The sequence below is a fragment of the Podarcis melisellensis genome (assembly GCF_964234715.1).
Source record: "Podarcis melisellensis genome assembly, chromosome: 9".
Lineage (NCBI taxonomy): Eukaryota > Metazoa > Chordata > Lepidosauria > Squamata > Lacertidae > Podarcis > Podarcis melisellensis.
In genome coordinates this window covers 6,014,694-6,136,792 of record NC_138541.1, presented here as the reverse complement: position 1 = coordinate 6,136,792, position 122,099 = coordinate 6,014,694, and the positions used below count along the sequence as shown (strand labels likewise).

General features: G+C 47.3%; 1 protein-coding gene across 4 annotated transcripts; it reads right to left on the bottom strand.

Moving 5' to 3' along the window:
- Window positions 1-521: 521 nt before the first annotated feature.
- SMOX (spermine oxidase) lies at window positions 522-45,231 on the bottom strand. Of its 4 annotated transcripts, none has more exons than XM_081925066.1 (7): window positions 45,072-45,231; window positions 18,524-18,758; window positions 11,339-11,565; window positions 6,185-6,358; window positions 5,102-5,804; window positions 2,343-2,503; window positions 522-1,045 (listed from the first exon to the last, which is right to left on the bottom strand). In XM_081925066.1, the coding sequence occupies exons 2-7, from the start codon at window positions 18,729-18,731 to the stop codon at window positions 908-910; spliced, it is 1,611 nt and encodes a 536-aa protein (XP_081781192.1). In that variant the 5' UTR covers window positions 18,732-18,758; window positions 45,072-45,231; the 3' UTR covers window positions 522-907. The 4 variants fall into 4 exon arrangements, with proteins under 4 accessions (XP_081781192.1, XP_081781194.1, XP_081781193.1 ...); XM_081925068.1 differs by having other exon boundaries at window positions 6,185-6,340; XM_081925067.1 differs by lacking the exon at window positions 45,072-45,231 and adding an exon at window positions 33,013-33,167.
- Between the last annotated feature and the right edge of the window lie 76,868 nt (window positions 45,232-122,099).

Below are 122,099 nucleotides of genomic sequence, written 5' to 3'. Positions count from 1 at the left end.
AACCAGATGCCTGCAGGAACCATGCAAGAAGAACAGTGCCGAGGGCCTTCTGGCGGTTCCCTCCCTGCGAGAAGCCAAGTTACAGGGAACTAGGCAGAGGGCCTTCTCGGTAGTGGCACCCGCCCTGTGGAACACCCTCCCATCAGATGTCAAAGAGAAAAATAACTACCAGACTTTTAGAAGACATTTGAAGGCAGCCCTGCTTAGGGAAGCTTTTAATGTTTAATAAGTTATTGTATTTTAGTGTTCTGTTGGAAGCTGCCCAGAGTGGCTGGGGAAACCCAGCCAGGTGGGTAGGGTATAAATAATAAATTAATATTATATTATTATTATCAACCTAACTGCAGCTCTTCCCACCTGTGGCTTCCAGCAACTGCAAGGCTGAACTTGCAAAACCAAAATCGGCAAAGAAAGCAATGTCCCGCAGGATCACCACGGAGGATGCCATTGCTAGAAAAACGCTGACGAGTGTGATCTAGACTCGGACAAGCCCCGCTGAAATGGAGCCACACGAGAGCACAGTGGTTATGACAACATTTATTGAAATATAGAAGGCACTTACAATACCAGGGACCTGGGGAAGAGGTGTGGGGGGGGGAGAAGCACCAGATGTGCAATCAGAAATCAAAATTACACCAAAAGAAAAGAAAAGAAAAAGAGAAATAGCTTTCACTCAGACAGGAAGAGCAAGCTTTTCCTGTTGACAGATACAGTACATGGAAATAAACTACCATCAGTCAACTACAGGTCAAAAGAATTAAGACTTTTATAGAGATATATAGATATAAAAAGATAAAAATGTGTTTGTTTTTTTAATCAGTTTGTTTTTTTTAGAAAAGGAAAAAAGAAAGACTTCTTTAAACACACAGCCGTAAAAGGAATCACGAGTTAGTGGTTCAGGCCCCTCTCAGTTTCTGCATTGCAAGAGGTCTTGGTACATTTCGAGGAGGTGCTTCGCCTCCCTCTGGCCAGAAAGCAAAGCACCATGGGTAGTGGAATAATACTTCCTGTGGGTGGCCTCGCCCGAAAACATCACCTGCATAGGCTGGAGATCCAGGGAGGGAGGGAGGGAGGGGAGAGGTTGGGGACGGGGGGAGAGAACACACGTCAGGAAAAGGTATTTGGAGAGATAACAATGTCAGGGGGAGGCAAGGACTGGACACAGGCAAAAACACACTCGGAACTGCATGGATGCTGGCGCTTCTCCATTCATGCAATAAAGGGCTTTCATGAGATGTGCAGAGCCAAAGGCATCTTGAAAGAGAACAGCCCTTTACAGATACACACACAAACACAACATGTTCGGTGAACGCATGGTGGGGTGTTTTTTGGGGGGGCGGGGGGAGACCTGAACGCCTTGGGCAAAGGATACTACTGCCTGAGTGGAGTGTGTTGAACTTTTCAAATTCCAAAAACGAGGGGTGCAAAAAAAGCCCCGCTGTAACATGACACGGGAAGTCAAAAGAGGTTTTGGTTGAATTAAAATTTGAGTAAAATGTGTGAAAAATTGCATATAAATCATTGGAAATCTGGGTGGATAAAATCAAATTTTTTTAAAAAAAAATCATTTATTTTTATTTAAATTGGATTTTTAAAATAAAATGCTTTTGGAGGAAAAATCTTTCTAAAGATAGTTTTCTATTTAAGTTAGATTATAGTCCAAAGGCCATTCATCAGGAAATAAGGATTTGTTTTAAGCTCTGCATGTGTGCTAAAACTCAGTCAAAGTTTTGTTTTGTTTTTAAATTGTTTAACCACATCAGTTAACAAACATGGATACATATGCTATAAAGTTATTGCTTTAGTTAAATGAATTGTTTAAACTGTTATTAAGGAAATGATTATTTTTCTCCATCCAAGAAAGAACAGCAGAAAAGTTGTCCAAATACAAAGAGTTAACTTATTAAACCTTAATAATAATTACTACTACTACTACTACACACTGCCCTGATAGTTTATAATATAGCTGCATAAAAATACTATCTTAAATAAATGCTATGAAGACAGCTTAGCCCAGCGGTTCCATTGACCAACGCGTAGCTTGGATCCTGCAATCGCCCTTGCATGTTCTTTGGGGCTAAGATTTAGGGACTGGAGGATCCTGCCTACAATTCTCAAGCTGTTTTAAATGCTAACTAGAAAGGATTTATATCAATTAATTCGTTTAATATTGGCAATAGGACAGAAAGTGACCGTTTGCCCTTGGTCCTTTCTACTGCACCCCCCCAAAAAACTTGCACCCTTCCCAGTTTTAATAATTCATTGCGGATTTTTTCCTACCCAGCGGCCTGTTTTTCAAATGAGCGTTCTTTCAAGGAATTCGTTTCCGGGATAATACTTACAACCGTCTTGGAGCTCTCGGTATAAGGCAGTGGCTTTGCGAGTTTCTCCACGTCCGCTCCGCTAGACCCAACTTGAGTGTAAGAATAGGAGCCGCGGAAGTAAGGATTGCTGCCCCACGAGGATCGCAAGATCCGCCGAGGTTTCGGAATGTCCGGATTCCCTAGACCGAAAGAGAAGGCGCAAAGTCGTCAGGGGAAGAGGCCTGGAAAAATAATCCAAGTTCAGCTAACCAGATATATATGGCATGGCCCTGTAAAAATATGCACACACTTCACTGACAGTCACTCTTGGTGGTTCAGATAAACATTGGATGGATTAATTGAAAGAGTCATGTTCTGGAGGAAATCAGTGTACTGCAATCCATGTTTCTAGTACAGTGGTACCTCTGGCTGCGAATGGGATCTGTTCTGGAGCCCTGTTCACATCCAGAAGCGAACGCAACCCGCATCTGTGTGTGTGCGGGTCACGATTTGCCACTTCCACACATGCGCGTGACGTCATTTTGACCGTCTGAGCATGCGTGAGCGGCGAAACCTGGAAGTAACACGCTCCGTTACTTCCGGGTTGCTGCAGCACGCAACCTGAAAATACTTATCCCGAAGCTACTTCAACCCAAGGTATCACTGTATGAGTTTTTATCTTGAGTTGGAGTATTGAGGGACTGGACTGTAGCAGGTGCATTCTCTGCCATCTCCCGAGATGGGGTACTGTTTCAGGGTTTTTCTTGGGGTCGAGACTTAGTTTCAAAGGTGCCTCTTTGATTATGTTCTTGTATTTTTATCATCCGTCTATCTCAGGAGACAACGGAGGGGTGCACCTTTGGGGGTGAAGTCAAACTTTTGGGTTCTTTTTTGGCTGGTGCAGAAATTCAGTTCTCTTGTCAAGTGATACGCTGAGCTCCATGCACCCATTGAAGCAGGCAGACAGTGGCAGGTCAGCACTTATTGGACCGGGGACTGCACATCTTAAGACTGGAAATAGCTGATCAGTGAGACACGATGATCTCTCCCACCGACAAAGTCAATCAAGTTGAGTTTTTAACTCTCGGGTTGTTTTCGCTGTGTTTGCAGCAGCGAAGTGTTATGCTTAGACTTTATTGTGAATTATCAGTGCACTGTTTAATTTTATTGTCCGTTGATTAACATGAGATTAGTCAATTGTTTATATGACTATTTAAGTTTTGTTGCAATTCCAGAAAGGAATATAGGAAACTGCGTTCTATCAGGTCAGACCAGAGGCTGTCCAGGTTTCCAGGTAGTAGACATTCGCAGTCCTGCTAGGAGATGCTGGTGGCTGAACCTGGATATTGCAAAGCAGATGTTCTATCTCTGAACTACAGCCTTTTCCTCAAATGAGCCCCACTCTGCAATGGAACAGGAGATCACCACACTCAGAAGATGGGTGGCCTGCTGGCAACCACATTTGTGGCAACTCATATTGACCTCAGACCATAAGTGTGGCTCAATTCCAATGCTGAAGCCACCTGAGTAATATCACAGAAGACCAGCAAAGTGGAAAGATCAAAAGGAGAGCTGGGATTTTAGCATGGCTAAAATCATCTTCAGGAACACACACATACAGCGCAAAAGGGCAAGAGGCACGGTTGCACCCGTGAGCTCCTGAACGGTTGGGCAGCAGCCAGAAGATACAGCAATCCTGTGAACTTGAAAGCTTTTGGCTCCCCTGAAATCCAGGCACCTAACATCCAAGGGCTTAGCCGACAAAGGCTGTGTACAAGAAACCGAGTTGCTTTGAATGAGGCACCACTTTAATCAGGTTTACAAAGAGCCGCAGTTGTCAATGGCTCGTAGCCTGCCTGAAGTCTGGGGTGTTTGGACAGCAAATCCAAATAATCCATTATGCTAACGTGTGGGGGAAATCAAAGTCCCCCTAGATAAATAGTTTCTGGGATGAAAGGGGCACCAAGCACAAGTGATCACAAATGGAAAAGATGACAGAGTCTAGCTCTGACCCTGTCCGCAGGCGAAGTTCATGGGATAATTTTCCCAGGAGGAGCCATGGCAGCATTTTCCAAGCTGTGCGCCAGGGTCCTCTGAAATTTACCAAGAGTCCTAAGTACAAGTGGACACTAGGGTTGCAAACGTGATCCGTGCAGGATGCACATTCGCAACCCACATCTGCCCGTCTGCGCATGCTGCAATTCGGCGCATGTGCGACTGCCAAAACCCAGAAGAAACCCATTCCTGTACTTCCAGGTTTCGGTGATCTGCAACCCAAAAAAACGCAACCTGAAGTGGCTGTAACCCGAGGTAGGACTGTAATAAGAAGATCAGTAATGAAGAACGAAGGCAGAACTCAATCGCAGAGCTTCGCACACCCTCAATTAGTACCATCCCTTTAATGCAACATGGTGAACTGAGGCTAAGACATATGTTTGCCTAAGGCAACCCTGTAAGTGTGTAGAAATGCTAAAATCTGAGCATGACACATCAACCCATATCCTTATTTTACCATGGTCACATCCGCACCAGACCTTTAAAGCAGTCCCCTGCCACTTCAATAATCATGGCTCCCTGCAAAGAACCCTGGGAACTGTGGTTCGTGAAGGATGCTGAGAGTTGCTAAGAAAACCCTCACAGAGCTGCAATCCTCAGCATCCTTAGTAAACTACACTTCCCATGATTCTCTGGGAAAGTCACGACGGCTTTAAATGCGCTGCCGCCCACCCCACCCCACCTGGCCCAGCCCTTTCCGCTCTCCGGACCCAAGCGCCAAGGCGGTGGGGGCAGTCGCAGACCTGTAAATTTACGCAGCATCTCAGTGCAAGTCTCTGCTACGGTTTCATCGTCGCATTTCTCCATGATCAGGGCCTCCTCCCCGCAGATCCAGCCGCTCAGCACGTGGCCGTAGCGCTCGGGCGGGTAGAGGACGTCGAAGCTGCAGATCTTCTTGTACCACATCCCCTCGGGGTAGGTGAGGCTCTCAGCCTCGGCCTCGTCCTCCCACACGAACTGGATGCTGTTGCACTCGGGGCTCCAGAAGGGCTCCTCAAACTCCAGGAAGATCTTGTCTGTGGTGCTGATGCCCAGCTTCTGGATGGCCATCACCTTCTCCTCGGGCAGCCGGGGGTGGAACATGTTCTCATGGTGCTTCTTCAGCACCCCCAGGGACACCGTCACGATGACGTGGTCGGCCAGGATGAACTCGCAGTCCTCGCACTCCACGCAGACGTGGTAGCCCACGTCCCGCTCCCCCGTGCGGTCGCTGTTGTGGTCGGCCACCCCCTCGATCTCCTTGCTGACCGACTGGTTCCAGTGGATGCACTTGACCGGCTTGTTCAGCTGGATGACCGACTCCGGGATGGCGCGGGAGAGGATCTCCACGATCTTCATGAAGCCGCACGGGATGATGTGGTGGGCCCCGGGGATTTCAGTCCACTCCCCGAATTCGCTGAGCGACACCTCGTCCATGCTGTGGGAGCTGCTCTCGCAACTCTCCACCTAGGGAAAAGCAGGCAGAGAAGAAGGGCTTTCAGATGGGGGCTGTTTTTCTCCTAAGTGCGGCTTACAACAGAAAATCACAACAGAACAAACACAAAATTCGTAACAGGAATAAAGACAAGGACAACTCAGTAACTCCTCTGTCCAACAACAGATTTTAAAAGGGCAATGAATGTGAATCAGGAAAGGCCTGGTTAAAGAGGAATGTTTTCACCTGGCACCTAAAGGTGTATAATGAAGGCACCAGTCAAACCGCCCAGGGCAGAGAATTCCACAAATGGGATTTTGAAAATCTCAGCCACGTGCCAACTTGCTACTGCCAGCCTATGCTATATGGTGTTGCAACGTCTCAAGCAAACCCCTGCCATCGCTGTCCATACCTTAAGGTATTGCTGGATCATGGCAAGTTTCAGCCTCCTGATCGTCTCCGAGTCGTCCGGATCGGCTTTGATGCGCTTGCGCACGACATCTCGCGTGAAGACGCCCACACTGTTCTTGCTCTCGGCATTGACTGGTTTACCACTCTGGAAGAACTCCTGAGTCAGGTTATAGACCTGTCTCGAGACAGGGAGAGGGGACACACAAAGGGGGTTAACAACACCATACGTCCAGACGTGGTGGGAATGCAAACCTTCACAGCTGTTTCAGGAAATGGTTGCTGGAAAATTTTCTTTTATTATGAAACAAGCGTATTAAATATGCTTATAGGTTACCAGAAGAACCTACTAGTTATGGACATGCAAATATTTTCCATGTTTGCAGCTAGAAATATATTAACACAACATTCTAAAACAGCTACTGTACGTTAGCAAGGAATGCAATGCGTCAGATGTGTTGTGCGTTCCACGGCTACCTTAGAGCAAACCAGACACTAAAAACAGTATTAAACATAACCAACTGATGAATGCCTGCTTTTGCTCATGTAGATATAGTCGTACCTTGTAAGTCGAATGCCTTGCGAGTCAAACGTTTTGGTTCCTGAACGTCTCAAACCCGGAAGTGAGTATTCCAGTTTGCGAACATTCTTTGAAACATTCTGCTCAAACGTCAGGTACAGGTTCTGATTGGCTGCAGGAGCTTCCTGCAGCCAATCAGAACACACCTTGGTTCCCAAACGCTTTGGAAGTCGAACGGACTTCCAGAATGGATTCTGTTCAACTTCCAAGGTATGACTGTATAAACTATTTGCCTGGGATTTAGAGGAAACCTAGGGGAAACTGCACATTTACCTTCTAACATAAATACTAATAAAAAATATTTTGCATCTATATAGTGCTTCCTTGAGTGTTGTTGTTGTTGCTGTTGTTTTCTTTATACCCCGCCCATCTGGCTGGGTTTCCCCAGCCACTCTGGGCAGCTTTCAGCATATATAAAAAATAGTAAGATATCAAACATTAAAAACTGCCCTAAACAGGGCTGCCTTCAAATGTCTTCTAAAAGTCAGATATTTCCTTGACATCTGATGGGAGGGCATTCCACAGGGCGGGCACCACTACCAAGAAGGCCCTCTGCCTGCAACTTCGCTTCTCGCAGGGAGGGAACCACCAGAAGAAACTCAAAAGAGTTTCACATATTCAATCACCAAATTGACACCGTAGAAGCTCCATCCCACCCTATAACAAGCTATCCATCAGGCTAACTGGGCCGCAGAAGCAAATGCAATCTTTTAAAGGCAGCAACACAGCCGAGACTGGGCCATTTTAGCCTCAAACAGTGTTGCAATTCTAAACATTCTGAGCATTTTCCATGGACAGAGTTCTGGCCATCCCGATTCACTCTCCACATGAAACTAGCCACTGGAACATGGATAATAAGCTCTGTGTCAACATGCATGGTAAGCAGAGAGGGAAAACAACCTTTGATGGCCAGTAATTCGGGGGAACTAATCAGCCAAGGCGGGCGATGTGACCTTGGTCACGTAGCTACAGAAACATGATCAAGGGCCTGGTGTTTCCAACTAGAGGCTGGGCACCCAGTTTCCTCCTCCCACTGCATTAAATGGAACTGGGGGGTTTCACCGGAGACCACCCCACTTGCTTTGGGGAGGTCAGAACCCCTGGCTTGCACGAAGATATCAAAGTCGCTGCAACCCTTGGCTTCAGCAGAACGCCAGGCAGCTTGCATAAGCCACTGGCTGGCCGTAAGCAGATTGCACGTTCACAAGGAGAGCAAAACCACATTAAACTACATTAAGTAACTGGGCAGAGGCTCAATTAGCCACAGCCTGTTTTTGACTGCCCTTCCCTTTTCCTTTTGTACAAAAAGGGCCTACTTTTTAAAACTTCAAACACTTATCTGAACCAATTGCTGAAGAACCCCAAGAGGAGGGAGTAGGGGGAGAGCTTAAGTCAGCTGCATGACCCTAATTCCCTGCATTTTGAGTGGCGCTAGGAATGTTCTAAGAGGATCTAACTAATATATCTCCAAAGTAGCCCCCATAGCTTTTCGCAGGCAGGCTCAGTGCTGGAAACCTCTAACGCTGGAGCCCTTGGCAGACTTACATGGGAGGGAGCAGCACAAAACTCAGAGGGGCTTCCTTCCGAGTAAACACACATAGGACTGTGGAACACAGAACTGCAGAGCTGGAAGGGACCACGAGGGTCAATGCAGGAATCGTTTACCCAACGTGGGACCCAACACACACATATATGAGAAACCGTCGGGTGAAAAGGACAGATATCAAGTCTGGCTCACGGTACAGGGCTTGACCCCTTCATGTTATTTTAAGTACGTTTCTGAGCACAATTAAAAGTGTTGGTGCTGACCTTTAAAGCCCTAAATGACCTGGGTCCTGTATACCTGAAGGAGCGTCTCCACCCCCATCGTTCAGCCTGGACACTGAGGTCCAGCGCCGAGGGCCTTATGGCGGTTCCCTCCCTACGAGACAAGAAGTTACAGGGAACCGGGCGGAGGGCCTTCTCGGTAGTGGCGCCCGCTCTGTGGAACGCCCTCCCATCAGATGTCAAGGAAATAAACAACTATCTGACTTTTAGAAGACATCTGAAGGCAGCCCTGTTTAGGGAAGTTTTAAATGTCTGACACTGTATTGTTTTTAATACAGTGGTGCCTCGCAAGACGAAAAGAATCCGTTCCGCGATTCTCTTCGTCTAGCGTTTTTTTCGTCTTGCGAAGCAAGCCCATTGACAGCTTAGCGGATTAGCGCTACAGCGGTCTAGCGGCTTTTAGCGATCAGCTGTTAAGCGGCTTATCAGCGGATCAGCTGTTAAGCAGCTTAGTGGCTTAGGAAAAGGGGGGAGCGGGAAAAAAACGCGGGGGGACGCAAGATTTTTTTCGTCTTGCGAAGCAACCCCATAGGGAAATTCATTTTGCGAAGCGCCTCCAAAACGGAAAACCCTTTCGTCTAGCGGGTTTTCCGTCTTGCGAGGCGTTCGTCTTGCGGGTCACCACTGTATTCAGTTGGAAGCCGCCCAGAGTGGCTGGGGAAACCGAGCCTGATGGGCGGGGTATAAATAACAAAATTATTATTATTAATAATAATATTATTACTGCAAAGCAGGAAACCCAGGTCTGACTCTCCGCTCAGTCTTGTCGCCGAGCCTCAGTTCAGCGCAGCCACGTATTGGTGCTTCAGAAACAACGCTGCCTCCAGCTGTGGAGAGAGAGCTATCACACTATTTGGTGTGATTCCAAATGATCCTTTCCCACTTTCACATGCACAGGCAGCAAAGCGCCAATTTATGAGTGATGGAGCTCATGAACTGCCTCTCCCTAGGTGGCCTCATGCACATCTCAACTTCTCTACCTAATCCACTTTCTCGAGGACCCGAAGAGGATAAAATGAGACAAAGCACAGTAAAGCAGATTTGCACGAGTCAAGAAACAGGACCTCAGAAAACCCTGAAACTTGGACAGGAGGAGTATCAGGTGGGGGCTGGAACTGTGGCTGACCAAAGGAGGATCCGAAAGAGAAACCCAGCAGGTCAGCAGAGACAAACTTAAGAGCAACAGTCCCAAGTGGATCATGACAGATTGCTAGGGTCACCAGACTTTCCTGCGCCTGTACGAACAACTGCAGGCTAGAGACCACAGATGTACCTTTCCCTGTTTATATGTTTGTTTTGCAACAGGGAAAAGCTTAAATAAAAACGTATTAAAAACAACAACAACAACAATTGCAAGCTGGAGAATCTGTTGTGCACACCACACAAACTACAACAGTGCACACATGCACAACCACACACCCACATTTTCCCTCCCCGCACGCAAAATGACAATTAAGTGGGGAGCTAGAAATGAATTAGGCCTGGAAAACGGTGTTTTCGCTCTCGTCCACTCTTAACTGGAGTGGGACGCGGGTGGTGCTGTGGGTTAAACCACAGAGCCTAGGACCTGCCGATCAGAAGGTCGGCGGTTTGAATCCCCACGATGGGGTGAGCTCCCATTGCTCAGTCCCTGCTCCTGCCAACCTAGCAGTTCGAAAGCACGTCAAAGTGCAAGTAGATAAATAGGTACCGCTCCAGCAGGAAGGTAAACGGTGTTTCCGTGCGCTGCTCTGGTTTGCCAGAAGCAGCTTAGTCATGCTGGCCACATGACCCAGAAGCTGTATGCCGGCTCCCTCAGTCAATAAAGCAAGATGAGCGCTGCAACCCCAGAGTCGATCACGACTGGACCTAATGGTCAGGAGTCCCTTTACCCTTTACCTTTACTCTTAACTGGGGATGGGGGTAGGACATGACTGTCCTGTAGAGCATAGCTGGGGAGGCAAGAGTTAACCTTCTAACGCCAGTTGCAATTTCCAGGAAGATCCCTCTGTCTTACACACACTTATACACACACTGCAACAATTAGGCTAAAAAAAAGACCTTCTGTTGGCTTCAATATAAGGCCAGCCCCCCAGTTAATTGAGGGGAGACAAACTGCAAAGGGTGGGGTGTTAGAAGTGGGAAGGAAAGAGTTAACTACCCCCAGCTGAGACACACACCAGCACCAGTAGGGGGGGAAATGCCTCTCCTTGATTGTTATTAGACCTGAAAGAAGCCTTCTCTTGCAGTCAATTCAAAGCTTCTTAGGCTTCAAATTGTGGCTGGGAGTGGGGTCGCCATTTCTGGCCCACTGGGTTGTGTTTTTTTGTCAGGGGGATGATAATAAACACTAAAATACAATAACCTATTAAACATTAAAAGCTTCCCTAAACAGGGCTGCCTTCAGATGTCTTCTAAAAGTTTGGTAGTTGTTGTTCTCTTTGACATCTGATGGGAGGGCGTTCCACAGGGTGGGTGCCACCACCGAGAAGGCCCTCTGCCTGGATCCCAAAACAACCCCATTCTCTCATCCCTCTGCCATCATTACACTTCAGAAAAGCCTTGTGCTGATAGCAGGAAGCTTTGTTCAAGCATAATTTCAGCGGGGGGGGGGGGGATATTACATGCAGATGTGTCCCTGTGGGGGGAACGCATCTCGACGACCCCGTCTTTGAAAAGCTCCCTGGTCAACCCTGGAACCGTGCAAACCACCTCTGACGGGTGGATCCGTGCTGCCTTCAAATTTGCTTTAGTAACTCATCGGCGACAAACCTCGTTGTATAAATCACTGAATTCTTCAACCACATCTTTCGGGATCCTTTGACCGTTGTTGGTGAGGTGATAAGCCACCCCATTCTTGGAGTACAAGCTGATGCGGCCCACACTCCTCTCGCCGTCTGTCGTCTCTTCGAGTAAGCCATTATCTTCTGCTAGATGATAGATGGGGTTTCCATTGGAACCGTGGATCCACGTCGCTCCCAGTTCAAAAGTAGCGTTTTCTATGGAGGGGAGAGAGAAGGAAGTCCTACATTAGGATATAATAATAATAATAATAATAATAATAATAATAATAATAATAATAATAATAATTTATTATTTATACCCCGCCCATTGGCTGGGCTTCCCCAGCCACTCTGGGCGGCTTCCAACAAAATATTAAAATACAATAACCTATTAAACATTAAAAGCTGCCTTCAGATGTCTTGTAAAAGTCTGGTAGTTGTTCTCTTTGACATCTGATGGGAGGGCGTTCCAAAGGGCGGGTGCCACTACCGAAAGGGCCTTCTGCCTGGTTCCCTGTAACTTGGCTTCTCGCAGCGAGGGAACCGCCGGAAGGCCCTCGGCGCTGGACCTCAGTGTCCGGGCAGAACGATGGAGGTGGAGGCGCTCCTTCAGGTAAAGGCAAAGCCAAGGGCTGTCACGGAAAACCAGCTGCAAACAGAGATGGTCCCCATGTCCTCGCACTGACCAATGCTAGCCTTTGCCATAAGGACCTAAGAAGAGCCTGGCTGGATCAGGCCAATGGCCCCTCTAGTCCCGCATCTTGTTCTCACAGTGTGTGAACAGTTGCCTGTGGGAAACCAGCAGTCAGGATTCGAACACAGAGCCCTCTCCTTTCCACAGAGCAACTGGGATTCAGAAGCTAGCAGCCATCAATAGCCCTCTCTTCCTCCATGAATTTGTCTAATCCTCCTTTAAAGCCATCCAAGTTGGTTACCACGCCTGTGCCTTTGGGAAGCAAGTTCCACAGTTTAGTTACGTGAACAAGTACATTTTATCCATCCTGAATCTGCCAACACTCAAGTTTCCTTGGATGTCCATAAGTTCTAGTGTCTTGAGGAAGAAAAGCTTTTCTCTATCCACTAGCTGCTGGATAGCTCAGTTGGTAGACCATGAGACTCTTTCCTCCTTCTTCTTCTTATTACTATTACTATTTATATACCACCCTATACCCGGGAGTCTCAGGTCAGTTCACAGAATAAATTCAAGATATAAAACCACAAAATACATGATAAAAATAAAAACAACCCAATAGAGTCCCCCCACCCAAAAAGAAAACACATTTTAAAAGGGCACAGTATATAAATCAGATCAAGCAAAGGCCTAGTTAAAAAGGAACATTTTTGCCTGGCGCCTAAAGGTGTATAATGAAAGCACCAGGCGAACTTCCCTAGGGAGAGCATTCTACAGATGGGGAGCCACTGCAGAGAAGGCCCTGTTCTCGTGTTGCCACCCTCCGGCCTTCTCGAGGAGGCGGCACACAAAGAAGGGCCTCAGAAGATGATCTCAGGGTCCAGGTAGGTTCATATGGAAAGAGGTGGTCCTTGAGGTATTGCGGTCCTGAGCCATTTAAGGCTTTATAGGTCAAAACCAGCACTTTGAATTGGGCCTGGAAACTAATCGGTAGCCAGTGCCGTCGGACCAGGATCGGTGTAAGTTGCTCAAACCATCTTGCTCCAGTGAGCAACCTGGCCGCTGAATTCTGCACCAGCTGAAGTTTCTTAATTCCAGGGTTGTGAGTTTGAGCCCCACCTTGGACAAAATATTCCTGCACTGCAGGGGGCTGGACTAGATGACCCTTCCTACTCTATTGATTCTATGACAATTTCTCCACACCACACATAATTTTGCAAACTTCTGTCCTGTCGCCTGCTACTCGCCGCTTCTCTGAACGGAAAAGTCCCAAATGCGGCGACTTATTGCCTTATTGTGGAAGGAAGAGTGTTAAGGTATATAGAGGTGTATATATGGTTAATTTGAATATGTTATTATTGAATATTATTGAATATGTATATTATTAAAGATGTATATTATTGAATATTATATCAGCCGCCTGGGGGGTTTCACTGTGTTTTGCTGGTTGGTAAAAAATAAAATTAAAAAATAAATAAATAAGGGAATTCCCATGCGCATTGAGGCGGGGGCATCCGTGAAAGCGAGACCCTCGCTCTGATGGCGGGACCATCGGCTCTGCCACCATCCGCCTTGCCTTGCAAAGATGCCAGGAGCGCCGCGCGCCCGGGGATGCTCACGATGGCTTCAGAAGCGCCGAGGACACCGGCTGAAACGTCCTCGTTTCCGTACAGCATCAGATGTACAAAGCAGAGAAGAAGGATGAGTCAGGCTAAAAATAACCAGGGCCACCTGTAATGTTTACTAACTCATTAAGCCAGAGTCCTCAAAGCAGATGAGCTTGGTGCAAACGTACAACATCAAAGTGTGACGTTAATCACATCCTTTTAGACAACAGATGCTCCTCCTGACTAAAAGACCCCTTGGAGGCATGGAGGGGGGAAAGTACGCAGTCTCCTGCAATTAACTACCGCAGTCGTGGGTATGTTTTGCTGCCGTTTTTCTTTTCCCTGAGCTGGGAACAAATGCATCTTTCCAGAGGAATATAACAAAACATGGGACGCGGGTGGCGCTGTGGGTTAAACCACAGAGCCTAGGGCTTGCTGATCAGAAGGTTGGCGGTTCGAATCCCCGCGACGGGGTGAGCTCCCGTTGCTCGGTCCCAGCTCCTGCCAACCTAGCAGTTCGAAACCACGTCAAAGTGCAAGTAGATAAATTGGTATCGCTCCAGCGGGAAGGTAAACGGCGTTTCCGTGCGCTGCTCTGGTTTGCCAGAAGGGGCTTAGTCATGCTGACCACATGACCCGGAAGCTGTACGCTGGCTCCCTCGGCCAATAAAGCGAGATGAGCGCCGCAACCCCAGAGTCAGCCATGACTGGACCTAATGGTCAGGGGTCCCTTTACCTTTATAACGTAACAACCCTGCGCCGCCCCCCAAGGGCGGGAGTTTTCTGCCAGAACTGCCCTTGTGTAAGGCTAAAACGAGGCCTGTGCAATCACAGGAAGAAATGGGGGTGGGGGCCAGATAGGTCTCATGGGAGAGGTTTGAGATTACCAACAGGCAGGGAGTCCCACCTCACTGAAAGGTTTCTTGCAGACGGGGAACTGGAACAGTGGTTCTTGCCCTACAAGAACACTGAATTTTGTGCGTGAAGTTGTGGGCTGCACCAAACCAGGGCAGTACAGTGGTACCTCGGGTTACCTACGCTTCGGGTTACATACGCTTCAGGTTACAGATGCTTCAGGTTACACACTCCGCTAACCCAGAAATAGTACCTTGGGTTAAGAACTTTGCTTCAGGATGAGAAGAGAAATTGTGCGGCAGCAGTGGGAGGCCCCATTAGCTAAAGTGGTGCTTCAGGTTAAGTACAGTTTCAGGTTAAGAACCGACCTCCGGAACGAATTAAGTACTTAACCCGAGGTACCACTGTACAGACTCCCCAACGTGCAGAAGCAAGGAAGTACACGGAGTCCGCTACAAAATCTGGGCAGCTGTGCTATTTTTTTGAGGCTCCTGCCCTCTTGTGTGCAGAGAAGCTCCGGCCTTCTATATATAAAGACGGCAGCCAGGAAACGTCCTGCAGGTGTGCTGAGTGACGCGATGGCTCCCTTAAGGGCTCGGAGCATGGAGCACTTCCCTTCTGTCTGGCAGCACACCCTGCCAGGGGGGCTATTTTTGACACGGCGTGTCGGCAGTGGACGACCCACTTCCCATCCGCAGGCCGGTGCCAAGCGTTCAGCAGCAACTCCTGAATGAAAAGGCGGATGCTGGGCTTCCAAGGCATCCTTTCCCCTCCACTTCCCTCAGATGTTCGGCTTTTAATTTACTGCTGGTGTGTTTATCGACTGAACCGCAGGGCGTGATGTCAGGGCTTCTGCAAGGAGCAGGAAGTGGGGGGGTGGCCTAGGGCCCCTTTCTCCGGTGATTATAACAGGGGCACGGCCAAATAGTAAAGGAAACCAGCTCACTGCCATGAGAAAGGCAGAGAAGGAAGTCATTTGCAGCGCAGCCAGGACAAGTTCCCCCAGAGCATCCTCCCGTTGTGGCTCAGTGGTGGATCAGCTGCCTAGCATGCGGAAGGTCTCAGGTTCTATCCCCGGCATCTCCTTGCAGGGCTGGGAGAAACACACTTGCCTGAACCCCTGGAGAGTCCGTATAGACAATACTGAGAAAGACGAGCGAATGGCCTGACTCTGTGTTAAGGCAAAAATGTGGATGAATGACCTGCCCGAGGACTGTCTCGCCAGAGTGGTGCATGCTCTGGTTATCTGCCGCTTGGACTACTGCAATGAGCTCTACATGGGGCTACCTTTGAAGGTGACACAGAAACTGCAACTAATCCAGAATGCGGCAGCTAGACTAGTGATAGGGAGCGGCCGCCGAGACCACATAACACTGGTCCTGAAAGACCTGCATTGGCTCCCAGTATATTTCCAAGCACAATTCTAAGTGTTGGTGCTGACCTTTAAAGCCCTAAAAGGCCTCGGCACAGGATACCTGAAGGAGTGTCTCCACCCCCATCGTTCTGCCCAGACACTGAGGTCCAGCGCCGAAGGCCTTCTGGTGGTTCCTTCCCTGTGAGAAGCGAAGTTACAGGGAACCGGGCAGAGGGCCTTTTTGGTAGTGGCACCCGCCCTGTGGAACGCCCTCCCATCAGATGTCAAGGAAATAAACAACTATCTGACTTTTAGAAGACATCTGAAGGCAGCCCTGTTTAGGGAAGTTTTTAATGTCTGATGTTTTATGGCTTTATTATTTTTATTATCACTAATTCTACTAATTCTATTGGAAGCTGCCAAGAGTGGCTGGAGAAACTCAGCCAGATGGGCAGGGTATAATTTTTTTTTATTATTATTATTATTATTATTATTATTATTATTATTATTATTATTATCATTCTATTACTTTAACTGTTCCTTGGTACAGCAAAGTTTCACCCATCCTCACGACTCCTCTCTATCCTTCCTTCAGATAAGCAAGACAAGCATTATTAAGTGTTCAAGGACACATTTCAGCTGGGCAATGACAATCAAGGAGGATGCAGAATATAGCTGGCATCATGGATGCAGAGGAATGGTGGGAGGCAGTAGCTGGTGAACCCCCAAGGGAAGAAGGCTCAGAGCCCGGGGATTGGTGGTGGGACAACAATGAGTGGTCGGAGGGGGAAAGCGGAGAAGACTGGGAAGAAGAGGAGCCAGAAGCCAAAGAGATAAGAGGGCTTAGTGAGCAAGAAAAGTCTGTGGCAGAGAAAAGCCCAGAATCAGAAGTTGAAGCAGGAGAACAGGGAGGCCAAGGATGGGTCAGGCTTTTAATTTCCCCTTCCTGCTGCAACAAGCTCCCCTCCCTGCTGGCCTCTGAGAACCAGGAGAGGCATGAAGAGGGAAGAGCAAACACAGACACACAGGCGCAGTCTCAGATTGCAGCGGGGGGGGGGGACCCTGGAGAGGAAGAGACATAGCCGGCTGTGGGGAGGCCAGGACCTATAGTCTCGGCAATGGCTTCACGGGGCACCACCTGAGTTGCTGTGCTCATTAGGCCTGGCACCCCTATGCAGATCCTGTTTGCTAATAGTTCACTCCAGCTTTCTCGGTGTGATTTACCGCAAGTTTGCTCCAGTCAGCTGGTGAGGATTAGGAATGTGGGGCACGGCTGAGGAAGTGAAGGGAGTGTCCCAAAGGCCAAGTGGAGGGGTACATTTGGCCCCTGTGTTCCCCGCCCTGCACTGACTGGCAGTGCTGCTCCAAGGTTTCATAGAGAAATCTTTTTCATCCCTACTTGGAGCTTCCGGGGACGGAACCTGGGACCTTTGGCACTCAGGTGCTCGACCACTGAGCCCTAAGGATGATAGATAGGTCTTTGTTAGCCCTTCCGGATAGCCAGCCAAAATAAAAAGAGGCTGGCAGGTATATTATGGAACAAGCACAAAATATTATCCTCAGCCTGTAGATCAATCCCTACACACGGACAGAGATGGAGGGGAGTGTGAACAGCCCATAATATGAAAGAGAGCAACGCTTCACACATCTGATGATGTGGGTTTCAGCCCGGGAAAGGTTCTGCCGCCACAGATCAGATAAGCCTTTAAGCAGTCACAAGGCTCCTTTGTTTTTGCTGTAACAGACTCAACACCGCTCCCCTCTGGAATGTGTGCAATTTATAGGGACACAAACGCGGAAGGAGTGGGGGGGGGGGCGTTTACGCTGCGCGTCGCCATTCTGGCCAATGGTACGGCTTTAGATTTGCATGCCAAGCCGGCTGCAGCAAGTGCAGCTCAAAAACCCACATGTGAAAACAAAGAGCATTTGAGATAACAACTACAATGATCCTTGTGCACCGAGACGGGTGAAGGAACTTTTTTTTTGAAGCAAAATGAAATGGAAAAGGCACGAGGCCATGGTAGATCCTGGGATACTTTGCAGAGCCCAGTGAACTGGGCATAAAGAACCTCACCCTCTAATAAAACACTCTGAGTAATATTTATCTGTTTTGCTAGGAAAAGAGAGGGAGAATCTTCCTACATTGTTCAGATTGGACAAATTCAGAGAGGACACATCGATCAGCTGTAACAAGCAGGACATTAAACAAAATGTAGGGGGTTTCACTCCAGCCAGCCAGCCAGCCAGCGCCTCCTCCGAGTCACTCCATTACGTTCCTGCCACCCCTATCCCCACAGCATTCTACAGCCCCCGAACTCACTTGGTCCTCCTCTGTGGGTTATTTTTGAACCTCCACCCCTTCAATACTGTCTTCTCCTAAAGATGTTTTTGTACTTCTGCCTACTTTGGGGTTTCCCCACAAGCCTTGCCTGCCAATTCCTCCCTCTCATACATGGATAGTGCCGTTTCTGGCTACATAAGGAACAGCACAAACTTCTGACAATCATAAATAGGGAGAATGACAATAGCTCAATGCCCCCAGGTCCAGAGGTAGTAAACCTAAGTGCTGTCATGCTCAGTTGCCCGTCAGATTCCCAGAGACTGACCACCATGAGAAACAGGTCACAAGGGCTAAACGGACCTTAACATTGAGTCCTCTTCTTATGGTGATTATGCAAAGGCCGGTCAAGAACCGGAAGCCACGTTGCAAGGAAATGATTCCCTTACCGAGCTTCACGCTTTGTATCCTGCCTCCGATTCGGTCAGACGCTTCGAGGACAGTCACATCCGTGAAACCATTCTCCAGGAGGGTTTTTGTCGCAGAGAGGCCCGCGAGCCCAGCACCGATAACTACTATTCGCGGCTGTCGCTTTCTCCGTAGGCCACTACTAAGAGGATCATCAGTGCTGTCTGCAGATATTTCACTACTTTGCATGCCGTCCAAGCTCTCTTTCTAAGGAACCTGCCAAGAAAGGGGACACAAAGTAGTTTCGGAGCATTAGGCTGGCAATTTTCTCTTCCTATCTCCCTCTTCTCCCTTCCCTTCAGGTCGCTTTTCAATCTCCCTGTTCCAGCGCAGCAATAAATTCTGGAGAAACACTGGCGTCCCAGGACTCAAGGATCCCGAAACAAGAGCCAAACCTTCTCAATGGGAGATACTGAAAGGAAAGCAAGACCGGCCTGGAATATAAATGCCTCTGATTCTGCGGGAATGAAAGGCTTGGTGAATACAAAAGCATCCACCCGGTCATCAAAGATGATATTTTCAGAAAATTCACATGCATTTTTTCCCTTGCATGTCTTTTTATAGACCTATAGACCCTCCCGAGGTGCCAATCTTGCGGTAGAGGAAAACCAGACGCCACACACACACATTCTGTGAAAAACCTGCAGAGCAAAGGAATGATTCAGCCTTCCTTCTGCCTTTCTGGCAACCGCAAATCATAAGCTTTGGGGCATAAAGATAAGGGGCATGGCAGCTGACCTGGCTGGAAAAGAGCAAGGAAGCTAAATATGAAAACACACAGCCTCTTCACACGAGAAACTGTAGCTGAGCATCTATCAGAGCTAAGCTGTAGGCAGCAGGTGTAGAGGACCTCATTGTCACAAGGGAAACACACAGAAATATTTCAGAGTCCAAAAGAGAAGTTATTAACCAGGGACCTTGCAGTAAATTCTTTTAACAACCCTTCCTACCTCCAGGAGGGTCAAACAGTGCCCTTCTCTTCCAGGGTTTTAAGCTGGCAGCAAATGCAGGCAATTTATCAGACCCAGCCCAGCACCCATGAACAGCCCCGCACCCACTAAACCCCCTGCTTTGATGATGCCGGCTTGAAATCCCCCCTTCCCCCCCAAAAAAAAACCCACGTAGAAAAAATTGGCAGGCCATAAATACAGAGAAGATGCCCATACCCCGCCCCACCCCATTCTCTGATCCAGACAGGGAAGAGTCCGTTGGTTAGACACAACCCTTTCCTCGATCGCTGTGCAAATCCACAGGAAAGACAATTGAGGACGCAGTGCCAAAAAAAGGTCTGAACTTCTAAAACAAGTTAAGTGGCATGTAAACTAAGTTGATGATAGGGCCTTGGAGCCAGGCGCATTTCAAGTTCAAATTACACAGTGTGCCACGCTTATGAGTGCATAAAGAGCCACACAGTAGCAGAGAATTCTGAGCTGAAACCTGGAATGCCCATCTAAAATCCCACCCAGTTGTTGGTTATCCGAGGTGCTGCAAGATAAGAGGTCCTCCCTGCCTGATGAGTCCTGAGATGAAGGGAAAGTGTTGTGGCTTTCTGGTCTTGGGCTACTGGTAGCCCAACTAGTTCTCGCAGATCCATGTAGCGTTATTGCACCCACAACGGCAAAGCCTGCAACTGCGAGTGGAGAAAACACGTAAAAGGGCACAGCATTTTGTCTCCCAAGATTGCAGCAACTCAAGGGGCCAAGCTGTGAGAATGTCTGCGGTCACCTTCTGTGGGGGAAGAGGAAGTTGTCGCTTTCGCTGGGACAAAGATATCACAGGAGGAGTTGTGTCAGGGCAGGCTGAGGCCTGGGAAAATGTTGCAGGCAATATGAACAGATCCCAGAGACACGTCAGCTGAATAGAGGCTGCAGGGACTAGACGACCCTCGGACCCTACAATTCTATGATTCTAAGTAACGTCTTACAGACATCCCATGTGGGTGTCGAAAGTTGCTCGAGACAGGGAGCTTGTGGAAGACAGAAAAGAAGAGCCAGAGTCAGCCTCCCAGGTGTGAGGTGCAAAGGCAAAAGCAGAGAGGTGTTAAGAAAATGTTTTCTTTCCCCTTCCTCTCTACCCTCTGCTGTTTTTTCATTGGCCCCCACCTGTTTGTACAAATTTTTTCAAAAGCTACGCAAATATAAAAAAGGAAACCAGACCACGGCTGGCAAACACATCACGCTTCTGAAATGCCATTTGTGCAATTTCCTGTATCAACCAAATGCGACAGATTTGGGTTGTTTTTAAAGGCAGTGTTTTCACAGCCTGCTTCATCTCACCCATCTTTAGCCAACAAAGCTGGAAAGTAATGGAATGAGGCGATCAATACAAGCATTGCGCTGAGAACATCAAGGGCCAATTCAATCAGTGGGACAAGCTCTGCTTGCCCAAGACATCCGGGAGTGCCACAATGAGATGCTGACATCAATAGAACCCTAAAAAGAAGTTGTTGCATAAGTACCATCAGAAGCCAAAGGAAGAATTTGAAAGCTTGGACCAGCAAGCTCTTCCAGTATCAGCATCACCCTGCAGAAAGAACTATGGGGCTTGGCTTCAAAACAAACTGAAGGCTTATCAGGTTGCATTAAAATATAATATTGCTGTTTAAAGTGATAGCTGAGGACTCACATTTTGAGAGAAATTTAAAATGCTTTCAGGGTGCCCAGCATGTACAAGGTACACCCACACTGGGTATTTTCCACACAACTAGTTCTGCGGGTTAGTGTGAAACTGTAGAAAGGGGCTTTCAATAAATACAGTAATGGGTCTATAATGAACTAGGGCTTGCCAATCAGGTCGCCAATTCAAATCCCCGCAAAAGGGTGAGCTCCCGTTGTTCGGCCCCAGCTCCTGCCAACCTAGCAATTCGAAAGCACACAGTGCAAGTGGATGAATAGGTACCGCTCTGGCTGGAAGGTAAATGGTGTTTCCGTGCACTGCTCTGTTTCGCCAGAAGCAGCTTAGTCATGCTGGCCACATGACCCGGAAGCTGTACACCGGCTCCCTCGGCCAGTAAAGCAAGATGAGCGCCACAACCCCAGAGTCATCTGCAACTGGACCTAATGGTCAGGGGTCCCTTTACCTTTACCTTAATGAACTTGCAAATCAGCCACTCGTCTGGTTACCTGCAGCAAGTAGGAATCACCTCCAGGAAACCAAGTAGGGAACTTTCAGCAAACTGGAAGAAAGTTGGTTCTTTTTCTCCCCTCTCACCACCTAGGCATTCCATGTGCCACAAATGACAAATATAATTAGGGAGGGGGCCTGGCAAGTTTTGTAACCATTTCCCAACTTGCTAAAAGTTCCAGCGTGGCCTGGAGAAATTCTATTCCACTATGATTAGATTAGCCGGGACTCAGAGACAATGCTATCAGCTCCATTACTAACAGATAGGCAGGAGTCCAGCCCCAAGTGAGTTCATAAGTCGCATCCGACTCTCAATCCTATCTGATGATTCCTATAAGGCCACCTGGAAACTTGAGAAGATCACCAGGAAAGGAAAAAGCAGAAAAAGTTGCCCAACTAGCCCCCAAGCATTTCCTGACAATCAACCCAAGGGTTTGGCTGGGGAGAGGAGGTGTTTTCGAAGGAGGGGGTGCGGAGAAAGGCCAAGGAATGAAAATGCCTCCTTAAAAAGTCCAGTGTAGACATTACTGAGCAAAACAGTCTGATTCTGTACAGTGGTGCCTCGCAAGACGAAATTAATCCATTCCGTGAGGCTCTTCGTATAGCGGTTTTTTCGTCTTGCGAAGCAAGCCCATTGACAGCTTAGCGGATTAGCGCTACAGCTGTCAAGCGGCTTCCAGCGATCAGCTGTTAAGCGGCTTATCAGCGGAACAGCTGATAAGCAGCTTAGCGGCTTAGGAAAAGGGAGAAAAAAGCGGGGGGGAAACCACGGGGGGGGGATGCAAGATTTTTTTTCGTCTTGCGAAGCAACCCCATAGGGGAATTCGTTTTACGAAGCACCTCCAAAACAGAAAACCCTTTCGTCTAGCGGGTTTTTCGTCTTGCGAGGCGTTCGTCTTGCGGGGCACCACTGTATAAGGAAGCTTCCCATACAAATCTGTTCTATTTCATTTCCCAAAGTGGAAGTCAATTCTTGGGGAGCTTGGTGCTGATTTCCACGCTCATGCTGAAACTGCAGAACTGCAGAATTGACATGGCTCCAGCACCAAGGCCAATTCAGGGTCCGTGCTTCTATTTTTTTCCACGGGCTTTTTAAGCTAACAGTGGCCCGTTGCCTGCTCCAAATCTTGCAGTTGGGAAGGGCTACAAAAGTGAAGAATGGCATTTTTGACCTGTAAAGGAGGTGGGGTTGCCCTTCCAGCCAGCTCACACCATTTCTGTTCAGGTTTCATCCACCCAAATGCAGAACACAAACATACAGAGCGAGTTCTACAAATATGACACGCACGCATCCTGCTTAGGCAAGCTAGCCCAGGAGCAGCCCAGTCCACCCTGTCTGGCATTCTCTTTGAGGAAAAAAGCTATTGGGAGTGATGAAATCTTGGAGCTTTATGCAGCCAGTTTGCAGAAGGCAAATAGTTCTGGATCTGGCCAGCGCCTGGGTAGATGACTGCCGTGGGAACCCCATATAACAGCCTGGAGTTCTGTGTTGAAAGAAAGGCAGGATGGGAATGTACTAAGCCATTATCACCTCACTGGACCTAAATCGTAGGTTGTCTCTTTAGGCAAACAGCACACTGCCTGGAAGAGAACGCCGTGTGCTCTCACCAGTGGGCAACAGAAGCGCAGAGAAACATGCAGGATCCTGCCTTGCCTCTCCCTCCTTCTGAAGGCAGCCCTCCAACCTCCAGGAATGACAAATAAAACATTTTGTGCAATGTCCCGGGTTAATCGGCATTCCACAAAGGGAGCCTGGGTGAATCCCAGACACCTGCTATTCTGAACTGCTCAGGCTGCGACTCTTGTCGCACTGAACGTGTCAGCCAGAACTGTTATATGTAGGGTTTTATTAGTTTTCAAAATTTTATTGCAAAGTAAAAATAATAATAAGAGAAATATGAAATAAAGTAAAGGGAAGGGGGGGACACACAAGGTTCACGTTACCTCATAAAAACAAAGTTATTCTCAAGAGACTACACAATGAATTAGATGTTACAACAAAAACTGGCCTGATACAGAGAGAAAGCAAGTGTTGTGAATACCATATAAAGCTGTATTTCATCCCTTGGATCCTTCATCCTATGGATTTTGCACCCCGAGATACCCTTAGTTTATGAGTCAATTTCTCAGAAATAAAAACAAACGCTACCATGTTGAACAAAATGAGAAAAGCCCAAAGACTTGTCCCAGCCCTGTGATACGGTCAAATGAACAGCTAGCAAAACGATGAGTTGTTTACATGCTAAGTCTGTCTTTGATGCATCCAAAACTGTCACAGTTTGGGTTCTAAAGGGCTACTGTTTCTGAAATTTCCTTTATCACCTCTTCCCAAAATTTGCACACGTGTTTGAAAGAAAATGACCCTGTAGCTGCATTTTTAAGGTGCAAGTTTACTCACAAATGCTTCATAGTAGCCCCCTTTGTGACAACCCTGTAGTATAAGTCACTAATACGAAGGATGAGCGATACTGACCTACCCTTGGGTACCAAATGAATTCATGGCAAGGAACCTAGGGAGGCTTAGATCCTGTCTAAAATATACATACTGAGTCAGGGACAGGTGCATATTAAAATAAGAGAATCAAAAAAGCCCGAAAGTTCATCCCCTTGGACTGGGCTGCGTCATTTTAAGGGGCGAAACTTAATTTTTCCACATTTCTCAAATGAAGGGTCTTAAAAATATGTTTTTGGGTGTGAGGAATTAAAATCTGCTGTTATTTTTGGGACTGGACAACATTTAGCTTAGTAAGTTTATCTTTGATGAAGAAGCACATAAACTGCTTTCAGAAAACCAGTTTTAATTTTACCTTCAGAAAATGTCGTGTAATGATTAATTGATTGCTTGGTTGGTTGTTAAACAAACACACATACATACATAACTACAAATACGTCGCAATCATTCTTAATGATTTCTATGCAATTTTACACGCATCACACTTGCCAAGCAAAACTAAACTATATTAATTTAACCGAAATATCTTTTGAACTCCCCAAGTCCTGTTACAACTTTTTAGCGCCCCACATTTGGGGAAATTTGAAAGTTGAGAAAGTCAACATTTCAGAGCAGGTTGTGAGGAACGCTGAGGAAGTGAAGATGCTAGCAGGGTGGCCGTCGGGAACCACAAAGTGTGAAAAGGGAAAGGGAAGCTTCGGTGAACTGAAATTGTTTCGCGCTGTAGATCCAATGCTTTTGACTTTCAATGCTGGCTGTTTAAGAGGGACAAGAAGTCCATTGCGGAGGGTGCAACTGCACTGACACAACCCACAAGGGCAAGTTTTCCAGATGCTTTCAGGCAGGGGCGGGGGAAACCGTTTGGCCTGAGAGCTGCATTCCCTTCTCAACAACCTTCTGCAGGACATGGGATCATGCAAGCAGCTGGCAGGGGCAGAGCAAACAATCCAGAACAAAACGAATTCAAGCTTCAAGGAAAACATTTCAGATCCTTCTCTATGTGACAGTTTGTTTCCCCCATAGTGACCTACCTACTCAATTTATAGAGCTGCCCCACAGAAGGAAGTACTCTAAAAAAGCAGGGTGGTGTAGTAGTTAAGAGTGCCGGACCAGGACCTGGGAGATCAGGGTTGAAATCCCCACTCTGTCAGGATGCTCACTGGGTGACCATGGGCCAGTCACGGCCTCTTAAGCTACTTTGAAGGGTCATTGTAGGGATTAACTGAGGAGGGGAGTGAGCCACATGTTCCCTGGGGCAAAGGGTGGGATATGAATGCAATAAATAAGCCCTTCTGCTTACCTGCTTAAGGAGGACGGTTGGGCCAGCCAGATGGAGATGCCAGCTTGGCATCCAGGTATCTCCACGTGGTCACAATTGGACCAGTGACAGTTGCAAAATGCGCCTGGCTCCTGGGGAATTTCTAGCACCGATAAGATCTACATGTGGAAGTCCCACCGCTGAGACGGTAAGCAACTTCACTGAGCCGCCTCAAAGGCCTAAGTGGTGGAAATGGCAGGATGCGAAACTGTTTAATAAACACATTCCGACGAGGAAATGTCTTTACGAATGATTTTTTTGAGGCAGACCAGCACGATCACAGGAAAAGTGAATCGGGCATGAAATAAATAACAGCTGGGATGGAATATTATGTTACAGCTGATGTGCTGATTATTATTTTTTTAATGTATTTATTTATTGAAAATGTTTTAAAGCCACCGTTCATCAATACATGATATCAGGGATGCAATCATAAAATTCTAAAACCAAAAACACAGGCAATATAAACACAGATAAAAAAGAGCCGGTAAAAAATAACAGGCTGTTTATATAAATATCAGGAGCTTTATCTGCTTATCTGTTTTCCTGCTGTTTTAATTGATGTTTGACTGTTTCCCAGCCTGGAACATTCAGACACAGGATGTTGAAATTCAGACTGTAAGCTTGTCAGGGCAGGGCTCTATTTGTCTTGTCTGCGGTAAAGCACCCTGTACTGTCTTAACTCCCACCCAATACAGAACAATAAGCTCATCAGCCAGGGATGGCGTCAGCTTCTAGGAAGCCTTTGGGCATCTCTGCCCGAGAGGGCCCCATAAACAGACCAGATGTGGCAGAGCCTAGAGGGACATGCAAACTCAGAGAGTGCCCCCAGTGTTCTCGCAAAAAAACCAAAGAGGATTTGGAGACGCACCTCACATGTGGGGCTTAGCCAGACGGGGCCTAGAGTCAAGCGAGAATCAAGAACGCAAGAATCATGAATGCTCTTGGGGAATGGGCCCCTTAACTGCTGGGGGAGGTTCTGACAGATGCCCAACTCTGCCAACCTCTGGCACCGGACGCCACACAGGCAGCTTCTCCCACCAGCACTCACTACTTGAAAGGAGCAAGAGAGAGAGGAAATGAATAAATTCTGGGCTGAAGAACTATTAATATAAATGCTGATCAAAGCCTTGCAGATTACCACCACTGCTCTCCAACTCGTTTCACTGGTGCCGTGCCCCTGGGGCAAAACGAACTTGTTCCTAGCTGGCCAAATCGCCACAAGGCCACTTTCAATTCCAGCGCACGCATACACAAAACCCCAGTGAAGTTGTTGACAATCAGAAGTTTATTTAACAAGCCACCAAGCGCGTTGGCATATGGTCTGAACGCTTCCGACTAGGAGGGTGGAATTGATTGCTGCCATATGGGCAGAGCATATTACCTGCCAAGGGGCACTTCCAAAAACACTACTCAGAACAGGCAGAAGCCTCCAAACACTCAAATTAAGGCATGTTCTGCCAGGTAAAGAGGCATGAATCATGTCTTTGAAGAACTCAAATAACCCCCCACCTCCCGTCGCTGGGCATGCTCTACAAGGGCCCTCAGATCTCAGAAAATGACGATACGTAAGTGGCCCAAGTTAGAGGAACCTCTGGCAAAGCAGCACATATGAGGGCCAAAAACTGGGTTCAGGGCCTGGTCACTTAGCAGCAAAAGTGGAGCTCATTATCCAGTCCAGCTGGGGATTAGGAAGACGAGAGAAAGAGGCAGGAGCTGCAGTCAAAATCCAAAAGAAAAAGGATTTTTTTTCTTACTATGTAAGAAAAGGAAGTAAGAAAAGGAAAAGTAAAAAAAGGAAACCGAACTGGAGAGATCAGCCCAGGCAAAAGCAGAGGAGCAGGCACGGCTTGTCTCCACTGTCTGTCCTGCTCAGAGTAGACCCACTGAAAATAATGGGCACAGTGCACTTCGGTCCATTGATTTAAATGGGACTACTCCAAGAATAGCTTAGTTGAATACAGCTCTCTATGTGCAATCTCTTCAGCAAGAGGGGAAGGATCCTGCAGCAGTGGGTCTCCTGCACTGGCAGGGAGCCAAACTAGGGGGCGCTCTCTTTGAGTTCCTTCATCCAACTCTATGGTAACATGGGTGAAACACGTAATATTTGGAAGTCTACGGAAATGTTTAAAAAGTGCCGGGCTGGGTTCAGCTAAGTTGCTGAGCTAATGGAAGAGTATAACTAAGTCTGGCTAGTCCAATAGGGCTTTCTCCCCTGTTCTTTGTCCCCTGTGACCCCTGCGTCCTCCCCAAATCTGCTTAGGTGGGGAGATGCCCTGGGAGAGGGCACAGTGGGGAGGAGAGGGGAGATGACTCAGTCTGATAAGCAGAAACGCTCACACTGATAGAACAATCGCTTTAGCACAACGCTGACTTCCACCCATCAACTCCATGGATCAGCAACTGGTGAGTCGGGACCTAATGAAAGGTTGATGGCATCACCTTTCTCCTTTAAGTAATTTCACAGAGAAGGATAAAGACAGGAGTGAGCAGAAGAGGGGGTGAAATTCACAGAGGGAGAAGGACACCAAAATGAGAGGATAACTTATTCTACAGGAGGGGTAGTCAGTGTAGTCCTCCACAGTTGTTTTGGACTTCAACTCCTAGCATCCCAGATGATTGGCCATGTTGAGTGGGACTGATGGGAGTTTTCAAAGGACATTGCATTGGCCACCCATGTTCTACAGACCGGGTCGTCTGAGGTCTGAAAACACCCACTAGTCTATAATGCATTATTAGAAGAAGTCATGTTTCAAAGGAAGGAACACTGGAGCAAATTGGCTCTCAATGAATGTGGTGGCCATTTCTTTGGCGTCTTACTGGCCAACCATTCTGACCTGCCTTGTTTTGAGCAGCAAACCGTAGAAACGCTGACCTAAAGGAGAATGGGCGACTTTCCCCGGGGTCAACTTCCTTATTATTTCTTAAAAGGGAAGGGAAATTTGCACATGAACGAAGTCTTTCCAGTTGGACATTCTGCTCTCAGGAGGAAGCAAAGTCTGCCAGTCTATAAAAGGACTTTTCGTCGTCCTTCACAACCTTCTCTGGGAAAATGAAAGGATACCCGCAAAGGGACCGCAGGGCTGTGACAGGACACTCTTTCCTTTGCCAGCGTCACCCCAGGGAGAAAGGAGAGGGAGTCAAAGACCGGCCTTTTCCACAGGCTGGTTTTGGGGCGGGCTGGCAGCAATTCTCAAGTGAAGCCTTTTTAAAAACAAAAAAAATGGCAGCATCCCAAACTGCTTAGCTCAGCAATGCTGAATTATGCTGCTTGTTTGCACAGTCATTTAAATTTTAAAATGAACAGTTGCTGCTCAACATTGTGACTCAGCTGAAAATAAAAGGCAGGGACAAATGTGAAATCAGCTGGTGTGAGGAAGAAGCGAGGCGGGTGGAGTTCACAAGATGCTCAGGGTCTGGAAACCAGCGAGAGGAAACCGCAGGTGCCAATACACACACAGCTGTCGCACGGAACACTTTCTTCAGAACTGCTGGAGATCACGTTTTCCCAGCGCTCTAATCACAATATTTACCGGGAATGTGCCATTCCTTTTCCCAGGCCAGTCAGCGCATCCATCGCTATTCAGGAGAGCATGCGGAGCCCAAAGTCCCCCAGGCACGTATTCCAAGAGTGTTAAGAACATTACAAGAGACCTGCTGGGTTGCGGCAAAGTTCCATCAAATCCAAATTTGTATTTGCAGCCGAAGCTGGGCAGATGCCACCTAGAAGCTCTGCCCTGTTACTGGCTCCCAACATTGTCAACAATTTAAGAAGGAAGTTGACAAGCTGGAAGGTGTGCAGAGGAGGGCAACCAATATGGTCAAGGGGCTGGAAACCAAGCCTTATGAGGAATGGTTGAAGGAGTTGGGTATGATTAGCCTGGAAAAGATGAGACTGAGAGGAGATATGAGAACCATCTTCAAATATCTCAAGGGCTGTCATATAGAAGAGGGAACAAAGCTTGTTTTCTCCTGCTCTGGAAGGTAGAACCCGAACCAATGGCTTCAAGTGACAAGAAAGGAGATTCGGACTCAGCATCAGAAAGAACTTTCTGACAGCAAGAGCTGCTCAACAGTGGAACAGACTCCCTCAGAAGGTTGTGGACCTGGAGGTTTTTAAGCAAAGGTTGGGCGGCCATCTATCATTGATGATCTAGTTGAGATTCCTGCATTCTATGATTCTATGTAGCGCTTTGGGCAGTGGTTCTCAACAGGTGTGGCGCCCCACACTGGTGTGGCAAGAGAGGACAATCTACAGAACATTTAAACATTTCAGTATAGTATAGCACAGTATAAAAAATATAATTGCAGACTAGGGAAAGGTATTTTTTTCAAAATGAGAGCAAGAGCATCAAATGATACTGAGGACAGCCCTAGTTGTGTTTACCAGTGTATTTCTTAGCAATTAAGAAATCAGTGTGGCACAGGCAATTTTTTATTCTGAAAGTGCAGCCCAGAGAAAAAAGTTTGAGAACCACTGACTTAGCAGTATACCGCTTCTTGAGCACTGAACTTACATGAGTGACAACTGTTAATCGACTTATCCTCCATGATTTATCCCAACCTTTTCCCCAAAGCCATCTAAGCTGGCGGCCGATCCTGACACCTTGCAGCAGAAAATCCCAGAAGTTAAGTAAAGATAAGTTATTCCTTGGGAGCTTACGATAAGCAATCGTTCACCATTTTATGGTCACTTTAAGTTTTGTTGCCAGGTATTTTTTAAAAAAAAATATGCATTTTTTCTTTTTTGATTATTTTAGAAGCAGAGATCTCTCCCAGTGTATTGCTCCAGCAGGCAATGACGCCCCAACTCAGCACAGGCAAATGCCTGACTGTTTCATGTGACTTTTTCCTCCCCTTTTAATTTTATTTTTCAAGCTGTTTGCATCCCTGCTCAGGTGCTAGAGAATTCTTACCCTGATTTTTCCTTTTTTAAAGAGCTGGTGTGCAGAAATATACGAGTAGAGCTCTCTGCTGCTGAGCCACAACACACAGCCGTCCATCATTTGGCAACGGACTGTGGATACTGCTCTTCGAGCACTGGATCACACCCAGGTTCACATGTAACACAGAGGAAAAGATCCAGGAATTTTATATCAACTGTTGCAAGGCAAATTTAAAGACAGACGCCACCAAACACCATGCAGATGAACAGGCTTCTCAGCTGCTGCGTGGCAGCCTTGGAAGATCAAGAGGAAACAAGTGCAGCCTCAAACGAAATTAAACCATTACACCAATCCAATCTTCAAAGCCACCTTTGAACTGAGATCCAGATGCTTTCTGTGCTATGAAGGGAGGGGATTTGCAGGAGGGGAGAAGAGTAAGCCTCATGTGGACTCAAATACTCAGCTGTGCCGCTGGGGTGTTTTGCAGGTGGCCAAATTGAGCAGCAGGGATTGTGAAAGAGTTAAGAGCAGCACTGCACTGTGGTTTGGATGTGGGTGGGCAGCAGATCAGTGGTGGAGCACATGCGGCGTATGTGCAGAAGGTCCCAGTTTCAATCCCTGGCCTCTCCAGTTCAAGAGGACCACAGTAGCAGACCTCTGGAGCCCCTGGAAAGCCACTCCAGACACAGCTCAGCAAACTTGGCAGACCCGTTCCCCCTCCAGATTTTCTGCACTACAACTCCCAGCGAGCCTCAGCGAGCAACACTGCTGGCTGGGACTTTTGGGAGTTGTGGTCCAACGCACCAGGTTGGGGGAGGCTAGGTAGACAATACTGGGCCAGATGGACCAGCAATCAGGCCCCACATGCACTATACATTTAAAGCAGCATCATTCCACATTAAACAGTCATAGGTTCCCCCAAAGAATCTTGGGAACTGGAATCTGTTGAGGATTATTAGGAGACCCCTGTTCTGCTCAGAGAGCTACAATTCCCAGAGCAGTTTACCTATCAACCCCTCTTCCAAGGGAACTCGTGCTCACGTAGTGTGGATGAGATGGGCTGCAGCAGGAACTATGGGTAGCACAAACATTAATGCAGGGTTCAGCAAGCAACTGATTCAGTTTCCTCCCTCTTGGGTACAACAGAAGCAGGACAGGTGCAGTTATAAAGCATCTAGCACTGCCCCGAACCAATTCTCGTGTAATCAAAGCCTAGATCGAAAGGTAAACGTCATGACATCCGATTACCATGACGTAACAGTGGTCATTGTGGATTTTGCCTTGGAGCAATGCTTCATCACAGCATTAACAGATGAATGTTAAGGGCCAGGACAAGAGGTCTCCGTTTCTTAATACAAAGACCTTTGTAGAATATTCTAAACGGAGAAAAAGGCTCACCTTTCCCCAACTCCAAGCTGGAGACAATAGAACCTAGTAGATATGTACAAGGAAACTGCAGTTTAGATACTTGAGGCAAGTAGAGAGGGGTGGGGGAAAGATGGCTTTGAGTTCTGGAAAGGACTTTTGCAGGGAGTGCCTCAGGAGGGATTCCGAAGCGCAGCAGTGAATCTGCTGTAGGGAGTGCTTAAACTACCTCGCCCACCTATGCTCAGCTTGTATTTTTGTTGTTAAAGACGCAACTATTACGGAAGCACCTTAGAGCTCCAGTCGGGATAGCTCAGTCAGCAGAGCATAATCTCAGGGTCATGGATTTGAGCCTCACCTTGGGCAAAAGATTCCTGCATTGCAGGGGTTTGGACTAGATGGTCCTCGGACCCAAATCTGCAATTCTACGATTCCGTTATCTCTCCCCCCGGAAAAAACTAAACCAGCTTAAGCACTGTGCCCCTAAAATGTCACACTCTCTGGGGAAGAATAGTATGTGTAACAGTGCCTTGGCATCATCATTTTTATTATTCATTACTTTTTTGCTCAGAGCAACTCACCAAAAAAAAAAAAAAAGTATGCACACATACCAAAATTTCCTACAATCACAGGTAACCCTTAGACGTAACTCTTAAGCTCCCAAACTCACTGGTCACAATCCCTGAACCAAGCCAGGTTCTCTTAACGTTTCTGAGTAGGTCTCTAAAATACAAAGTGCTGTGGTTTTGTGTGTGTGTGTGAATCACTGCAGAGAAAGCCCTAAAAAAGCACTTACACATGCGTTTGAAGCTTTCGACGAACTCCTCCAGGCTGCAGCAATCAGGTTGGAACCAGATTTAACCATGCTTACAGCAGACCCACCGAGATCAAGGGGATTTAAGTCAGGGATGACTATGCTCAGTCCCACGGATTTCAACAGGCCAACTCATATGACTAAACCTGGGTATAACCCACTGTTTCCAAAGTCTCGGGCTTTTTCTACAAGTATAGCTGAGCGTGAGAAAACGAAGGCGCTTCGAAGAGAACGTATAGCAGAAAGTGACAAGGGCCCATCCATTAATTGCAACGCTACAAGAAATTCCAAAGTTGCAATATGCGGCAGGGCAGGGCTGCCATGCCCCAACCTGCAACTTTCCCCCACATCCCAAGTTCTGCAGGGATATGTAGCTCAGAGGTTCCACTCTGACTCTCCTTCCAAGTCACCTTCTTGATGTACACCCTAAATAAAAGCATGCATAGGGGAAGTCGGACCAAGAAGCAGCCCACAGGTATCCCATCTACTTAACAGGCATAGCCCTACCTTACCTTACAAAGATGTTCTGAAGAGAAGCAAGAGAAACAGCATCACCCTGCACATTGCACTTCTAATGGGAAACGTTTTGGCAAACTTCGCTGCGCTGCCGAAAGCCAAGCAGTTGCTGTTTTCCCTTCCCCGAAAAAAATGCTCTCTTGCTTTGAAGACAACCTGACTTGTCTTCCGACGCAGCCGCTTCTTATGCCCTCAGAAACAGCTCCTCATTGTAAATACACCGGAGTGGATGTTATCTGATTATGCAATCATATCTGATCAAAACCCTGCTAAATTCTTGGCTTGCAACCACATTACTTGGCAATACATCCCATGTGTTAATTAGGTTATTTCCTTTTGGCATTTTTGAACTTGCATTTTAATACCAACTGTTGTACACCAAACAGGGCTCTGTTTTGTTCCTCTGCCTTTTATTTTCCCCTCTTAAGAGTAACCAAAAAGCTTCTCAACTTCTCCTTTTGTTCACGCTCAATGTTCTTAGAAAGGAGTTATGAAGAACTACAAAAAGGAACGATTTCTAGATTCTAGTGCAATCAGATCTTTACAAGCCTTAGAATGCACCACTGATTTTTTTTTTAAAAGCATTCGGCAAACAAATGTTTACTTGCCAATAGTGACAACCAAATTTACAGCCTACTATTCACCTGTATTTCCATGTTCCCCAGTTGGCTTCTCTTAGCCTCCTAACGGGCTATTTAAAAGGAGGGGAGCCACTCTGTCCTTCCTAACCTTTGCATTTTGATGCTGGTTGCAAAGAAAGGGACTTTCCTTCCAAAAAGAGCATTCCAGGCCTCTTAACTCACCTGCCTGGATTTCCTATTTGCCTATGTCAGGCAGTTAGTTCAAACCATGACTAGTTTAAAAACTATCTGACCTCATAGCCGCAGGCAAAGAACATAAACTAGTACACAACCAGCATTCCTAACTCCTTCTGAAATTACAATCCTAAATAAGCTTTGAGAGAGTTACAATCTTGGTGGATCAGGGGGATGCTATGGAAGTAGTTTATCTTGATTTTGGTAAGGCTTTTGACAAAGTCCCCCATAACAGACATATTATTTTTTGCTCTTTTGGCATCTTGGGAATTAACCAGTTTTAATGTGGCATGGTATCCATTCTTAAGGATCCATTCTTAAGAATGTATCCATTCTTAAGGAAATCAGCCCTGAATGCTCACTGGAAGGACAGATCCTGAAGCTGAGGCTCCAATACTTTGGCCACCTCATGAGAAGAGAAGACTCCCTGGAAAAGACCCTGATGTTGGGAAAGATGGAGGGCACAAGGAGAAGGGGACAACAGAGGACGAGATGGTTGGACAGTGTTCTCGAAGCTACAAACATGAGTCTGACCAAACTGCGGGAGGTAGTGGAAGACAGGAGGGCCTGGCGTGCTCTGGTCCATGGGGTCACCAAGAGTCAGACACGACTAAACGACTAAACAACAACAATGTGGCATGAGCTTCAAAGGCAACATCTATCTCCACCCGAATCATTTTAAGCTGCTAAAAGGGCTAAACTCTGTCCAACCAGGCAGAAGAAGAGAAAATGAAGGTCACTCAGGCCTTCTAGAACATCTCATAACACTCTGTGCATAGAACTCACTTGGGTTTGCCCCAATGCTTTCTAAGGCACTTCCATTTTATGGCTTTCAGGTACAGACCGGCACATGTGTCGTATTGAAACTTCCATTTTTGTAAGGGGAGATTTTGTTTATTACATTTATCACATTCCTCTCACTAGGCCACGGATTAGCTGTTCCGGCTGATAGTAGGCAGTCTCTGGGTTCTGTTACATATTGCTACGATCACCAATGTTTCATTTTCCAATGCACTTTTCTGCTGGTAAGGTGACCCCCTAAATAAAGCCGCATCTTATAAAGATGCTTCGGAGTGGTTTGCAAGGCTCAAGGCTTCAAGAAGACAGCTTAAGTGTTCTGCTAGCACCCCACTGCTAGATATGACGGGTTGGGGAATCTCAGGCCTGGGAGCTAAATGGGGCCCTCGAAGTCCACATCTGGCCCCTGGAATTCTCCCCAGACCACATCTTCCCTGGCAGGAGGTCCCTGCCTTGTGCTAAGCTCCAGAATACTGCCCCATAATTCTCAATATTTCACTTTTATCTGCTGAAATGAGGATCGTCCTCCTTGAATAGCCTAATTACTCGCACACTGGCAGCATGCTACGTGAATTAGATTAGGTAATTCAACAGGCGCCTCTTCCAAGAAAATGTTTTCACTCCCAAAATAACAAACATTGTGTGTGTGTGTGTGTGTGTGTGTGTGTGTGTGTAAAGACCAAAGCGTCACCAAGCAGCTCCTCTTCTTTTTATGGGATGTTTTAAAAAAACAGACCTAAATGACATGTTTTGGGCCTTTGATGCAGAACGTTAATTGGGACTGCAGCTTTCAACCTGCAGCAGAGCACTTCCGGGGTTTTGCCTGCAGCCTTCTGAGGCCGTAAACCCGTGGAAATGCTCGGCTATTTTAAGCAAGCAGAAAATGGTGAAAGGTGTGTGGCCTGTTGTGCAAGGCATCAGCCATAAGCCACACGGCTGTCGAGTCTCCTTGGAGCGAGCCCCACCCCCAAGCACCTTTTTTTGTAGTTTATCGACTTTGGTTTACTTGGGAGCGTGGGATTTGTTGGGTCAAATGGTGCAGGGTAGATTGCCCTGGCCTCCTGGCCCTGCTGCCAAACTCACTCAGCTGCTTGTCATCCGCTGGGGTTCTCCTTGAGCTCATGGAGTGGGCTCCGTCCTCCCTAGATTGCTCCAAATTTAAATCCCTGGCTAGCTTCCCCCAGCTGATAAGGCAGCTAATTAGATCAGGTGGTCCTCATTTGAATAAAATACAAGGAGGGGTGGCTCAACTACTATCCAAATTTGAAAGGAATTTGAAAGAGGGCAACCACCTTAGCCCCCTGGGAATGGGGACTGTGTTGTTGTTTTTTTAATCAAGGGAGTGATAAGGATGGGGGGAGGGAAATCACATGCTTAAACTTTTTTTAAAATCCCCTTTAGAATATCTAACATTTCAAGGAGACTGCTGACTAAAGCTTCTTCCCCTTTCGATGCACAGAGAGCTTATCAGCAGTTTGAAAATTGTTCACTAGGGCAAGAGTTGCAACATAGCGCATAGCCGTTGATGCCCCTGCAACAGTAATGTGGTTCTTTGGCCATTTCCTGCTCTTTTATGCTTACACAGCAAAAGGCAGAGGATGCTAAGGTCCCATCCTGTGGACGGAGGGGATCACAGTCATTTTGGGGCAACTAAACCCACAGCACCCCTTGGAGCCTGCTGACATAATCAAGGACCACCTCTCTCCATATGAGCCTATGTGGACCCTGCAAGGATCATTTGAGGCCCTTCTTCAGCTGGTACAGAATTCAGCGGCCAGGTTGCTCACCGGAGCAAGACAGTTTGAGCACCTTACACCGATCCTGGTCCGATTGCACTGGCTACCAATTAGTTTCCGGGCCCAATTTAAAGTGCTGGGTTTGTCCTATAAAGCCTTAAACGGCTCAGGCCCACAATCCCTCAAGGGCTGCCTCTCCCCATATGAACCTTCTTGGACCCTGAGATCATCTTCTGAGGCCCTCCTTCGTGTGCCTCCTCCTCAAGAGGTCCGGAGGGTGGCAACATCAGAAAAGGGCCTTCTCTGCAGTGGCTCCCTGTCTGTGGAATGCTCTCCCCAGGGACGTTCGCCTGCCGCCTTCATTATACACCTTTAGGCGCCAGGCAAAAACCTTCCTTTTTAAACAGGCCTTTGGTTGATCTGATTTACACCCTATGCCCTTTTAAATGTGTTTGTGGGAGGGGAATTTATTGATTTGTGGTGGTGGTGTTTTTATTGTGTTTTTATTTATGTTGTGAACCTCCCTGAGATCCACAGATCCAGGTGGGTATTCAGATTTAATACAGTGGTGCCTCGCAAGACGAAATTAATCCGTTCCGTGAGGCTCTTCGTATAGCGGTTTTTTCGTCTTGCGAAGCAAGCCCATTGACAGCTTAGCGGATTAGCGCTACAGCTGTCAAGCGGCTTCCAGCGATCAGCTGTTAAGCGGCTTATCAGCGGAACAGCTGATAAGCGGCTTAGCGGCTTAAGAAAAGGGCGGAAAAAGCGGAAAAAAACGCGGGGGGATGCAAGATTTTTTTCGTCTTGCGAAGCAACCCCATAGGGGAATTCGTTTTACGAAGCGCCTCCAAAACGGAAAACCCTTTCGTCTAGCGGGTTTTTCGTCTTGCGAGGCGTTCGTCTTGCGGGGCACCACTGTAAATTATAATATAATATCATAGGGATACTGGTGCCGCTGTGGTCTAAACCACTGAGCCTAGGGTTTGCTGATCAAAAGGTCGTGGTTCGAATCTCCACGACAGGGTGAGCTCCTGTTGCTTGGCCCCAGCTCCTGCCAACCTAGCAGTTCAAAAGCATGTCAAAGTACAAGTAGATAAATAGGTACCGATCCAACAGGAAGGTAAACGGCGCTTCCGTGCGCTGCGCTGCTTTCGCCAGAAGCGGCTTAGTCATGCTGGCCACATGACCTGGAAAAACTGTCTGCAGTCAAATGTCAGCTCCCTCGGCCAGTAAAGCGAGATGAGCACCGCAACCCCAGAGTCGTTTGCGACTGGACTTAACTGTCAGGGGTCCTTTACCTTTTAATATTCAGGACTACACCTAACTACCAGATCCACCCACTTTAACTGTACATTTATGGAAATGGAATAACCTAGAAATGATCTCCACAGCAACCCATGATCAAGACTCCACATACCTGGATGCCTCTGGGTGACTGTAGTAGCTAGCAGCTCTGACAGCTGCTACAGCCACTCACGGGCTGACCCTTTCCAGCAATCTCAACAGCAGCATAAACCAACCTCTGTTAGGACCCGGAGTCTTCTTGCAACAGAGAAGAACTGGTTCGTATGACTTCCGCAGCACCCTTATTTCTCTTTGCTGCCAGACCAGGCAATAATACTGCTCGGAGGGCTGGGAGAAGGTGCTCAGTGGATGCTACAGGCACTCAGAGGCTTCAGATATTCACCTTCGTGTATACCTGCATGAAGCAGCCTGTAACTCCAGGCCCTGCGTCACACTAGGCAAAAACTGCCGCAATGATATGGGGTTGGATTACAATAGCAAGTGGTGATGACTGCCCACTTACATAAATAAATGTTCCCTACATAGCGGGAGAGTGCTTTACAGCATCACCAAAACAAGATCCCTGCCCCAACAAGCTTACACTGTTGAGGTATGACTATAAAGTAAGAAGAGAACAGAAAAGAGGATGTTGGGAGAAGCAAGCATAATAAGGTGTGCGTTTGTTGAGGTTTGCTGTGGTTGTAGAAGAGTGGATTTTAAGCAAGGGCTTTGAAGAAAGGTGGGCCCCAAAGAGACGTATTTTCTCAAAACACAAAGCCCTGTGCTCAGCCCCTGTGCTTGATGACTGCCTGCCCTGCACAGAATGCCTTTGAAGCTGTGTCTTAATACAACTAGCTTTTCCAGGAGACTAGCAAATCCTTGAAGTAAATGGAAGAGGAATCACTTTGGCTGTGGGGCACCACCAGGTATTTTTTCACCGTTCAAATATGCTTCGATTTGTAACAGCACACGTCTGATGTGGAAATTACCGATGAGATATGCACAAGCCTCTCTCTCTCCCTCTCAGTAACAGCTGTCACAAGGTCACCTTTCAGAGGAGGAGGAGAATGTAAATGGGTAGAAAAAGTGGTTCATGTAGAAAAGAAAGATTCAAAATGCTAAGACCCCTGGCTTAGAAGCTAAAAAGTACCTAAAGGAAATGGAATCCAGGGGCCACAGCAAATATTACAAGATCAGATTGCATCTAAGACCCTAATGTCAGAGACAGAGTCTTTTCTTCTTAAGCCTGGAAAGGGGAACTGTTGGACAATAAATGCATCCCCCCAAAATATTGTCCATGCTTGATGGGGCTGGTTTTCCATCTCTAAGTTAAATGCAATGAAATAAATTAATTAAGGCTGCCATCCTATGCAAGCATACCTGTACGTCTCATTGAACTCACTAAGACTTACATGCAAGTGGACATGGATAGGGTAGCATTGTAAATTTAAAAGCCAAACCCCTTAGGCCAAAATATACATGAGATAACATCAATCATTAGGTTCTCTCAATTGATCTTAAGTTACAATACATCCCACTAAATGCTCTCAAAATATGGTTGGGCATTTAACCCATCAAGAAATAATTTGGTACTGGGTATTCCAGCATCAGTTAAAGACAAAGATTTTTAAAGCATTTGTTTTATTAGAACAAAAACTAAACACTTCTGTCGTCATGCATGCTAATCACAAAAGCAAAATAGTTAACTATGGCTGTGTTGCAATGAAACCAAGCTAAAAATGTGGTGAAACTGATAAATGCAGTCACATTTATAATATAGCGTGTGGTTCTGGTCCCTCCATCTCAAAAAGATTATCAGAGAGTTGGAAAAGGTGTGGAAAGAGGGCAACTAAAAATTATCAGGTAGCGGAAGCTAAAGTGTTTAGGGTATTTTGTTTTTTTTAAGAAATGACTAAGGGGGTGCAAAAATTATGCATAGCATGGAGAAAGTGAACAGTGAGAAGTTTTTCTCGCTCTCTTGTAGTACTAGTTCCGCAGCTCATACAATGGTACTGCCCACCAATAAATTCAGAACAAAGTTGAATATTTCCTAACACAGCACAATAATAAATTTACCAAATTTGTTGCCGCAAAATGTGACGAGGGCTATAACAGCTCAGATGACCTTTAAAAGGGAGGTTGGACAGATTCATATAAATGGAGCCTCCCAGATTTTGAGGCAACCTGAATACCACTTGCTGGGTGGCAACAGGGGGCAAGGACTATTGCCTTCAAGTTCTGCGTTGGGCTTCCTGGCAGCTTCCGCCTAGACACAGTGGAAACACAGTGGAAACACTAGATGGGACTTCAGTCCAATCCAAGTGGGTTGCTCTCATATTAAGATTTCCACTGCTGCTCAGTGTTTGCCTGACTTGGGGGAAAGATGCCCTCACGACTCTCCTTGCTGGCAAAATATAAAATCATGATGAAATGTCGAGGGCAATCCAACAGCAGAACATCCATGCCTTCGCAGAATATTGGCAATATCTGACCCTGATCATTAAAAAGGTGGCAAACTGACCGGTCGACTGACAGTATTTGACCTATCAATTGACTTAAATGTACTGACCTTTTCTCGAAATGTTAATGTATAACAAGAGGAGCAGGAGAGCAGGAGTTTAGATGCTCAGTTAGATTACACTCTCTCAGAAAACCAAAGCCTTTTTTTTTTTTTTTGCTTGTTAGACCACATTTTCCATTTTTAGAAGACACCAAAACACCATATCCAAGTGAGAAAATTGATTTAAAGCCTGGGTTCAAAAGATATTGACATCCCTAAGCATAAACATTATTTAGCAGTCATCGAGCGACTGCAATTTTCCACTTTTAACTAAAACATCGACTGGCAGCATGGTCCTAAGCATATTTCTGCAGAAATATATTCCCCTAGAGTTCAATAAGGCTTACTCTCTAGCAAGTGTGTTTAAAATTGCAGCCAGCTTGGTGCAGCTGTTTTGATTCAGACATTGTGTTTTGGATAATCCACCAATATGCTGTTTAACCAAGTACCTCCAATCAACACATGTTCAAATACTGTAATATTTTAAATATCTAACCAGCTGTAAACAAGACTGCATTCTTTCAGCTGTAACAGATCAGCTGTGGTAATTCTGTGCAGTCCTTGGGCAGCAGCCCTTGTGCTCTGAGCCCAATCTGTAAAATGGAACAAGCATTCTGATCCACCTCCAACCATTAGTAATGCATTACAGTATTATTTTTTTAATACTGTATATAATACAGTATTATTTTTTACAGATTGTCACCTATCCTGCCAGGGCACTGTCTGAAAATGAAAGAAAGCTCAATACATAGCACAAAGAATGATCAATGTCAATACAAAAACAAGATATAAAAGAAGCACGAGCTGTTTTTACAACCTACCAAATTCTATAGATCGACTGTGTCCTTAACTTAACCCCACACGTTATTATTTAACGTGCTTCACACCAAGCAAAGCAACACTATGCAAACATGAGATTAACAGGGTGAAAAGGAGGGCAGCCTTCTGACCTAAACTTTGGTCTTAGTAGCAGATGAGAAAGTAAAAGAGCAGATTAATAAATAGGAAGCTCCCTTATACCTTAATACCTTGTTGGGAGCCTCCCAGAGTGGCTGGGGCAACACAGACGGGCGGCATATTATTATTATTATTATTATTATTATTATTATTATTATTATTATTATTATTATTATTATTATTATTACCCAGTCAGCACCACCCACACAGACACACAGTCTGGGTTTCAGAGATGTGAAGGATTGAACCTGCAACCTTCTGAAGCCACAAGAGAGGCATTATCACTTTCCCAAATGAGCGCATACACAGAATAGTAAGAGGTCAACTACACATGACACGCAAGCATGTCTTAATAGGGGGTGCTGCTTTTAAAAGATAAAAAAAAAGAAAAGCACCCTAACACCATCACAGCTCCTTCCCTGGTTCCACAAGGTTATTTTTGCCTTACACCAATGGTGTTCAGGTGCTAGCAAGAGACCGAGGCTGCGATCCTGTGTGTGCTTGCTTGAGAGCAAGTCCCATTCAACTCAGTGGAACTTATCAGTCAATGGACTACGCTTGGGCTGCACATGTTTATACGATCGCGATATCATCCGCAACAAGGTCTCCAAACACACCCACGTTTATTAACTCAACTCTAGGAAATCCAGGTGTATCAAAAGTAAGGTGAAATTAACCAGCTGTTCCTTTGTCTGTTATCGACAGCAATTCAGGTTCTTACTGGGAGAATAAGGCTGCAAACCTAAACCCACTTGCTTCCCAGTAGACATATATAGGTTTGCACTGCACGAGAGTGTTACCAGGATGCCAGGAGAAAGTTGGATGTAGCCAGTAAAAAATAAAATATGAGCCAATGTGCAACACCCCAGCTCCTTCACTGTAAAGTCTCAACTGCCTAGTCCATATATCTGGGCCATTTTACCCCTTATTTTTATCTGTATTAATAAAGCATCATTAGCATGACTGAGATTACCTATGTACAAGTGCTTTGAAAGGTGTACTTGAAATGCGCTATGTAAATCTTAGTATCCCCACATGCAACAAGGCTTGGGCTTGATCCACACAGGGAGACACCTTTTCTCAGCAAAGCAGAGCTGAAAAATGTGTGCGCCTTGTGGATGCCCCCACCCACCCACCCACTTCCATGGTTGCTATTTTCACAGTAACCCTAAAACAACGCTGTCACACCGTGCTTAAAAAGTCCAAACACCTTACGCAGCTGTGGCTGCCAGAACCTATAAACCTCCCCATACAAGCAGGCTGAGCCTTACATGACTCCCCCCCCAAAAAAAAGGTCCATCGTGCTTGAATTTGTCTTCCAATGGTTATTAGCAATGACAGGTAAAGGGCACAGCAGATAGCATCACTCTGGATGTTGGGGGGTGTTGAGGGATAACAAAGGAAAACGACACACACACCTTCAATGCCCCATTTGCCAGGTTCCAGGCTGACCGCACTGGACTAAATGCGACCGATGGATTAAGTTCGTTATCAAACGTTTAATGGAAGATCTTGAGTATGCCTCAGACTTATTTCCCCTCTTGTCTGCTTTAACTGCGCTGCTGTTTTCATATACATCAGCAATTTGAGCAGGCTGAACTACAACCCTCTCGCAGATGAGGCATTCTCTGGAACGTTTCCATCAGCACATAACGCTGTACATACACCCGGCTAGCACATTATCTCAGCACAAAGCATGCCAGGCTGATGCCGCTGAAGCCAGTGACAAAACCCTCCTCTAGCAGTCTTATTGGGGGGGAAGCAAGCCTTTGTTTGCAGATGTCTGCCTTCTTTCCTTCCTTCAAATCCATACACACACACACACACACACACACACACACACAAAGAAAAGCACAACAGTGGGAAATCTACCACTCGGCCAATCTCTCCTACTATGCTCAATGATTCCTTCACATTTTAGGCAAATGGGATACCTAATATTACCGGGGTGTAAAGGAGAAATCAGAAGAGGAGAAAACACAGAGTCACACACCCCTTAAGAGCGTTGCAGCATTGACAAATACCATCTACCTATTAAAGAGCTGCACAGAACCTCACATTTGTTCTGGTTTTAATATAAATTTAGTGGGGGCAGGGAAGGAGCTTGGTGCGTGTGAATTTTAAAAAAACCCACAAACCCTCTCTTTCTGCTTTTGTGTCCATCATTTTGAGCGCATGCATCCCTTGCAGAAGCAACCCAGGGCATCTGATTGTAAATGAGCGTACACATGTTATCTTTTAGAAACTGACTGCTCTCATATTTCATCTTTTGTGACATTTGGAAGGGGGAAGAGAGAGAAATAATATCAGAGGGCAATTAACGGGAGGATAAAGAAGTCTTTATTCTCTGGGAAAGGGCTGGGTATGTTGTTGCTCTTGCTATTGGAATCTCACATGCTCTCATGCAGACACAGAAAGAGGAAATGATCCTGAAAAAAGGCAGGAGGTGGGGCGGTGGGAGGGAGGGAGGGAGAAAAATAGAGAGATGTGTCATTAGGAACTAAGGTGAAAAGAAAAGGAAGGAGATTCTCTGTGGGTGTAACTAGCAGGGAGGTTTCTGGTCCCCAACCCGAGCCCTCAAACAAATGGGGTGGCACTTGTCTGCAGTAAGGGACAAAACAAACATCTGCCCCCATGTACCTCCCCCCAAAAAGTATACACACAACCTTGAGCTTCAGGGAGGCTTAGGAATCATTTACAAAAAGGTTTGCTCATCGCCTTAAAGAATAACAGCAGCACCCCAAGCACACCACCTTACCTAATGGGAAAATGGGAGATACTGGGGGCAGGGTCTTCAATACCTGAAACAATACGGGGAATGCTATTCTCCCCCCCCCAAAAAAAAAAATAGGGAGGGGTGGGAGAGAAAGGGGAGGATAGGTACCTGCAGTCTCCAACAGGACCCCTCTGCAGTCTAGGCTCCCAAGCAGATTCTGGGGGAGGAACTGTGCAACAACAACCCCTCTCCCCTTTTAAATAAATAAGAACATCCCCATTTCTCCCACCCACCCAAAGCGAAAATCCTAAGAAGTGATCAAAGTGAAAGGGGAAGGGGGGAGAAAGAGAGCTTTGCTACCTCATATGACAATAGGTAAAACACACACACACAGGGACATGAGACTGAGGAGATATTGAGGAGAGGGGCTACACAGCCCATCCCCTCCCAAAGAAATAACTGGAGAACTCCCCCCCCCAGTCTGAAAATTGTGGGGAGTTTTATTGCCTCTTGCGAGAATAAGGCCACCACACATCCCCCTTCGTATTAGAATTGGGGAGGGGGTCCCCCTGGAATAATAGAAACAGGACTTCACCCACCCAAGCTGAGGATAAAGCAGAGGGGAGGGGGACGCCTTTACTACCCGACGGAAACACACACCTAGATCTAGGGGGTGTCCCTAAGTAAAATGATAAGGAGCCCCTTCCCCAAAACTGTGGGCAGGAAGGGCCCTCTCCTCCTAAAGGTTCTCAATGGGCACCCCAATATTTGGGGGAGCCCCCACATTACGGTCCTCAATAGCACCCCAGGACTGAGGGGTGGTCGTGCTCAGAATGCTCCTCAAGATCACCCCAGGATTGGGGTGGGCACCTCACAATTTGGGACGTCCCTTCACAATGGTTATCTCCGGGGTACCCCAAGTTTTGGGGGACGCCCCAGAACGGTCCTCGAGAGCACCTCGGGGGTTTCTTTTGGGGGGCGCCTCAAGGCTGCGGAGAAATGAGTGGGGTGGGGGTGCCCCTGCCTCGCGGGAGTAGGGGGCTCCTTCCCCCTCTGCCCCCCAATAATGAGCAGAGAAAGGGGCTGCCTGGAGGAGGGGGCGGAGGGAGGAAGGAAGGGAGGAAGGGGCGCTCCTGGAGGAGAGGGGAGTCGGCTGGTGGGTGCCGGGCACCCCGGGGTCCGCCTCTACCTCTCTCTTGCGGTGCCGGGGGAGAAGCGGGCGGCCGGGCAGGCGGTGGGTCGGTGGGGCGAGCGGGGCTCTCGGCTTCGCTGCGGGCGGTGCTGGCGGCGTCGCCCTGCGGACCCCGCGACGACGGCAGCTGCTGGCTCTGCGGCGGCGAGGCGACGACCGGCGGCCTGCCTGCTCCTCGGCGGCCCGGCCTCCTCCTCCGCCTCCGCCGCCGACCACGGACCGCCCACCGCCCGGCTCCTCCTCGCGGGCGGGCCCGGCTTCGGGGCCCGGCCTGACTCCGAAGGACCTCCATGGCGCCGGCAAAAGCGGAGAAGCGGAGCCGACGGAGCCGCAGCCAAGCGGCCTCTCTCCTCCTCTTCTGCTTCCCCGCGCACGGGGGTCCCTGAGCGCGTGCAGAGTTCCCCCGCGTCTGGCGGTGGTTTGCCGGCCACAAGGCCCCTTCCTTAAGACCAAGGGTAATCCAGTCCTACGGTTGCCACCCATAGGTGCCAGCTCCTTGGGGGGGCACCCACAAAACTCCCCACCCCCCCACGAAGAGGGGTCGGGCACCCATGTGTTTTGGCGCCAGGGCCGTTTAGCTACATGGCACCCACCTGTCCTGTACAAAGCAGGATTATCCCGTATTTCAGTGTAAAATGCTAGGGCCTGCATGGATACAGTTTTGTCATGTATTTCAGGTCTCGTCTTTCTGTCTTTCTTTCTTTCTCTGCCAATATATATATATAAAATTGTCCAGTTGGTCCTTAAAAAGGTAAAGGTACCCCTGCCCGTACGGGCCAGTCGTGTCCGACTCTGGGGTTGCGTGCTCATCTCGCTCAAGAGGCCGGGAGCTGGCGCCGTCCGGAGACACTTCCAGGTCACGTGGCCAGCGTGACGAAGCTGCAACTGGCGAGCCAGCACCAGTGCCGCACATGGAAACGCCGTTTACCTTCCCGCTATAAAGCGGTCCCTATTTATCTACTTGCACTTAAGGGTGCTTTCGAACTGCTAGGTGGGCAGGAGCTGGGACCGAACGACAGGAGCTCCCCCCCCCCCCGCCGCGGGGATTCGAACCGCTGACCATGCGATCAGCAAGTCCTAGGCACTGAGGTTTTACCCACAGCGCCACCCACGTCCCTTATGGTCCTTAGAGACCAACTAAGTTTGTTCTGGGTATAAGCTTTCGTGTGCATGGATCTTTTCCTCTGTGCTACATGTGAACCTGGGTGTGATCCAGTGCCGGGAGAGCAGTATCTATGGTCCATTGCCATATGATGGATGGTTGTGTGTTGTGGCTCAGCTACCTGCCTTCTTTCTCTGCCAAGTTTAGGATTCCCTACAAATGCATGTGTTTGAAAGGGCATGTGAAAGGTCATGTATTTCAGCTCTGGATAGCCAAGCACAGACAGATTTACAAATTCGTGTGTGTGTGTGTGTGTGTGTGTGAAATTCCAGGACTTTTGGACACCCATAGTTCCACCCCACACCCCCTTAAATTGGGTAGGAAGCCTGTGGTTCTCTATTATTATGGCTTTGGACCACAGTTTCCATCATTCCATGACCATTGGCCATTCTGACTCAGGCTGTCTGGAACTGGGGTCCCAACTGAAGAAGAAGAAGAGTTTGGGTTTGATATCCCGCTTTATCACTACCCTAAGGAGTCTCAAAGCGGCTAACATTCTCCTTTCCCTTCCTCCCCCACAACAAACACACTGTGAGGCTGAGAGACTTCAAAGAAGTGTGACTAGCCCAAGGTGGCTACTTGTGGAGGAGTGGGGAATCAAACCCAGTTCACCAGATTACGAGTCTACCGCTCTTAATCGCAATTAATGGCTTGCTGCAGAAGCACCGGCCTTGCCTGCTTTGCTCCTCCATCCCTACCCACCTCCACAGGGTTTATCATCCACATAGCGTGCACTCTCAGCCGTTTCCCCAAGTGTGGGGAAGGCGGCCAAGGGAAGGGCCTTCTCTGTGGCAGCCCCCAGATTGTGGAAGAAGAAGAAGAAGAAGAAGAAGAAGAAGAAGAAGAAGAAGAAGAAGAAGAAGAAGAAGAAGAAGAAGAGTTTGGATTTGATATCCCGCCTTTCACTCCCCTTCAGGAGTCTCAAAGCGGCTAGCATTCTCCTTTCCCTTCCTCCCCCACAACAAACACTCTGTGAGGTGAGTGGGGCTGAGAGACTTCAGAGAAGTGTGACTGACCCAGCAGCTGCATGTGGAGGAGCGGAGACTTGAACCCGGTTCCCCAGATTACAAGACTACCGCTCTTAACCACTACACCATACTGGCTCTCCTAGGAACTCACCTTCCTAGGAGGTTGTGGATTCTCCTTCCTTGGAGGTTCTTAAGCAGAGGTTGAATGGCCATCTCTCTTTAGCTAAGATTCCTGCGTTGCAGGGGGTTAGACTAGATGACCCCTGGGGACCCTTCCAACTATGATTCTATGAACTCCCTACAGAGGCGTGTCTAGCATTTTCACTGTACAGCTTCCAGCATATGCTGTAGAATTGCCTCTTTACCTTGGCCTTTGACACGTTAAGGTGTTTAGTTTTTGTGGGACCTGCCTGTTTCGTTGAATTTATACCCTTCTCTTCAATGTTTAATGGTTTTACTTCTTTTAGAATCGTAACAATTCTGTGTCTTTTCATAGCTGTACTATATTGTGTTAGTCTACCCTGGAGAAATCTTACAAATAAGCTTGTGCAGGGAAAATAAACCACAATCATGTTAAATCCGGACAGGAGTTTATTCACTCCCAAGAACACCACAATCTGTAGACAATGTTTGTTCTTGGCTCGCTAGTCGTGGGTTGTCTGAATGCTCAGACCTAGGCCTAAGCCAGGGATTGTAGCTTGCTTGCTTCTCCTTTGAGCAACTGGAGAGTAAAGTGACCAAGATCAGTGCATTTACATTGCGGTAAATCATTAACTCTGATTTTACCATGATGTGTGAGCTGCGCAGGTGTCTCAGATCAAGCATGGGAGTTGCTGAAGATGCATCAGGATCTGCTAATAGATCTCTCAGGTAATTTCAGAATAAATCAGCCATTCCAATGCTGTTTGCTGAAAGCAGCAGCAAAATAGCCTCCCTCTGAAGATGGAAAGCTTGCTGTGAAAACCAGGAGTGGGTTTTTGCAGGACTGGACTGTGCACTCAGCTCTGGTGCTGTTCAGAGGCACCCTGTTCTATAATTCTAAGAATATACCCCACCGCTGTATTCCACCTGCATCCAACTGGGGAATCTCAGTGATCTAGTAACAAAAAATATCCAGCAAGTTTGAAGTCTGCCCACCTATGTATGACTCAGGCAGGGCACATGCAAAGATGCCTTTCCCTTAAATGATTTTTCTCCTCTCCAGAAAACGACCTAAGGACCTGGTGACTCAGAGCACATCCTTCTCACTGACTATCCTCAAAGCGGGATTTTGTTTCTCCCTCCTAGAGGAAACAAAAAGACCCAAGGATACAGCTTCAGAGCATGCACAAAGTGCCACTCCCTGGGGTAGAACCAGTTCTTTGTTTGTTACATCTGTTGCTTGTTTCTCAAGGACCTCGGAGCAACGTTTTGTACTAGTAAGAAGCCTGCAAAGAAGTTAGGCAGAGAAAGAGTGACTCACTCAGCAAGCGTCAGAGCAGAGGAGGAAGTTGAATCTCAGTTTCCGGCATCCAAACGCAGTGCGCTCCAGTTATTACATCACACTTCATTCAAAGTGTGTTTCCTACCAAAGAAAGGACCTAAGGACAAGTGCCTCTTAGCATGTTCTGAGTTCGCCCTAGGTCTGTTTTTAAAAACAGAAGTTTAACAGCGAGATCTACAGCAAAATGTCGCCATTTATCCTCACCTAAGAAGAGGACGCAAGTGGCACTGTGGTCTAAACCACAGAGCCTAGAGCTTGCCGATCAGAAGGTTGGCGGTTCGAATCCCCGCAACGGGCTGAGCTCCCATTGTTCAGTCCCTGCTCCTGCCAACCTAGCAGTTTGAAAGCACATCAAAGTGCAAGTAGATAAATAGGTACCGCTCCGGCGGGAAGGTAAACGGCATTTCCATGCGCTGCTCTGGTTCGTCAGAAGCAGCTTAGTCCTGCTGGCCACATGACCCGGAAGCTGTATGCCAGCTCCCTCGGCCAGTAAAGCGAGATGAGCGCCGCAACTCCAGACGTAATCATCATGGGTCCCTTTACCTTTAAGAAGAGTTGAACCTGGGCTAGCTCAGTCAGCAGAGCATGAGACTATCTCAGGGTTTTGGGTTCAAGATACATGCTGGACAAAAAGATTCCTGCCTGGCGGGGTTGGACTTGATGACCCTTGTGGTCCCTTCCAACTCTACAATTGTATGATTCTCTTATTCTCCTGTTCAGGGTTCCAGGCAGGCAGGCCCTCCTCCAGGATATTCCATTGCATTCCTGGACATTCCATTGCATACATGCCTTTTCTATTTTTTCTTTTCCAACTGATAGCCAACATTCTGTGGCTACGGGGCGTGATCAGTCCTTGCTGGGCTCCTTTTGGGGAGATTTTTGCCCGCTTAGGTCTTTTTCAAAGACTTTTTGTACTTAAGCAGACCTTCTTGATTCTTACTGGCCCCATTTTGGCTCCAGTCCTGTTGGCCTGAGTTCACTGCTAGAGGGACTCTTTCTTTCCCCTGCAGATGTATGCACAACAGATTAAAAAAAAAAGGAAGTTGCTGTCAAAACATCTTTGGACTACACACACATTACCAGCATAAATGCAAGGAGGTCAGGGAGTTTTTCACCCTATGTTTCAAATAGCAATTGCACATCATGATAGACATTGGTACAGTTTGATGCGTTTTCAAGTCACCCACTGTTTAGCCACACCAGTGGGCGAAGAAGTAGCATGGGTGTCTTCATATTGCTTACATTTTCAACTCAGATCAAAGGTCATTTGGGGAAGAGGGTGGGATGCATCAGAACACAGCATTTCTTGAGATACAGGATAGATGTGGATTGTGGCCAGTGCCATGTGCACACAGTGCCACAAACCAACGGTGTGAGCACGCGGGATGCAGAGTAAATCGGAGCATGCACAGCCTTGGCATAAATGTGCATTGTTTGACAGTGTGCTTATGCAAACTGGGAGAGAGAACCAATCGCACAAGTCACAAGAGACTAGGGCCCTTCGGGACTTGACATATTTTCGCAGGGCCTGCAAGACAGAGCTGTTCCACCAGGCCTTTGGCCAGGGCACAGCCTGACCCCCTCCTTTGGCAATCCTCACAGAACTCTAGCCCAATGGTTGCCATTAATCTGATTTGAACTGATTTTATAATGAAATGATTTTAGAATGTTAGCCGCTCTGAGCCCGGCTTTGGCTGGGGAGGGCGGGATATAAACAAAATATCATTATTATTATTATTATTATTATTATTATTATTATTATTATTATTATTTTGAAGGTAGCCTCATCTTCTAACAGGAAGGATGCTTACCAGGTAAGGAGTGGTGTCTTGAATCCCAGTTTGAGGGGTGGGGAAAATCTGGGTGTGGACAAGATACAACATTGCAGGACGTTAGTTGACCGTCCCATTGCCACATCTCCCTGACCTCATCAAACTCCACAGTATAACCTCTGGAATTTCTTAATTCTCAGATTTTTATCTTAGCAAACAGCATGCATTAGTACACAAACGGCAAAATTGTTAGGACTCTGCTGAATACAAAGTCGTCATTTCTCTCTCTTTTCTAAAACAGTTCAGTGCCAAAACCCTTTCAGGCAGCATAAAATGAGTCATTGTGCATGCCAGAACCAATGAAAGATTATTATTTTTTCATACAGGTGGATGGCTTATTTCCATTGGCAGCTAAGTTGATTTGAAGAGAATTCCATGCAGATCTAAAACAGATTTTTGCAGGTCTCCAAACTGAATCACATGATTCTCTGGGGGAACCTTGAGGAAGCAGGCAAGCGATGAGGCCAAGATTTTTTTTAAAAAAATCAAATGCCTGCCATTATTTGTAGTTCCGCAAATCTAGCTGACTTATATTTAGAGTCCTTCAACTATTCCAAACATCTTACAGACAGTAATCTACAACTGTCCTGTAAGGTAGGCTAGCACAATGACCACCATGCTATAGATGTGGAGGCGGGGATGAATTGCAGCTTAGATAATGGTTTGCCTAATGACACTAGGGATGCGGATGGTTCTGTGGTCTAAACCCCTGAGCTTAGGGCTTGCTGATCAGAAGGTCGGCAGTTCGAATCCCCGCGATGGGGTGAGCTCCCATTGCTCGGTTCCAGCTCCTGCCCACCTAGCAGTTTGAAAGCACTTCAGAGTGCAAGTATATGAATAGGTAACACTGTGGGAGGTAGGTAAATGGCGTTTCCATGCACTGCTCTGGTTTGCCAGAAGCAGCTTATTCATGCTGGCCACATTACCCGGAAGCTGTCTGGACAAACGCCGGCTCCCTCGGCCTATAGAGTGAGATGAGCGCCGCAACCCCAGAGTCGTTCACAACTGGACTTAACTGTCGAGGGTCCTTTGCCTTTACCTTTAATGTCACTTACTAGATAAATATACTTAGGATTTCTGTGCAAATAGTATTGCTGAATGCAGTGGGATTTCCTTCCAGGTAACTCTTCATGGGCCCAAGCTGCATTTCATTTTGCTGAGATTTGAACCCAAGACTTTGTGTCTCATAGCCCACGCTCTTGCAGCCTTGCAAGCCTTGGAAGTAAGTCCTGCCGAGCTCAACCAATGACCATAGCTCAGCGGTAGAGCATCCTGCGTTGCATAAAAAATAGTAAGTCCCCCAGTTCATTCCTGGCATGTCCAAGTACTTCTGGAAATGTCCTCTTCTGGCAACCTGTTTCCAGTTAGGTATAGATGGAGCATTGATATGACTCTATATAAGGCAGTTTCCCATTTCCCTAACCCCAAGAAAGTATTAGCAGGATAGTAACCTTACCAACTACAGGACAGTTCCAGTCATCCTGTTCATTGAGCATTCAGCGTGATTTGTTTGCAGGGAGATAGAGGCTGTTGGCTATTTAAGGAGCATTTGTTCTGATTTGTTTGCCAAGAGGCTAGATGACATTGCATCAGAGTAGGTGCTATTCCGCAGTTCTCCCAACCGTTGTGTTCCTTGTAGCAAAAAGCCTGATATTTTGGCAAAACAGCAGCTCCAAATCAGCTTTAATTGCGCAACCCTAATATACCAGCGCATGACTGAATCCCACCCCAAACGGCCTGGAAGTGCCCTATATAGTTAAGGATGTGGTTGCACCTACCTTATCAAACAGCAGCGGTTTGTCCTGGTATGAAAATACTTCGCTTCTTCTGTATGGTCCACGCTGGCACTTGTGGAGTGAACTCTTTCTGCTCACTCCTCGGGCTGAGAAGAAAATAGGACACCAAACCAGCGCTGTCTGGGGCAAACTCTGCGGCGGCAGGAGCAGAGAAGAAAATGTAGCGCCAGCTACTGCTGTCCGGTGCAAACGCTACAGCAGCGAGAGTAAAGCCTGCAGTGATCCCAGTAATTCCAGCAATAAACTGGCAATGTGAGCACACCCATAGGAATCAGAAACCAGGCGAGCTAGCTTGATACTGGTGAGATGTGCGGCTAGTATTGGTTGGGATGATGGTGTATTGAGGCCGAGGAGATCATTTGTTTTACCTTGCAGTGCTAAGCAGCATTTTGCAAATGACATGATACCTGCTCCCTACCGATCCTACCAGAATTTCAAACCGCCAATGATTCCTCCAGGGCAGGGGGGAAGTTTAGAAAGAAAATGGCACCGCCTTGATATCCGAAGCTTCTCCTTATTTATAGCACTGAAGCACTTGAAGAAAGTTTCATTCTTCACTCAGACATGCCCCTCTGATTCGCAATCATCTCTAGCATTGCCAAGAATGATGTCACAAACAGCTGAGACGGGAAAAGGTATAAAGATGGAGAGAGGCAGACGTCACACTTCAAGAGAGGCCAGCGTGGGTTTTCCACCATCGGAACAAGCCCAACTTTGCTGCCTGCATGACAGATGTGCGTTCTTCAAGTCAAACCCTCGGCCAGCTCTCATTCTCTCCCCGCCATCCTGACTTTCAGCTGGCCCACCCAGTTCTTCTGTGCCTTTTCTGAAGCACCACATGCACATTTGTACATCTTTCCATCAATTGTTTATTAAGATGAAAAGGGATCATTTTAAAAGCTGTTGAAAAACAGCTCCGGGGACTGGGAAGAGATTTCTTGATGATGTAACCAGTGCCAATCCAATGGCCTTGTTTGCAGCCGGCCTTTTTTGTAGTAAACACCACCCCCAGGGAGACCCATCTTCAATGTTTTGGCTCCAGGAAAATGTGTTTTTGTTTTTCCAGACCTTTCCTGGGCCAACCTTTGGTCCAGTATGTTCCCATTCCTTGGACTTGTCCTCCAGTCCTTTGGTCTCTTTGGGTGTCCTGGACCCAAGTTGCTAACGGACTTGTGAATTAATACAAGAACCTTGAACCTGCCCCCCAAAGCACATGGCCAGCCAGTGCAAGGCTTTGAGCTCTGGTGATAGTCTGTCCTCACCGACAGTTTAGGCACAGCTTGTCGCAAGAACTGGAACCAACAACCCCAGCAGGACAGGAAAGGAAGTTGCTGAAATGCAGAGACAAGCTGGGTGGAGCTGTCCAGGTAGAAAGAACAGCTGGAGGGTCAGAGAGCAGACGGGATTCTTTGGGCGTAGCCCTCTAAAGTCTCGCAAGACAGGTCCTGGTGACAAGCTGCTTTGGAGATGGAGACGGAGAAGGAACAAAAAGTTGTCCGCTCTGCGTCTCCAAAAGTGTTCAGCTGCGCTTGCACAAATGGACACCTGATGCTTGACTCAGCATAAGCACCGCCTAATGGCACAGCCTGGAGCCAAGTTACTTCTTGGTGCCACAGAGCCACATCGCTATGATTGCCAGGCACAGCAGCAGTTTGTGCTGACACCTTTGACAGTGGTGGCGCATGGAGGGAGGGAGCGATGTGGGACAAGCCTGTCCAGAGGGCTGAAATCCCATTAGAGGAGGTTGATATAATCTACTCTTGGGGTGTAGGGTTGCACCAGTGCAGCAGGTTCTGTTGCTCACTGTTCATTTTCACCTAGCTGCCTTGGAACCCGCTCAGTGTTTAGAAACCCTTTCTCTCCCAACACCAGCCAAACAATACTACTTATCCCACCTGATTTCCCAAAGAAAATTAAGGCAGTTCACGAGGGCATAACACAGCGACATACAGTGGTACCTCTGGATACGAACGGGATCCATTCCGGAGCCCCGTTCGCATCTGGAAGCAAACGTAACTAGCGACGGCATGTCTGCGCACGCACACGTTGCTTTTCGCCACTTCTGCGCATGCGTGTGACATCATTTTGATCGTCTGCACATGTGCGAGCGGCAAAACCCGGAAGTCACGCACTCCGTGACTTCCGGGTTGCTGCGGAGCGCAACTCGAACGCGCTCAACATGAAGCATACTCAACCCAAGGTATGACTGTAAAACACATAGATAAAGGTAAAGGGACCCCTGACCATTAGGTCCAGTTGTGATTGACTCTGGGGTTGCGGCGCTCATCTTGCTTTATTGGCCGAGGGAGCCGGTGTACAGCTTCCAGGTGATGTGGCCAGCGTGACTAAGCTACTTCTGGCGAACCAGAGCAGCGCACAGAAACGCCGTTTATCTTCCCGCCGGAGTGGTACCTATTTATCTACTTGCACTTTGACGTGCTTTCGAACTGCTAGGTTGGCAGGAGAAGGGACCGAGCAATGGGAGCTCACCCTGTCGCGGGGATTTGAACCGCCAACCTTCTGATCAGCAAGTCCTAGGCTCTGTGGTTTAACCCACAGCGCCACCCGCATCCCGTAAAACACACAGGAGCCTCCAAATTAAACCCATACTATCATAGAATTGTAGAGTTGGAAGGGACCTGAGGGTCATCTAGTCCAACCCCCTGCAATGCAGGGATGTCATCTCGATCATACATGACAGGTGGCCATCCAGCCTCTCCTTAAGAACAACTGTTAACAGAGAAATCCGAGGGCTCCCTTGGACAAAAAAGCAAGGACACCAACCAGGAAAACTGGAGCAAAACAGCAGCCAGTAGGCTTGGTCTTTATTGAAACTATCGCGACAGGACTCCAACTCACTGCAAAACAAAGCAAGATGGAAGCCCCGAACAAAAGAGCCCCCAAACTTTTATTAGCTGCTAATCCCCATGTTACACACACCCCCAGACTACATCATGGTTACATCATGAAAGGAGAGGTCTGGTAGCAGTAATCTGAGCATCCTGGACCCTGCTCCATGGCTCTCCTTGCCCTCCACCAAACACCCATCAAGTGTAACAAAAGAGATCTTTACATTTCCCTGTTTCCCAGCCAAGTTAATCACACCCTTTTGTCTTCATCTGGGCTTGTTATTTCTGGAATGGCTACCTGTCTGGCACTCAGGTATCAGGATGCCAGGAATTATCACTCAGGCAGAGGGGCTGCTGAGTAGCTGAACTCACATGTCTATATGAATTTCTGAGGTTTTCCCAGTGAGCCACTGCATAGATACACTTATCAGCGAATTGTTACATTTGGTATCGTGCAGCAAAGGCACTTTGAATAGATGGGAAGAAACTGTGATGAAGTGTTTTATGGGGACAAATCACAAAAGTCACAAAAGTGATTGTGCTGATTTTGGTAGTGGGCTGCATGTGAATGATATCTGCTGGAAGGGCAACCCCCCCCCAACCTATACATAAATTCCTGCAACACCTCCAAGGAAGGAGAGAATTGAAATGCAATTGTTTTAAATATTAAAAGTTAAGGTCAACCATTCAAGGCCCCATTACCTTGAGACATTGCCTTTCTCGAAACTACATAGGGCCTTTGTTGAACTAAGGTTCCAACAAAAAATACATACTGTGCGAAACTTTCTTTTATCTGTCCCGAATCTTCCAACATCCAACTTCAATGGACATCCATGAGATCCATTGTGATGAGGAAGAGAGAGAAAACTTTCCTTTATCCATGCCTGGCCACATCTTATAAAATTCTGCCAAATCAATTCTTAGGTTCTGTGATAGGAATTCTGAGCTCTTAGATATGTGTTCAATGTTCATAAGTGTACCAACCAAGCATGTACATAGATCAGCACAGGAAGACCGACCTGGAACCATTTTTGATTCCCAAACTGACCAAATGTTTTCTCTGCAAGGTCAAAGGAAAATGGAAAAGCCTCCCCATTGTCTTTTCCTTCACAAATCCTGTCTTAAGGGTATGACTGTGTTTGAATAGGGTGTGAGCCTATGACATGGCCCAGGAACTAAGTATTTATCATTACAAAAGACTGGCCAGGCTCCCCAGGCAATCCAATCAAGTAACCTGCCAGACAGGAGAAAAACAACATTCAAATTTCTGTTTTAGACCGCCTTTTCTGTAATGTAGGTATGATGTTTCTGGGGGTGGTCTTGATCTACAGGGTGGCAATTTCAAAAGTCTATACAAGGCCTTGCGCTCCATTGTTCTGGGTTCCTCCTCCCTCCTTGGTGTGGTGAGGGAGGACCCTGTTGCAACAGATCAATAAAGATCAGGCTTACTAGCTGCTTTGCTTCTCAATATTCTCTGGTTGGCCTCTGTTATTTTCTCCTACCAATAGGGAACCTACGTAAGGACTCTATATGGGCTCTTGGATACCCCATAAGGGAAAAGGGCAATTTTTGTTTACAACAGTTCCAACCACATCCCAGCTCTGCAACTCTACGATTCTATGCACCTGGGCCTTTCCTTAGAGGTGCACATCCCTTCTACCCATTTAGGGCAGAATCTGACATCACATGAGGCCAGACCCTCCCTATTTTTCCAGGGACAGTCCCGGATTTACAGAAGACATCCCAGTTTCTGATTTGAGCCTGGAATGTCCCGTTTTCCCTTAGGACATACGTATTTCCATCTGAGAGGGTATGAAGCTTTGTGACCCCTGAATCAAGGAGATAAGTAACTGTGCAGCCTTTAGAAGACATCTGAAGACAGCCCTGGAAGCAGGAAAGTTGCAGTCGGTTTAGATCTTGATTTACTGTATTCCACAATAACCTAGTGAGGTAGGCTGGGCCAAGAAAGCAAAGGACTTTGGTGGAGCCTAAAGCTACCAAGCAAACTTCAATGCTCCACCAGAGATCCGATAAACATTCTATGACCTTTAAAGTTATTTTTATTGTCTCTGGAATTTTTTATAATGTTTTACAGTCATACCTCGGGTTACAGCTGCTTCAGGTTGCGTTTTTTCAGGTTACAGACCGCCGAAATCCGCAAGTACCGGAACGGTTTACTTCCGGGTTTCGGCAGTCATGCATGCGCAGAAGCGCTAAATCATGATTTGCACATGAGCAGAAGCACTGAATCGCAACCCATGTGTGCGTAGATACACTGCTGCAGGTTGCGAACGTGCATCCCGCACAGATCACATTCGCAACCCGAGCGTCCACTGTATTACGTTTATATATATATATATTGGAATCTTCCCAGAGTGGCTGGGACAACACAGTCAGATGGGCGGAGTATAAATAATAAAATTGTTGTTGTTGTGGAATAAAGGTAAAGGGACCCCTGACCATTAGGTCCAGTCGTGACCGACTCTAGGACGCTCATCTCGTTTTATTGGCTGAGGGAGCCGGCGTACAACTCACTGGTCATGTGGCCAGCAGGACTAAGCCACTTCTGGCGAACCAGAGCAGCACATGGAAATGCTGTTTACCTTCCACCAGAGCAGTACCTACCATATTTTTTGCTCTATAAGACTCACTTTTCCCCTCCTAAAAAGTAAGGGGAAATGTGTGTACATCTTATGGAGCAAATGCAGGCTGCGCAGCTATCACAGAAGCCAGAACAGCAAGAGGGATCGCTGCTTTTCCTCCTCCAAAAACTAGGTGCGTCGTATGGTCTGGTGCGTCTTATGGAGCGATAAATACAGTATTTATCTACTTGCACTTTGACATGCTAGGTTGGAATAGGGTGTCCTTATTTTCATCGGAGATGTGCTGGAGGGTATGCGAGGCTGCCAGTTGTAGCAGCAGCTCCATGCTCCTTGCAAAGCGAGGCACAGCACCATAGCAAACTGCCTTTCAATGAATCCGACCACTGGTCTATCTAGTTCAGTGCTGTCTGCACTGACTGGCAGCAGCACTCCACCTTTCCAGGCAGGATTCTCTCCCAGTCCTACCTGAAGAAGCCGGAGGATGAACCAGGAAACTTCTGTGCAAGATGCACTGGGCTACATCCCTTCCCCAGAGCGCTGCTGCCGTTAGTTCCTGATCAATGCTACCTTCCTCCAAGATGCAGAAACGCCTGACCTTCGAGGGGGAAACACTCCCTTAAAGAGTTTCAGATGACACGTTCCCCCAGCCCATACGGAAAAGATTTTCCTTTGCCGCCGGCTGGGTTATTTTAAAACCCTTTTGGCATCGCACTGATTTGGCCAGGTCTCTCCTTAATGCCTCGCATTGTTCACACACACGCATAAACACACCACTCGAAAGCTTGCTTCGATTAAAAGAAAAGGGCTTGCCAAGCTGTGGGCCTGGAAGATTGCGAGTCGCCGACAGGGCAGCCACGTGTCAGCCAGCGAAGACAGGAAGTGCCTCCTACTTGACCTTTGCTCGCAGTAGGAAAAGGAGACCGTTTCGTGGCAGGTCATTGAAGTGATCTAATCATTATGGCTTCTCCAGTGCAATGCAATCAATTGCGCATGTGGGCTCTCGTCTCTCCAGTTACGTCTAAAGCAAGGCTTTATGTAGGTCAGGAAGAAAAGCAAGCCCAGGCCATGCTCCTTATTCCAATCTCATGCTCTTTATTGCAGCTTGTAAAACAGTGACTGAATTGCACCCTAAACCTTAGGCTTTTATATACATTATTTACACAATGAGCTTCCCTCCTGGAGCCTGATTGGTCTTTTCCTGCAGGCCAATCAGTTGTTGCATTCTACGATCCCACCAGTGGCGTAGCGTGGGTTGTCAGCACCTGGAGCAAGGCAAGTAATTTGCGCCCCCTAACCCCCAGATGTTGCACCCGGTGCGGCCGGGCCCCCCCCCCTGCACCCCCCATGCTACGCCACTGGATCCCACCAGCCTAATAGGCTGATTACCGTATTTTTCGCCCCATAGGACACACTTTTTCCCCTCCAAAAATGAAGGGGAAATGTGTGTGCGTCCTATGGGGCGAATGCAGGCTTTCGCTGAAGCTTGGAGAGCGAGAGGGGTCGGTGCGCACCGACCCCACTTGCTCTCCAGGCTTCAGGAAGCTATCAGCAAGCCTGGGGAGCCCGCGGGAGTTCCCACAGGGCTCCCCACGCTGCGGATAGCAGCCTGCTTCCCGGAGCGCGGGGCGCACTTCGGGCAGATATCCGCAGCCTAGGGAGCCCTGCAGCAGTTCCTCCAGAGGGCGCCCCGTGCTTCGCGCAGGTGTCTGCAGGCCTTGCGAGCCAGGCGGGAGTTGCTGCGGGCTCGCAAGGCTTGCGGATAGCAACCTGTTCTGGGGGCTGGGGTTGGGGGAAGCTCAGGCTTCCCCCGCCCTAGCCCTGCGGCTGGGGGGGGGATAATTTTTTTTTATTCATTCCCCCCCCCCAAAAGGAGGTGCGTCCTATGGGCCAGTGCGTATATAGGGCGAAAAATACGGTAACTTCTTCCTGTAGCCTGATTGGTCTTTTCCTGCAAACCAATCAATTGTTGCATTCTGGGATCCTACTTGCCTATTGTTCTCGGATCCAAGCTTAGTACATAGCACAACTCCTAGGGGCTAAGGGGGTCTTTTCCGCCCTAAATTATTTGAGGGGGCTGGGCCTCCCCAAAGTTGATGGGCATTGCCATTCAAATAGTATGCATGCACCACGTCATGCGAACGGTTATGGGGGGCGGGGCCTACCTTTCCCCCCTCCCCAATATTTTATTCAAGTTGTCACCCCTGATTCCAAGGAATAGGAACAGAGGCGGATTTAGGGCAGAGCGACTGGTTCCAGCGCACTGGGCACCGAGCTTAGGGGATCACCGCAGAGCATCACAACTATGGGATCACAGATTGAACAAAATGGAAGGTGAGAGGCGAAGGCAAATTTTGGGTACTGCTGAAATTTGAAAGACCAAAGTCCGCCCCAGTTTATCCTATTTTATTGAGGGTTTGTCAGAATATTGTGGGGCACAGAGACTCGAATCTGCTTGTCTGTGTCCTGGGTCTGAGAACCAGCAGCGCCATGCGCCTTCTGGCCTGCGCTTTCCCCTCATCCTGATTCGCGTTTAATCCAGTATGATAGATGCCATTCTCTTCTTTTAATCTCATACCGAAGGGCTGCTTGCAGAAGTTTCTCATGGCCCATGGTACCAGGCCTGGCTGCACATTACTGTGCCATGGTACCTAGCATCAAGGAATGATTCCCTTGCAAAAAAAAAAAAAAAGGACAATATATGTCATTCCCCAGTCTCCTTATGGCCGCCTTCCAATGCCCCAGGTATCAGCTCTGGAGGTAAACAGAGGAGGAGGAACCTATTTGTAGTTGCTTAGCAACTAGAAGGTGTGGCCTCTGAGTCACTTCCTGGGTGAGTGGAGGACGAAGGATCTCCTGCGGTTGCTTGCCAACCACAAGGTGAACCTGGAAAATTTGGGGGAAGATATGTTCTTTAATACGTGTAGGGCAAGTGTCAGAAAACTGCGCCCATCATGGCTCCCTGGCACATTTCATCCATTCCTTTATAGAGACAGTAGCACATCCTTGGCCCGCCATACATTTTGAACTACAGCTCCCATCAGCCAGTTCCAAAACATCTGGAAGGTGCCAGGCTGGCAAAGGATGTGGTAGTTCAACACTAGGCTGAAAACAGATTGAAACTCAATCCTCTAAACACCTGGGCAGGCTAACTAAGGTCCAGGGGCCGGATCCGGCCCAATCCCCTTCTCAATCCGGCCCGCGAACGGTCCAGGAATCAGCGTGTTTTTGCATGAGTAGAATTTGTGCTTTTATTTAAAATGCATCTCTGGGTGATTTGTGAGGCATAGGAATTTGTTCACCCCCCAAATATATATATATATATATTCCGGCCCCCCACAAGGTCTGAGGGATAGTGGACCGGCCCCCTGCTGAAAAAGTTTGCTGACCCCTGCTCTCAACATCTGGTTAGGCTTGTCTAAGCAAGGATGTTTTTAGCAGACACCAAAAAGATTGCAGCAAAGTCGCCTGACTGGTGTCCATAGGCAGGGAGTTCCCAAGGACAGACACGGCAACATTTAAAGATCAAGTTCTTAGAAATGCAGAATGGGTATTACAGACCCTCCAAGTGTCCCTATTTTCCAGAGACAGTCCTGGGTTTACAGAAGCCATCACAGTTTCTTATTTGATCCTGGACTGTCCCGCTTTTCCTTAGGACATCCCTATTTTCATTGGAGATGTGTTGGAAGGTATGGAGTTATTCGACTCCCAAGCCGTCTGAAGGCAATCTTGCATAGGGATTTATTTTTTAATGTTTAGTGTTATATTGTGATTTTATATATGTTGGATGCTGTCCAGAGTGGCTGGGGCAACCATGTTGAGAGCCAGTGTGGTGTAGTGGTTAAGAGCGGTAGTCTCGTAATCTGGGGAACCGGGTTCGGGTCTCCACTCCTCCACATGCAGCTGCTGGGTGACCTTGGGCCAGTCACACTTCTCTGAAGTCTCTCAGCCCCACTCACCTCACACAGTGTTTGTTGTGAGGGAGGAAGGGAAAGGAGAATGTAAGCCGCCATGAGACTTCTTAAAGGGAGTAAAAGGCGGGATATCAAATCCAAACTCTTCTTCTTCTTCTTCCTCATGTCAGATGGATGGGGTATAAATTGTAAAATTATCATTATGGAATGGGATGTCCCTATTTTCATCAGAGAAATGTTAGAAGGTATGGAGATATACGAGCCCAGAACCTAGGAAATAAGTAACTATACAGCCTTTAGAAGGCATCTGAAGGCAGCCCTGTATAGAGAAGTTTTTAAATATTTAATGTTTTATTATGTTTTTATATATGTTGGAAGCTGCCCAACTGGGGCAACCCAGTCAGATGTGGAGTATAAATAATAAAGCAATTATTATTATTATCACCAACATCCCTATTTTCACTGAAGAAATGTTGGAGGGTATGACAGTAACACAGAGCTTTCCAAACTTTTCATGTTGGTGACGCATTTTTTGGACACGCATCATTTTGCAACACAGTAATTCAGTTTTACTAGCAAAGTGGAGGTTAAATTAACCCCTTTCAAGCCCCAGGAGGAGCATTCACGCGACACACCTACACACTGCAGCTGACACACTAACGTGTCACGACACACAGTTTGGAAAGCTCTGTAACAACACCTTGAACTTGGCCGAGTGGCAAACTGGCAACCTACACAGATCTCTGAGCATGGGCGTTGCATGCTGACAATGCCTCACTCCCGTCAGCAATCGTGCTGCAGCATTCTGCACTAACTGCTGCTTCCGGGTGTAGGTCTCGTTTTGGCATGGAAACTGCCTTGGTCACCTTGTAGGATGCCCAAGAACCAGGGTGTGTGAGATAGAGACACTATTTATTCTCCTGGACCTCTGATTTAACTTTCTGCACAATCAGAGGTAGTTCCACACCTTTTTGGATGGTCACATTCCTGATGAAGAAGGAGACAATCCTTCAGATTATCCTAGTCCGAGGCTGTTAATGAATCCTTCTACACGAGTCTTGGCCACCTCATGAGAAGACTCCCTGGAAAAGACCCTGATGTTGGGAAAGATGGAGAACATGAGGTGAAGGGGATGACAGAGGACGAGATCGTTGGACAGTGTTCTCGAAGCTACGAACGTGAGTTTGACCAATCTGCAGGAGGCAGTGGAAGACAGGAGTGCCTGGCGTGCTCTGGTCCAGGGGGTCACGAAGAGTCATACATGACTAAACGACTAAACAACAACAACACAAGTCCGCCTAGCCTTTTCCCCCGGGGCCATCTCAAAAGTATTGCTGGGTACCATCCATTTCAATGTATCTCAACCTGGGAATGTCATAACGAAAAATAGGATACAGTGGTGCCTCGCAATACGAAATTAATTCGTTCCGCAAGTCTCTTCGTCTTGCGAGTTTTTCGTCTTGCGATGCACGGTTTTCCATAGGAATGCATTGAAAATCAATTAATGCGTTCCTATGGAAAACGCCTTCCCCCGACCTCTTCTGGCGGGCGGCATTTTAAAATCGCCCGGGACAGCGGAGGACTTCTCCGCTGTCCGGGGCGATTTAAAAGCCCCTGGGAAGGCAGGCAGGGGGGACAAAGGCTTTCTCGCCCCGCCGCTCGGCTTCGGGACATCGTTCCGATGCCGGGCGGCGGGGGGAGGCTTTCTCGCCCTGCCGCCCGGCTTCGGGACATCGTTCCGATGCCGGGCGGTGGGGGGAGGCGTTCCTGCCCCACCGCCCGGCATCGGGACGATGCCCCGAAGCCGGGCGGCTGGGGGAGGCGTTCCTGCCCCGCCGCCCGGCATCGGGACGATGCCCCGATGCCTGGCGGCGGGGGGAGGCTTCAAAAGCCGTCCGGGGGCTTTTAAATCGCCCCGGACAGTCCCGGGGCGATTTAAAAGCCCCCGGTTAGGCAGGCAGGGGGGGCAAAGACTTTTGCCCCCCGCCCGCCTTGGGAAGAGGTCCAGGACCTCTTCCCAAGGCGGGCGGGGGGGCAAAAGTCTTTGCCCCCCCTGCCTGCCTTCAAAAGCCGTCCGGGATAGCGGGAAGCGCTTCCCTGCTATCCCGGACCGCTTTTAAAATGCTGGCAGTGGGGAGCAAAGCCTTTCGCCCCGCCGGCCTTCCTGGACCTCTTCTGAAGTCCGGAGGGGGGAAAAAGGCTTTGCTCCCCACCGCCAGCATTTAAAAAAAGGTCCCCGAGATTTCCCTATGGGCTTTCGTCTTGCGATGCAAGCCCATAGGGAAAATCGTCTAGCGAAGTGTCGCAAAACCCGAAAAACCCTTTCGTCTTGCGGGTTTTTCGTCTTGCGAGGCATTCGTCTTGCGGGGCACCACTGTAGTTTCCAAGGAATATAGCTAAGAAATTCATTGCAGGAAGTAAAATGGATGGATCTTCTGCTGCAACTCAGAAGAATATTTAGCACAATGGTTTATCCAGGACCTCTTGCTTCACCACTGAGACCAACCACTGCAGTTTGTGATTTGCTAGCCTACTTTGAGTCAGGAAATGCATTTCCGAGGCCGGAAAAACATTCTAATTAGTCCACTCTTTCCCACTTTAGACACCACCATACACACAGTAACATTTGGCAAACATGAGATTTTAAAGAAGATTGGAAAATGTTTGCAGAATACCTAAAAACTCAATGTTAAAACCCAAGTAGGATTTGAGTATGAACAGCAGTGGGGGTGAACTTTTTCTTTTGTGATAAGGTGAAGGTACAGAGTAACTATAATATGCAGCATAAATTGAATTTTGGGGAAACCACTGAGGAAGGGAGGGGAAGTCGTAGGTGGAATGATAGATTGCTAAATTTGAAATGTTGTTGAATGGTGTTTTTTTTAAAAAAAATTAAATTATATACATTTGGCAAACATGGATTGACATCTACAGTTGCACCCGTGACTGAACACATGCACAAACAAACATATTGTGTATATAGCAATACATGCATGCAAGCGCTTCCAAGGATTGTCAGGTACAGAACCAAAATATATTTGGTCCTGAAAGTTCTCCTCACAAGTGAAAACTTTCATGTCAAATGTCTCCAACATGCTCTTGGAATATTTGCCAAATATTAGACATCTGTGTTTGACACTTGAAGGCAAATATCATATGTATTTGATAGCACTCTCAGAAATGGACATGCAATGACATTAGTAACTGACAGTATTTCTCAGCAGACATGCAGTGGTATATAGTGCCAGGGGGGCATTTGAAAATTTATGGGATTTGATGCTTGCCAAAATCAAAATACTGACAAAGTACTGATAAATCTCTACAACATCCTAATTTGGAAACATAAGTTCTTATTCCAGATATGACTCTGAATTACAGATTCGGCATTCAAACTCTGGCAAAGGTTTAAATTTCTCCCATTTTTGAAGATTCATACATTCATTCTTTGAAGGTCTTTGAAGGTCTTTCTGATGTCTTGATCACTTTTGCAGCTGCAAAATATACCACAAGAAACACTTATTTGAGGTTTAAAAGAGGAGCTACATGGAAGTAAATAAAATTGCAATGTAAAGCAGAAAACTGCCCCTGAAATGCTCAGGTGTTGCCTAAAACAGGTCCTATAATTGCAACTGCTTGAGTCATAAAGACACATCCTTCATTCTCTTGCCAGGACTTCTATTTTAGGGACTATTTTAGTCCCTTCCTTAGATGAAGTTGTACCTAACTTCTGCATTTTCAAAAAATTAAGTGCTGAAGCAAACTTTCTACTCCATCCCTGCAAAACTAACTCCTTCAAAATTTCCGACCCTGCTATTTTGTTTCATTCCATTCAAGAGAAAATTCCCTTTTCCGATTGGCAGCAGGTCTCACCTCAATCCCTGGACCTACAAAAATCGACTCTCCACTGTCAAGCGAGCTCCTCCACCCCGGCAGTAAGACACAGGCACATTCCTTTCGAGGGTGCCGCGCATACCCTGACGTCTTGTTGCTCTGGAAACTGTCCCTGGACATCCTTGTCCTTTGCAACGTGTCATGCCGAGGACACGAAAGGTTATGAAAGCATCTCTGGCATTTAGCAGGAAATTGTGCATCTGGCTGGCCAGATGGGGGGAGTGGAGGGAGGTGAATCCTGACAAGACGGAAGTAGTATTTTCGGGGGACAGGAGGCGGGTGGATGTAGAGGACTCCCTGGTCCTGAATGGGGTAACTGTGCCCCTGAAGGACAGGTGCGCAGCCTGGGAGTCATTTTGGACTCACAGCTGTCCATGGAGGCACAGGTCCATTCTGTGTCCAGGGCAGCTGTCTACCAGCTCCACCTGGTACGCAGGATGAGACCCTCCCTGCCAGCAGACTGTCTTGCCAGGGTGGTGTATGCTCTGGTTATCTCCCGCTTCGACTACTGCACTGCGCTCTACGTGGGGCTACCTTTGATGGTGACCTGGAAACTGCAACTAATCCAGAATGCGGCAGCTAGACTGGTGACTGGGAGTGGCTGCCGAGACCATATAACAGTGGTCCTGAAAGACCTACATTTGTTCCCAGTACATTTCCGAGCACAATTCAAAGTGTTGGTGCTGACCTTTAAAGCCCTAAATGGCCTCGGTCCAGTATATCTGAAGGAGCGTCTCCACCCCATCGTTCAGCCCGGACACTGAGGTCTAGCACCGAGGGCCTTCTGGCGGTTCCTCCCTACGAGAAGAGAAGTTACAGGGAACCAGGCAGAGGGCTTTCTCAGTAGTGGCGCCCGCTCTGTGGAATGCCCTCCCATCAGACTTCAAGGACTTCAACAACTACCTGACTTTTAGAAGACGTCTGAAGGCAGCCCTGTTTGGGGAGGTTTCAATATTTGGTGTTCTATTGTGCTTTTAATTCTGTTGGGAGCCACCCAGAGTGGCTGGGGAAACCCAGCCAGATGGGTGGAGTATAAATTTATTATTATTATTATTATTATTATTATTATTATTATTATTATTATTATTTACATCCCATCAAAGAGCTACAGCGGACGGCAAGGAACCTCAAAATTATACCAGGGGGTGAGAAACGTCAGGCCAGGGGCACACTGTGGCCCTCAAGACCTCTCTACCTGGCCCCCAGGAGGACTCTCCACAGGCTACACACCCCTCTTCAGCCACACTCTCTTTCCCCAGGCCACACCCCACAACCAACTTTGCAGTGGAACCTCCTCAAGTGTTTTTGCCTGGCAGGAATATGTCCTCTGGTAACTTCTAGGTTAGATTACTGCAATGTGTTATATCTGGGGTTGCCTCTGAAGACAGTCTGAAACTTCAGCTGGTGCAGAATTCGGTGGCCATGCTGGTCACCGGGGCTCAGATTATGAGCGCACATAAAGGTCCTTCTTTGTGTTCCCCCCTTAGGAGAGCTTCTGGGTCATGTGGCCAGCATAACTAAGCCGCTTCTGGCGAACCAGAGCAGCACACAGAAACACCATTTACCTTCCCGCCAGAGCGGTACCTATTTATCTACTTGCACTTTGATGTGCTTTCAAACTGCTAGGTTGGCAAGAGCAGGGACCGAGCAACAGGAGCTCACCCCGTTGCAGGGATTTGAACCACCGACCTTCTGGTCAGCAAGTCCTAGGCTCTGTGGTTTAACCCACAGCGCCACCCGCATCCCTAGTGCCTGCTTAATTCCTTGTGGCGGGCAGTTCCGTAGAGTCTGCTTGACTCTTCATTGACCTGAGTCATGCTTCTGGCACGTAGGCCACCCGCTTCTGATGGAGTTCTCTGCCCCCAGAACATGCGGCCTCCAGAAGTTAGTGCAGCAGGAAACATGGACCTCAGTCTCGAAAGCACCCCATCCCTCAGCACTCTTCTCTATGTGGACCTTTGCTCAACAAGAGTTTCCAACTTGGAAGGATGTACGCAAACAGACACTTGCCTTTCTAAACAGGTGCATGTCCCTGGCTGGGTGAGAAGGGTTGCCCTTCCTGACTCTGGACCAGCCAATAAACACATCCCTTCCTGTAAATACCAGAAGCCAGGGACCGAGCAACGGGAGCTCACCCCGTTGCGGGGATTCAAACCACCGACCTTCTGATAGGCAAGTCCTAGGCTCTGTGGTTTAACCCACAGCGCCACCCACGTCCCCCATTGTGTTATGTACTTTTGTGTTTTTATACTGTAACCCACCTGTGATCCTCGCTTGAGGTGTTGTGTTCAAACCAGGTCAAGACATCTTTAGCATATCAGATTCAAAATAGATCAGGGGAGGGACAGATACCAAAACCTACTGCTCGAATACTCCCCCATTTCTGAGTTTGTTACGTCTATGTTTCAGAGCTAAGAAAGATCGTAGCTGAGACACCAGAGTAGACAGACACTCCTGGAGTAGATGGATGAATCATCTGGCTCAGAATTTGGAATTTTATGATAAAGGAATAATGTGGTCAGGTGGAAAAGAGGGCAGAGATTCTGCAACCAGGAATGGAAGAATCTGTCAATGTGAGTTCTGCCCAGTTCCTTCTTTTTTCCAGTCTCAAGTCCAGTTGACCACCTTCCCACACCTGTTTGCAATTCTTTTTAAAGCCCTTACAAAAATTTGTCAGAAATCTGGTGCATGTTTCTCCTCATATGCCTTTTTCTGAAGATAGTTTTGCCTCTTGCAATGCATTTTTGTACGTTACTGTCAGAGCCACCCGTTTGGTCCCAGCTCACAAGAGACCCAACTCCGATCCGGTTTACTTACAGAAAGTCTTTATTGAAGATCATGGTTGCGTTTACATTCCATCTTTGTGACTCTACGTCTGTAACGTTAGACCGCTGAAGTCCCCTCTGAATCTGTCCCGCCGAGGCACCAATTTAAGAGGCTAGTCCTGGACCACCTCTTCCTCTCCTTCCTTTTCCGCAGGGTCTTTCTGCCCCCCTGGGTTCCCCCTCGCCGGGACTCGCCCGAGGCTGAATCCTCTGACGCCTCTGCCCCCCTCCTTCTCGCTTTGGGGCCGGGCTCCTCCCCAGGACTCTCCTCACTTCCGCGCGCCTCTACATTTGAACTTGGTGCGCGTACGTTGCTCCTGACCTTTCTCTCGACCGCTACACTGCTCCCGGTGCTGCTCTCCACCCCTTCCGGCTGAGCGCCCTGCTCCGATCTCCTTCCCCTGTCTCTTTCTTGCTCTGCTCCCTCTGACACACTGGTAACTCCACCCCCTTCACTCCGTTCCGGCTGAGAAGCCGGCTCCTGTCTCCAACTCCCACTGGGGCTTCTCCCTTCGCTCCCCTGCTCCTCACTGCTTCCCCCTTGTCCCCCCTTTGGTCTGACCAGGGGGGCCCCCTTTTGGGAGTCCTCTGACTCACTGGTCAGACTCATGGACGACCTTTGGGCATCGTCATCCTCCTCCTCATCTCTCTGGGATTCTTCCCCCTCGCTCTCTGTCTCCTCCCCCATCTGCTCTTCTCTCCCTGAAACCCTGACATCCATCCCCCCCTCGAAGCCCCCCCTTCCCCCCTCCCGCTCGGCGGGGGCCGGTTGTGGAAACTGCGGCTCTTCGGGGGTAGGCTCAGGATACAGGTCGTCTACGTCAATGTTCTCTGCTGGCAGTTCTGTGTATGTGTGTTCGAACTCGGGTTCTTCCCCCAAATGCTTCTCAGTCTCTGCTTCCATCGCTACTTCCTCCGGTGCTGCCCGCCAAGGACCCATCATCCACCTCTTACGCCATTCCTCCTCTGGTTGCTCCTCCCACCAATAAGGGGTTTTCGTGTCCACCCCCGAGCACGATCCCCTGGGCGGGCTTGATTCTGGTGTTCTTTCCTCGGGGGAAGAGAAACCCCTGAACGTGCTATCTGACAACGTGGGTGTGAAAAGCCAGTCATCAAAGTACTCAGCTGGCATGGGTCTATGTGGGAAAAGTGCATGGAACTCTTCTTTCAAAAGGGGTTCGTCTAACGCGTAGCCCGGCACCCAACTATTGGCAGTGGCTGGGGTGCCCTCCCTGGCGAGAAAGTATTCAACCCCCTCCTCCCCCCATCTCGAGTCCAGTATCTCTGTGACCTCGTTAAGGGGTTCGGCCCTAGGCGACCCCCCCCCTCTTGGGTGCCCCTTTGCGTGGGTCTGGTACTGTTTCTGACTCTTGAAACCTGTGCGGGGCCTTGTAGGGAGTGAGCACCGACCTATGAAAGACCGGGTGCACTCTGGAGCCTTCTGGAAGGGCCAGGCGAAATGCTACCGGATTGATCCTAGCCTCAACTTGGTATGGTCCTAGCTGCCTGTGTCCTAGCTTCTTCTTGGCTAACGATTTGGCTGGCATAGCTTGGGCCGCTAACCATACCCAGTCCCCCACCTGGATGTCCTCTCCCGCCCTTCTGTGCTTGTCCGCCTGCACCTTATAGGCCTGCTTGGCCAGCTCCAAATGTCTCCACAGCTCCTCGTGCACCTCTTGCAACTCTGCTGCGAACTGGTCGGCCTCTTGAGGCACCCCCTCTCCTGGCGTTATAAGTCTCGGAAAGGTTCTGGGATGACGGCCATTGTTCGCGAAGAACGGCGTCACCCCGGTCGATGCGTGCTTCGTGTTGTTGTAGGCAAACTCAGCCATCGGCAGGTAGTCCACCCACGCTGCTGGTCGCTGATTGGCGTAACACCTCAGGTACTGCTGCATGATCGCGTTGACCCTCTCTGCTTGGCCGTTGGTCTGTGGATGTCTCGCCGACGCTAGGTCGATCTTGACGTGCAGGATACCCAGAAGCTTCTGCCAGAAGTTGGAAACAAATTGGCGCCCCCTGTCGGACAGGACGGACTGCGGTAGTCCATGCACTCTGAACACGTGGTCGATGAAGAGTTTGGCGGTCTGTTCTGCCGTCGCCACCTTGGCACAAGGAATGAAGTGCGCCATCTTGGTGAACAAGTCCACAACCACCAGCACCGCCGTCTTGCCCCTGGAGCTGGGCAGGTCAGTAACAAAGTCCAGTGCTACCCTCTCCCACGGTTGCTGCGGCGTTTCCAGCGGTTCCAACAATCCCGCCGGCTTCTGGTGTACTGGTTTGGACCTCTGACAGGTGTCACACCTGGCGACGTAATCCGCCACCTCTCCCCGCATCTGGGGCCACCAAAAGTCCCTGGCCACTAATTCTATTGTCTTCTCCTTGCCGAAGTGGCCCGCACTGGGGGCGTCGTGCAATTGCTGCAGAACCTTTGCGCGAAGTTCGTCGTTAGGCACGTAGAGGGCACCCTTGCGAGTTAAGAGTCCGTCCCGCAACTGGAACTCATCGTCTCTTTGCGACCCGCTGCGGAGCTCCTCCATCTTGGACTGTGCAAATTGATCCGCTTGCAACGCGCGTCGCACCGCGTCCAGGTCGACTGCGATGGCAGCGCACGCCCACGCCTGTGGTGCGAAAATGTGCTTCGCTGCAATTGGTGTCGTCTCCTCCAGGTATTGCGGTTTCCTGGAGAGCGCGTCTGCTATAACATTGGAGTCTCCCGGGATGTATTCTATTTTGAAGTCGAAATCCGCAAAGAATTCTGCCCAGCGCATGTGTCTTTGGGTCTGCAGCCTTGCCGTTCGCCAATACTCTAAGTTCTTGTGATCCGTGCGGACCTGCACTGTGTGCTTGGCTCCTATGAGGAAGTGTCGCCACGCTTTGAAAGCTGCATGAATGGCCAACAGCTCCCTGTCCCATATGGTGTAGTTCCGCTCCGTCTTGCTGAGCTTCCGGGAGTAGAAGGCACCCGGCCTCCAATTGCCTTGCGGATCCTCCTGCAGAAGGACGGCTCCAACCGCTCTGTCTGACGCGTCGGTTTCCACCCGCATGGGCCTGCCGGGATTCACGTGCAGCAGCTGCTCCTCGGAGGCGAAGAGGCTCTTAAGCTTCCGAAAAGAGCGCTCTGCCTGTTCCGTCCAAGCGAACTTCTTCTTCTTGGAACTGAGGGTGTCCGTGATTGCTGCCGTCTCATTTGCAAAACCTTTGATGAATTTGCGATAAAAATTGGCAAATCCGATGAATCTCTGGACCTCCTTCCGATTGCGTGGGCTCTTCCAGTCCAACACCGCTTGGACCTTGACTCTGTCCATGGCCAGCCCCTTGTCGGACAGCTTGTAGCCAAGGAAATCCACCTCCGTCACATCAAACTGGCACTTCTCCAACTTGGCGTACAGCCTGTGCTCCTGCAACCTCTGTAGGACCTCCTTTACATCCTTCTCGTGAGCTTCCGGCGATTCCGAGAAAATCAGGATGTCGTCGAGAAAACATACACACTTCTTGTAGAGGAGTCCCGCCAGCACGTGATGCATAAATGCTTGGAAAACGTGGCTGCCATTTTGGAGACCAAACGGCATAACTCTGTATTCATACGTGCCTAGAGGCGTGAACATGGCAGTCTTCCACTCATCGCCCTTCCGGATGCGGATGAGGTTGTACGCTCCACGCAAATCCAACTTGGTGAAGATCTTACCCTTTCTAACGGTCGCTAGGAGGTCGTCAATCTTGGGCATGGGAAAGGCCTTGGGCTTAGTCAGTCTGTTTATGAACCGGTAGTCCACAATGAGTCTTTTTTGGGGCGTGTCTTTCTTCTTCACAAAGAAAACAGGACTGCCTCCCACTGCTTTGGATTCCCGGATGAACCCGCGCTTCAGATTATGCTCTATGAACTCTCTGAGCTCTTGCATCTCGTCCTCAGACATGGAATACAGCTTTGCAGTTGGCAGCTGCGCCCCTGGCACCAGGTCGATCGCACAGTCGTAAGGCCTGTGAGGCGGCAACTTGTCAGCTTCTTTCTCGCAGAAAACCTCCAAGAATCCCTCGTACTTGTGAGGCACTGCCTGCACCATGCCCAGGTGCAGTTGCTGCTCAGCTCCTTCCTCCTGATTGGTTTGGATGCAATGCTGAGCACAATACGATGAGCAGAAGGTGATCTGCCGCTGGTACCACGCTACAGCGGGACTATGCCTCTCCAGCCAACTCATGCCTAACACAATGGGCGTGTCTGACAGGTGGGTGACATTGAAGCTAATGAGTTCTCGATGATTTCCAATCTGCATCACCATGGGAGGCGTCTGCTGCACAACTTGCCCTCCCAGTAATTTCCTGCCGTCCACTGTGACCACGTTCAGAGGCGTCGTTGCAGGCAGGAGCGCTATGCTATGCTGCTTGACAAATTGTATTCCCACAAAATCCGCATTGCTTCCTGAATCAATCGTGATGGGAACTTCCAGGGATTGTCCATTTGGCAGCTGAAGGGTTGCAGTGAGTTGCACTGCTGGCTTGGGTGGTAAAGGGTCTGTGCGTTGCAAGGGTGCTGGGGACTGTTCTACAGATCCGCCTGGCTGAGCCCCAGTAGCTCCGCTTCCAGCCAGGCACTGTCGTTTCCCTGAGGCTGCTCTCTTTGCACCACTTCCGCTGCCACTGTTGCTAGAGCTGCAGTGTGTTTTTGGAGCCTCTGGGGGCACTCTTTCGCCATATGGTGTGCACTGTCACAGATGTAACATTTCCTGGTCCCTCTAGGAGGCTTCGCCTTCACTGCACCGGAAACAGGGGCTCTGGATGGTGTCTGAGCCCTAGCACCACCGATTTCCATCGGCTCTTCTCCTTGCCTCCCCAAGGGCGAGGGGTGTGTCTGGCTGAAGTCCCTGGGGACAAAAGGGGGGGTTCTCGCTGGTGCACGCGCCTGGGGTCCCTCCCCCTCGTGCCACGGGCGTCCCTCATGTCGGATTCCTATAGCCAAAGCCCGTTGCACTACGTCTTCTAGGGTCTGGGGTCTATCCCCCCTGGCGATCTCATCCTTGACGGGGGGGCTAAGACCTTCCCAGAAAAGATCTCTGACTGGTTTACTATCCTTCTCCCAGCCCAACGCAGTTAGTAATGCAAAGAACTTGGAATGATATTGACGTACAGTGGCTTTGCCTTGCCGCAGTCCGTGCATCTGTCTACGCGCAATATCCACATCCACAGAGGACTGGGAACAAGCATCCATCGCTTTAATAAATTCATCAGAATTGCGGCGGGCAGGGCCATCTTCGCGCCACAAATTGCGCAGCCAAGCTCTGGCCTCCCCATGCAGATGCGAAATTATGAACCCCACTCTCTCCTCCTCATCTTTAAAATCATGACGGAGTAAATGCAGTGCATACACGACGTCTGCCCTGAAGTTAGGGTAGTCTTGCAGGTTGCCATTAAAGTGCGTAACTAGGGCACCCCCCCCCCGCCGTCCAAGTGCAACGCCCTCCGATCTGGAACCCGGGACCCCTGCCCTGCCTGCCTGCTCCCACCTTGTTCGCAGGTCCTGGCAAGCCTTGTCCAGTTCGTCATTCTTCTTCTGCGATGCAATGACTGCAGCTGTGAGTTCGGTAACTTGATTCCTCAGCGTAAGCAGCTGTTCCTCCGCGCTCATGGCTGCTCCCGTTGGTGAGCTTTGCAAAAAAAAAATTTTTGCGTTCTTTGGAGGGGACTTACTGTCAGAGCCACCCGTTTGGTCCCAGCTCACAAGAGACCCAACTCCGATCCGGTTTACTTACAGAAAGTCTTTATTGAAGATCATGGTTGCGTTTACATTCCATCTTTGTGACTCTACGTCTGTAACGTTAGACCGCTGAAGTCCCCTCTGAATCTGTCCCGCCGAGGCACCAATTTAAGAGGCTAGTCCTGGACCACCTCTTCCTCTCCTTCCTTTTCCGCAGGGTCTTTCTGCCCCCCTGGGTTCCCCCTCGCCGGGACTCGCCCGAGGCTGAATCCTCTGACGCCTCTGCCCCCCTCCTTCTCGCTTTGGGGCCGGGCTCCTCCCCAGGGCTCTCCTCACTTCCGCGCGCCTCTACATTTGAACTTGGCGCGCGTACGTTGCTCCTGACCTTTCTCTCGACCGCTACACTGCTCCCGGTGCTGCTCTCCACCCCTTCCGGCTGAGCGCCCTGCTCCGATCTCCTTCCCCTGTCTCTTTCTTGCTCTGCTCCCTCTGACACACTGGTAACTCCACCCCCTTCACTCCGTTCCGGCTGAGAAGCCGGCTCCTGTCTCCAACTCCCACTGGGGCTTCCCCCTTCGCTCCCCTGCTCCTCACTGCTTCCCCCTTGTCCCCCCTTTGGTCTGACCAGGGGGGCCCCCTTTTGGGAGTCCTCTGACTCACTGGTCAGACTCATGGACGACCTTTGGGCATCGTCATCCTCCTCCTCATCTCTCTGGGATTCTTCCCCCTCGCTCTCTGTCTCCTCCCCCATCTGCTCTTCTCTCCCTGAAACCCTGACAGTTACCTTCACCAATAGGATGCATTTTGTGCATGAAATATTTATTTTCGTACGCACATTTTTTTATTTTTATTTTTTGGTTGGAGAATTGCATGGCAAAATTCAGGGAAAAGCCAAATTTTGAACTAGAGTTGTCCTCTGATTCATATATTTCTTTCGGAAAGTGCAAATCAGGTTGTCTCACATTAAAATGCAAACCGATCTCAAAGTTGACCTCCCCCCCATTCAATCACACCCCCAACTTTGATAGCTGAAAGGGAATTTCAGGATTCATAGCTCACATGAGAAGTTATGCCTGCTAAAATCCCCTCATGTGATCCCAGGAACCCTCTTCATCCCTCGCATCTGCCCACTCTAGTAACAAAGGACTTTGGAAAATGAATGCAGTAAATGTTATTCTTTGCAGATGTTCCTCTTGAAACCTGATAAACAACCCTTATTCTTTTAAATGCCATTCCATGTCACTAGAGTTCAAAACAGAACATCTTTGTTACTTCTTCTTTTGGTTCTTTTTCTTCTTCTTTTCCGAGATGACTGAAGACAGGGACGATGACCCTGTCTGTGGCTTCCTCTCTGGAGTTTCAGCAGCTGTAAGCAAAAGCTGGCCAAATTTGCAATTTGCAACAGCTGCCTTAAAAGGGAGTCGTTGCCAGCCTCTGTTCCAGGAAGCAAACACATGGACATTGCCACAAACCTGACAAGGCCAAAGGGCTTCTCCTCCCCTTCAGATGTGTCCTTTAGTTAAGACCATCCTGGTCCTACACACCGATCTGCTCCAACCTGGTGCCCACGCTGAAGATGTTTTGGGGACTACAACTCCTATGCTAGCTGGGGGCTGACATGAATTGCAACCCAAAGGCGTCTTCTATTTGTTCCCTTGTCAGTTTCAGTTTATTGGTTAATCTTTCTAGTAAGGCTGTTTCCCATACTATTTGGTACCATTGGTCCATGCTTACTCCTGACAGGTCTCTCCAGTGTCTGGTTATGATGTTTCTGGCTGCTGAGAGTAGGTGGGTTATGAGTTCTTTGTGGTGTAAGTGGATATTGTGGTCTTGGAAGATCTTTAGTAGGGCCATTTCTGAGGTGATTTCTAATACTTGCTTGGTTATTTTACATATTTCTCGTATAACTGTTGCCCAGAATAGTTGGATTTGGGACACTCCCACCACATGTGGAGGTATGTGCCTGTGGAGATGGTATTTTAATCTATTGTTTTATACCTGGTGTTAGCTGCCCTGAGCCCAGTCTTGGCTGGGGAGGGCGTGGTATAAATAAAATTTATTATTATTGTTGTTATTGTTATTGTTATTATTAGAGAAGACACTTAAGAGTAGTTTCTATGGCATCAAATAACCACGCACACCAGTCTAGCAGTGTCATGGTCTGGCTGGATGCTGAGGATTGGTGGGGGGCACCAGCTAGGGAGCCTCCAAAGGAACCCACAGGGAAAGGAGGCTCAGAGCCAGGGGATACGTGGTGGGGCAAAAATGAGTGGTCAGAGGGAGAAGAGGGGGCACATTGGGGGGAGGAGGTGTTGGAAGCTTAGTCGGAGGCAACAGGGCTTAGTGAACAGGAGGAGACTGTGGCAGAGAGCAGTCCAGGCTCAAAAGTAGGAGAAGAGAGGGGCCAGGAGAGAGGGATGAGGCAGGCTGCTGAAGAAGCCAGGGTATCCCCCCCTCCTGCTGCGACCAGCTCCTTTCTCCCAGGCCTCCCGGAACATTCAGAGAATTGAAGAGGGCAGGGCAATGAGAGAAGACAAAGGAGCCTTAGACTGCTGGGGAAGGAACCAGGAGAGGAGCAGTAGCAGTACGCAATAGTTGGCCACTGAAGATGCTGGTCTAGTTGTGCATTTGGCATGAGAGCAGTAGGCTCTTCTTAAGTGTGTGCATGCGTGTCATTTTAGGGAGAGAAACTTGATTTCTTCCACAATGGGTCTTTAAAATACAGTGGTACCTCAGGTTACAGATGCTTAAAGTTACAGATGCTTCAGGTTACAGACTCCGCTAACCCAGAAATAGTACCTCGGGTTAAGAACTTTGCCCCAGGATCAGAACAGAAATTGTGCGGCGGCAGCGGGAGGCCCCATTAGCTAAAGTGGTACCTTAGGTTAAGAACAGTTTCAGGTTAAGGACGGACCTCCAGAACGAATTAAGTTCTTAACCCAGTGCACCACTGTATCTTTTTGGGTGTGCAGAATTCAAATCTGCTATTATTTTTGTGACTGGACAACACTGAGCTTGGGAAGTCTACATCAGATGAAGAAGCACATAAACTGCTTTCGGAAAACCAAACAATTTTAATTTTGCCTACTGAAAATGTCATTGAATGCTAAATAAATAATAGTATTAATAACAATAATATAACTGAGAGTAACTGGTGAGATTTCCATGCAATTGTGACTGTTTTATGTAAGATAAGCTGTTCGCTGGAACAGCTTCATAAGAAGACGGATGACATGACTTTTAAAATTGATAATTTGGAACAGAAAGTGATTAATTTGAGTCAAAAAGCAAGCACCAACACAGAAATAATTCAGGACTTGTACAGGAATCTACTTTGGCAGGACAAATGGTGGAGGAGAAGGAGGAGAAGGAGAAAGCTGCTGTTGTTGAACATAAAGTAATACAAGCGGGGTCCTTAGCGTTACAGAAGCAAATGGACTATAAGTTGAGGCCTTTTATGATGGAATCTAGAAAAAGTCAGATTTTGAGGATTGGATCCCGGCTTGGACTGAAGAAGGAAAGTTGGAAAGATCCCTCTATGCAGGGATTAACTGACTTTTGGGACATGGACTTGGGCCTGGAGGAGATTGAAGTTTTGGGGGCCTTTGGATTTGGAGGCATCTTGAAATATGTCCTGAAACACTTAATGGATCTTAGCTTCAACTATGGAAATTTGGCTGACCTGTCCAGAAGGAATAAAAGTATTGTTAGGTTGGAGTCTCCCCGAGATTTGCTCTTTAGCATTAAAGAATATGAAGAAGACCTGCAGAAGGGACTTAGAGTTAAGAGTTAAGAGCCTCGGACATAAGATCCCCAGGTTGATGGACTATATGGAGTTGACGGAAAGGACTGGCAGAATCCGAAACCAGGGAGAGGAGATGGTGGAAGAAGATTAGAAAATTTAAAGTTTATATATAGAAATATGGTAAAACTAATGAGTGATAGAAAAATGGTGGAATGATATTTTATGGACTTAGCAGAAATGTTATAAAGAGTTAAGCATATATAAGTATTTTAGTTTTAATGGAAAATAAGGTTAAAAAATATGTTATTTACAATATGATAGAAAATGGAGAAAGATGGAAAGGATTTGCTGAAACAATTAATAGAAGTGGAATACAAAAAGGGAGGTGAGAGGAGGCCGAGGAAACAAGGGAATGAAAGATAGAGTATGGAAAAGGGATGATGTATGTTTTAAAATTGTTTTTGTTTTGCTTTATATAGGGTTAGGGTTAGGGAGTGGGTTTTGTTTAGTTTAGTTTAATGTGTCTAGCTTAATGGGTTTAGGTTGTGTTTTGTATTGTCTATATATTGTATTGTATTTTTTTTCTCTTTTGTTTTTCCTCTTTTGTCTTATTTCTTTCCTTTTCCTTTTTTGTAATCTTTAAAAGTAATAAAAATTATAATTTTTTTTTAAAAGAGAGATTTCCATGCAATTTTATGCACATTTAACTTACAAGCAAAACCAAATGGTATTAATTTGATTCAGTCCTTTAAGGTAAAGGGATCCCTGACCATTAGGTCCAGTCGTGACTGACTCTGGGGTTGCGGCGCTCATCTCGCTCTGTAGGCCGAGGGAGCCAGTGTTTGTCCGCTGGCCAGCATGACTAAGCCGCTTCTGGCGAACCAGAGCAGCGCACGGAAACGCCATTTACCTTCCCGCCGGAGCAGTACCTATTTATCTACTTGCATTTTGACGTGCTTTCGAACTGCTAGGTTGGCAGGAGCAGGGACTGAGCAACGGGAACTCACCCCATCACCGGATTCGAACTGCCGACCTTCTGATCGGCAAGTCCTAGGCTCTGTAAACGCTGCTGGTACACATCTGGAAGTTGTTAGACTAAGTGCCACACTATTAACCAGTGCTTTTCTTCTAGAAAAAAAGGATATGGTACTGCATAGCCTTGAGCACCCCCGGGGGGGGGGAGCACCAATTTAACCAAAATATTTTGAATTCCCAAGTCACGTTACAACTTTTTTTTAGCACCCCTCACTTTTGGAATTTGAAAATTCAACACAGCCTAAATCTCACGTCCTTCTGCACATGGCTCTGGCAAGCAGATCTGGCAAAATACAAAGCAGATCCAATAGCCCTGACATCTATATTAAGCACACACAGAAAAAGAGAGAGAGAGAGAGAAAGAAAGTGCTCTTAAAATATACTGCTTTCTTGCAACATAACCCTAAATATATCCAAGGAGTGAGCCTTGGAACTGTGTGCATTTTGGCCTCTGCTTTCGTCCCCAAATCCCACTCGGCCCGGGAACAAAACCCTTCCACAGAAAGCAGATTAGACTTGCCGAAAGCCTTGACGTTGGAACGGTGGGAAGCCAAAAGCTCTGTAGTCAACAAAAGTTCAGGCCGAACAATTCCAGGCAATTGCAGTTTTTCTTTGGCTGAGAGGTGCCCTGGAGGGAGATGGGCCTGCTGCCAGGGTTTTTGTCCTTCGCAACCCACAGGCTCCGCGCTTTCGGGGCGGAAACACTCAGCGCAAGCCTCTCTTGCAGTTTTACAGCTTAGTCAGCCGCCGCCGAAGGGGGCACGTTTAACCTTTTAAGGTCACTGCCAGCGAGGCTGAGCAAGCACGGGCACGGGTTGCTCGAACAAAGCTCCAGGAAGAACCTGTTTGCCCCACTGCACAACACAGCCCTACAGTTTGTGACCCAAATACCTATAGCAGGGATGGGGAGAACCTTTCCTCAGATCAAGGGCCACATTCTCTTCTAAGCAACCTTCTGGGGGCCACATGCTAGGGGGGCCAGAAGCAAAAGCTGGTATCTAGAATGCTAGCTGAGACCCTGCCTGCCTGTGCCCGGTCATGCCAGAGTGGTACATGCCCTAGTTACCTCCCGCTTTGACTTCTGCAGCGGGCTCTACATGGGGCTACCTTTGAAGGTGACTCGGAAACTACAACTAATCCAAAATACAGAGGTACTGAAATATATTCGGAGTCCTGTAGTGATTTCATGCTCTTTATTGCTGCTTGTAAAACAGTGATTGAATTGCCCCCCAAACCTCAGGCTTTTATATACATTCTTTACACAATGAGTCCCGTCTGATTGGCTGATTCTGCTTCCCTCCTGGAGCCTGATTGGTCTTTTCCTGCAGGCCAATCAGTTGCTGCATTCTACGATCCTACCAGCCTAATAGGCTGATTAACTTCTTCCTGGAGCCTGATTGGTCTTCTCCTGCAAGCCAATCAGTTGTTGCATTCTGGGATCCTACTTGTCTATTGTTCTAGGATCCAAGCTTAGTACATAACAGGTACTCTGGTTTTTGAACGTCTTTGTTGACAAACATTTCGGCTTTCAGACGCTGTAAACCCGGAAGTAAATGCTTCGGTTTTCGAACGCGCCTCGGAAGTTGAACATGAAACGCAGCTTCTGTATTGAGTTTTCTGAATTGAGTTTTCTGTTTTGAGGCTTTCGTACTGAGTTTTCGGTTTGTTAATGTTTCAGAACTTGAGCGGTCTTCCGGAACGGATTACATTAAAAAACCGAGGTACCACTGTATGGGACTGGGAGCAGCCGCCCATACGTTTCTGAGCACAATTCAAAGAGTTGTATGGCCCTGCATACCTGAAGGAGTGTCTCCACTCCCATCGTTCAGCCCTGACACTGAGGTCTAGCTTTGAGGGCCTTCTAGTGGTTCCCTCCCTGCGAGAAGGGAATCTACAGGGAATCTACGGGCAGAGAGCCTTCTTGGCAGTGGCGCCCTCCCTGTGGAAGGCCCTCCCATCAGATGTCAATGAGATAAGCAGCTATCTGACATTTAGAAGACATCTTAAGGCAGCTCTGTATAGGGAAGCTATATGTTTGATGTCTTGCAGTGCTTTAATTTGCTGTAAGTGGCTGAGGGAACTGACAGCTAATGTGTTGTTGTTGTTGCTGCTGCTGCTGTTGTTGTTGTTGCAATCTGCATGCACACTCTTCTTATTTAAACAAACATTAAGGGCATTCTTGCCCATCTGAAGATTCAAGCTCTCCCCCTGGAGCAGGCCAGCCCTAGAGTTCTGGCACCCCTAAGCATGGGGTGCTCCCTCCATCCCATAAGTGCAGCATCTAGACCATCACTCAGGTCCAACAGCATCCTGAGTGAATTTTAGCTGCCAACTGGAACTAGGGCAGACGCAGCAAATGTCTGTGACTCTTCCAGGATTAACTTTGCCTCCTGCAATGTGCTCCATTTGACAGTTATGAAACAAACAGTCCCCAGGCTTCTGGTATTTACAGGAAGGGATGTGTTTATTGTCTGGTCCAGAGTCAGGAAGGGCAACCCTTCTCACCCAGCCAGGAACATGCACCTGTTTAGAAAGGCAAGTGTCTGTTTGCGTACATCCTTCCAAGTCGGAAACTCTTGTTGAGCAAAGATCCATGTAGAGAAGAGTGCTGAGGGATGGGGTGCTTTTCAGACTGAGGTCCATGTTTCCTGCTGCGCAAACCTCTGGAGGCCGCATGTTCTGGGGGCAGAGAACTCCATCAGAAGCGGGTGGCCTACAGGCCGGAGGCATGACTCAGGTCAATGAGGAGTCAAGCAGACCCGACTCTACGGAACTGCCCGCCACAAGAAATTAAGCAGGCACTATCCCTAGTGAAAAAGGGACACAGGTGGCGCTGTGGGTTAAACCACAGAGCCTAGGACTTGCCAATCAGAAGGTCGGTGGTTCGAATCCCTGCAACGGGGTGAGCTCCCGTTGCTCGGTCCCTGCTCCTGCCAACCTAGCAGTTCGAAAGCAAGTCAAAGTGCAAGTAGATAAATAGGTACCACTCCAGCGGGAAGGTAAACGGCGTTTCCATGTGCTGCTCTGGTTTGCCAGAAGCAGCTTAGTCATGCTGGCTACATGACCCAGAAGCTGTACGCCGGCTCCCTTGGCCAATAAAGCGAGATGAGCGCCACAACCCCAGAGTCGTCCGTGACTGGACCTAACGGTCAGGGATCCCTTTACCTTTACCCCTAGTGAGTTTCAGATGTCTGGTGAAAACTCTTTCATTTCAGGAGGCCTTTGCTCTACAAATGCTTCCCATGTGCTTTATTTTTCTGAGATGGTAAATCCTTGTGTTTTTACATTTTGGAGGTTTAGTTTCTGTTTTTAATTTGTATGTGTCAAATATGCTATTGTTGTAAGCCAACGTGAGACCTACACAGTGAAAATTGGTATACAAGCATTTAAGTAAGTCCTGCACTGGAGATTCCCTTTGGATCACTACGCTCCCAAGTCCTCCAAGTGTCCCTATTTTCCAGGGACAGTTCCAGATTTAGGGAAACCACCCCAGTTTCTGATATGATCCCAGAATGTCCCGATTTTCCTTAGGATACCCCTATTTTCACTGGATAAATTTTGGAAGGTATGGAGTTATCCGACCCCTGAGCCGTCTGAAGGCAATCCTGTATAGTGAAGGGTGTGTGGTTTTTAAAAAATGTTTAATGTTTTATTATGTTTTTATATATGTTGGAAGCTGCCCAGAGTGGCTGGGGCAACTATGTCAGATGGGCTGGGTATAAATAGTAAAATTATCATTGTGGAATGAGACTCCCTATTTTCATTTGAGAAATGTTGGAGGATATGCAGTCTACCACATTCCACCCCCTCATTTCCTCCCAGCCACCCTGGACATCTCCATCTTCTGCGCTGAAGGACTTTGCTTCTTCGCGGGGGAATCAATGCAAGGTCAGAGACAGTTGTAGCTAATCGTGCCTCTTCAAGTCATCCTTGTTCCTCTCCACCCTTTCCTGTTTTCAGATCCTCTGAGAAATATCTCCATTGTCTGTCTTGACCTTCACCATCCATCCCTTTCTGCTTCTGATTATTTCTGACTCTTAAATTCCCAGAAGAGAGAGGGAGCTTCTTAACACTTTTCTTCCCCGGGTGACGCTGAGGCCACCTCTACTTTATGAGGAGGGGAACAATCCTCCTTTCTCTCTCTTTTTTTTCCCATTAAAAAAATCTATTTTTATTTATACTTATCAAAAGATATACAAAACTTCATACCCAATAAAAAGTATCTTTTTATAATACACCAGAATGAAATATTATAAATATCTAATCTAAAAAGAAACAGGAGTGGAGAAAAAGAAGAAAAAGACAAAAAAAGAAAGAGGGGGAAGGAAAAAGAGAGAAAAAGAAAAGAAAATGGGAAAAGATAAAAAGACTTTTGGTTCTCTGTCTGTCAGCTTAGTATTCGCACACGAATATCCAACTATTCTATTTTATATAAGCCAATATCTTTTCAATCTTGAAATCCAGATGTTACAAGTTCATTTTCTATTTCATGCAAAAAGCCCATAAGAAGTTTTTATCCAAGTTGTTTATTAAAAATATTGAATAACAACAGGCCCAGGGCAAAACCCTACAGCACCCCACTTGACTCTTACCCCCAGGATGACAAGGAACCATTGATGACCACTCTTTGATGACCACTCTCTGTATCCAGCCCATGTTTTACCAGCTTTTTCACACGAATATCATGGGGGTCTTTGTGAAAAGCCTAACTGAAATCAAGATATACTACATCCACAGCATTCCCCTCATCCACCAGGCTTGTAACTCTATCCAAAAAAAGGAATGAGATCTGTCTGGCCTGACTTGTTTTTGAGAAACCCATGTTGGGTCTTAGCAATCGCAGCAGCCTTTTCTAAGTGCTTGCAGACTGACCATCAAAGCTGTACACAGGATAAAATCACAATATAAAGACACAAAATACAAAATCAAAACAAAAACAACCCAACACATTTTAAAAGGGGATCTAATTATCTTCTCTAGGACCATTCCTTGAACTGATGTCAAGTTGACCAGTTAGTAGATACCTGGGTCCTCTCCACTCCCCCCACCCCACCCCATGGCCTTTTTGAAGATGGAGACCTTTGCTCTCCTCCAGTTTGCAGAGACCTCACCCGTTCTCAAAGAATTCTCAAAGATTACAGACAGAGGCTCTGAGATTACATCTGCCAACTCCTTTAGTATCCTTGGATGCAGTTCACCAGGCCCTGGAGATCTGAATTAACTTAAAGCAGCTAGGTGTTCCTTTACCACCTTTTGTCCTACCCGTACAGCTCCCTCTCTGCAGTCAACTGATTGTTCTTGTGCTGCTGAAAACTCTGGGGATGGATGATGCTATTTTGGGGATCAACACGCAGAGAATGAGTTTGCTGTTAATCTGTAGTAGGGCCTTCTCGGTAGTGGCACCCGCCCTGTGGAACGCCCTCCCACCAGATGTCAAAGAGAAGATCAACTACCAGACTTTTAGAAGACATCTGAAGGCAGCCCTGTTTAGGGAAGCTTTTTATGTTTAATAGGTTATTGTATTTTAATATTCTGTTGAAAGCTGCCCATTATTATTATACCCCAAACTAGGTCTTTGACCCGGGGGAAATAAAGCCTATTTTCGCCCTTGGTCTGTAGGCTACCATGTTTTCCTTTACTTCTATGAGGTTGCAGGGGCAGAACTCCCCTAATCTCTACATTCAGGGAAGGTTTAGAATTTGAGTTAACTCTCAAATTCATGATTTTTATTTTTTGGTTCTTTAGTCATTTAGTCGTGTCCGACTCTTCGTGACCCCCTGGACCAGAGCACACCAGGCACTCCTGTCTTCCACTGCCTCCCGCAGTTTGGTCAAACTCATGCTGGTAGCTCCAAGAACACTGTCCAACCATCTCGTCTTCCGTCGTCCCCTTCTCCTTGTGCCCTCCATCTTTCCCAACATCTTTTCCAGGGAGTCTTCTCTTCTCATGAGGTGGCCAAAGTATTGGAGCCTCAGCTTCAGGATCTGTCCTTCCAGTGAGCATTCAGGGTTGATTTCCTTCAGAATGGAGAGGTTTGATCTTCTTGCAGTCCATGGGACTCTCAAGCATAAACTCCATGGGAGTCTCCTCCAGCACCATAATTCAAAAGCATCAATTCTTCGGCAATCAGCCTTCTTTATGGTCCAGCTCTCACTTCCATTAATTTAGCAAGGGCTGGAAATGACACCAACTAGCTTGGGCCCAAGCTTGCTGGTTAAATGCCAAGACCCCTCAGAGCTTGCTACTGCTCGGCAGAAATTGGGGTAGACCGTAACACTACCCTGCTCCACTGAACAAATTCCACAGAGAGGGAAGGAGGGAGAAATAATTCTAAATCCTACAGCTGAGAAAGCGCACTCTCGATAACTCTGATTTTCTACTTTAATCCGTTTCAAACTTGGCAAGAATGGGAATTAGCAAACAGCCATAACAAACCCGGTGCGCCGCAGCTTATGTCAACAGGAGATGCGGAATTACAAAATTGCTCAGGAAAATGCAAGGAATTTCCTGAAGCTGCCAACCCTCCTGGCAGGGGCCACATATATATGTAAGATGCGTAAGATGTCAGCATTGTTCTGATAAGATTCAAAATCAGAAGAGATAAAAGTCTTTACCGGTTAAGGCCACGACACCATTTAAGCCCTATGTTGCACAAAGAACCATCTGTGATGAACTGGAAGAAACAACAACCCTCTCAGTTGTTTTACATGTTCCTTGTGATGAAGGTTGTTGTTGTTGTTGTTGTTGTTGTTGTTATCCTGCCCATCTGAGTGCCTTCCTTCCAACCCTTAAACTGTTTTAGGCAGCAAATCCTGTTCACACTTACCCAGGGTTACATCCCATTCAGCAGGGCTTACTTCTAAGTAGACTTCCAGCCGTGCAACTTCATGGTCACGGGCCCCATTTATTTATTTAATTATTTAGTTGAATATTTATGCTCTGCACTCTCATAAAATATATCAAGGCAGCTCATTGCATGAAATCCGATAAAACCAACCTAGGAATATCAATAGGACACAATTACAAATGTCAATAAAACCATCAATAGATACTTCCCCTTCGTGGGAAGACAGTCTCCAGTGGATTGAGTGGATGGGACCAAGCCAAAGATGCTCTCTTGGCTTACAGCTATTATAGAGCCTTTAGCGAGCCTGAGCAAACGTATCCGCTGTGAGTTTAAAAAGGGAAATGTTACTCTGCTAAATTGTGAACTTGTTAACACAAGTTGGAAAGGCTATAATCAAACAATATATCCTCTCCTGCATCCCTGAACATTCCCACAGCATGGAGGACTCTCTAGGAGATGGGCAAGGAGAGGAGGCTGAGGAAACACTCCACAAGGGTGAGAGGCTGCCAGCTCTGCGGGTAAGGGGTGACACAACTGGGCTCCTGAGAATGCAATTGGCCAAGGGAGCCGTGGACTCAAAAAGGTTGAAAACACTTGAGATAGGGGATTTTCCACAGGTCAGGGCTCAGCCCTTAGTGAAGGCCCCTGGAACCCCCAGGAAATGGGGAACCACCAGAAATGACCCTTCAGAGGATCTCAGAGATGGAGGTAGCGTAGAAGGAATCAAATGGTCCTGACGACACATTGGGCCAAAGTTGTTTGGGGCTTTGTGCAGCTCTGCCAGTAACACGCCCTCCAATATTTATCCAATGAAAATAGGTACATCCATCATCATCATCATCATTATTGATATCCCATCCATCTGACTGGGTTGCCCCCAGGCACTCTGGGCAGCTTCTGACATATATAAAAACATAAGAAAACATTAAACTAGGCATAGGCACATTTTTAAAAACAGTCGTAAGGTCGTAAGGGAGAGCTTATTGTTAGGAGTTTCCCAAATGTCTCTGGGCAGCACTGGAAGCCTCATGTGCACATAAATACGTGCGCACATGCACAGAGGCCCTTTCATGAAAGGCTGCTGAAAGGGGAACCCACACAAGTCACTAGCTATTCATTCTCACCACAGTGCAGCTTCTCAGACCAGCTCTAGGACTCACCGTCCTGAGCCAAGAGGCACAAAGTCACTTTGCTGGTTCTAGGAAGGGAAGAGTGGTTTTGTTTTTTGCATTCTTCAAATCAAGAATACACACACACACACACACACACACTGTTTTCACCTTTTACAAATGTTTTAACAAAAAATCGTAACAAAAATGATCTCCATTTCTTTCAACTTCCGTCCCCTCCTTTCTGCGGTTACTTAAGTCCATATCTTTTTATCCAATTCAAACCTGTTTACTAATTTCCCCTTATGTTCCCATTCAATTATTTCTTACTGCACGAGTTTACGTCAATCCTGCTAATATTTTAAGTTGTTTACAATGTGTCTTCTATGGGGCTATCTGTTTAGCCCATTTTAGTGTTGGCTAAGTGCTAAAATCTTCCTGGATGTTTTAACTGTGTATTGACAAATGTATTTTTTTTCCTGACTGACGGTTGAATAAAAAGGTTGATGATGATGATAATGACAATGTGTCTTCAAATAATCAACAAATTTTCCCCATTCTGTTTTTAAAAGACTCTCTTCTTGATTTCTTATTCTTCCCTTAAGTTTTGCCACTTCTGCAGAGGCCATTTACTTTGCTTGCCATTCATTCTTCCTTGGGTGGGACAGTATCTTCTGCACAATATCCCTGCACAAAAAGCAGCCTGGCAGCTGTGGTTGCAGACATAAACAGATGTTTCCCCCCCCTGGTCTTTTCTTATATCCTGTCCTATTATCCCATTATTATGGGATAATATTATTATTATCCCATACTATATTATATGGGATAATATTATCCTATTATTAGCTTCTTTTTCTTTAGTAAAAGTTACCTTCAACATTTTTTTTCCAGTTCCTTATAAATCATTTCTCATCATTTCCCAACCATATGCAGTTGATGGAGAGCTGGCTAGCATTGCGCAAATAAAATCCAAGCAAGGTGGAGAGATTAAAAGCTCTTTTTTTGCACCAGATCAGCTTTGGGTTACCTGGTACAGAAATAGCTTTCCCCCCCCCACACACACACCTTTAATGTTTTTATAGCAATTTCAATATAGCAACATATCAAAACATATCATATTCATTATTTTTTCCCACTCACCCCCCAAACACTCCCTCCCTCCCCCAGAGACTTCCCTCAGCTCCTGACTCTGATTTCTCAACCCATATTATTCTCTGCATTTTATAAAATTATACAAATCCTCACATTGTCTGTCTACCATGTTATCAATCAATAAATTTGTGTATGTTTATTCAAAACCTGCCAAGGAGTCCAATTCATTTTGTTGTCTTTTTAAGTGATTTGTGAAAAGTTCCCATTCTTCTGTAAAGTCACAGTTGTCCTTATCTCGCAATTTGTATTTCAGTTTAGCCAGTTCTGCATAGTTCATCAATTTCTCTAGCCACTGTTCTTTTGTCGAAGTTTCCTCATCCTTGTGCTATCAAGTCTCTTGCCGCTGTTGTTGCATACATAAATAAATAAATTCTTTGATTTCCTTGGCAGGTCTTGTCCTACAATCCCTAACAAAAATGCTTCTGGTTTTTTAACAAATGTCCTTTTAAACATTTTCTTCAATTCATTATATATCATTTCCCTTTTTTTTTTAACTACTCTACATTCCCACTGTTATGTACTGAAGTTCTCACCCTGGGCCAGCAGGGGGATACTGTAGATAGTTTTCACTCAGGTCCACATATGCAAATAAGGGATCGAAAGTGATGTTCCGTGATTGGATAGTTACAGAAAGTGGTTACAATTGTGTTGTAGTGGAGCTCTATATAAGGAGGCTATTTGAACCCTTCAGTTCAGTTCTGTTCTGGCCTGTGAATAAACAAGAGCTGTTTGAAGAATCGCTGTGTCGTCTGATATGTTCACCCACAACTTAACACCCACCACATATGATAAAAAGTCCCTTCTTTTTGGTACAGAAAGAGCTTTTAAGCTCTCTGCCTTGCTGCAGCAGGGGGGGGGGGTAAGGTCACCTGAGTGCACCAGCTGTGGAAGTCTCTTGTGAGACCTCACAGGGCAATCTGCGCTCTCGCTAAAATCTCACGCAAGCACCTCTCTCCTTCCAGAGCTGACGCCAGAGGCGGATTTCGGGGGGCATGACCGGTTCACCTGCATTGGTGCCAAGCTGGAAGGGCATCGCAGAGGGGGACTGCAACCATGACAGGGGTGCCAAATTTTTGTGTTTCAGAGGGCGCTGCTGGAATTTGAAAGCCCAAAGTCTGCCACTGCTGGTGAACCAAGCAGCCTTGCCCTTCACCCCAGCAAGACTTAAAACACTCTTTTCATGCTGGGTCTGCTTGCGTTACCGAGCATGAAATGAGCTTTTTCTCTCCCCCTCACCCACTATCTGTGGGACAGCTCCAAGGGTTTGAGTATACAGTGGTACCTTGGTTCTCAGACTTGAACCGCTCCAAAACCAAGGCGCACTTTCCCATAGAAAGTCATGCATAATGGATCAGTCCATTCCAGACATTTAAAAACAACCTCCAAAACAGCAATTTAACATGAATTTTACTCTCTAACGAGACCACTGATCCATAAAGTGAAAGCAATAAACAATGTACTGCAGTCACACAATCAATCAGTCAGTAGCTGAACTGGGTTCCTCGCAGGCACAAAAACGCAAAATAAATAGCAAAAACAGTGTAACACTCAAATCAGAAGCGTAACACTCAAAACGTCAGCGTAACACTCAAAACAGAAGTGTGGCACTCAAACTGGAAGCGTAACACTCAAAATGGAGCACGTTCAGCTTCTGAAAAATGTTTGCAAACCAGAACACTTACTTCCGGGTTTGCAGTGTTTGGGTTCCAAGTTGTTTGAGTACCAAGGCGTTTGAGAACCAAGGCACCACTGTACGTGATTTTTGCGTATATGCAGAACCCCTGGAACCTAAGATGTGTCCATACCGTACTGAACTAGACAGACAAACAGTATGGCCCGGGCTCAGGTAGCTTGCTGTGTTTTACATCCAGCAGAATCAAGTGGTAAAGCTTTTCCTGGACTGTACCACTTCAGGCAACAGGGGTGTATTGGGGAAAAGGTTTTCCTTCTCGAATGCATCCATTTCCTACCTACGGTGGCAGGCTTTGTGCGTATACAGTCCAGAGAAAGGTTTGTCGCTAGATTCTGTTACCGTCCATATAACCTGAAGACAGCCTCCGGTCAGCATTTCAGGAGAATCGAGGAGCTCAGCTGTCCCATTTCAGACTGCAGATGGACAGTTTCCTCTTTGAGGGCTCCTTTTTTAGCAGGATAGGGGAATGCAGGTGGCGCTGCGGGTTAAACCACAGAGCCTAGGACTTGCCGATCAGAAGGTCGGCGATTCGAATCCCCACGACGGGGTGAGCTCCCGTTGCTCGGTCCCTGCTCCTGCCAACCTAGCAGTTTGAAAGCACGTCAAAGTGCAAGTAGATAAATAGGTACCGCTCCGGCAGGAAGGTAAACGGCGTTTCCGTGCGCTGCTCTAGTTCGCCAGAAGCGGCTTAGTCATGCTGGCCACATGACCCAGAAGCTGTACGCCGGCTTCCTCGGCCAATAAAGCAAGATGAGCGGCGCAATGCCAGAGTCAGTCATGACTGGACCTAATGGCCAGGGGTCCCTTTACCTTTTACCTTTTAGCAGGATAAAGAGAGCAAAGCAGAAAACAGGTGTACTGTTTGGGTTTTGGTGAGGGAGCATTAAAAAAAAAAGCCCACCCAGTTGGAGGGCAAGTGGTTCAGTCCTTGCAAATCTTTCCCATTTCGCTCTGCCAAGAGTGTAGCACGAAACCTGCCTTCTGACTCAGCCCTTCTTGAACTAGCCAGGTGGCCTAGAAGGGGAAAACCAGGACTTTCCCCTCACATCCTACCTTGGAAGTGCAACGCAGCTTCTCTTTACTGCCTGCCAGCTTAACGAGGATGGTGGTTTCCACCCACAACAGATGGAGATCAGCCTTTGCTGCAGGCAGGATGGCTACCTGGGATTTGCGAGCGTGCAATTTCTCTCTTTTGGAGCCATGAGTCACTTTGCTTCTCTCATGCTGAATCAGGAAGGATCTGAGAGTTCCTGTCCCTTTCCAGCCCTGTACATCTCATCTCCTTAATAGCTTCCTCTACCCTTGAGTTAATTTATCGGGCGGTGGAGAGGGAGGGGCACCTCCGGCAGATTAGAGGTTTCCGAAATTTCTCATGAATTGAACCAGCTTCACAGCTACTGGGAACGAGAATCAGCAGCCACTTCGCTTTGGCAGTTATGAGGATCAAATGAACCCTTTCCCCAAACCACACCAGCCATTTAGGAACATCAGAAGCTGCCTTATCAGGCCGTTGGGGCCATCTAGTTCAGTATTGTCTACACTGACTGGTAGCAGCTATCCAGGGTTTCAGGAAAGGGGCACGATTCTCAGCTAGGGGTGCCAACTTGAATAAAATATTGGGGGGACAGGTAAACAGCACCCTGCATAATTGATCATATGATGCAGTACATGCACACCATTTGAATGGCAATGTCCATTAACTTGCGGGGGGTTGGGGGCTCAAATATTTTATTGAGCAGAGGCCAAAGGGACGTCAACACCCAGGAGTTGGTTCCTATGTCCTCAGCACATCCTCTACCCCTGAGCTGTAGCTGTTCCTCTACAGCAGGGGTCAGCAAACTTTTTCAGCAGGGGGGCAGTCCTTGTCGGGGGCCAGTCAGACCTTGTGGGGGGCCAGACTATATTTTTTGGGGGGGGGGAATAAATATGAATGAATTCCTATGCCCCACAAATAACCCAGAGATGCATTTTAAATAAAAGGACACATTCTACTCATGTAAAAACATGCTGATTCCCGGACTGTCCGCGGGCCAGATTGAGAAGGTGATTGGGCTGGATCCGGCCCCCGGGCCTTAGTTTGCCTACCCATGCTCTCCAGCCCATCTCCCCAAATGCTATTTGCATGAGCAAAAGTCTAGTGACCATGTTAAGGGAAGTAATATAGGTAAAGGTAAAGGTACCCCTGCCCGTAAAGGCCAGTCGTGTCCGACTCTGGGGTTGCGCGCCCATCTTGCTTAAGAGGCCGGGGGCCAGCGCTGTCCGAAGACACTTCCGGGTCACGTGGCCAGCGTGACAAGCTGCATCTGGCGAGCCAGCACAGCACACGGAAACGCCATTTACCTTCCCGCTGGTAAGCGGTCCCAATTTATCTACTTGCACCCAGGGGTGCTTTCAAACTGCTAGGTTGGCAGGCGCTGGGACCGAGCAACGGGAGCGCACCCCACCGTGGGGATTCAAACCGCTGACCTGACGATCAGCAAGTCCTAGGCGCTGAGGTTTTACCCACAGTGCCACCCGCGTCCCAAGGGAAGTAATAGTCACCCCCTATTCTGCCTTGGTCAGTATCTCTCAACGTGATGGAGGACAAGGGACCAAGGGAGGGGGGAGGGGGCAGGCAGGCAGGTGAGTGGGTGGGTGGGTGGGCATGGAAGGGCTCAGCCTCCTCCACCCACTCAAGATTGCGGGGCTTAGCCCCATCCCAGCATACATGGGTGGCGCTGAAGACATCTTGGCCCTATAGACTTGGCTCCTATGGCTGTGATTCTTTGCTCCACAGCTCGCAAGAAAAGCCACCTCACCCCACCCCACCCCTCTCCTCCACCACCACCACCCTCCACCCCACCAAGAAAGGGGAAGGACCATACAACAGCACCTTGTGAAGCTGTAGTCGAGTTTAAAGCCAGAAAATCAGGTAGCTCCGATGCAGAGGAGGAGGTGCCGTGTCCTCAGCTAACCTCACAAACGCCTCCCTGACGGCTTGTGTCTTGTGCTTAGCTTACTAAGCTGGTTTTCTCAAGGGACAAAGGGAAAGCTTGTCCTGGTGTTTGGCGATTTGGGTCAGCGCTTAAGAAGAGGGAGAAAGAATGAATGGAGGGAAATAAGAGCCCAGGCCTCTTGCTTTTTTTTGTGCTGCAGTGCAAAGCTTGCAAAAATGGAGACCACCTCAACCCTTGGTTAGGGCGCTGGGACTGGTGGCCTCGGGGATGGCAGCAAAGAGGCAGACAGTTCCTTGAGAACTGGTGCTCACAATCCCACTGGAGGCAGAGGAGCCATCTCTGCTGCAGGAAGAACAGCAAGAGGCTGGTGGGAAGACCTAGAGAAGTTATAGGATTGCCACCTTTCCCCCCATTACAGCTCTTATCCTGGACCACGGGCACAGCGTGGAGTTGCCATGACCCTGGGAGCACAATTTTGAGACTGCGCTTGTGTGATGCTAACTTCTCCCCCGTCTTTTTCATGAATCTCCTGGTTCTGGGAGACAAGGAGGGGCTGGAGCTTGTCGCAGCAAGAGCGGGAGACACCCATGTCTCTTCACCAGCCTGACTCATCTTGGCCTCCCCTCTCTCCTGCTTCAGCTTCTGCCTCTGATTCTGAACTTCTCTCTGTCCCAGACTCCCCCCGCTCACTAATCCCTGTTACAATACAATAATACGATAATCTTTATTGTCATTGTCCCATACAGAACAACGAAATTGAAAAATCTACATAAGACATTCAAAACCCAACAAGCCTGCTATCCCAGTCTGGTTAGCCCCCTAAAAACTCTGATACCCCATTTTTAAATACAATATACTCCCATACAGACTCCTTACAATGTGTTTAAAACCAAAATCACATTTGGGTAGAAACTGTTTCTCAGGCAGCTAGTCCTAGTCTTTATAACCCTGTACCTTCTTCCAGAGGGCAGAAGCTGAAAGAGATCATTTCCGGGGTGCGCACTATCCTGCACTATCTCTGCAGCTTTCTTATGGCACCTGGAAGCATAGATTTGACCCAAGGTGGGAAGAGTGCACCCAATTATTCTCTCCGCAGTCTCTTCAGCTTTGACACCTCCTCTTCACAGCCACCTCCCTCTTCTCCCTCTGGCCACTCATCATTCTCCCACCACCAATCCCCTGGTTCTGAGCCTTCTTCCCTTGGGGGTCCCCCAGCTGGTTTCTCCCACCATTCCTCTGCACCCAACCAGTCCATGATACCCTTCTGGGAAGCCCACAATCAAGATGTGAGCACAACATCTCTTTCCTTCTTGGCTTCTCCAACAAACAGCATTCAGAGTATGCGCCTGGAGGTAGCGCATAGCCAACAGGGTGGTGGCCTTTGATGGAAGTGTGGACGCTGGAAACAAAGCCAGCTCTCAACCTGTTGAGGAAGCGGATGCCGGCTTTAGGCACCTCCAATAAATCAAGACACCTTCCACCAAACTCAGGAAGCGACCCATAAACTTCCCCAGTGGCACGTCCATCAGAACACAAACATTTCCTCCCACCCGCCTCTCCAGTGGCTTCCTCTAGAAACGACAACAACACACAAAACGCTTATTTTAGACGACACAGTTGAAGCCTGGGAAAGAGGCCTGGGAAAAGGAAGACCCGTTTCCTTGTCCACCTTAGGCTTGGTTAAGGGTGGGTTGTGCCTCGGAGAAAAACAGGCAGCTCCGATGACTCGAGGGCTGCTCAGCCCATCGCCTGACTTGCCCTGTCACATGCACCTTGCTAGCAGTGGCTGAGGTTGTGACTGTATCAGGGCCATGCCAGATAGGATGGTGTGCCGGTGGGTGCCTAGGGTGTGCCGACATAACTGCAGCGTGCGCATGTGATGTCAGCATGCCCTGCGGCGTGATGTCATTTGTGCATGTTCTGGCAAGCTGGTGATGTGATGCATGCATGCTCCACAGTTTGCATGTTCCATCAACTAGAACCTGGGGGAGAGGTCTTCACTGAATATTTGTGGGTTCCTGGGCCCCCACAGCCCGGCATAGGTGGTGCCTATGATCCCTGGCCATTGGCTGTCCTAGCTGATAGAAGAAGGAGACTAGGAACATCTGAGTTTTGCTGTTCCTGTCCCATGCCACAGACATGATGAAATTCTTTTCTGGAAAGGCTCTCAGGAAAGGAACTAGGCCGGTAGTTCTCAAAGGCTGTGGCATTTCAACGCAGTATGGTATAGAATCAAAACAATTCTTTTCATTTTCAGAGCCTTTCTGAAATGAGAGCAAGAGCAAGGTTTCTTTGTGTTGATGAGGAGACTAGTGTTTCAAATTAAAAGGTAAAGGGACCACTCACCTTAGGTCCAGTCACGAACGCCTCTGGGGTTGTGGCGCTCATCTCGCTTTATTGGCCGTGGGAGCCAGCGTACAGCTTCCGGGTCATGTGGCCAGCAGGACTAAGCCGCTTCTGGCGAACCAGAGCAGCGCACGGAAATGCCATTTACCTTCCCACCGGAGTGGTACCTATTTATCTACTTGCACTTTGACGTCCTTTCGAACTGGTAGGTGGGCAGGAGCAGGAACCAAGCAATGGGAGCTCACCCCATCATGGGGTTTCAAATTAGACCTACTATGAATATAATATAAATCTATTAAATTTATATTACATAAATGTAAATATAAGTGCAAAAGCAAGCTCACATCCTGGTGTGATAGGAGCGGATGGCAAATGTGACAGGGAGATTCAAGGACAAGCAAAGAATCATTTAAATATTTCAGTGTCGTATAGTATCATCTTAAAATATGTCTTTTTATTTGCAGAATATGGAAAGATGTCTTTTCAAAACGAGAGCAGGAGCATCGAGGGATACTGAGGGCAACCCTAATTGTGATCGGAAATCGCAGTTCAAACTGAGTGCTGGAGGTATAGCATGGGCTATTCTTCTATAGTTCTCTGCGACATATTGTTGTAAACGGGGATTTCCAACTCCGACAAAGATGAAAAATCAGAAAAGAGAAAGGCTTCTTTGTGCTGATGAGGATGAGAGTTCATCTAAGTCTCAAATTAGACCTGATATAAATAAGAAGCTCACACCTCTCATTGAGTTTGTTTACATATTTAAAATATATAAAGTGATACCTCAGGTTAAGTACTTAATTCGTTCCAGAGGTCTGTTCTTAACCTGAAACTGTTTTTAACCTGAAGCTCCACTTTAACTAATGGGGCCTCCTGCTGCTGCCGGGCCGCTGGAGCACGATTTCTTTTCTCATCCTGAAGCAAGGTTCTTAACCTGAAGCACTATTTCTGGGTTAGCAGAGTCTGTAACCTGAAGCGTCTGTAACCTGAGGTACCACTGTATGTATGTATGTATGTATGTATGTATGTATGAGTTTAATTATATTTTGGGAATGATTCCTGTTCCTTTGTAGCTGCATAATCAGACTTTATTGGGCAGCCAAATGCAGGTTATAGCCAAAAACAAACAAATGAAAAACAGACAGGTCTCAAAAACATATTTTTAAATAGTTTCTGAATGTCCCATGGTTGTATTATGAAGTAATTGAGCTCTGTTATAAATCAAGCATGGCTAGGAGTCGTTTCTTTTTGTTTCCCAATGTATCCCTTATCAATAAAAAAAATTCGGTGTGGCACAAGCAAAGTGTGGCCCAGAAAATAAAAGGTTTGAGAAGCGCTAAACTAGAACCATATTCCTGAATGGATGGCTTATAACACAAGAATGGATATCCAAGAGCAGTTTGACAGTGAAATGGATGAGCTTGGAAAGGGGTGGAATCATCTTCATGGGAGGGTTTTGAAGCTGGGTGGAGATTCTTCAGCAGCAATTCCTGCATTTCTGGGGCTTGGACTAGATGCCTATGATTCTGTGCAATCAGACCGTTGGTCCATTCTGGCTTAAGAAAAGCTTGGAAGATGCTACATTAGGTCCTTGTTTCTTGTAGGATCTGGTACACAAGCAAGCAGATCAGCAGGGTTTGAAAAGAGTGTTGGCAAGACTGATGGGAGGCAGGCCTGCCGGTGCCTGCTAGTCGTCGCGTTCGAAAATAGAAACACTCATTTTTTTTCCTCAATAAGATCTGTATTGTTTTAACTTCAAGACAGTTGTTGTTGTTGTTGTTGTTGTTATTGTTGTTGTATCTTACTTACCCATCTGGCTGGGTTTCCCTAGCCACTCTGGGTGGCTCCCAACTGAATATTAAAAATAAAATCAAACATTAAAAACTTCCCTAAACAGGGCTGCCTTCAGATGTTTTCTAAAAGTCAGATAGTTGTTTATTTCCTTGACATCTGCTGGGAGTGCGTTCCACAGGGCAGGTGCCACAACCAAGAAGGCCCTTTGCCTGCTTCCCTGTAACCTTACTTCTCACAGGGAAGGAACCGCCGGAAGGTCCTTGGAGCTGGACCTCAGTGTACGGGCTGAACGATGGGGGTGGAGACGCTCCTTCAGGTATACTGGACCAAGGCCATTTAGGGCTTTAAAGGTCAGCACCAACACTTTGAATTGTGCTTGGAAATGTACTGGGAGACAATGAAGGTCTTTCAGGACTGGTGTGCTATGGTCTCGGCGGCCACTCCCAATCACCAGTGTAGCTGCCGCATTCTGGATTAGCTAATGCCTTTAACTGGTAGCCCACTGGCAGCCATTGCAGTGTCCAATGTGCTTTGAACCCACCTTACAGCTCCAAATAGCTAAAGCAACCACAATTCTGCACTGGCTGCAGCCTCCAAACCATCTATGCACACAGGCAGAGAGAGAGAGAATGTGTTACGGTGGTTCTGCTCCTCAGAATTTTAAACTCGGTCAATACTCCACATCGAAGCAATTTCCTGCCTCGTGAAAACATCAGGAGGTTTAATTAGCGTTCACAAGCTGTTAGGCTTCCTCTGGAAATGGACATCCCAGGAGTTCAAAGTGTTAATAATTAGAGCCCAGGTCCTTTCCGCTTTCCTGATCCTTCAGTGACCTCCTAGCCTCATTTGGGCTTCATTTGCAGTTATCTCCAGAGCGGCTTAGAATCCTAGAATTGTAGAGTTGGAAGGGACCCTGACGGTCATCTAGTCCAACCCCCTTGCAATGCAGGAATCTCAGCTAAAGCATCCATGATTAAGCAGAGATTGGATGGCCATCTGTCAGGGATGCTTTAGTTGAGATTCCTGCATTGCAGCGTGTTGGACTAGATGACCCCCGGGGACCCTGCCAACCCTACAATTTGGTGCTTCTGTGACAGGTGGCTTTTAACCCTTACTTTTAATCCTGAACAAAAGGCACTTACCTGTGCAGCAGAATAAGAAAGGGATGGAGTGGTAGAGTCCAGGTAGGGGCCAGAACAGGCTGTTCTACCTACAGATCAGAGTCTTAGCCAGTTGCTCCGCTGTGTAAAACTAAGAACTGGGTGAATCTGCCCGTTTCTAGTCTTAAATTTCAATTCAACACATTTCCACACCAGTTTTCAAAAACAAATTGAACATCTTTCTCTAGATATACTGGGGGGCGTGGGTTGCATGCGGTTTTGCATAACGTACCCATTTCCGCAAGCCGTTTCCCATAATATAATGCATTGTGATGCTGTTTCCAACAATCATTTGAACATTTCCTTTGGAAAACAGAGGGAATCAAACAGTTTCTCCATCCCAGGGGTGCAGCAATAGAACTGCTAGCACATTTGCAAAGCTAAGCAAGGTCCGGTATGATTTCAAATTGGATGGGGGACCAACTGCGTGTTGAGATTCCTGCATTGCAGAGGGTTGGGCTAGATGACCCTCAGGTCCCTTCCAACTCTGCAATTCTAGGATGCCATGATTCTATACAGCAAGGACAGGGAGCCTGAGGCCCTTTGGGTGTTATTGGCCTAGGCCTCCTACCATCCCTAACCATTGGCCATGCTGGCTATGGCTGATGGGCAACACCTGGAGGACCCACACTCAAAACCAAGTATAACCAAGCTTCACAGCAGTATCAAACTGGCCCTCATTGGAGACGGTATACTGGGCTAGAGAGACCGCTGATCAGATCAGGCAGGGCTCTTTTTGCATCCACCAGCATGTGTTTTTTTTGCAAAACATCTCACATTAAAGCAAAACATCTCACATTATAGATTATTTTTAACCTTGACAGCCAAAGAGCTCGCAGAAATATGCCATGGAAACGAAGAGTAAACATACGCATCCCACATTGGGTAGACACCTTCCCGTAGTCTAGGTATGTTAGTTTAGGTATGTTAACTAATAAGAATGCAGAATTTAGGAAACAGCAAGCAGATCAATGGGGAGATGAGTTTCTCCATTTGGGGAAAGGAGAAGCACACAAACAAACGAAAAATGTGTAAGGGCCTGGTGACTTTAAAAGCATATTTGCATTCAGTGTTCAGGTTTTATTATATGCAAATGAGGAGGCTGGTTATTGGGATTGTGGCAGTTGTGGAAGGGAAAAATAGCCCTGCCGTTATGCAGAAGAAGATCCCTTCTTCCAAGCTAATATTTGCATTGGCAGCCACAGCGGTGGTGGGATTTGCTCCCAATGCAAATATGTACTTACTTAACTTACTTAAGGGTTTTATAGCTCGCGTTCTGCTATATGCCTCAAAGCGAATGAAACAGGCAATATCTGAAATTAAAATCATAGACTGGAGCAGAACGCTGGAACGACTGTTGCAAAGGCTGGATTACTGCAGTGCTCTCTCTGCGGGGCTACCCTGGGGGGGTGCAGCGGGTGCAAAATGCAGCAGTTGGACCGCAGATTGGGGCAGGATCTCCCCCCACTGCTGAAAGAATTGTCAACTAGCTGCCAAGCTAAGTTCAAGTACTGGTTTTGGCTTGCAATGCCATCCATAACTTTGGATACCTAAAAGATCATCTTAAATCTTCTTCTTCTTCGGTGATCACTCATAGCTGAGGAAGATTGTCTTCCATGAACATGGTCTTAACAGTGAGTCTGTAAGTGACTGTGGAGGCCAATTCTGGATGCACACTTCCTTCCCCAGTGGGGACATAGGTTTCCGGGTGGGAGTTCATCACGGTGAGGGTTTGCTAAGTGTGCCTTACTCTTAGCGCATTTCTCCCTTTCGTCCTGAGTTTGAGTGTCTTCAAAGCCCATGACACCTTTGGTAAAGGCTGTTCTCCAATTGGAGCTCTCGCAGGCCACTGTTTCCCAATTGTCAGTGTTACAGTACATTTTTTTAGATTTGCCTTTAAACCTCTTTTGTTGACCAACAGCATTACACTTTCCATTTTTAAGTTCGGAATAGAGTACTTGCTTTGGAAGACAATCATCAGGCATCCACACAACATGACCAGTCCAACAAAGTTGATGTTGAAGAATCATTGCTTTGACACTGGTGAACTTTGCTTCTTCCAGTACACTGACATCAGTTCGCCTATCTTCCCAAATGATGTGTAAAAACATTTGGAGACACCGTTGATGAAATCTTTCAAGGAGTTGGAGATGGCGTTTATAAGTGGTCCATGTTTCACAAGCATATAGTAAGGTTGGTAGTACAATAGCTTTGTAAACAAGCATTTTGGTTCCCCTGCAAATGTCCCACTTGCTGACTTTGCAGGAGGGCCTCTTGCAGATACCGTCTTATCTGGTGGCAGGTGGAGGGTTTAAATTTCCAGGTGGGCGAGAGTACCAGAGTGAGAGAGTATCCCCACATTGTTTAACATCTACATGAAACCGCTGGGTGGGGTTATCCGGAGGTTCAGAGTACGTTGTCAGCAATATGCTGATGACATTCAGCTCTATTTCTCCTTTATGTCTGCAGGTGAGCCAGTGGAAGTGCTGGACCAGTGTCTTGCCCCAGTAATGGACAGGATGAGACCCAACAAACTGATTCTCAATCCAGATAAGACTGAGGCACTGTTAGCGGGTGGTTCCCTAGACAAGATGGCTGCTATTGATGGGGTTACACTTTCCCTGAAGGAGCAGGTTCGTAGCTTGGGGGTACTCCTGGTTCCTTTGCTGTCGCTTGAGGCTCAGGTGGCCTCAGTGGCCCCGAGTGCCTTCCATCAGCTTCAACTGGTGGCCCAGCTACACCTCTATCTGGACAGGGATAGCCTAACTACTGTTGTCTATCCTCTGGTAACCTCAAGGTTAGATTACTGCAATGTGTTATACATAGGGCTGCCTCTGAAGATGGTTCGGAAACTTCAACTGGTACGGAATTCAGCGGCCAGGTTGCTCACTGGAGCAAGACGGTTTGAGCATCTTACACTGATCCTGGTCCAACTGCACTGGCTACCAATTAGTTTCCGGGCTCAATTTAAAGTGCTGTTTTTGACACAGCTCAGGACCGCAATACCTCAAGGACGGCTTCTTTCCATATGAACCTACCTGGACCCTGAGATCATCTTCTGAGGCCCTTCTTTGTGTGCCTCCTCCTCGAGAAGGCCGGAGGGTGGCAACACGAGAACAGGGCCTTCTCTGCAGTGGCTCCCCATCTGTAGAATGCTCTCCCCAGGGAAGTTCGCCTGGCGCCTTCATTATACACCTTTAGGCACCAGGCAAAAACCTTCCTTTTTAAGCAGGCCTTTGGTTGACTTAATCAACATCCCATACCCTTTTAAAATGTGGCTCTTTTTGGTAGGGTTATTGTTTTTGTTTTATATCTTTTTATGTGAACCATCCTGAGACCTCTGGGTATAGAGCGGTATATAAATTCAATAAATAAATAATAAGAAATAATAAATTGGAGCATGCTCCAGAGGTTAGGACCTGAACCAATGGTTTCAATTTATAAGAAAACATCAGGAATAACTTTATGATGGTAAGAGCCGTTCAACAGACTCCCTTGCGAAGTGTTGGACTCTCCTTCATCAGAGGTTTTTAAGCAGAGGTTGGAGGGCCATTTGTGATGGATGCTTCAGCTGAGATTCCCGCATTGCAGGGGGTTGGAATAGATGACCCTTGTGGTCCCTTCCAACTGTACGGTTCTATGATTCTATGGAAGGTATAATGAAAGAAAATCTGGCCTTATTCCCTTATGGGGGACACAAGAGCCCTTATAGAGTCCTTTGTAGGTTCTCCATCGGCCAGAGAAAAGAACAGAGGCCAACCAGAGAATATTGAGAAGCAAAGCAGCTAGTAAGCCTGATCTTTATTGAACTGTTGCAACAGGGTGCTCTCCTCACACGCAGGAAATGAGGAGGGCCCCAAACAAAGGTGTGCCCACCCTTATATAGACATTTTAAATTGCCCGCCTTGGAGTCCAAGACAACCCCCAGAAACATCATACCTACATCACAGAAAGGGCGGTCTACAGCAGAAATCTGAGTGCGTTGTTTACCTTCTGTCATTGTTTATTGCCTCTCTGGCAGGTTACCTGTTAATGCTTACTTGATTGGATACCCTGGGGAGCCCGGCCAGTCTTTTGTAGTGACAAATACTTCGTTCCTGAGCCAGGTCACAGGCTCACCCTATTCATACACAGATATACCCTTAAGACAGGTTTTGTAAATGGGGAGGCTTTTCCATTTTCCTTTGACCTTGCAGAGAAAACATTTGGTCTGTTTGGGAGTCAAAATGGTTTCAGGGCTGTTTTCCTGTGCTGCTTCAGACATGTGGTTTATATATTTATGTACGTGTTTGCTTGGTACATTTATGAACATTTATTATTTTATATATATATATATATATATGACCTTAATTTTTTTTATTTCAAAGGAAACAGCTCCTGTGTGCACACAGAGTTCCTGGCATTCCCCAAACTCCGAGAACTGGGGAGCTATTAACAAAAGGGATCTTTGGCACCCGCAAACTGTTCCCTCGACTTTCTTTTCTGTTATCTGGGCGACATTCCACAGCTGAAGCGACTCTCCTGGGCAGTCTCTTATTAACCGGCTCAAGGGCCTGATAAAACACTCCCTCTGAGGCACTGCCATGCTCGGCCTCTCAGCCGGCTTCCTGGGCTTTCTTCCTGTTTGGATTAAAAATAAAAGCCCAGCTGAGAAAGCACAATAACTCCTCGCACAGTCCGGAGAAACTGCCTTGCAGCCATTGCAGCTTCCAGGCACAAAGGTTTCATTGTGGGAACAAAGGAGAGAACCTTCCCCGAGACAAAAGGAGACTTTCTTACCCAGAAAATCTGGCCCAGGAGACAGAGGCTCTCCTCACGCGCCCCCAAGCAAGTCCCACACAGCCCAGACCCCAGGCTCAGACCACGTGAAGCGGCTCGGTTGCACTAATTCATGCAGGACAAGGCTATCAGTGGCAACTGGGTGTGATGGTTGTGAGACTGCGTTATTTTAACAAGAAAATAGGGATCTGCTTAATGCCACTGAGATACAGTCCTTTCCTCTGCTTGTATTCAGCATCTAGGAACCAGAGCATTACAGTGGTACCTCAGGTTAAGAACTTAAATCATTCTGGTGGTCCGTTCTTAATCTGAAACTGTTCTTAACCTGAAGCACCACTTTAGCTAATGGGGCCTCCCACTGCCACCCTGCCACCGCCGCACGCTTTCTGTTCTCATCCTTGTTAACGGAGAAATCCGAGGGCTCCCTTGGCCAAAAAACAAGGACACCAGCCAGGAATACCAGAGCAAAACAGTAGCCAGTAGGCTTGGTCTTTATTGAAGACGGTCACGACAAGACTCCCACCTACCACCAGGTGAAACAAAATGGAAGCCCAGAACAAAAGAAGACCCCAACTTTTATTAGTTACTAATCCCCCAAGCTACACCCCTAGAACTTCATCATTGACACATCACAGAAAGGAGGGGTTGAGGGAGGAGTTGTGGAGGTAAACCTGAGTATCTTGTCACCTGGCTGGTCCCTCCTTTCCCCCTCCCCATGAGTCATTTCCAGAGGACAAAGGGGAGTTGGCAGTTTCCTGCCCCCAGAGGGAAGATCTGATCATTGTCCTTTGTTCCAGTCCGTGTTGAATCCACTCCCATATGCAAGTCCTTTGTGACCTTGTTGGGACCATCAAGGTTGTCATGCCAACTGGGTAGGGCTCCTGAGTATGTGTTGGTACGCTTAAGGGATTATGACTGTCCTGTATCAAAGCATCCCCCTCTGATACTCCTTCCTTCATCGAGTAAAATAAAAGTGGACCGGTGTAAATCCGATGTACGGTTGATTTACTATGAATTTATAACAGAAACGTCACGTATGCCGTGTGTGTGTGTGTGTGTGTGTGTGTGTGTGTGTCGTGTTTGTACAAACTGAATGATTGGGAGGGGGGTCTGCAACATCCTGAAGCAAAGTTCTTAACCAGAGGTACTATTTCTGGGTTAGCGGAGTCTGTAACCTGAAGCGTCTGTAACCTGAAGTGTCTGTAACCTGAAGCGTCTGTAACCTGAGGTACCACTGTACTGCTATTGAAAAAGAGCCCAACCACCCCAAACTTCCTATGGCTAGTGCTAGACATTGAGAGACCCCAGATAATTCAACATTCAGTCTGTGAGCACTTAGAAAAAGATGCTGTGATCAATAAGGTCCAGACGAATCTTTTTTTCCTTTCTTTCTTTTTTTTAATGGGGTTACAAGCTTGGTGGATGAGGGGAATGCTGTGGACATAGTGTGTCTTGATTTCAGTAAGGCTTTTGACAAAGTCCCCCATGATATTCTCGCGAAGCTGGTAAAATGTGGGTTGAACAAGGTAGCTGTTAGTGGTTCCTCATCATCCTGGGAAAAAGTGACAAGTGGGGTACCACAGGGTTCTGTCCTGGGCCCGTGGTTGTTCCACGTCTTTAGAAATGACCTGTATTTTGTATTGTTCTTTTTTCTTTTTGTAACTTTAAACTCTGAATAAATATTATTTTAAAAAAATAGAAATGACCTGGATGAAGGAATTCAGGGGTCACTCATCTAATTTGCAGATGATATCAAACTGGGAAGGGCAGCTAATGCCACAGAAGACAGAATCAGAATTTAAAATGACCGTAACAGATTGGAGAACTGGGCGCAAGCTAACAAAATGAATTTCAATAGGAACAAATGTTAACGTTCTGCACTTAGGCAGGAAGAACCAGCTGCACAAATATAAGATGGGGGACACCTGGCTTACTAGCAGTACATGCGCAAAGGATCTAGGGGTCTAAGTAGGCCACAAGCTTAAGATGAGTCCACAGTATGAAGTAGCAACAAACAAACAAGCAAAGCTAATGCTATAAGTTAAAGGTCCAGTCATGGCCGACTCTGGGGTTGCGGCGCTCATCTCGCTTTACTGGCCGAGGGAGCCGGCGTACACCTTTGGGGTCATGTGGCCAGCATGACTAAGCCGCTTCTGGCGAACCAGAGAAGCACAGAAACGCCGTTTACCTTCCTGCCGGAACGGTACCTATTTATCTACTTGCACTTTGACGTGCTTTCAAACTGCCAGGTTGGCAGGAGCAGGGACCGAGCAATGGGAGCTCACCCCGTTGCTGGGATTTGAACCGCCAACCTTCTGATCAGCAAGTCCTAGGCTCTGTGGTTTAACCCACAGCCCCACCCGTGTCCCTAATGCTATTCTAGGCTTTATCAAAAGAAGCATGGTGTCCAGATCAAGAGAAGTAATAGTCCCACTTATTCTTCCTTGGTCAGACCATATGTGGAGTCCTGTGTCCAATTCTGGGCACCACAGTTTCAGAAGGATGCTGAAAAGCATCTGAACAGAGGAGGGCAACCAAGATGACCAAGGGGCTGGAAACCAAGCCTTATGTGGAACGGTTGAAGGAGTTGAATCTGTCGAGCATTGGAAAGAGGAGACTGAGAGGAGATATGATCGCCATCTTCAAATTTCTCAAGGGCTGTCACATGGAAGATGACGCAAGCTTGTTTTCTCCTGCTCTGGGGGTTAGGACTTCAAGCTACAAGAAGGGATATTCTGATTAAACATCAGGAAGAACTTTTTGACAGTAAGAGCTGTTCGACCGAGGGATGGAAGGTGGTGGACTCTCCTTCCTTGGAGATTTTTCAGCAGAGGTTGGCTAGCCATCTGTGAGGGATGCTCTAGCTGAGATTCCTGCATTGCAGAGGGTTAGACTAGATGACCCTTAGGGTCCCTTCCAATTCTATGATTTTTTTTCCTCTTTTGGCACCTCAGTAATCTTCCATGCTCTGCTGTGTCACAGATCTCGAAGCCAGATCCTTTGGAAATCCTAGCCAGACAGTAACTAAATCAGCTGGTAATTTGTTTACTCAGCATGCTGCCGGGCCACATGAGTGTAACTTTAGACAGTCTCCAGTTTAAACAGCAAAGAATACGGTACATATGTAAAAGGAAGAAAAAGGAAGTCCCAATTATATATCTTTAACAAACTTCATGAGCTAACAAAAACAACATTAAAAGATGTTGAACTTTCGGGGTGAGGGTGCGAGGAATCCATTTCTGGACTTTGAAGGTAATGTCTTAAAAGTTTCACTCATTTATTTGCAAGGGCTAGCGACCGCATATCTAATCCTGACCCCTAGCGGCCATAACTAAGCATTTCATTAAAACCTCATTCATTCTGACACATAGGAGTCTCTGGGCTTATATTTTGCTCCTGACAACCCTACAGCCACTGATTTGCTACAGGGTCAAGTTCAAGGTGCTAATCTTAGCTGGTAAGGCCCTATTGTGGCTGCTGCCCATTGAGAGTGGCAAAACCGCACTCAAGGAGGCCAACAGTAGGGGGAGCCAGAGGCAATAATAGGCAGAGGCAACTACTTCTAAATTTGTCCCCATCCTTTCGAGTTCTACAGGTATGGAGGAGTCGGAAGCCACCGCCACTCTCTGGGCTACTTGGAAGTAAGACAGCAGGAAGGTGAGAACTAGCAGAGGGCAGACCCAGAAGGGTGGCGTGCCCCATTCTGCCGCCTGAGGGCTGCCCTGTCGCTGCTGCTGCCCCACCACTGTGGCTAGAGAAACAGCAACAACATCATGCTCTCCATGAGCTCCCACAAGATTTTGACACCACTTTTCCGCCTTCTCATAAGTGAGGCGGGTCTGAGACTGAGATTGATGGGACCCTGCCCCACTGGGACAAAACAGAACAGACTCCACTGTTAGGGGCTTGACATCCTGCTGTTTCTCCAGCCCCAGAGATGATGATGATGATGATGATTAATTCTTTATACCCCGCCCATCTGGCTAGGTTTCCCCAACCACTCTGAGCAGCTCCCAACAGAATATTAAAAATAGAATCAAACATTTAAAACTTCCTTAAACAGGGCTGCCTTCAGATGTCTTCTGAAAGTCAGGTACAGTGGTACCTCTACTTATGGACGCGATCCGTTCTGGGGTGCCATTCGCACCCTGAAAAGTTCATAAGAAGAGCACTGTTTCTGCACATGCATGTGATGCAACAGAGCGCTCCTGAGCATGAACGAAGCGGCGAACCCGGAAGTAAACACTTCCGGGTTTGCCTCGTTCGTAACCAGAAAAAAGGCAACGTGAACCTAACACAACTGGAGGTATGACTGTAGTTGTTTATTTCCTTGACATCTGATGGGAGGGCGTTCCACAGGGCAGGCGCCACTACCGAGAAGGCCCTGTGCCTGGTTCTCTGTAACCTCACTTCTCGCAGGGAGGGAACCTCCAGAAGGCCCTCGGAGCTGGACATGAATGATGGGGGTGGAGACGTTCCTTCAGGTATACTGAGCCAGCCAAGGCCATTTAGGGCTTTAAAGGTCAGCAGCAACAGAGAGCAAATGCGAGAGGTGTTTTGATTACCCTATCAGCACATGTGGCCAGCGGTGGGTGTGCTTGGCTTAGCAGGTTGTGGATTTCATGAGCCTGAGGTAAAGAGAAGCTAGGATTTCAGCCTGATGAGCTTTTCCAGGTTCTCAGATCCACAAAGCCTGAATACAGCAGACACCACAATCCCCCCACACTTCCTTGAGCTTAACCCCCTCCTCACCACCCACTTCTGATTTAAACACGAAAGCAGCATGGTCTGATTCAAAAGCAAAAGGTCAGGAACCACCTTGGTGTCTATTGTTTTTATCCCCCCAGAACATCCAGGAAAACCTTTCCCATTTTGGTCGTATCTTTGAGCAGCTGGGTTTTGTAAGTCTGAAGAGAAGATTGCCGCTATTACGAAATCGGGAATCCTCCCCAGAACATCATGATGGTGCAATTGTACAAAGTCTGCTCTTCAAAAGTTCTCGGTTGAAAATGCATTTGCGTGAAGATATACGCACCATAAGAGTAAATCCAGCTTCTTTTTGCAAGTGTATTTTGAGCCATCTTGGCAGGACACCCACAGGCCGATCACAACAAAACAAGTGGACCGCCTTCCCTCTCTTAAGTCGTCGCAGTCTCGCCTTACATCCCATGACCCGGGTTCAAGTTTCTTGGCTGCTCCCTCTGAGATCTAAAGAATCAGCGTTAGGGGTGGATCGGACGACGCAGAGGATGGAAACGTTCCCATAGTTGATGTAGGGCTTTTGTAAATGTGATGTGGGGAATAAATATAACCCTCTGCTAGAAGGGAAGAGATCGTTGGGCAGAGATCAGAAAAATATCCTGATTCACAACCTCAGATCTTCCTACTGCAGCTGTTAAGTGAGGGCCGAAGATCACCCAGGCTTCTAGCTGGTCACTGAGAGGACAAGATGCTGCACTAGGTGGGTCCTGGGCCTGATCCAGAATCCAGCTCTGGTGGGTATCTGGTTGGCAGCCTTTTTTGGCCTCTGCTGTGTTCTTTCATCATATGGAGGGGCAGTGCTTGGGGTCCCCACTATCTCTGTTAATAGTCTCCCCCACTCTTCTGCAGAAAAGGATAGCTGCAGAGTGAGAATCGGCCGATCGGCCAATTTCAGTTTCTCTCTGTTTTTCATTTCCCGCCCGAGCATCCAGTTCCCCACATTTCCACACTTGTTTGCGAATTTTTCAATTCTGAACGAAAATGCGCCCGCACTTTACTGCGAATTTCTCCTAGCACACACACTTTTTACGCAATTTTGCCAAATATACTGTGTTTCCATCTGGGAGTTTGTTTGTTTTTTTGCACAGATATTGCATTTATATGCAGACTTTATATGCACCCTGCACCTGGGCATTAAGGTGTCTCTTTGTCACTCTCCTGCACAAACCTTGGCTTGGCTGCTGCTGTTATTGTTGTTGAGGCAGCTGCTGCCGTTGTTCTAGGATATCCTGTCCTGAGAGATGTCTGTGCAAAGAGAGGAGAACAGAGGAAGGAGGACAGTGATTGTCTTCCAAAACTAAAACATCCCATGGGATTTGATTCTTTAGTAGGAGCTGGGGAAACATAAGGACTCCCCCCCCCCCCCGCATTCCCTTTCTTGGTTCCCACCCAGTGCCGGATTTACGTATAAGCTAAACAAGTTGTAGCTTAGGGCTAAAGGAAAAAACTGGATGTACATTTCGAAAATATAAGATAAAAAAATAAAATAAAACCTACATACAGCAACAGTGTTTTGTGTTGTGTAGGTTCCTATGATGTAAGTAATGGGCCCCGCCTGCTAGCCTGCTCCCTAAAATATCACTGGTTTACTCATTTTTATATATAGGGTGCCTAAATTCTGCATGTATGCAGAATGTATGTATGTATGTATGTATGTATGTATGTATGCATGATGTATGGAAGTGAGAGCTGGACCATAAAGAAGGCTGATCGCCAAAGAATTGATGCTTTTGAATTATGGTACTGGAGGAGACTCTTGAGAGTCCCATCGACTGCATGAAGATCAAACCTCTCCATTCTGAAGGAAATCAGCCCTGAGTGTTCACTGGAAGGACAGATCCTGAAGCTGAGGCTCCAATACTTGGGCCATCTCATGAGAAGAGAAGACTCCCTGGAAAAGACCCTGATGTTGGGAAAGATGGAGGGCACAAGGAGAAGGGGACGACAGAGGATGAGATAGTTGGACAGTGTTCTCGAAGCTATGAACATGAGTTTGACCAAACTGAGGGAGGCAGTGGAAGACAGGAGTGCCTGGCGTGTTCTGGTCCATGGGGTCATGAAGAGTCGGACACGACTAAATGACTAAACAACAACAACAAATTCTGCATGGACTGGTTGCATGGCCACACGTGCAAATGGCTTTAGATACCTATTAGGTCCATAAATTACCATATAGTATATATTCAACACAAAAACCAATGACAATTTGTTGTTGACAAAGGACAGCTGGACATATAAAGGGCCCCATTACCCTCAGTAGCTTGGAGCCTCATCAAACCAAAATCCAGCCCTGTTCCCACCCCTCTAAAGGTGCGGGTGAATGTTTCACTTCCGTGTTGTTTCTTGAACATAAGAACAGCCTTGCTGGTTTTGACCCACAGCCTTGGGGAGAAATCAAAGAGAGTTGCAAACCCCATTACCTTAAAGTTGCTCATGACTGCAGAACAAGGTGCCGGCCCTTACGTTGGCCAGGACTCGGGCGGCACAGAAATGTGGCATGTGAAATGGTAACAACAGAATTGCCCCCGAAATAAAAGAAAGACTCTGTGTATGCCACTACTAGGGCAGCCCAAACTTCTGCTTGCACAAAAATGGAGAACACAGTACCAAGATGTTGGAATGTGTGGAGTTAGTGGGTCTGACTAGTAAGACAAGAGAACAAGATCATAGAATCATAGAGTTGGAAGAGACCACAAGGGCCATTGAGTCCAACCCCCTGCCAAGCAGGAAACACCATCAGAGCACTCCTGACATATGGTTGTCAAGCCTCTGCTTAAAAACCTCCAAAGAAGGAGACTCCACCACACTCCTTGGCAGCAAATTCCACTGTCGAACAGCTCTTACTCTCAGGAAGTTCTTCCTAATGTTTAGGTGGAATCTTCTTTCTTGTAGTTTGGATCCATTGCTCCGTGTCCGCTTCTCTGGAGCAGCAGAAAACAACCTTTCTCCCTCCTCTATGTGACATCCTTTTATATATTTGAACATGGCTATCATATCACCCCTTAACCTCCTCTTCTCCAGGCTAAACATGCCCAGCTCCCTTAGCCGTTCCTCATAAGGCATCGTTTCCAGGCCTTTGACCATTTTGGTTGCCCTCCTCTGGACACGTTCCAGTTTGTCAGTGTCCTTCTTGAACTGTGGTGCCCAGAACTGGACACAGTACTCCAAGATGAACACGAACACAAAAATGCTTGTAAAGTATTTTAGGAATCAGCGTAAACAAGTGAACAGATGAACAGGACTTGAATAAATTCAGCAGTAGGAGACAAAGAGTAAGAAAAGAAGAATTTGGTAACTTAGAATTCGCCGAAGAGAGGGAAAATAAAAGAAACCAGGGAAGGAGAAGAAGGCAAGTCCTTGTGTGTTTTGCTTTTTGTCCTTATTTTTTTGTGATTTCTTTCTTTACATGTCCTTTTTGAATAATATGCAAAAATGCTATTATTATTATTATTATTATTATTATTATTATTATTATTATTATTATTAAAATAACAAATGCATCAAGTGGGCATGTTGCAGATCTCCCTGATACCGTTGGCTTTTTCTGCTTCGGATGAACTAAATTCCTCGGCTGACCACCAGAGGACAGCCAAGCACCACTTTCTCATTCAGCACCTTTCGCATTCACAAGCTTGGCTTTGCAAAGCGACGGCTCTGTAAGGTAGACCAGTGCCATTGTCTGCATAATAATGAAACTGAGTGGGGTATGGGGAACATGAGGACGGAAGATATATGGAGCTGGAGCACAAGTGCCCTGCAGCTGCCCAGGACTCAGTTTCAACTCACCTGTCACCCCCAAAGTAGGAGGAGCTTAACCCATTGCTTTCCAGAGTCCTTCTGCTTACCTCCAGAAAACTAGCTCTCAATACTCAGGCCATCATATTTTCAAGGCTGGGCTATACATGCTTGATGCTCTGAGGCTTAAGATGGGCCTATCTTCACGTGAATATAGTGGTAACAAAGAAAGTCATGAACAACCTAATATTGGGATTGCTCTGTTTATTATTATTATTATTATTATTATTATTATTATTAATCCTTCAACATCAACTTCATTGGACTGGTCATGTTGTTTGGATGCCTGATGATCGTCTTCCAAAGCAACTACTCTATTCCAAACTTAAAAATGGAAAGCGTAATGCCGGTGGTCAACAAAAGAGGTTTAAAGACTGTCTGAAGGCAAATCTAAATATAAATGTAGTATAAACACCAAAAACTGGGAAACACTGGCGTGCGAGTTCTCCAATTGGAGAACAGCCTTTACCAAAGGTGTCATGGACTATGAAAAAGCACAAACTCAGGACGTAAGGGAGAAACGTGCTAAGAGGAAGGCACGCTTGGCAAACCATCACCGTAATTAACTCCCACCCGGAAACCTATGTCCCCACTGTGGAAGGACGTGTGGATCCAGAATTGGCCTCCACAGTCACTTACGGACTCACTTTTAAAACCGTGTTTATGGAAGGCAATCTTACTCGGATACGAGTGATCACCAAAGAGAGAGAAGAGACTTACCGGTAATATTTAAGACACTCATCTAGAGCACACATGGCTCTCTTGAAAAGTAGGCACCAAGACTCAGTAAAAAGTACATTTAGAACTGCCCCATAGTGGAGATTTAAGTAGGGTTGTTGTACATCTGGGAATTCCTGGACATGTCCTCTTTTGGGGGGGGGAGGGTCCTGCATGCTTTTCCAGGGGTAATTTTACATTTTAAGGCAAATGTCCTGGATTTAGGGTTTTTTTTTTAAAAAAAGTTTTGTTTATTTATTTTGTGCATGGGCGGCTCTTGGGCTCAGTGGCAAACTTTCTGGATTTTTACCTTTTGAAATATGGCAACCCTAGAATTAAGCCATCTGTTAAGCAGACAATATTGGGGAAAACATTACTGAAGTACACTGTGTAGACCAGGAACCGTATGTGGCAACCTCAGGCTTGGGTGCAGAAAATCCCAGGTTCAATCCTTGGCTTCTCCAGGTAGGACTGCGAATATATCCCCCATCTGGAATCCTGGGACTCAGCTAGACTGGTAAAGAAAAAACGATTTATATGTCTTGTATATGCGAGCGGCGCTGTCATCTAAACCACAGAGCCTAGGGCATGGGTAGGCAAACTAAGGATCCGGCCCAATCGCCTTCTCAATCCGGCCTGCGGACAGTCCAGGAATCAGCGTGTTTTTACATGAGTAGAATGTGTCCTTTTGTTTAAATTGCATCACTGGGTTATTTGTGGGGCATTGGAATTTGTTCATTTTAGATAGATAGATTAGATAGATAGATAGATATAGATAGATAGATAGATAGATAGATAGATAGATAGATAGATAGATAATGATGATAGATAGATGATGATAGATAGATAGATGATAGATAGATAGATAGATAGATAGATAGATAGATAGATAGATAGATGATAGATAGATAGATGATAGATATAGATAGATATAGATAGATAGTCTGACCCCCACAAGGTCTGAGGGACAGTGGACCGGCCCCCTGCTGAAAAAGTTTGCTGGCCCCTGGCCTAGGACTTGCCAATCAGAAGGCCTGTGGTTCGGATCCCCGCGACGGGGTGAGCTCTCGTTGCTCGGCCCCTGCTCCTGCCAACCTAGCAGTTCAAAAGCACGTCAAAGTGCAAGTAGATAAATAGGTACTGCTCTGGTGGGAAGGTAAACGGCGTTTCCGTGTGCTGCTCTGGTTCGCCAGAAGCGGCTTAGTCATGCTGGCCACATGACCCGGAAGCTGTACGCCGGCTCCCTGAGCCAATAAAGAGAGATGAGCACCGCAACCCCAGACTCGTCCGCGACTGGACCTAACAGTCAGGGGTCCCTTTATCTTTATATGCGATATAACACTGTGCCGCCAGATGGTGCTGCAGAGTCCCGTTTTCCTCCCTACTGGATTTCTCTGTTTAAATTTACACCAAGTTTAAGTGAAACACTTCTTTGATGTGTCTAGATCCAGCACTTGAGGGGCGGTGCAAATCAGTGCCAATAATCCTGAGCAGATACAGTATTGGTCTTTATAAAGTCCGTATACCTAAAGCTACGGTTTTCCCAGTAGTGATGTATGGAAGCGAGAGCTGGACCATAAAGAAGGCTGATCACCGAAGAATGGATGCCTTGAATTTTTAATTCTGGTGCTGGAGGAGACTCTTGAGAGTCCCATGGACTGCAAGAAGATCAAACCTATCCATTCTGAAGGAAATCAGCCCTGAGTGCTCACTGGAAGGACAGATCCTGAAGCTGAGGCTCCAAGACTTTGACCACCTCATGAGAAGAGAAGAGAAGAGAAGAGAAGAGAAGAGAAGAGAAGAGAAGAGAAAGATGGAGGGCACAAGGAGAAGGGGACGGCAAAGGACGAGATGGTGGGACAGTGTTCTCGAAGGTACCAGCATGAGCTTGACCAAACTGCGGGAGGCAGTGGAAGACAGAAGTGCCTGGCGTGCTCTGGTCCAGGGGGTCACGAAGAGTTGGACACGACTAAACAAAGGCAGTTTATGGAAGTTCACTATGCTTTTTTGCTTCCTCCCCCCCCCCTGCAAATAAACAAAATCCCAGAATATTCCTTCCCCCACCCCTTTGGCTCACTAGAAGAGCTGCTCTCAAGAGGTTTCTCCTGTGATGGGGCTGAAGAAGCCTTGCAGGAGCAAGACGTGAATGTTTCTCTGATCTGCCTGGCTGAGCATCTCTTGTCTTTTCTGCCGAGTCATTTCTTAAAGCAGCTCAAGATGGAATTTCCTACATTCCTCAATAGCATCAGAGCGGAGAAAAGACTGGCAGAGAGACCGCCGTGCCTCAAGGCCTCCAGAAAAATGACTGGTACTTTGGATTTTCTCTCTCTGCAGAGCCCCCTACAAATTTTCAGAAGCCCAGAGTGGCTGGGGAAACCCAGCCAGATGGGAGAGGTATAATATTATTATTATTATTATTATTATTATTATTATTATTATTATTATCAGCAAAAAAAGATTCCCCCATTGCACAGCCTTGTGCAAAATTCCTTTTGCACTTCACAGTGAACAGCTACACCATCAGAGCTGAGCCCTACGCCAGATGAAGGCCAGGGGAGAGACATAGCTCTGTGGCAGAACATCTGCTTGGCACCCAGAAGGTCTCAGACTCAATAGCAAACACCTCTCGCCTAAAACCCTGGAGATCTCAAGGTGGTTCACAGCAACAAAATGCAAGATAAAGGGCCATGGGGTCATGGTAACGTGCAATCTGGCAAAGTGTTATTGGAAAAGATGGATGCAAAAATGGAAAGTAGCAAGAGGCCAAAAGAAACATAACCATTTTAATGCAGTTTGGTGTGGTTTTATTGATCATAAAGGTAAAAAGGCAAAGGACCCCTGGACAGTTAAGTCCAGTCAAAGGTGACTACGGGGTTGCGACGCTCATCTCGCTTTCAAGCTGAGGGAGCCAGCGTTTGTCCACAGACAGCTTTCCAGGTCATGTGGCCAGCATGACTAAGCCGCTTCTGACACAATGGAACACCGTGACAGAAACCAGAGTGCACAGAAACGCCGTTTACCTTCCCGCCATAGCAGTGCCTATTTATCTACTTGTACTGGCGTGCTTTTGAACTGCTAGGACTCTGGAGTTGTGGCACTCATCTCGCTTTATTGGCCGAGGGAGCCAGTGTACACCTTCTGGGTCATGTGGCCAGCATGACTAAGCCGCTTCTGGCGAACCAGAGCAGTGCACAGAAACGCTGTTTACCTTCCCACCAGAGTGGTACCTATTTATCTACTTGCACTTTGACGTGCTTTTGAACGGCTAGGTTGGCAGGAGCAGGGACCGAGCAATGGGAGCTCACCCCGTTGTGGGGATTCGAACTGCAGACCTTCTGATCGGCAAGTCCTAGGCTCTGTGGTTTAACCCACAGTGCCACCCACATCCCAATATTCTCCCTTACTCCCTATAAATTAAAATTGTTATTGATACAAAAGACTTTTACTAATGGTTAGCAATGCAAGCATACACCTTCTTATCATTTCATATCCCCAATAGTTATGATATATAAACTTTAACACGGCTTTGTTAATATATTCAGAAACACTTAACGGAGCATAATGTGTTGTTTTATTTTAACTCTCATTTTGTGTCATTTTTGCATGCTGTATGTCTGAATGTCACGAATGAAAGTATGTTTAAAAATAATAATAATAACAAATGGGGAGAATGCAAGACAAAAGCATAGGTTAAGCCCAGCTGGAGCAGGGGATGGGAAATATCTCTGCACAAGTCCCCCAAGAGCTGCTGCCATGCAATCTTTTGCTAGAGAGATGCTAAGAGGCAGTATCTTGTGTTTAAAGAGGAAAGTGTAGTGGGCAAGGAACCTGCTGTGCCCCATCATGGCCAGCAGGTGGCAACAGGGTCCTGGGATGGATCCTGCGCTCTCCAGACAGCCATCTCTTGAGTTGCATGCACAACACCAGCTTCTTACATAAGTGTAATGCCCGTCTCCCCGCCCACTCGCCATCACTTTTTCACAAGTCGGATCGGTTACATTATGTAACAGATAAATTCAAGTGTTTCAAGTTGCAGATAGCAAGGGGGGGTAGGTCAGACTGGCTTAGGTAACCGAGAAAAATGAATTAAGGGGCGGGGGGGGGGGACAGGGAAAGGGGTTACTGGATACCTTGCCTCTGAGGTTGCCAACTTTCCCCCCTGGCAGGGCTCCTGCACTTTTAACAGCTGCCCTACCGGTGCAAAACGCCAGCACCCTGTCTACAACTTCATTAACACCCATCTACAATTTTACTAGCATCTCTCGGTATGGTGAACAACACCGAATTTACCTTTTGTTAATATTTCCATGAACTTACCTAAAAAGAAAACAAAAGACTGAGTTAAGCACTTGAAAAATCTATTGAAATCAGACATTATAAGTTCATCTTAGGTTGGGTAGTTCGTAAGTTTCTGTGGCTTTGCATAAAGTTTTGTATTTTTGTCAGAAGATTGATAAAGAATGTATAATCATTTTGGTAATTATTGTGTGTATATTAGTCGCCAACGTGTTGCATGAGTCGTACTACTATGTGGAACAGCTGCTGGGAAGAAAAAGTTGGCAACCTTGCTCAAGCCTTCAGCCTCCAACATTGCTTTATTTACTTGCTTGCTCGTTTAGTTTGCCCTGGGATCCTTCGCAGGGATCTTTGCTCCTATTCTGCGCTCAGGACAGGCGAAGAGGCTGAGCAATCCAGTCTTGGCATCCAATGAACTGTGGGGCACGTTCAAGGGGGCACATTCCGAAGAACAGGAAGAGCAATGAAATATACTCAGAGTTGAGTGTGGAGTTCATGCACTTTATTCAGCTCAGAGTAGTGAGGAGGAATGGAAGTTCCCCCGAAATGTCTGCTTTATATACATCCTTTACACAATGTGCCCCATGTGATTGGCTAATTCTGGGATTCTCCTGTAGGCCAATCAGGTTGTGGATTCACTTCCATCCGGAGTTGGATTGGGTGGCTCCTGCGGACCAATCAGACTGCTGCATTCTAGAGCCTATTGTTCTAGGACCAATCAGACTGCTGCATTTTGGATCCTATTCAACTCAGTACATAACAAGCAAACTGTCTCTCATGGACTGTGGATCTTTGACAGGGCCGGCGCAAGCGGAGGGCAGAGGGAGGCGACTGCCTCAGGCGGCCGTTGCAGCAGAGCATCTTTGAAGGGCAGAAGCAGACAGCGCTGTTGCTTATTTTGGCAATGCTACGTTGACAGCTTTGGGTGCGTCCTATCTGATCTTCTCCGGGCGAGGAACCCGAATTAGCAAGCTTCATGGCCAAGGTGGGATTTGAACCCTGGCCTCCCAGGTCCCCATGCAACACTCTAACCACTACACCACTCTGCCTCTGTGATCTCCACTGAGCTTGCAGTCAGGAGTTGGCAGCCCCTGTGCCATCTATCGGCGAAAGCCTGGCTGAGTGCTCAAACGCAGCTTGCCTTCGCGTCGCTCCTCTGCCAGCTCCCAGCAGAACAGCGGAAGAAAGCATGTGACCTGCAGCACGTCGACGCCCTTATTATATAATGGCGTTGAATTTCAACCAAGAACCAGCCAAGCCGCTGTTGGAGTCTTGCCATTCGCAAGCAGATCAGCTGGGTTTTTTAAGAGTGTTAACAAGACTGATGGGAGGCAGGGCTGCCGGTGCCTGCTAGTTGTCGCGTTCAAAAATAGAGCCTCCATTTCCAGAACCAGTGTACCTCATGGGGACCAGATATTGGGGAGCCAGACAACAAGAGGTCGAGAAACACTCATATTTCTTTCTCAATAAGATCTGCATTGTTTTAACTTCAAGATTATTATTATTAATAATAATAATACTCCGCCCATCTGGCTGAGTTTCCACTCTGGGCGACTCCCAACAGAATATTAAAAACACAATAAAATATCAAACATTAAAAACTTCACTAAACAGGACTACCTTCAGATATAATAATAATAATAACAACAACAACAACAATTTATTTATTTATACCCCGCCCACCTGGCTGGGTTTCCCCAGCCACTCTGGGCGGCTTCCAACAAAATATTAAAATACAATAGTCCTTCAAATATTAAAAGCTTCCCTAAACAGATGTCTTCTAAAAGTCAGATACAGTAGTTGTTTATTTCATTAACATCTGATGGGAGGGCGTTCCACAGAGCGGGTGCCACTACTGAGAAGGCCCTCTGCCTGGTTCCCTGTAACCTCACTTCTTGCAGTGAGGGAACTGACAGAAGGCCCTCGGAGCTGGACCTCAATGTCCAGGCTGAACGATGGGGGTAGAGACTCTCCTTCGGGTTAACTGGGCCAAGGCCATTTAGGGATTTAAAGGACAGCACCAACACTTTGAATTGTGCTAGGAAACGTCCTGGGAGCCAATGAAGGTCTTTCAGGACTGATGTTATATGGTCTCGGCGGCAACTCCCAGTCACCAGTCTAGCTGGATTAATTGTAGTTTCTGGGTCACCTTCAAAGGTAGCCCCACGGAGAGCGCATTGCAGTAGTCCAAGCGGGAGATAACCAGAGCATGCACCACTCTGGCCAGACAGTCTGCAGAACACGTACAAGCAGTGGTACATAGCCAGTTACAGAATTCCTGTATAAATCATGGTGCTATAAAAATATGTGAATTGCTTTGTTTTGAGTGCCCTTACAGTAATTGACCTCTCCATGTCCCATCATATGACGAAGGTGGGCTGAGAGAGTGATTCCCTTTATTTACATGATCTACACATAAACCGATCCATTCTGATGGAAATCAGCCCTGAGTGCTCACTGGAAGGACAGGTCCTGAAGCTGAGGCTCCAATACTTTGGCCACCTCATGAGAAGAGAAGACTCCCTGGAAAAGATCCTGATGTTGGGAAAGATGGAGGGCACAAGGAGAAGGGGACGACAGAGGACAAGATAGTTGGACAATGTTCTTGAAGCTACCAACCTGAGTTTGACCAAACTGTGGGAGGCAGTGGAAGACAGGAGTGCCTGATGTGCTCTAGTCCATGGGGTCACGAAGAGTTGGACACGACTAAACGACTGAACAACAACACACATAAACAACAAATTTATATTTTCCCAGCCCTTAATGACCTGGGCTCCCACACAACTCTCTAACCAACCAACCTGGAAATGGGAGCGGTTATTTCTCCCGGCTACGGGGTGAACCCGCCTGATGCTATCAAGCCTTTGTTACTTCACTTTGCTTCCCCGCAACGTGACGCCAGATCCACGTGGATTATGTAATGCATTCATCCTCTCGAAAGGGAATTGGGAAATGTCGGAGGTGATTCCGCGAGGAGATACGGAGCTCTTTGGTGGTGGAAATTCTTCTCTGCAGAGCTGGAAAAAAAACGCCACGCCTGTTGCGAGGCAGAACAATTTGGGCCCAGGATGGAATGTGCTGGTGGACAGCATGTCTGAACTTGTGCTGAGTCAGACAAAGAGGCTTGCGCACGCATTCTGTTTTGGTTTCTGCCATTGCATAAAACTGACACTTGTTTTCCGGGTTTATTTTGCAACCGGCTATGGAAAGGTCCTGTCAGGGAACTGACATCGGAGCCAAGTGGAGCGCCAAGGCTCCCTAATGATGCCGGAGAGGGAACCAGCAAGGGGAGAGAGAGTGCTTCCGCTGGGGAAGGAAACCCAGGTGACACCAGGAAGAAAGGAAGGGCTGAGAGTACTTTGGAGGGGAGGCTCCGAGACTCTTCCAGTGAGGTCAGTGAGGAGAGTGCAGGATCACCCCTTGGCACGCCCACTCTGCGCAGAAGGCTTCCGCGCAGAGAAGCGAGGAGGAGGTTGTCTGTTAAGGAATTCTTATGTTGGAGGAAGTTTAGGAAACGCCCACTGACGGATTCTGCCAGTGATTGAGACAGTCGCGTTTTTAGGGCTGTCAAACCGGGAAAAGGTCCAGCTACGTAGCCAGCTCGGAGCAGTTTGGAATTTACGCACAAGCAACCGCAATTCCCATTATAGGTCCCTTCAGAGAGGAAATGTTGGATACTTTCCTCCTTGAATGGGGAACCCGTGGGCAGCGGAGTTCCACTGATACATTGGTGCACCAATCCGCTCACCAACCATAGAATCATAAAATCATAGCTTTCTCCCAATTGAAGTGCAGAGTGCTTGAGGACCGGGACATTCGCAGAGAAACCAAAATGCTTGTTTACAAAGCTATTGTACTACCAACCTTACTGTATGCTTGTGAAACGTGGACCACTTATCAACGCCATCTATGAGAGCCAGTGTGGTGTAGTGATTAAGAACGGTAGACTCGTAATCTGCTGAACCGGGTTCGCGTCTCCGCTCCTCCACATGCAGCTGCTGGGTGACCTTGGGCCAGACACACTTGCCTGAAGTCTCTCAGCCCCACTCACATCAGAGAGTATTTGTTGTGGGGGAGGAAGGGAAAGGAGAATGTTAGCCGCTTTGAGACTCCTTAAGGGGGGTGAAAGGCGGGGTATCAAATCCAAACTCTTCTTCTTCCCTAGGGTCATCTAGTCCAACGGCCTGCAATGCAGGAATCTCAGCTAATGCACCCAGGACAGATGACCATCCAATCTCTGCTTTGCCATCCCAGCTATGTTCCTGTCTCTTTGAAGTTCTGGCTTTCCTGTTCATTTTTCCTGGCTTCTTAAAAGTACATTCTCCCATCTTTGTGTGTAGTTTCAGAACTAATCCAGGGGCGGCATTGTATTAAATAAAAAGTTTCTATTTCCATCAACAGGATTTTCATTTCACTTGTAATGTAACAAACGCTACGGACCATATGGACAGATAACAAAATACAGACTATGAAATAATATACTGTTGAAAAGATTGATGATAGGACCCATGGAGTGGGAGGGAAGTCTCAAGATTCAGAGAAATCTCTGTATTCGGTATTGTTATAAATTTGTATTTGTAAAATCAAATAAAAACAATTTTAAAAAAGATATCCCTACCAAACAAAAAAAAATTCTATTTAAACATCAAGCAATAAATGTTTATGATTTATTTATGTTTAAATAAAAACTTTTTTCCCTGGTTGGGTAGTTTTGGGGAAATTAGGCCCCTCCTACACACATACACAGTAGGCCAGCATTCATTCTTTCTTGCTTGCAGGATGCTTACACACTTTCCTGTTAATCTTTCTTTCATTCAGGACTTTTCAATGCACTCCCTCACCACTTTACTTGGGAAAAGTCTGTTTCTTGGAAAGCGGGTTGGTTTTGCCAGGGTGACAGAGCGCTGCAATTCAACTTAATTGTGCAAACCTAAATTTCCTGGTATGCTCTCACACCTGCAAAATACTGACAGTCTGCATGGGGGCCACAAATCTCTGGTTTTGCCTTGGTGGATGCTAAGCACTAATCGGTTCTGTGTTCATCCTTCAGATTTTTATTTTTGTGACAGTTTAACCCGCATGCATAACACTGCTGTAATTTTGAAGTATAGAAGAATGACTGTAATGAAAGCTCTTAAAATACCGGGGTGGTTTGTGGGGGGCAATTTACTAGTGAATATATCCAACACAGAAACATCACCTTGCCAACAAAGGTCTGTATAGTTAAACCTATGGTTTTCCCAGTAGTGATGTATGGAAGTGAGAGCTGGACCATAAGAAGGCTGATCGCCAAAGAATGGATGCTTTTGAATTATGGTGCTGCAGGAGACTCTTGAGAGTCCCATGGATGGCAAGAAGATCAAACCTACCCATTCTGAAGGAAATCAGCCCTGAGTGCTCACTGGAAGGACAGATCCTGAAGCTGAGGCTCCAATACTTTGGCCACCTCATGAGAAGAGAAGACTCCCTGGAAAAGACCCTGATGATGGGAAAGATGGAGGGCACAAGGAGAAGGGGACGACAGAGGACGAGATGGTTGGACAGTGTTCTTGAAGCTACCAGCATGAGTCTGACCAAACTGCGGGAAGCAGTGGAAGACAGGAGTGCCTGGCGTGCTCTGGTCCATGGGGTCACGAAGAGTCAGACACGACTAAACAACTAAACAACAACAATATCCAACGGAGGGTTGTAAAGCTTGCTGAGAATCCAGAACAAATGCAGATCAATGAACAGGCTCTCCAGCAGGGTTTACAGGGTCCAAGCTGGGTGTAAAACCCTATACAAACGCACCATTATCCTTATGAAAACTGTCCCATGCAGCTGTTATGAGTTAACTTAATAATCAATGAAT

Bases quoted from the DNA above. Each gene is read 5' to 3' on its own strand.
- SMOX (XM_081925066.1), bottom strand. From the start codon at position 18,731: ATGCAAAGTAGTGAAATATCTGCAGACAGCACTGATGATCCTCTTAGT. The intron at 5,805-6,184 runs GTATGGACAGCG...GCTTTTCCCTAG, and splicing joins TGATCCAGCAATACCTTAAG to GTGGAGAGTTGCGAGAGCAG. The intron at 2,504-5,101 runs GTCTGCGACTGC...CTTTCGGTCTAG, and splicing joins GATGCTGCGTAAATTTACAG to GGAATCCGGACATTCCGAAA.